Source organism: Hemitrygon akajei, chromosome 1 (assembly GCF_048418815.1).
Source record: "Hemitrygon akajei chromosome 1, sHemAka1.3, whole genome shotgun sequence".
In the NCBI taxonomy this organism is placed as follows: domain Eukaryota; kingdom Metazoa; phylum Chordata; class Chondrichthyes; order Myliobatiformes; family Dasyatidae; genus Hemitrygon; species Hemitrygon akajei.
This window is the reverse complement of record NC_133124.1, coordinates 186,866,578-187,010,756: the sequence shown is the minus strand read 5'-3', so window position 1 is coordinate 187,010,756 and position 144,179 is coordinate 186,866,578. Positions and strand designations below refer to the sequence as shown.

At 50.3% G+C, this 144,179-nt stretch overlaps 1 protein-coding gene, 1 long non-coding RNA gene and 1 pseudogene across 5 annotated transcripts; all 3 read right to left on the bottom strand.

The window, feature by feature from the left end:
• Window positions 1-12,954: 12,954 nt before the first annotated feature.
• Window positions 12,955-38,294, bottom strand: LOC140728202 (caspase drICE-like; annotated as a pseudogene).
• Window positions 38,295-48,527: 10,233 nt separating this feature from the next.
• LOC140733257 (cell division cycle and apoptosis regulator protein 1-like) lies at window positions 48,528-104,129 on the bottom strand. Of its 3 annotated transcripts, none has more exons than XM_073056372.1 (22): window positions 103,984-104,023; window positions 100,977-101,086; window positions 99,856-99,926; window positions 96,191-96,305; window positions 94,641-94,776; window positions 93,905-94,028; window positions 92,928-93,068; window positions 77,250-77,475; window positions 75,055-75,168; window positions 74,137-74,303; window positions 72,859-73,069; window positions 68,134-68,217; window positions 66,337-66,531; window positions 63,587-63,778; window positions 62,334-62,645; window positions 59,635-59,752; window positions 58,150-58,223; window positions 56,887-57,036; window positions 55,264-55,390; window positions 53,146-53,337; window positions 51,659-51,864; window positions 48,528-49,130 (listed from the first exon to the last, which is right to left on the bottom strand). In XM_073056372.1, exons 3-22 carry the CDS (start codon window positions 99,918-99,920, stop codon window positions 49,101-49,103), a joined length of 2,979 nt encoding a protein of 992 aa, XP_072912473.1. In that variant the 5' UTR covers window positions 99,921-99,926; window positions 100,977-101,086; window positions 103,984-104,023; the 3' UTR covers window positions 48,528-49,100. The 3 variants fall into 3 exon arrangements, with proteins under 3 accessions (XP_072912473.1, XP_072912483.1, XP_072912491.1); XM_073056382.1 differs by having other exon boundaries at window positions 56,887-57,033; XM_073056390.1 differs by lacking the exon at window positions 96,191-96,305 and having other exon boundaries at window positions 103,984-104,129.
• Window positions 104,130-104,837: 708 nt separating this feature from the next.
• Window positions 104,838-121,152, bottom strand: LOC140733271 (uncharacterized). 2 transcript variants are annotated; one of them, XR_012100252.1, is made up of 4 exons: window positions 121,066-121,152; window positions 120,372-120,637; window positions 110,202-112,448; window positions 104,838-108,336 (listed from the first exon to the last, which is right to left on the bottom strand). It is a non-coding gene; the product is annotated as an uncharacterized lncRNA (long non-coding RNA). The 2 variants fall into 2 exon arrangements; XR_012100253.1 differs by lacking the exons at window positions 120,372-120,637; window positions 121,066-121,152 and adding an exon at window positions 113,154-113,263.
• Between the last annotated feature and the right edge of the window lie 23,027 nt (window positions 121,153-144,179).

The following is a 144,179-nucleotide window of genomic DNA, read 5'->3' as shown; positions in this document are numbered from 1 at the left end:
GACCATACACTTTCCAACATTGTATTTCAAGTCACACTGCCTGATACTTTAGGAGACCATCGACAGGTTTGACCATGGGCAGTTCATATTTTTTGAGATGGGGCAATCTTGCCAAGGGAGGAGACTTTAAAGGCAAGTGGTTCTCGTGTCTGCAACATGAGGGAAAGGAGTTGTCTGAGGTGAAAGGGTTCTTCAACAGTTGGTTTAAGTTCTGAGCTGGTTTCAGCTATGACATCACTGGTTGATAAATGCCAGATTGTTCCTGCGGAGAACCAAAGTTATCATTGGCTGGGAGTGTTCTCTGGAGTCAAGCCCACGCCCAATGGGGAAGAAGAATATGAAGCTTGGACTGAGCAGACCCCTCGGGTACTGGATGAATGGCAGTGCTCAGATAATATGAAAAGACAGAGTCTGGTAGAGAGTTTGAAGGGTCCAGTGGCTGATATGAGCAGAGAAACCATTCGCCACATCAGCTAATTACCTGCAAGCTTTGGAAGATGCTTTTGGTACCAGTGAAAATTCAGTCGATCTTACGATAAAGTTCAGGCACACATTCCAGGAGGAAGGAGAGAAGCTGTCTGCCTGACTTCTCAGGCTGGGGAAACTGCTGCCCTGTTTTTGAGAGAAATGGCTTGAGGACGGGGCAAGTCGTGAAGTGCACACTGTCACGTGACGTGATTGCTCTATGTATTCGAATGACCCACAAGATGCCCCCTCCTCTATCTTATACCAAATTACTCAGAGGAATTAGAGAGGAGGAGAACATGAATGAGAAGTGGAGCATTTCTAAAAGCCCTGTAGAGTCTTCAGTTGCTGAAGTGGCCCCTGATGCCACAGAGATGGAGTTTTTGAGGAATGAGGTGAAAAGCCTTCGAGCTGAGCTGTTTCGATGGATGTCTGCTAACGTTTCAGCTAAACATGACACGTCCGGTGGGAAACCTGACCCACCTGTAGGACTCGTGAAGATGAGTGCTACTGAAAAGGGCCTCTTGACTGGAATGATGACTAATATTAGACCATAAGACATAAGAGCAGAATTAGGCCATTTGGCCCATCGAGTCTGCTCCACCATTCAATCATGGCTAATCCTTTTTTCCCTCCTCATCCCCATTCCCCATCCTTCTGCCCGTAACCTTTGATGCCATGTCCAATCAAGAACCTATCAATCTCTGCCTTAAATACACCCAACGACCCGGCCTCCACAACTGCCTGTGGTAACAAATTCACCACCCTTTGTCTAAAGAAATTTCTCCGCATCTCTGTTTTGAAAGGCTGTGCCCTCTTGTCCTAGACTCTCCCACCATGCCATGGGAAACATCCTTTCCACATCTACTCTGTCTAGGCCTTTCAACATTCGAAAGATCCCCCTTCATCCTTCTAAATTCCAGCAAGTACAGACCCTCAAAAGTTCCTCGTATGATAACCCTTTCATTCCCAAAATCACCAATGTGAACCTCTTCTGAAACGTCTCCAATGTCAGCACATCTTTTCCCAGATTAAGAGTTCGAAACTGTTCACAATACTCAAACTGAGGCCTCACCAATGTCTTATAGAGCCTCAGCATCACATCCCTGTTCTTGTATTCTAGACCTCTTGAAATGAATGCTAACATTGCATTTGCCTTCCTCACCACTCTACCCTGACTCTACCAGACTCTACCCTCCAAATTAACCTTTAGGGTGTTCTGCACACCCTGTAGGTTTTGGATTTTCTCCCCATTTGGAAAATAGTCTGCACATTTATTTCTAGTACCATGCATTTTCCAACATTGTATTTCATTTGCCACTCTCTTGCCCACTCTCCTAATCTGTCTAAATCCTTTTGCATCCTACCTGTTTCCTCAACACTATCTGTCCCTCCACCAATCTTTGTATCATCTTCAAACCTGGCAACAAAGCCATCTATTCCATCATCTAAATCATTGATATACAGCATAAAATGAAGCAGTCTGAACTCCGACCCCTGCTGATCACTACTCTTCACAGATTGCTTTATTCCCACTCACTGCCTCCTACCAATCAGCCAATGCTCTAAACTTTCCTATAATACCATGGGCTCTTAACTTGGTAAGCAGCTTCATGTGTGGCACCTTGTCAAGGGCCTTCTGAAAGTCCAAATATACAATATCCACTACATCCCCTTTATCTATCCTACTTGTAATCTCCTCAAAGAATTCCAACAGGTTCGTCAGGCAGGATTTTCCCTGAAGGAAACCATTTTGACTTTGTCCTCTCTTGTCCCCATCACCTCATCCTTAACAATTGACTCTAACATCTTCCCAACCACTGAGGTCAGGGTGACTGGTCTATAATTTCCTTTCTGCTGAACTTCCTCCTTTCTTAAAGAGTGGAGTGACATTTGCAATTTTCCAGTCCTCTGGCACCATGCCAGAGTCCAATGCTGTAGGTCTGACACAGTGGTCAGCAGCACAGGAGCGCCACAGGGAACCGTACTCTCTCCGGTCCTGTTCACCCTGTACACATCTGACTTCCAATATAACTCGGAGTCCTGCCATGTGCAGAAGTTCGCTGATGACACGGCCATAGTGGGGTGTGTCAGGAATGGACAGGAGGAGGAGTATAGGAAACTGATACAGGACTTTGTGATATGGTGCAACTCAAACTACCTGCGTCTCAATGTCACCAAGACCAAGGAGATGGTGGTGGACTTTAGGAGATCTAGGCCTCATATGGAGCCAGTGATCATTAATGGAGAATGTGTGGAGCAGGTTAAGACCTACAAGTATCTGGGAGTACAGTTGGACGAGAAGCTAGACTGGACTGCCAACACAGATGCCTTGTGCAGGAAGGCACAGAGTCGACTGTACTTCCTTAGAAGGTTGGCGTCATTCAATGTCTGCAGTGAGATGCTGAAGATGTTCTATAGGTCAGTTGTTGAGAGCGCCCTCTTCTTTGTGGTGGCGTGTTGGGGAGGAAGCATTAAGAAGAAGGACGCCTCACGTCTTAATAAGCTGATAAGGAAGGCGGGCTCTGTCGTGGGCAAAGTACTGGAGAGTTTAACATCGGTAGCTGAGCGAAGGGCGCTGAGTAGGCTACGGTCAATTATGGAAAACCCTGAACATCCTCTACATAGCACCATCCAGAGACAGAGAAGCAGTTTCAGCGACAGGTTACTGTCGATGCAATGCTCCTCAGACAGGATGAAGAGGTCAATACTCCCCAATGCCATTAGGCTTTACAATTCAACTGCCAGGACTTAAGAACTTTTTTTAAAGCTATTATTAATGCTTTTTGAGTTAGTGATTTAGATGCATATCATATTATTACTGAGTTAAGTATTGTATGTAATGAGTTTTTGCTACAACAAGTGTATGGGACATTGGAAAAAATGTTGAATTTCCCCATGGGGATGAATAAAGTATCTATCTATCTATCTATCTATCAATCTCTACTGCTACCTCTTTCAGAATCCGAGGGTGCAGTTCATCTGATCCGGGTGATTCATGTACCCTTGGGTCTTTCAACTTATTGAGCACCTTCTCCCATGTAATAGTAACTGCACTCGTGTCTCTTCCCTCACACCCTTCAACATCTGAAACACTGCTAGTGTCTTCCACGGTGAAGACTGATGAAAAATACTCATTTAGTTCATCTGTCCTCTCCTTGGCCCTTGTAATTATTTCTCCTGCCTCATTTCCTAGCGGTCCTATATCCACTCTCATCTCTTTCTTTATTTTTTAACTTACTTGAAAAAGCTTTTACTCTCTACTTTGATATTGGTTGCTAGCTTGCTTTCATATTTCATCTTTTCCCTCCTAATGATTCTTATAGTTGCTCTCTGTAGCATTTGAAAAGCTTCCCGATCCTCTGTCTTCCCACAAATTTTTGCTTTGTTGAATCCCTCTCTTTTGCTTTTACATTAGCTTTGACTTCCCCGGTCCGGCACATTTGTACGATTTTACCATTGAGTATTTCTTCATGTTTGGAATACGTATGTCCTGCATCTTCCTCATTTTCCCCAGGAACGCACATCATTGCTGCTCTGCTGTCTCCTTCCAACTAACTTTAGTCCACTCTTCTCATACCACTGTAATTTCCTTTACTCCACTAAAGTACTGCAACGTCAGACTTTACTTTCTCCCTGTCAGATGTCCAGTTGAACTCAGTCATATTGTGATCACTGCCTCCTAAGGGTTATTTTACCTTAAGTTCACCTCCGGTTCATTACGTAACACCCAATCCAGTATAGCCGATCCCCTATTAGGCTCAATGACAAACTGCTCTAAAAAGCCATCTCGTAGGCATTCAGCAAACTCACTCTCTTGAGATCCACTACCAACCTGATTTTCCCAAACAACCTGCATGTTGAAATCTCCCATGTCTATCATAACGATATGCCTTTTCGATACGCCTTTTCTGTTTCCTGTTGTAATCTGTGGTCCACATTCCAGCCCTGTTGGGAAGCCCGTATATAACGGCCATCACAGATATCCTTGCAGTTTCTGAACTCAACCAACGAGGATTCAACATCTTCCAATCCTGTGTCACATCGATTTGATGCCATTCTTCACCAGCAGAGCCACGCCACCCCCTCTGCCTACCTTCCTATCCCTCCGATACGACGTGTAACCTTGGGCATTCACCTCCCAACTACAACCGTCCCTCAGCCACGATTCCGTGATGGCCACAACATCGTACCCGACCATCTGTAAGATCATCCACCTTATTTCTTATACTCCGTGCATTGAGATATAACATTTTGAGTGCTGCATTTGTTACCCTTTTTGATTCTGCATCCCTAGTGCACTGATAGTCACCTTGCTGGCTGAAATTTTGTCCCATCTGACAGTCTGACTGCACGCTATCTTTGCTTTTATACCATCACTCCTATCCTGAGTCCCTTCACTCCGGTTCCCACACCCCCTACCAAATTAGTTTAAACCCTCCCCAACGGTTACAACAAACCTGCCCACGAGAATATTGGTTCCCCTCGGGTCCAGGAGCAACCAACCACATTTGAACAGGTCCTACCCCCCCCCCCAGAAGAGACCCCAGTGATCCAAGAACCTGAAGCCCTGCCCCCTGCACCAGCTTCTCAGCCACACATTAATCTGCCAAATCTTCCTGTTTCTACCCTCACTGGTGTGAGCCCAGTCCAAACCTGTCCTGTTACATCCTGGAGGGGTTGTTAGAGTGAAGGGGACCCCCAAATTTGCCGGAGTGCCAATGACCCGGCCCTCCAGCCGAGTTTGTATACGAGCCCGGTGAGAGCGTTACATTTGTTTATACATCCAGGGCTCCTGTCCATCTGTGAGAGCAGACACAGAGTGCAGGACCACTCCACCGAGCAACTACACTCCATATGCCATTTTAGACCCCCTCCCTGTTCCCACACTGGCCACGTCTGTCCACTGTCAGGGTGAGGCTAAACACACCCTGGAGGAGCCCCTCGTGTTCACACAGGGTGGTCTTCAGCCCACTAGCATGAACATTGAGTTCTCCAGTGTCAGGTCACTGGCTCCTTCTCGGTCCCTTTTCTCTCCTGATCCACTCATTCCACCTGCCCCCACCACCTTGTTCCTCCCCTCCCACTCCAACATCCCGTCACCCACACGCTCCTCCCAAAGGGTCTCGTCCCAGCTGCTCACACTTGGGTGCTCGTTCCACTTTCCTCTCCCGTCAGATTCCACCTCGCCCCTCCCAGCCACTGACACTATTCCCACTCTCCCCTCTGCCACTGTCCACCCACCGAATCTCTCCACCCCATTCCTCCCTCTAGCTGCCTGTCACCCCCACCTGTCCATCACCCCCCGATCTGAAACCACGTATCCCCCAGCTCTCCCCATCCCATTCCTCCCTCTACCTGTCCATCACCCCCCATCTGAAACCACGTATCCCCCAGCTCTCCCCAACCCATTCCTTCCTCTAGCTGTCCATCACCCCCCCACCTGAAACCACGTATCCCCCAGCTCTCCCCACCCGATTCCTTCCTCTACCTGTCCATCACCCCCCCACCTGAAACCAAATATCCCACAGCTCTCCCCACCCCATTCCTTCCTCTACCTATCCATCACCCTCCCCCCACCTGAAACCACGTATCCCCCAGCTCTCCCCAACCCATTCCTTCCTCTAGCTGTCCAGCACCCCCCCCACCTGAAACCAGGTAAACCCCAGCTCTCCCCACCCCATTCCTTCATCTAGCTGTCCATCACCCCCCCACCTGAAACCAAATATCCCACAGCTCTCCCCAACCCATTCCTTCCTCTACCTATCCATCACCCTCCCCCCACCTGAAACCACGTATCCCCCAGCTCTCCCCAACCCATTCCTTCCTCTAGCTGTCCATCACCCCCCCCACCTGAAACCAGGTAAACCCCAGCTCTCCCCACCCCATTCCTTCCTCTACCTGTCCATCACCCCCCCCACCTGAAACCACGTATACCCCAGCTCTCCCCACCCCATTCCTTCCTCTACCTGTCCATCACCCTCCCCCCACCTGAAACCACGTATCCCCCAGCTCTCCCCACCCCATTCCTTCCTCTACCTGTCCATCACCCCCCCACCTGAAACCACGTATCCCCCAGCTCTCCCCACCCCATTCCTCCCTCTACCTGTCCATCACCCCCCCACCTGAAACCAGGTATCCCCCAGCTCTCCCCACCCCATTCCTCCCTCTACCTGTCCATCACCCACCCACCTGAAACCAGGTATCCCCCAGCTCTCCCCACCCCATTCCTCCCTCTAGCTGTCCATCACCCCCCCACCTGAAACCACGTATCCCCCAGCTCTCCCCACCCCATTCCTTCCTCTACCTATCCATCACCCTCCCCCCACCTGAAACCACGTATCCCCAGCTCTCCCCACCCCATTCCTTCCTCTACCTGTCCATCACCCCCCCACCTGAAACCACGTATCCCCCAGCTCTCCCCACCCCATTCCTTCCTCTACCTGTCCATCACCCCCCCACCTGAAACCACGTATCCCCCAGCTCTCCCCACCCCATTCCTTCCTCTACCTGTCCATCACCCCCCCAACTGAAACCACGTATCCCCCAGCTCTCCCCACCCCATTCCTTCCTCTACCTGTCCATCACCCCCCCACCTGAAACCACGTATCACCCAGCTCTCCCCACCCCATTCCTTCCTCTACCTGTCCATCACCCCCCCACCTGAAACCACGTATCCCCCAGCTCTCCCCACCCCATTCCTTCATCTAGCTGTCCATCACCCTCCCCCACCTGAAACCACGTATCACCCAGCTCTCCCCACCCCATTCCTTACTCTACCTGTCCATCACCCCCCCACCTGAAACCACGTATCCCCCAGCTCTCCCCACACCATTCCTCCCTCTAGCTGTCCATCACCCCCCCCACCTGAAACCAGGTATCCCCCAGCTCTCCCCACCCCATTCCTTCCTCTACCTGTCCATCACCCCCCCACCTGAAACCACGTATCCCCCAGCTCTCCCCACCCCATTCCTTCCTCTACCTGTCCATCACCCTCCCCCCACCTGAAACCACGTATCCCCCAGCTCTCCCCACCCCATTCCTTCCTCTACCTGTCCATCACCCCCCCACCTGAAACCACGTATCCCCCAGCTCTCCCCACCCCATTCCTCCCTCTACCTGTCCATCACCCCCCCACCTGAAACCAGGTATCCCCCAGCTCTCCCCACCCCATTCCTCCCTCTACCTGTCCATCACCCCCCCACCTGAAACCAGGTATCCCCCAGCTCTCCCCACCCCATTCCTCCCTCTAGCTGTCCATCACCCCCCCACCTGAAACCACGTATCCCCCAGCTCTCCCCACCCCATTCCTTCCTCTACCTGTCCATCACCCTCCCCACCTGAAACCAAATATCCCCCAGCTCTCCCCACCCCATTCCTTCCTCTACCTGTCCATCACCCCCCCACCTGAAACCACGTATCCCCCAGCTCTCCCCACCCCACCCCATTCCTTCCTCTACCTGTCCATCACCCCCCCACCTGAAACCACGTATCCCCCAGCTCTCCCCACCCCACCCCATTCCTTCCTCTACCTGTCCATCACCCCCCCCACCTGAAAACAAATATCCCCCAGCTCTCCCCACCCCATTCCTTCCTCTACCTGTCCATCACCCCCCCACCTGAAACCAGGTATCCCCCAGCTCTCCCCACCCCCTTCCTTCCTCTACCTGTCCATCACCCCCCCACCTGAAACCACGTATCCCCCAGCTCTCCCCACCCCACCCCATTCCTTCCTCTACCTGTCCATCACCCCCCCACCTGAAACCACGTATCCCCCAGCTCTCCCCACCCCACCCCATTCCTTCCTCTACCTGTCCATCACCCCCCCCCACCTGAAACCAGGTATCCCCCAGCTCTCCCCACCCCATTCCTTCCTCTACCTGTCCATCACCCCCCCACCTGAAACCACGTATCCCCCAGCTCTCCCCACCCCATTCCTTCCTCTACCTGTCCATCACCCCCCCACCTGAAACCAGGTATCCCCCAGCTCTCCCCACCCCATTCCTTCCTCTACCTGTCCATCACCCCCCCACCTGAAACCACGTATCCCCCAGCTCTCCCCACCCCATTCCTTCCTCTACCTGTCCATCACCCCCCCACCTGAAACCAGGTATCCCCCAGCTCTCCCCACCCCATTCCTTCCTCTAGCTGTCCATCACCCCCCCACCTGAAACCACGTATCCCTCAGCTCTCCCCACCCCATTCCTTCCTCTAGCTGTCCATCACCCCCCCACCTGAAACCACGTATCCCCCAGCTCTCCCCACCCCATTCCTTCCTCTACCTGTCCATCACCCCCCCCACCTGAAACCACGTATCCCCCAGCTCTCCCCACCCCATTCCTCCCTCTACCTGTCCATCACCCCCCCCCCACCTGAAACCACGCATCCCCCAGCTCTCCCCACCCCATTCCTTCCTCTACCTGTCCATCACCCCCCACCTGAAACCACGTATCCCCCAGCTCTCCCCACCCCACCCCATTCCTTCCTCTACCTGTCCATCACCCCCCCACCTGAAACCACGTATCCCCCAGCTCTCCCCATCCCATTCCTCCCTCTACCTGTCCATCACCCCCCATCTGAAACCACGTATCCCCCAGCTCTCCCCACCCCATTCCTTCCTCTAGCTGTCCATCACCCCCCCACCTGAAACCACGTATCCCCCAGCTCTCCCCACCCGATTCCTTCCTCTAACTGTCCATCACCCCCCCACCTGAAACCAAATATCCCACAGCTCTCCCCAACCCATTCCTTCCTCTACCTATCCATCACCCTCCCCCCACCTGAAACCACGTATCCCCCAGCTCTCCCCAACCCATTCCTTCCTCTAGCTGTCCATCACCCCCCCCACCTGAAACCAGGTATCCCCCAGCTCTCCCCACCCCATTCCTTCCTCTACCTGTCCATCACCCCCCCACCTGAAACCACGTATCCCCCAGCTCTCCCCACCCCATTCCTTCCTCTACCTGTCCATCACCCTCCCCCCACCTGAAACCACGTATCCCCCAGCTCTCCCCACCCCATTCCTTCCTCTACCTGTCCATCACCCCCCCACCTGAAACCACGTATCCCCCAGCTCTCCCCACCCCATTCCTCCCTCTACCTGTCCATCACCCCCCCACCTGAAACCAGGTATCCCCCAGCTCTCCCCACCCCATTCCTCCCTCTACCTGTCCATCACCCACCCACCTGAAACCAGGTATCCCCCAGCTCTCCCCACCCCATTCCTCCCTCTAGCTGTCCATCACCCCCCCACCTGAAACCACGTATCCCCCAGCTCTCCCCACCCCATTCCTTCCTCTACCTGTCCATCACCCTCCCCACCTGAAACCACGTATCCCCCAGCTCTCCCCACCCCATTCCTCCCTCTACCTATCCATCACCCTCCCCCCACCTGAAACCACGTATCCCCCAGCTCTCCCCACCCCATTCCTTCCTCTAGCTGTCCATCACCCCCCCACCTGAAACCAAGCATCCCCCAGCTCTCCCCACCCCATTCCTTCCTCTAGCTGTCCATCACCCCCACCTGAAACCACGTATCCCCAGCTCTCCCCACCCCATTCCTTCCTCTACCTGTCCATCACCCCCCCACCTGAAACCACGTATCCCCCAGCTCTCCCCACCCCATTCCTTCCTCTACCTGTCCATCACCCCCCCACCTGAAACCACGTATCCCCCAGCTCTCCCCACCCCATTCCTTCCTCTACCTGTCCATCACCCCCCCAACTGAAACCACGTATCCCCCAGCTCTCCCCACCCCATTCCTTCCTCTACCTGTCCATCACCCCCCCACCTGAAACCAAATATCCCCCAGCTCTCCCCACCCCATTCCTTCATCTAGCTGTCCATCACCCCCCCACCTGAAACCACGTATCCCCCAGCTCTCCCCACACCATTCCTCCCTCTAGCTGTCCATCACCCCCCCCCCACCTGAAACCAGGTATCCCCCAGCTCTCCCCACCCCATTCCTTCCTCTACCTGTCCATCACCCCCCCACCTGAAACCACGTATCCCCCAGCTCTCCCCACCCCATTCCTTCCTCTAGCTGTCCATCACCCCCCCCCACCTGAAACCACGTATCCCCCAGCTCTCCCCACCCCATTCCTTCCTCTACCTGTCCATCACACCCCCACCTGAAACCACGTATCCCCCAGCTCTCCCCACCCCATTCCTTCCTCTACCTGTCCATCACCCCCCCACCTGAAACCACGTATCCCCCAGCTCTCCCCACCCCATTCCTTCCTCTACCTGTCCATCACCCCCCCCACCTGAAACCAGGTATCCCCCAGCTCTCCCCACCCCATTCCTCCCTCTACCTGTCCATCACCCCCCCACCTGAAACCACGTATACCCCAGCTCTCCCCACCCCATTCCTTCCTCTACCTGTCCATCACCCCCCCACCTGAAACCACGTATCCCCCAGCTCTCCCCACCTCATTCCTTCCTCTACCTGTCCATCACCCCCCCACCTGAAACCAGGTATCCCCCAGCTCTCCCCACCCCATTCCTTCCTCTACCTGTCCATCACCCCCCCACCTGAAACCACGTATCCCCCAGCTCTCCCCACCTCATTCCTTCCTCTACCTGTCCATCACCCTCCCACCTGAAACCATGTAACCCCCAGCTCTCCCCACCCCATTCCTTCCTCTACCTGTCCATCACACCCCCACCTGAAACCACGTATCCCCCAGCTCTCCCCACCCCATTCCTTCCTCTACCTGTCCATCACCCCCCCACCTGAAACCACGTATCCCCCAGCTCTCCCCACCCCATTCCTTCCTCTACCTGTCCATCACCCTCCCCACCTGAAACCAAATATCCCCCAGCTCTCCCCACCCCATTCCTTCCTCTACCTGTCCATCACCCCCCCACCTGAAACCACGTATCCCCCAGCTCTCCCCACCCCATTCCTTCCTCTAGCTGTCCATCACCCCCCCCCACCTGAAACCATGTATCCCCCAGCTCTCCCCACACCATTCCTTCCTCTACCTGTCCATCACCCCCCCACCTGAAACCACGTATCCCCCAGCTCTCCCCACACCATTCCTTCCTCTACCTGTCCATCACCCCCCCACCTGAAACCACGTATCCCCCAGCTCTCCCCACCCCATTCCTTCCTCTACCTGTCCATCACCCCCCCCACCTGAAACCACGTATCCCCCAGCTCTCCCCACCCCATTCCTTCCTCTACCTGTCCATCACCCCCCCACCTGAAACCACGTATCCCCCAGCTCTCCCCACCCCATTCCTTCCTCTACCTGTCCATCACCCCCCCACCTGAAACCAGGTATCCCCCAGCTCTCCCCACCCCATTCCTTCCTCTACCTGTCCATCACCCTCCCCACCTGAAACCAAATATCCCCCAGCTCTCCCCACCCCATTCCTTCCTCTACCTGTCCATCACCCCCCCACCTGAAACCACGTATCCCCCAGCTCTCCCCACCCCACCCCATTCCTTCCTCTACCTGTCCATCACCCTCCCACCTGAAACCACGTATCCCCAGCTCTCCCCACCCCACTCCATTCCTTCCTCTACCTGTCCATCACCCCCCCCCACCTGAAACCACGTATCCCCCAGCTCTCCCCACCCCATTCCTTCCTCTACCTGTCCATCACCCCCCCACCTGAAACCACGTATCCCCCAGCTCTCCCCACCCCATTCCTTCCTCTACCTGTCCATCACCCCCCCCCACCTGAAACCACGTATCCCCCAGCTCTCCCCACCCCATTCCTCCCTCTACCTGTCCATCACCCCCCCACCTGAAACCAGGTATCCCCCAGCTCTCCCCACCCCATTCCTTCCTCTACCTGTCCATCACCCCCCCACCTGAAACCACGTATCCCCCAGCTCTCCCCACCCCATTCCTTCCTCTACCTGTCCATCACCCCCCCACTTGAAACCACGTATCCCCCAGCTCTCCCCACCCCATTCCTCCCTCTACCTGTCCATCACCCCCCCACCTGAAACCAGGTATCCCCCAGCTCTCCCCACCCTATTCCTTCCACGTGACTGTAACTCCCTCCACACCTGAAACCACCTGTCACCTCCCACCTTTTACTCCACCTCTTTCTGCTATCTCCCCCCCCCCCCAATCTTTCAGTCCCGATGAAGGGTGTCAATCTAAAACATCGACTGTCTGTTTCCCTTCACAGCTGCTGACTGACCCACTGCCTACCCCCGACCTTTGGGTTGTTGCCCAGGTGTCGCCCTGCTACTTACAGTCCTCCGTGTTAGACCTTGTAACCGAGAGCATCATCGAGAGTAAAACACGGGAGCCTGGCGACGTGGGGATTCGGTTTTACTTTAGTGAGGCAAACGCTTGTGATGTGGGGGTGGGGGTAATGACGAATGAATGTAACCCGTAAAGAACGCTTAATCAAACAACATGTTAAAAATATTACTGACATATTAAATATATTGACACTCCTCCCTACTTAGCTATAAACTCCAACTCAATATAGAAAGTATGTCAAATTGATATTGAACGTATTGCTCTCTGGTGTGTGTGTGTGTGTGTGTGTGTGTGTGTGTGTGTGTGTGTGTGTGTGTGTGTGTGTGTGTGTGTGTGTGTGTGTGTGTGTGTGTGTGTGTGTGTGTGTGTGTGTGTGTGTGTGTGTGTAATAAATAAATAAAACCCCTGGGAGAGGTTTCACTGTTAACGTGATGGTCTTCCTGTATAAGCAGAGCTTGGGTTATGGTTAGAGATAATGGGTGCTTTGGAATGTCAGCTGTCCAGTGAAGGGTGTGTGTTTTCGTGCTGTGTGCCTGACACAGGTGTGAGCTGGGTCTATGGTTTGGCGGGAGATGAAGGGAGAAGACTCCACTTGACCCAGAGCGGGACCATGATGCGACGAAGCCCGGGGTGATCAAAGGAAGATCGGCGAAGGGGAAACCATGATCTCCAACTTGAGCACATAAGACTGGTTCAGTAAAGTCGGCCCTTTTCTTTCTCTGCTTTTTCTTGTGTAGTCAAATTAAGAACTATAAAGCTAAATTGTTTAATTGTATGCGGTGTGCTGTGCAATTTTGTGGTAACAGGGTAACGAATCACGCAGCATCCGCACAGAAGGGTAACGAATCACACAGCATCCGCACAGACAGGGTAACGAATCACACAGAATCCGCACAAACAGGGTAACGAATCACACAGCATCCGCACAGACAGGGTAATGAATCACGCAGCATCCGCACAAACAGGGTGCTTCGGGGTTTTGCACCTCAATCTCACACGTTTGGCGAGGCTGGAGACAGTCTTCCCTAGACATACGCAGCCGATGGAACCTGAGTGTTTCGTGTGTGTAGGTAGATATAGAGATATATACATCTCTATACACACACACACACACAAGATGACTAGAGAGCAATATGCTTTATATATAAACGCATTTTACGGTACAGATGTCCCCCACTTTACTAATGTTCGCTTTACGCCGCTTCGCTTTTACAAAAGACCGACATTAGTAACCTGTTCTCGAATTACAAAGAGGATTTTCACTTTTACAAAAATTTTTCCCATAGAAATGAATGGTTCTTCGCTTTACGCCATTTCAGTTTAAGAACGGTTTCATAGGAACGCTCGACCTTTGTAAAGGGGGGATACCTGTATTCTACAATTATGATTTTATAATACAATTAATATATAGACATTCACGAGGGACGACCCAGGAACAGGACAACTGGTGAGCTGTCGGTAGTGGAGTGCGCTGCATTTCAAAACGCAAGGAGGAGACTGGCGAGTTTCTGATCCAGTGTAATGTTTTGCTGACAGAGCATTCTTTAGACCCAGACAAACATTTTCGCCAAGCCACTGGGGGCTGGGTGGTATGGCGTGGGTGTAATTTCATTTTCAGGAATGATTGAAACTGCTTTGCAACAAGCTGTGGTCCATTGGCACTGACTAAATGTCCTTAGGAAGGGGTTTCTCAATGTGTCAGCAGTGTGCGAGACTGTCGTGGAGGCTGTTGGGAACATTTCAGGCCACTTTGCAGCCGCATTCATGATCAAGAAATTTGTGCCCATGAATGGTCTGGCAAAATCCACATGAATCCTCTGCCAGGGCAGTGCAGGCCGTGCCCAGGGATGGAGAGGTGCTGCTGTTGGCATCTTCTGGATGTGCTGGCATCCCGAACTGTGCATGGCAAGTTGCTCCATCTGCTGATCTGTCCCAGGCCACCAGCCAACTCTTTGCTTTTGACCACGCCTGGAAGGCCGGCACGTAGCTTCCCCAACACTTCAGCTCCCACCGTGGATGGCACAAATGCTCTCTATCCCCACAACAGGGCAAGTCCATCCAGGCACTTTTAAAAATGTGGAAATGGAATTTCTGCTGCACATTCTGGGTTGCAAGACAGACCTGACATAGTGTGGGGTCTCTTCCGGTTTCCCTTTGGATCACCTCTGGCGCGATAGGGAGATTTGTGACTCGCAGAAGGGAGAATGTGTCAAGAGGGGTGTCCTCTTTTGGAAATTCTTCGGGCATTTTGTTTTCCAAAGGGTGGATTGCGGTTCAATTGCAACACTTAACCGAAGTTTGGATAGGTGGGTGGGAGGGATGGGTATAGAGGGATATGGTTCAAGCGGGGCTAGGTTCAGCATGGACTAGATGGGCCGAAGCACCGGTTTCTCCACGGTCGTGCTCTATGACTCACTGTCGCTGAGGCTGTCATCCTCGGAGGGATCTGCTGAGGGTCTGTCGGAGAAGGGGTAGACCTCGTGTCGCAACTTGCTGACGAAACAAGGCATCTGCTTCTTTCCCCCGTATTTACTACCCCTGGACTCAAACCACAGGGCAACCATGCAGTTCACGCGAGTCATGATTTTCAGGAGCTCCCAGTGTCTCTGACTGCCTTGCAGCAGATCGCACAGTGTCTGCAGGAATGCAGACCCGGTCGCACGCAGGAAGGAGCCGTAATCTGTCACAGCGGCAGAGGATGGAGATGGAAATTGTAAAACGTTTAAAGCTTTGTCACATGTACATCGAAACATCGAAACTGAAATGCATCGTTCCTGTCAACAGTCCGAACAGGCCACATGATCTAAATCTCCACAGGGCAACTGATTCACCCCCCTTCCATCTATCTCACCATCTGCCTCCAAATCGGCCTTGTGCATTTTATCTTTCTCCCACCTGAACCCCTCCAGCCCCATCCAACCATCTGAACCCCCCAAATCCCCATCCATCCATCTGAACCCCCAAAACCCATCCATCCATCTGAACCCCCAAACCCCATACATCCATCTGAACCCCCATAACTCATCCATCCGAACCCCCAAACCCCATACGTCCATCTGAACCCCCAAACCCCATCCGCCCATCTGAACCCCCAAAACCCCCATCCATCTGAACCCCAAAACCCATCCGTCCATCTGAACCCGTCCACTCTTGCCTCGTCCATTTTATCTTTCTCCTGCATGCCTATCCATATTAACCTTCTTCCACCCTCTCCTCTGTCCCCCCAACATAACGCTGCCAACCCTTCCCCAACCAGTACACTACCCCAAACCTCCCCTATCTATCCGACCCTCCAACCCTCTCCTCTCCATCTTCCCCAACCCTTCCCTGTCCATCCGAACCCTCTCAAATGTCCCCCCCCCCATCTTACCCCCTCCAACCCTCCCCAATCCATCTTGGCCCTCTCCTTCCCTCACAGCTTCTCATCTTCCTCCCCCTCTGCACTTTCTCCCTCCCCGCCCGTCCCATCCCATCCCACGTTGGACGTGATCTGGGAGCGGGGGCCCCTTGCCCTGCTGCCTACCTGGGCTGCTGGAGAAGTGGACGGCCGTGTCATCCGGAATGGCGAGGTAATGAGAGAAGGAACTGGGCTCAGCACTGCAGCTGTCGGTTTCGTCCTCCCCCACGTAAACCCCGTCGTCCAGTTGCATCCCTCGACAGGCCTGTGGGGCAGGGTTATTGGCTTAACACTGTCACATGTCACACTTTCTGCCATCATACTTCACCTCATCAGTAACAGAATGCAGGGTCTAAACAGAACTGATTCTGCAGATGAAAGCCGGGGGAACACACACAAAATACGTTAAAACTCAGCAGGTCGGACAGCATCTATGGTGAGGATCAAATCATCGCCATTTTGAGCCGAGACCCTTCATCAGGATCAGAAAGGGGTGGGGAAGAAGGTGGTGGGTGGGGAGGCAAGAATACAAGCTGGCAGGTGATAGGGGAGATCAGGTGAGAAGAAAGGTGGGGGGGTAGAAAGGGTGGGGGGGGGATAGAAATGAGGGGAAGGGGAGTGATAGGCAGGCGAGGTAAAGGCCTGGGAAAGAAGGACTCTGATAGAGGAGAAGGGACCATGGGAGGAGGGTCACCGGGGGAGGTGAGGAGGAGGGGAGAGATAAGGAGGCAGAATGCAGTGCAGGCAGACAATAACGTGCAGGGTCATGAGTCAATCTTTATCTTTTGAGAGATCGGTTCAAGAGTCCCAGTGCCGAGGGACAAAAGCTGCCCTTGAACCTGGGCAAACTATTGTAATACTTTATGGCTTCCATAAATACCTGCAGGGAAATGAATCTCAGGGCAGTGTGTGGTAACATTTCTGTACTTTGATAATAAAATTTACTTTGAGCGTGTTCTCAAGCCCTCTGCCCGATGGGAGGGAGGAGAGAAGGGATTGCCTGGGGTGGGGAGGGGTATCTTTCATCATGCTGGCTGCTTTATCGAGGCCGAGTCCGTGGAGGGGAGGATAGTTTCAGTGATGTCCTGAACTGTGTCCATGACCCTCTGCAGTTCCTTGCAGTTGTTGTACCGGGCCGAGATGCAACCGAATTGGACTCTTTCTACCGGGCATCTGGTGACACCCCGACACCTTTTTGACGCTGGTCTGTCTTGTCCATTGTACCCACGTGGCTGGACCAGTAATAACTGTCAGGGTTCCAGGCAGATTTTCACCGAGAGCTTGTTGGACCATGCCTGCAGGGTTTCTGACCCGCTACTGGGGCACTGCGGACTGGCCTTCCTCTGATCATGCGTCTTCGCTCGACGCTTACTCACCTGAATGAAGAAGATCTTCGGCTTCCCCGCCAGTGCCGAGCAGGCCTTCTCTGTAAACATGGAGTAAATATCCCTGAGGGTGCACCGGTTTACCATCCGCTCCGTAAATCAGCCCATCAGCCCCCGTGGCTCGAGAGAATGGAGACGAAACAGGATCCGTGGGCCCGCTGAGATTCTGTCCAGATCAGAATCAGAATCAGAATCAGAATCAGACTTTAATCGCCAAGTACCTGTGCACATACAAGGAATTTACTTCCGGCAGATGTTGTCCCTCTGCTCATAACAATAATAATGATAAATATAAATGAAAATATAGATTATACATACAGGTAGTGCAATCCAAGAAATAGTTAGCCGACAGTTAACCAGCAGTTAACTGTTCAGCAAAGTGACCGCAGTAGGGAAAAAACTTCTCCAGTGCCTATTAGTCTTAGTCTGGAGGGATCTGAAGCGCCTACCAGACGGAAGCAGATCAAACAGTCCCGTGCGCAGGATGGGAGGAGTCCTTTATGATGTTCCCCGCCCTCTTCTTCAACCTGGAAGAGTACAGGTCCACAATAGAGGGCAGGGAGGCTCCAATAATGCGCTCGGCAGTCCTCACTGTGCGCTGTAGTCTGGTTCTATCCTGCTTGGTGGCGGCTCCAAACCACACAATGATGGAGGTGCACAGGACAGACTCAATGACTGCAGTGTAGAACTGCAGCAGCAATTCCTGAGGCAGACTGTAATTTCCTCAAGAGCCGCAGGAAATACATCCGCTGCTGGGCCTTCTTCAGGATGGAGCTGATGTTCTGCTCCCACTTCAGATCCTGAGAGATGGTGGTTCCCAGGAACCTGAAGTTCTCCACACAGGGCTGCTGAGGACTGTGAGGGGAGACATAGCGGGGGGATGTCTCCTGAAATCCACTATCATCTCCTTTGTCTTGAGCGTGTTCAGCTCCAGATTGTTCCGACTGCAACCAGAGCGCCAGTTGGTCCACCTGCTGTCGATATGCAGACTCATCACTATTCTGGATGAGTCCGATGATGGTAGTGTCGTCTGCAAACTTCAAAAGCTTCACACAGGGGTTGGAGGAGGTGCAGTCATTGGTGGAGGGAGAACAGCAGTGGAGAGAGGACACACCCCTGGGGGGCGCCGGTGTTGGTGATTCGAATATCCGAGGTGACCTGTCCCATCCTTACCTGCTGACTTCTGTTGGTCAGGAAGCTGTAAATCCAATCGCAGAGGTCAGGTGGCACAGTAAGGTGAGACAATTTGGAGCAGAGGGTATGAGGGACGATGGTGTTGTTAACCAAAAATCAGCAGAAGCCACAGTGAAGCCCCTCTCCATTCTCCCGCCAACCACTCCCCATCAGTCTCCCTACACTCTCCCCACACTCCCCCCTCACTCACAGCACTCTCCCCACACCCTCAACATTATCCCCACACCCCACAGCACTTTCCCCACACCCTCAACATTATCCCCACACCCACAGCACTATCCCCACACTCCCAACACTCTCCCCCCACACTCCCAACACTCTCCCCCACACTCCCCAGCACTCTCCCCACACTCCCAACACTCTCCCCCTCACTCCCACAACACCTCTCCCCCACACCCACAGCACTCTCCCCACACCCTCAACACTCTCCCCACACTCCCAACACTCTCCCCACACTCCCAACACTCTCCCCACACTCACAGCACTCTCCCCCACACCCACAGCACTCTCCCCAGACTCCCAACACTCTCCCCCACACCCCACAGCACTCTCCACACACTCACAGCACCTCTCCCCACACCCACAACACTCTCCTCCCCACACCCACAGCACTCTCCCCACACTCCCCAACACTCTCCCCACACTCACAGCACTCTCCCCACACCCCTCAACATTATCCCCACACCCTCAACACTCTCCCCACACCCACAGCACTCTCCACACACTCACCACAGCACTCTCCCCCACACTCCCAACACTCTCCCACACTCACATCACACTCCCCACACCCACCCAGCCACTCTCCCCACACTCCCAACACCCTCTCCCCACACTCCCCAACACTCTCCCCACACACACAGCACTCTCCCCACACCCCTCAACATTATCCCCACACCCACAGCACTATCCCCACACTCTCAACATTATCCCCCACACCCACCAGCACTCTCCCCACACTCACAGCACTCTCCCCCACACTCACAGCACTCTCCCCCACACCCACACACTCTCCCACACACTCACAGCACTCCACCCCCACACCCCAACACTCTCCCCTCACTCACAGCACCTCTCCCCACACCCCACAACACTCTCCCCCACACCCACAACACTCTCCCCACACCCACAACACTCTCCCCCACACCCACAGCACTCCCCCACACTCCCAACACTCTCCCCACACCCTCAACACTCTCCCCACACTCCCAACACTCTCCCCCACACCCACAGCACTCTCCCCCTCACTCCCAACACTCTCCCCCACACTCACAGCACCTCCCCACCCCACAGCACTCTCCCCACACCCTCAACACTCTCCCCACACCCACAGCACTCTCCCCACACTCCCAACACTCTCCCCCACACTCCCAACACTCTCCCCACACTCACAGCACTCTCCCCACACCCACACACTCTCCCCACACCCTCAACACTCTCCCCCACACCCACAGCACTCTCCCCACACTCCCAACACTCTCCCCACACACCCACACACTCTCCCCACACCCACAGCACCTCTCCCCCACACTCCCAACACTCTCCCCACACTCCCAACACTCTCCTCCCACACCCACAACACTCCTCCCACACTCCCAACACTCTCCCCCACACCCACAGCACTCTCCCCACACTCCCAACACTCTCCCCACACTCACAGCACTCTCCCCACACCCACAACACTCTCCCCACACCCACACTCCCCCACCCCCCACAACTCCCAACACTCTCCCCACACTCACAGCACTCTCCCCACACCTCCACACTCTCCCCCCACACCCCACACTCTCCCCACACTCCCAACACTCTCCCCCACACTCCCCCAACACTCCCCCCTCACTCACACCACTCTCCCCACACTCCCAACACTCTCCCCCACACTCACAGCACTCTCCCCACACTCACAACACTCTCCCCACACTCCATCACCTCTCCCCACACCCTCAACACTCTCCCCACACTCCCAACACTCTCCCCACACTCACAGCACTCTCCCCACACCCTCAACACTCTCCCCACACTCCCAACACTCTCCCCTCACTCCCACACACTCTCCCCACACTCCCAACACTCTCCCCACACTCCCACAGCACTCTCCCCACACTCCCCAACACTCTCCCCCACACTCCCAACACTCTCCCCACACCCTCAACACTCTCCCCACACTCCCAACACTCTCCCCCACACTCGCAACACTCTCACACTCCCAACACTCTCCCCCTCAACACTCCCAGCACTCTCCCCACACTCCAACACTCTCTCCCCCACACTCACAGCACTCTCCCCACACTCCCCAACACTCTCCCCACACCACAGCACTCCTCCCACACTCCCAACACTCTCCCCACAACTCACAGCACTCTCCCCACACTCCCAACACTCTCCCCACACTCACAACACTCTCCCCACACTCCCAACACTCTCCGCCACACTCACAGCACTCTCCCCACACTCACAACACTCTCCCCACACTCCCAACACTCTCCCCACACTCCAACTCTCTCCCCACACTCCCAACACTCTCCCCCACACTCCCAACTCTCTCCCCTCACTCCCAACACTCTCCCCACACTCCCAACACTCTCCCCCACACCCACAGCACTTTCCCCACACCCTCAACATTATCCCCACACCCTCAACATTATCCCCACAACCCTCAACACTCTCCCCACACTCCAACACTCACCCTCAACATTATCCCCACACCCTCAACACTCTCCCCACACTCCCAACACTCTCCCCACACCCACAGCACTCTCCCCACACCCTCAACACTCTCCCCACACCCACAGCACTCTCCACACACTCACAGCACTCTCCCCACATTCCCAACACTCTCCCCACACTCCCAACACTCTCCCCTCACCCACAGCACTCTCCCCACACTCCCAACACTCTCCCCACACTCCCAACACTCTCCCCACACCCACAGCACTCTCCCCACACTCCCAACACTCTCCCCACACTCCCAACACTCTCCACACACTCACAACACTCTCCCCACACTCCCAACACTCTCCCCACACCCTCAACACTCTTCCCACACCCACAGCACTCTCCCCACACCCACAGCACTCTCCCCACACTCACAGCACTCTCCCCTCACTCACAGCACTCTCCCCACACCCACAGCACTCTCCCCACACCCACAACACTCTCCCCACACTCACAGCACTCTCCCCACACCCACAGCACACTCCCCACACTCCCAACACTCTCCCCACACCCTCAACACTCTCCCCACACTCTCAACACTCTCCCCACACTCCCAACACTCTCCCCACACCCTCAACACTCTCCTCACACTCTCAGCACTCTCCCCACACCCACAGCACTCTCCCCTCACTCCCAACACTCTCCCCACACTCCCAACACTCTCCCCACACTCCCAACACTCTCCCCACACCCACAACACTCTCCCCACACTCACAGCACTCTCCCCACACCCACAGCACTCTCCCCACACTCCCAACACTCTCCCCACACTCCCAACACTCTCCCCACACCCACAGCACTCTCCCCTCACTCACAGCACTCTCCCCACACTCCCAACACTCTCCCCACACTCCCAACACTCTCCCCACACCCACAGCACTCTCCCCACACTCACAACACTCTCCTCACACTCACAGCACTCTCCCCACACTCCCAACACTCTCCCCACACTCCCAACACTCTCCCCACACCCACAGCACTCTCCCCACACTCCCAACACTCTCCCCACACTCCCAACACTCTCCCCACACCCACAGCACTCTCCCCACACTCCCAACACTCTCCCCACACTCACAACACTCTCCCCACACTCACAGCACTCTCCCCACACTCCCAACACTCTCCCCCACCTCCCAACACTCTCCCCACACCCTCAACACTCTTCCCACACTCACAGCACTCTCCCCACACTCCCAACACTCTCCTCACACTCACAACACTCTCCCCACACCCACAACACTCTCCCCACACTCACAACACTCTCCCCACACTCCCAACATTCTCCCCACACTCCCAACACTCTCCCCACACTCACAGCACTCTCCCCACACTCCCAACACTCTCCCCACACTCCCAACACTCTCCCACACTCACAGCACCTCTCCCCACACTCACAACACTCTCCCCTCACTCCCAACACTCTCCCCACACTCCCAACTCTCTCCCCACACTCACAGCACTATCCTCACACTCCCAACACTCTCCCCACACTCCCAACACTCTCCTCACACTCCCAACACTCTCCCCACACTCCCAACACTCTCCCCACACCCACAGCACTCTCCCCACACTCACAACACTCTCCCCACACCCACAGCACTCTCCCCTCACTCACAGCACTCTCCCCACACCCACAGCACTCTCCCCACACCCACAGCACTCTCCCCACACTCCCAACACTCTCCCCACACCCACAGCACTCTCCCCTCACTCACAGCACTCTCCCCACACCCACAGCACTCTCCCCTCACTCACAGCACTCTCCCCACACTCCCAACACTCTCCCCACACTCACAGCACTCTCCCCACACTCCCAACACTCTCCCCACACCCACAGCACTCTCCTCACACTCCCAACACTCTCCCCACACTCCCAACACTCTCCCCACACTCACAGCACTCTCCCCACACTCCCAGCACTCTCCCCACACCCACAGCACTCTCCCCACACTCCCAACACTCTCCCCACACTCCCAACACTCTCCCCACACTCACAGCACTCTCCCCACACTCCCAACACTCTCCCCACACTCCCAACACTCTCTCCACACCCACAACACTCTCCCCACACTCCCAACACTCTCCCCACACCCACAGCACTCTCCCCACACTCCCAACACTCTCCCCACACTCACAGCACTCTCCCCACACCCACAGCACTCTCCCCACACTCCCAACACTCTCCCCACACTCCCAACACTCTCCCCACACTCACAGCACTCTCCCCACACTCCCAACACTCTCCCCACACCCACAGCACTCTCCCCACACTCCCAACACTCTCCCCACACTCCCAACACTCTCCCCTCACTCACAGCACTCTCCCCACACTCCCAACACTCTCCCCACACTCACAGCACTCTCCCCACACTCACAACACTCTCCCCACACTCCCAACACTCTCCCCACACCCTCAACACTCTCCCCACACTCCCAACACTCTCCCCACACTCACAGCACTCTCCCCACACCCTCAACACTCTCCCCACACTCCCAACACTCTCCCCTCACTCACAGCACTCTCCCCACACTCCCAACACTCTCCCCACACTCACAGCACTCTCCCCACACTCACAACACTCTCCCCACACTCCCAACACTCTCCCCACACCCTCAACACTCTCCCCACACTCCCAACACTCTCCCCACACTCGCAACACTCTCCCACACTCCCAACACTCTCCCCACACTCCCAACACTCTCCCCACACTCACAGCACTCTCCCCACACTCCCAACACTCTCCCCACACCCACAGCACTCTCCCCACACTCCCAACACTCTCCCCACACTCACAGCACTCTCCCCACACTCCCAACACTCTCCCCACACCCACAGCACTCTCCCCACACTACCAACACTCTCCCCACACTCACAGCACTCTCCCCACACTCCCAACACTCTCCCCACACTCACAACACTCTCCCCACACTCCCAACACTCTCCCCACACTCACAGCACTCTCCCCACACTCACAACACTCTCCCCACACTCCCAACACTCTCCCCACACTCCCAACTCTCTCCCCACACTCCCAACACTCTCCCCACACTCCCAACTCTCTCCCCTCACTCCCAACACTCTCCCCACACTCCCAACACTCTCCCCACACCCACAGCACTTTCCCCACACCCTCAACATTATCCCCACACCCTCAACATTATCCCCACACCCTCAACACTCTCCCCACACTCCCAACACTCTCCCCACACCCACAGCACTCTCCCCACACCCTCAACACTCTCCCCACACCCACAGCACTCTCCACACACTCACAGCACTCTCCCCACATTCCCAACACTCTCCCCACACTCCCAACACTCTCCCCTCACCCACAGCACTCTCCCCACACTCCCAACACTCTCCCCACACTCCCAACACTCTCCCCACACCCACAGCACTCTCCCCACACTCCCAACACTCTCCACACACTCACAACACTCTCCCCACACTCCCAACACTCTCCCCACACCCTCAACACTCTTCCCACACCCACAGCACTCTCCCCACACCCACAGCACTCTCCCCACACTCACAGCACTCTCCCCTCACTCACAGCACTCTCCCCACACCCACAGCACTCTCCCCACACCCACAACACTCTCCCCACACTCACAGCACTCTCCCCACACCCACAGCACACTCCCCACACTCCCAACACTCTCCCCACACCCTCAACACTCTCCCCACACTCTCAACACTCTCCCCACACTCCCAACACTCTCCCCACACCCTCAACACTCTCCTCACAGTCTCAGCACTCTCCCCACACCCACAGCACTCTCCCCTCACTCCCAACACTCTCCCCACACTCCCAACACTCTCCCCACACTCCCAACACTCTCCCCACACCCACAACACTCTCCCCACACTCACAGCACTCTCCCCACACCCACAGCACTCTCCCCACACTCCCAACACTCTCCCCACACTCCCAACACTCTCCCCACACCCACAGCACTCTCCCCTCACTCACAGCACTCTCCCCACACTCCCAACACTCTCCCCACACTCCCAACACTCTCCCCACACCCACAGCACTCTCCCCACACTCACAACACTCTCCTCACACTCACAGCACTCTCCCCACACTCCCAACACTTTCCCCACACTCCCAACACTCTCCCCACACCCACAGCACTCTCCCCACACTCCCAACACTCTCCCCACACTCCCAACACTCTCCCCACACCCACAGCACTCTCCCCACACTCCCAACACTCTCCCCACACTCACAACACTCTCCCCACACTCACAGCACTCTCCCCACACTCCCAACACTCTCCCCACACTCCCAACACTCTCCCCACACCCTCAACACTCTTCCCACACTCACAGCACTCTCCCCACACTCCCAACACTCTCCTCACACTCACAACACTCTCCCCACACCCACAACACTCTCCCCACACTCACAACACTCTCCCCACACTCCCAACATTCTCCCCACACCCACAGCACTCTCCCCACACTCCCAACACTCTCCCCACACTCCCAACACTCTCCCCACACTCACAGCACTCTCCCCACACTCACAACACTCTCCCCTCACTCCCAACACTCTCCCCACACTCCCAACTCTCTCCCCACACTCACAGCACTATCCTCACACTCCCAACACTCTCCCCACACTCCCAACACTCTCCTCACACTCCCAACACTCTCCCCACACTCCCAACACTCTCCCCACACCCACAGCACTCTCCCCACACTCACAACACTCTCCCCACACCCACAGCACTCTCCCCTCACTCACAGCACTCTCCCCACACCCACAGCACTCTCCCCACACCCACAGCACTCTCCCCACACTCCCAACACTCTCCCCACACCCACAGCACTCTCCCCTCACTCACAGCACTCTCCCCACACCCACAGCACTCTCCCCTCACTCACAGCACTCTCCCCACACTCCCAACACTCTCCCCACACTCACAGCACTCTCCCCACACTCCCAACACTCTCCCCACACCCACAGCACTCTCCTCACACTCCCAACACTCTCCCCACACTCCCAACACTCTCCCCACACTCACAGCACTCTCCCCACACTCCCAGCACTCTCCCCACACCCACAGCACTCTCCCCACACTCCCAACACTCTCCCCACACTCACAGCACTCTCCCCTCACTCCCAACACTCTCCCCACACTCCCAACTCTCTCCCCACACTCACAGCACTCTCCCCTCACTCCCAACACTCTCCCCACACCCTCAACACTCTCCCCACACCCACAGCACTCTCCCCACACCCACAGCACTCTCCCCACACTCACAGCACTCTCCCCTCACTCACAGCACTCTCCCCACACCCACAGCACTCTCCCCACACCCACAGCACTCTCCCCACACTCCCAACACTCTCCCCACACTCACAACACTCTCCCCACACTCACAGCACTCTCCCCACACCCACAGCACTCTCCCCACACTCCCAACACTCTCCCCACACTCTCAACACTCTCCCCACACTCCCAACACTCTCCCCACACCCTCAACACTCTCCTCACACTCTCAGCACTCTCCCCACACCCACAGCACTCTCCCCTCACTCCCAACACTCTCCCCACACTCCCAACACTCTCCCCACACTCCCAACACTCTCCCCACACCCACAACACTCTCCCCACACTCACAGCACTCTCCCCACACCCACAGCACTCTCCCCACACTCCCAACACTCTCCCCACACCCACAGCACTCTCCCCTCACTCACAGCACTCTCCCCACACTCCCAACACTCTCCCCACACTCCCAACACTCTCCCCACACCCACAGCACTCTCCCCACACTCACAACACTCTCCTCACACTCACAGCACTCTCCCCACACTCCCAACACTCTCCCCACACCCACAGCACTCTCCCCACACTCCCAACACTCTCCCCACACTCCCAACACTCTCCCACACCCACAGCACTCTCCCCACACTCCCAACACTCTCCCCACACTCCCAACACTCTCCTCACACTCCCAACACTCTCCCCACACTCACAGCACTCTCCCCACACTCCCAACACTCTCCTCACACTCACAACACTCTCCCCACACTCCCAACACTCTCGCCACACTCCCAACATTCTCCCCACACCCACAGCACTCTCCCCACACTCCCAACACTCTCCCCACACTCCCAACACTCTCCCCACACTCACAACACTCTCGCCACACTCCCAACATTCTCCCCACACCCACAGCACTCTCCCCACACTCCCAACACTCTCCCCACACTCCCAACACTCTCCCCACACTCACAGCACTCTCCCCACACTCACAACACTCTCCCCACACTCCCAACACTCTCCCCACACCCACAGCACTCTCCCCACACTCACAACACTCTCCCCACACCCACAGCACTCTCCCCTCACTCACAGCACTCTCCCCACACCCACAGCACTCTCCCCACACCCACAGCACTCTCCCCACACTCCCAACACTCTCCCCACACCCACAGCACTCTCCCCTCACTCACAGCACTCTCCCCACACCCACAGCACTCTCCCCTCACTCACAGCACTCTCCCCACACTCCCAACACTCTCCCCACACTCACAGCACTCTCCCCACACTCCCAACACTCTCCCCACACTCCCAACACTCTCCCCACACCCACAGCACTCTCCCCACACCCACAGCACTCTCCCCACACTCCCAACACTCTCCCCACACTCACAGCACTCTCCCCACACTCACAGCACTCTCCCCACACTCCCAGCACTCTCCCCACACCCACAGCACTCTCCCCACACTCCCAACACTCTCCCCACACTCACAGCACTCTCCCCTCACTCCCAACACTCTCCCCACACTCCCAACACTCTCCCCACACTCACAGCACTCTCCCCTCACTCCAACACTCTCCCCACACCCTCAACACTCTCCCCTCACTCCCAACACTCTCCCCACACCCACAGCACTCTCCCCACACTCCCAACACTCTCCTCACACTCCCAACACTCTCCTCACACTCCCAACACTCTCCCCACACTCCCAACACTCTCCTCACACTCCCAACACTCTCCCCACACTCCCAACACTCTCCTCACACTCCCAACACTCTCCCCACACTCCCAACACTCTCCTCACACTCCCAACACTCTCCCCACACTCCCAACACTCTCCCCTCACTCCCAACACTCTCCCCACACTCCCAACACTCTCCCCACACTCTCAGCACTCTCCCCACACTCCCAACACTCTCCACTCACTCCCAACACTCTCCCCACACTCCCAACACTCTCCTCACACTCCCAACACTCTCCCCACACCCAAAGCACTCTCCCCACACTCCCAACACTCTCCCCACACCCACAGCACTCTCCCCACACTCCCAACACTCTCCCCACACTCCCAACACTCTCCCCACACTCACAACACTCTCCCCACACCCACAGCACTCTCCCCACACCCACAGCACTCTCCCCACACTCCCAACACTCTCCCCACACCCACAGCACTCTCCCCACACTCACAGCACTCTCCCCACACTCACAGCACTCTCCCCACACTCACAACACTCTCCCCTCACTCCCAACACTCTCCCCACACTCCCAACACTCTCCCCTCACTCCCAACACTCTCCCCACACTCCCAACACTCTCCCCACACCCTCAACATTATCCCCACACTCCCAACACTCTCCCCACACTCCCAACACTCTCCCCACACTCACAACACTCTCCCCACACTCCCAACACTCTCCCCACACCCACAGCACTCTCCCCACACTCCCAACACTCTCCCCACACTCCAACACTCTCCCACACCCACAGCACTCTCCCCCACTCTCAACACTCTCCCCACACTCACAGCACTCTCCCCACACTCCCAACACTCTCCCCACACTCCCAACACTCTCCCACACTCACAGCACTCTCCCCACACTCCCAACACTCTCCCCACACTCCCAACACTCTCCCCACACTCACAGCACTCTCCCCACACTCCCAACACTCTCCCCTCACTCCCAACACTCTCCCCACACCCACAGCACTCTCCTCACACCCACAGCACTCTCCTCACACTCCCAACACTCTCCCCACACTCCCAACACTCTCCCCACACCCACAGCACTCTCCCCACACTCTCAGCACTCTCCGCACACTCCAACACTCTCCCCACACTCCAACACTCTCCCCACACTCCCAACTCTCTCCCCACACTCCCAACACTCTCCCACACTCCAACACTCTCCCCACACCCACAGCACTCTCCCCTCACCCACAGCACTCCCCCCACACCCACAGCACTCTCCCCACACTCCCAACACTCTCCCCACACTCACAGCACTCTCCCCACACTCCCAACACTCTCCCCACACCCACAGCACTCTCCCACACCCACAGCACTCTCCCCACACTCCCAACACTCTCCCCACACCCACAGCACTCTCCCCACACTCCCAACACTCTCCCCACACTCCCAACTCTCTCCCCACACTCCCAACACTCTCCCCACACTCCCAACTCTCTCCCCACACTCCCAACACTCTCCCCACACTCCCAACTCTCTCCCCACACTCCCAACACTCTCCCCACACTCCCAACTCTCTCCCCACACTCCCAACTCTCTCCCCACACTCCCAACACTCTCCCCCACACTCCCAGCACTCTCCCCACACTCCCAACACTCTCCCCACACTCACCAGCACTCTCCCCACACCCACAGCACTCTCCCCACCACTCCCAACACTCTCCCCACACCCACAGCACTCTCCCCACACTCCCAACACTCTCCTCACACTCCCAACACTCTCCCCACACCCACAGCACTCTCCCCACACTCCCAACACTCTCCCCACACTCCCAACACTCTCCCCACACCCACAGCACTCTCCCCACACCCACAACACTCTCCCCACACTCACAGCACTCTCCCCACACCCACAGCACTCTCCCCACACTCCCAACACTCTCCCCACACCCACAGCACTCTCCCCACACTCCCAACACTCTCCCCACACTCCCAACACTCTCCTCACACTCCCAACACTCTCCCCCCAACTCTCCCCCCCTCCCCCCTCTCCCCCACCCACCGCACCTCCCCCCCCTCCCCCTCTCCCCCCCTCACTCCCACACCCACAGCACTCTCCCCACACTCCCAACACTCTCCCCACACTCCCAACACTCTCCCCACACCCACAGCACTCTCCCCACACTCCCAACACTCTCCCCACACCCTCAACACTCTCCCACACTCACAGCACTCTCCCCACACACCCAACACTCTCCCCACACTCCCAACACTCTCCCACACCCACAGCACTCTCCCCACACTCCCACACTCTCCCCACACTCCAACACTCTCCCCACACTCACAGCACCTCTCCCCACACTCCCAACACTCTCCCCACACCCACAGCACTCTCCCCACACTCCCAACACTCTCCCCACACTCCCAACCACTCTCCCACACTCACAGCCTCTCCCACACTCCCAACACTCTCCCCACACTCCCAACACTCTCCCCACACCCACAGCACTCTCCCCACACTCCCAACACTCTCCCCACACTCCCAACACTCTCCCCACACCCACAGCACTCTCCCCACACTCCCAACACTCTCCCCACACTCCCAACACTCTCCCCACACTCACAGCACTCTCCACACTCCCAACACTCTCCTCACACTCCCAACACTCTCCCCACACCCACAGCACTCTCCCCACACTCCCAACACTCTCCCCACACTCCCAACACTCTCCCCACACCCACAGCACTCTCCCCACACCCACAACACTCTCCCCACACTCACAGCACTCTCCCCACACCCACAGCACTCTCCCCACACTCCCAACACTCTCCCCACACCCACAGCACTCTCCCCACACTCCCAACACTCTCCCCACACTCCCAACACTCTCCTCACACTCCCAACACTCTCCCCACACCCACAGCACTCTCCCCACACTCCCAACACTCTCCCCACACTCCCAACACTCTCCCCACAACCCACAGCACTCTCCCCACACTCCCAACACTCTCCCCACACCCTCAACACTCTCCCCACACTCACAGCACTCTCCCACACACCCAACACTCTCCCCCACACTCCCAACACTCTCCCCACACCCACAGCACTCTCCCCACACTCCCAACACTCTCCCCACACTCACAGCACTCTCCCCACACTCCCAACACTCTCCCCACACCCACAGCACTCTCCCCACACTCCCAACACTCTCCCCACACTCCCAACACTCTCCCCACACTCACAGCACTCTCCCCACACTCCCAACACTCTCCCCACACTCCCAACACTCTCCCCACACCCACAGCACTCTCCCCACACTCCCAACACTCTCCCCACACTCCCAACACTCTCCCCACACCCACAGCACTCTCCCCACACTCCCAACACTCTCCCCACACTCCCAACACTCTCCCCACACTCACAGCACTCTCCCCACACTCCCAACACTCTCCCCACACTCTCAACATTATCCCCACACCCTCAACACTCTCCCCACACTCCCAACACTCTCCCCACACCCACAACACTCTCCCCACACTCCCAACACTCTCCCCTCACTCCCAACACTCTCCCCTCACTCCCAACACTCTCCCCACACTCCCAACACTCTCCCCACACTCACAGCACTCTCCCCACACTCCCAACACTCTCCCCACACTCCCAACACTCTCCCCACACTCACAGCACTCTCCCCACACTCCCAACACTCTCCCCACACTCTCAACATTATCCCCACACCCTCAACACTCTCCCCACACTCCCAACACTCTCCCCACACCCACAACACTCTCCCCACACTCCCAACACTCTCCCCTCACTCCCAACACTCTCCCCTCACTCCCAACACTCTCCCCACACTCCCAACACTCTCCCCACACTCACAGCACTCTCCCCACACTCCCAACACTCTCCCCACACTCCCAACACTCTCCCCACACTCACAGCACTCTCCCCACACTCCCAACACTCTCCCCACACTCTCAACATTATCCCCACACCCTCAACACTCTCCCCACACTCCCAACACTCTCCCCACACCCACAGCACTCTCCCCACACCCACAGCACTCTCCCCACACTCACAGCACTCTCCCCACACTCCCAACACTCTCCCCACACTCCCAACACTCTCCCCACACCCACAGCACTCTCCCCACACTCACAGCACTCTCCCCACACCCACAGCACTCTTCCCACACTCACAGCACTCTCCCCACACCCACAGCACTCTCCCCACACCCTCAACACTCTCCCCACACTCTCAGCACTCTCCCCACACTCCCAACACTCTCCCCACACTCACAGCACTCTCCCCACACTCCCAACACTCTCCCCACACTCACAGCACTCTCCCCACACTCTCAGCACTCTCCCCACACTCCCAACACTCTCCCCACACTCACAGCACTCTCCCCACACTCCCAACACTCTCCCCACACTCACAGCACTCTCCCCACACTCCCAACACTCTCCCCACACTCCCAACACTCTCCCCACACCCACAGCACTCTCCCCACACTCACAGCACTCTCCCCACACCCACAGCACTCTCCCCACACTCTCAGCACTCTCCCCACACCCACAGCACTCTCCCCACACTCCCAACACTCTCCCCACACCCACAGCACTCTCCCCACACTCCCAACACTCTCCCCACACTCCCAACACTCTCCCCACACCCACAGCACTCTCCCCACACTCCCAACACTCTCCCCACACCCACAGCACTCTCCCCACACTCACAGCACTCTCCCCACACTCCCAACACTCTCCCCACACTCCCAACTCTCTCCCCACACTCCCAACACTCTCCCCACACCCACGGCACTCTCCCCACACTCCCAACACTCTCCCCACACTCCCAACACTCTCCCCACACCCACAGCACTCTCCCCACACTCCCAACACTCTCCCCACACTCCCAGCACTCTCCCCACACTCCCAACACTCTCCCCACACCCACAGCACTCTCCCCTCACTCCCAACACTCTCCCCACACTCCCAACACTCTCCCCACACCCACAGCACTCTCCCCACACTCACAGCACTCTCCCCACACTCCCAACACTCTCCCCACACTCCCAACACTCTCCCCACACCCACAGCACTCTCCCCACACCCACAGCACTCTCCCCACACTCCCAACACTCTCCCCACACTCACAGCACTCTCCCCACACTCCCAACACTCTCCCCACACCCACAACACTCTCCCCACACTCCCAACACTCTCCCCACACTCACAGCACTCTCCCCACACTCCCAACACTCTCCCCACACCCTCAACACTCTCCCCACACTCCCAACACTCTCCCCACACCCACAGCACTCTCCCCACACTCCCAACACTCTCCCCACACTCCCAACATTATCCCCACACCCACAGCACTCTCCCCACACCCACAGCACTCTCCCCACACTCCCAACACTCTCCGCACACCCTCAACACTCTCCCCACACCCACAGCACTCTCCCCACACTCCCAACACTCTCCCCACACTCTCAGCACTCTCCCCACACCCTCAGCACTCTCCCCACACTCCCAACACTCTCCCCACACCCTCAACACTCTCCCCACACCCACAGCACTCTCCCCTCACTCACAGCACTCTCCCCACACTCACAACACTCTCCCCACACTCCCAACACTCTCCCCACACCCACAGCACTCTCCCCTCACTCACAGCACTCTCCCCACACTCACAACACTCTCCCCACACCCTCAACACTCTCCCCACACTCCCAACACTCTCCCCTCACTCACAGCACTCTCCCCACACTCCCAACACTCTCCCCACACCCACAGCACTCTCCCCTCACTCACAGCACTCTCCCCACACTCACAACACTCTCCCCACACCCACAGCACTCTCCCCACACTCCCAACACTCTCCCCACACCCACAGCACTCTCCCCACACTCCCAACACTCTCCCCACACTCCCAACACTCTCCCCACACTCACAGCACTCTCCCCACACTCCCAACACTCTCCCCACACTCCCAACACTCTCCCCACACCCACAGCACTCTCCCCACACTCCCAACACTCTCCCCACACTCCCAACACTCTCTCCACACTCCCAACACTCTCCCCACACTCCCAACACTCTCCCCACACCCACAGCACTCTCCCCACACCCACAGCACTCTCCCCACACTCCCAACACTCTCCCCTCACCCACAGCACTCTCCCCACACCCACAGCACTCTCCCCACACTCCCAACATTCTCCCCACACTCCCAACACTCTCCCCACACTCCCAACACTCTCCCCACACCCACAGCACTCTCCCCACACCCACAGCACTCTCCCCACACTCCCAACACTCTCCCCACACTCCCAACACTCTCCCCTCACCCACAGCACTCTCCCCACACCCACAGCACTCTCCCCACACTCCCAACACTCTCCCCACACCCACAGCACTCTCCCCACACTCACAGCACTCTCCCCACACTCCCAACACTCTCCCCACACCCGCAACATTATCCCCACACCCACAGCACTCTCCCCACACCCACAGCACTCTCCCCACACTCCCAACACTCTCCCCACACTCCCAACATTCTCCCCACACTCTCAACACTCTCCCCACACTCCCAACACTCTCCCCTCACTCCCAGCACTCTCCCCACACTCCCAACACTCTCCCCACACCCGCAACATTATCCCCACACCCACAGCACTCTCCCCACACCCACAGCACTCTCCCCTCACTCCCAGCACTCTCCCCACACTCCCAACACTCTCCCCACACCCGCAACATTATCCCCACACCCACAGCACTCTCCCCACACCCACAGCACTCTCCCCACACTCCCAACACTCTCCCCACACTCCCAACATTCTCCCCACACTCTCAACACTCTCCCCACACTCCCAACACTCTCCCCACACCCACAGCACTCTCCCCACACCCACAGCACTCTCCCCACACTCCCAACACTCTCCCCACACTCCCAACACTCTCCCCACACCCACAGCACTCTCCCCACACTCCCAACACTCTCCCCACACTCTCCTCACACTCACAGCACTCTCCCCACACCCACAGCACTCTCCCCACACTCCCAACACTCTCCCCACACTCCCAACACTCTCCTCACACTCCCAACACTCTCCCCACACTCCCAGCACTCTCCCCACACTCCCAACACTCTCCTCACACTCCCAACACTCTCCCCACACTCCCAACACTCTCCTCACACTCCCAACACTCTCCTCACACTCACAGCACTCTCCCCACACTCCCAACACTCTCCCCACACTCACAACACTCTCCTCACACTCCCAACACTCTCCCCACACTCCCAACACTCTCCTCACACTCACAACACTCTCCTCACACTCCCAACACTCTCCCCACACTCCCAACACTCTCCTCACACTCCCAACACTCTCCTCACACTCACAGCACTCTCCCCACACTCCCAACACTCTCCCCACACTCCCAGCACTCTCCCCACACTCCCAACACTCTCCCCACACTCTCAACACTCTCCCCACACCCACAACACTCTCCCCACACTATCCCCACATTCTTAACTCTCTCCCCACACTCCCAACTCTCTCCCCTCACTCCCTACACTATCCCCTCACTCCCAGCACTCTCCCCACACTCTCAACTCTCTCCCCTCACTCCCAACTCTCTCCCCTCACTCTCATCTCTCTCCCCACACCCACAGCATTCTCCCCTCACTCCCAACACTCTCCCCACACCCTCCACATTCCCAACACTCCCCCTCACTCCCCACATTCCCATCCCTCTCCCCATCAGTTTAACTTCATTCCCACGAGGTCTGTACATTTGCCACTCTCCCGGAGCCCCCAGCACTTGACGCGATCCAGGTGAAGTCACTCACGGGCATCGCCTGAATCGTCAGTGGGGCTCGGCTCTCGGTGCTGGCAAACGGAGTCAGCATGACTGCGTGTTGGAGGGTCGCCACGGACACGAAAGGTCGGCGGGGCCCGGACCGCCTTTCTGTATCTGCGGCTGAAGTTGGCGACGAGCAGCCTCTTGCCGGACTCGCTCCACACCGTGCCCGTGACCGAGCTTCCCAGCCTGGCCGTGGTTCCCGCACGCACTCCGATCCTGGGCTCCCGAACCAGAGGAGGGAGAGGGCTCCCCCCCGCCGCCGACCACGTTCGATGTTCTAAACCGGAGGTCGCAGGGAGAGCGAGCAAACTCCACAGAAACCGTGCCGGAGATCAGGATCCATCTTTGAACTTCACCCCATCCCCGACCCATCTCTGCAATCTCCATTGGCGCTCCGCATCTGCTTTCTCTGTCCGTCGATAACATTTTTCTCCCTCAATGAGGCCGTGGGTTGGATGAGCACTGCTGTTCCGTCAGGGTAGCTTCCAACGTTCATCTCTCCAACTACCGCTCATTTCTCCCCGATCCCTCTTTCTCTTCCTCGATTCCCCATTCTCGCTCCCCTCTCACACCTGCCCACCACGCCTCTGGTGCCCCTTTCCCCCCATGGTCCACTATCCTCTCCCAACTGATACCTTCTTCTCCAGCCCATTACCTTTTCCGCCTATCACCCCCTCCCCCCGGTTTCTCACTTCACCCACCTTCCCTCTCACCTGGCCTCACCTATCACCTCTCAGCTCCTCACTTCCCCCCACCCTCCCCCTCACCTGGTCTCACCTATCACCTCCTACTTTCTCACTTCACCCACCTTCCCTCTCACCTACCACCTCCCAGTTTCTCACTTCACCCCCTTCCCCCTCACCTGGTCTCACCTATCACCTCCCTCTTTCTCACTTCCCCCACCCTTCCCCCTCACCTGGCCTCGCCTGTCACCTCCCAGCTTCTCACTTCACCCCCCTTTCCCCTCACCTGGTCTCACCTATCACCTCCCTCTTTCTCACTTCCCCCACCCTTCCCCCTCACCTGGCCTCGCCTGTCACCTCCCAGCTTCTCACTTCACCCCCCTTTCCCCTCACCTGGTCTCACCTATCACCTCCCACTTTCTCACTTCACCCACCTTCCCTCTCACCTACCACCTCCCAGCTCCTCACTTCCCCCCACCCTCCCCCTCACCTGGCCTCACCTATCACCTCCCACTTTCTCACTTCCCTCACCCTTCCCCTCACCTGGCCTCGCCTGTCACCTGACGGCTGGTACTCCTCCCCTCCAGACCACCTTCTTACTCTGGTTTCTGCCCCCTTCCTCTCCAATCCTGATCACCCGTGACCCCAACGATGGGGAGGGGGACGCCCGTGATCCCGCCGCGGGAATCACCTCCGATTCCAACCCGGAACCGAGCGCCCACACCCACTCCAGGTAACGGCCTCCCCATCACCTGGCCTCTCATATCACCTGCCCAGTTTGTAAGTCTTCCCCTCTCTCCTCTCCTTCTGCCCCCTTCCTTTCCAGTCCCGATGAAGAGTCTCGGTCTGTTTATTCCCTCCAAAGCAGCCCCCCGAACCGCCGAGCTCCCCCCCAGCAGTCTGGGCGTGTCGCCCGAGGTTTCCAGCACCTACACACTCATTTGATGCCCACCATCCGCTCCCGCTCACCTTGCCGGTACTTGTGTAAGATCTCCTCTGCGCTGTCGTCCGTGGTGAACTCCACGTCAAAGCCTAGATTGTACAGCACTCGATGGAGTCTTTCCGTGTCTCTCGCTGCCCCCGCCCTGCTGGCGAGGAGAGGGGTCTGAAACTTCTGCACCGAGACGATGAGAGCCCTGCCCTTGCTCCCCTCCCTCAGCTCCGCCATTCTCCCGGTTCGGCCGCCACCTCTCGCCGTCGCTAAGTGACAGGACTGGGGATGAGTCAGTGAAGGATCGGAGGGCGGCGGTTCGGACGGTCACCTCTCGATTCTCAGTCAGAACGCGCCGTTTATCTCTGGAAGTGACTCGGTGGCTGAAGTGGAAATTGCTTTCGGAGCCGCTTATCTTCGGAAATTACTTCAACTTTGACGCATCGGAATCGCCACGGGCTGGGACCGAGGAGCCACCCGACTATTTATTGCTCTCAGCCCCTCCCTTCAGACAAACGGAGTCCGAAGTGCAAAACAGCTGATCATCACAGTCCTTGCGAATGTGTGCTTGACACGTCCCACACTGCCCTCCATCCCTCTGCCTATCTTTGATCCCGGCAGGATATCCCACCCAGCCACCGCTCTCTGAAAAGAAGCTCCCCTCTCACTCCCGCCTATCCTTTCCTCCGAACGCCTTAACCTTATGCGACCTGGTGTTAGCCATTTCGGCCCTGGGGAGAAGCGTCGAGCTCTTTACATCTTGTGCGCGTCTATCAAGTTGGGACGGAACGGACGGGCCAAAGGGCCCGATTCTACCCTGCAGTGCTCTAATGATTAATTTTTAATTGGAGTCTAATACACTTTGACACTAAACCTGGATTCTGCCTCCAAGTTCAACCTCCCTTCAGATTTTTCCGGGTTGGACTCCACTTCGGAGGCACCAGAGACATCCCGAGCAACTCACGCGGCAGAATCAGGCCGTTCTGCCCATCAACTCCGCTCCGCCGTTCTATCATTGCTGACTTCCTATCCCCCTCACTCCCACTCTCCCCGGAACCTGGCGGGGATGCAACGCAGTCTCCTCTCTGATGGGAGCAGGACGTGATCAGGGTGACTGGGAGCCTTCGTGATGTTACTGACCCCTTCCCGTATAGATGACGGTGGGCGATGCTTTGTACCCTTCCTGTCTGCTACAGAGCACCTTGGGCACCGTGCAGCGTGTTCATCAGCAGAAGGACAAATGTGTGTCGGTGTGCAAAGCCCAGCTCTCTTCAGCCTCAAAACGCAGAGGGGTGGGTGTGCTGTCTTGTTGGTGTGTGAATGTGTTCTGGGACCATGAGAGGTTGTGTGGGATGTTTACTCCCAGGGGTTTGAAACGGCTCGCAGTTCAGGCGGCCGGCGGTCATGGATGTTGTGTCCTAGTTGTCTAGCTACGCAAGCCAGGGCAGTACAACATGGAGAACAAGCTGTTTCCCATGTTGCAAGCTCCCCCTCTCCACGCATCGGATGAGGCCGATGGAGTTCGGTACCAACAGCGTCACTGGAGTTGCCAGTCAGCATTGAACTCAATGTAGGACTGCCTTAGCGACTCCAGCTCCGGATCTTCCCCACGGAGTTTACTCCCGAAGCCTTCCCCATGAATGGGTATGGCGCAAGTCAGTGCCTCCAGTCGAACTCTGTCTTTTTGTGTGTTTCCCCCCAGCTGTCAGTCTGTGGTTTCGTATTGCCATGTGCTCCTGTCCTCGTCCCTGCTCCACTCTGGCCCCTGTATCACTGAGTACTCCGTCTCTCGTCTGTTTCTCATTATTACCTGTATTGCTGCCACCGGAGTCTGATTGTGCTCCACCTATCATCTGCCCCTCTGTTTATTGCTCAGTGTATTTCAGTCCTGTGTTTTCACCTGTTTGTGGCCAGATTGTGCCAGTGAATTTTCCTGAGCCTGGCCAGCATTCGTATCTGTACTCTGTCCGTCTGAATATCGACTCTGCCCGTTTCCCGATTCTGGTTTTTGGATTTCTCTGGATGTTTTGATCGCTGCCTGAACGTTGATGCCGACTTTGTTTGCACCTCGGGATTTGTCACTCAATGTGTGCACAGTACTGGGTCTGCGACTGGATCCCTGCTCCAGTGTCCTGACAAGATCAGAGTTTTCCTGCTAGATGAGCAGCTAGCCACGGCCGACTAGCACCTTCTGCCCGGAGCAACAGGTTTTAAAGCGCCAGTGACCCGCCTTTGCCCCTTCTCCAGTCAGTAGAAACGGTTCCACCGAGGCTTAGTAGCTAAGCCGCACAGGAAGGATAGGAGCTGGACGGTTGTGAGAGGCTATTTGAGGCGTATGCCATTGGGGGCATTTAATAGGTAGTGAGATCTTGTCTCCATTACCATCCCCAGTTGCAATAACCTCAGGGAATCACCGATACGGGGGGCGGGGGGGGGGGTGAGGGGTGCGAGTTCTCCCGAAGTCAATAACCATCTCCTTTGTCTTATTGACACTGAGGAAGAGGTTATTTGTCTGGACCAAGCCTCGAGCTCTCCCCCCTCTCTGCTGGCCATCTTATTGTAGTTGGGGATGAGCGCCGCCACCGTCGTGGCAAAGACAAACTGACAATGTGATTACTCGGGGCGTGGCTGAGCAGTCCCGGGTGAGTAAAGCATACAACTGCGCCGGTTGTGTAGACCTGAGGTCTGTTGATTAGAAAATCCAACACCCAGATGCACAGAGGGGTATTTAGACCGAGGAGTTGATGCACCATCAATAACTCTGAGACGTGAGGCGAGATATCAGGCCCCAATCGCCTTTATACCGGGGTCTGTGGAAGGAGCCACAGGGGCAGTCAGCGGGGGGGCGTGTCCAGACAGGAATATGTAGTTCACCACACAAGCTTTGTAGGGCAATGCTGAACTGAAATCCAGAAACGGCGTTCAGTAAGTGTCCTGGTTTTCCAGGCGCGTCTGGGTGCGACAGAACAGGCCGGCAATGCTATCTCTCCCACTAACCTTGCCCGGTTAGTCACTCCTCCTCGCTCTGTCCCTGGTCAAGTTTCCCCAGTAGTTCTCAAACTCTGCCCTCCCGTTCACCATTTACACACCCCGACAATAAAACAATTGCTAGCTTGGCTAATCAAAACCATCCCTTCAGTTAGAGTGCTCTACTAGTTCATAACTCATAAGGATTCCAGACACGGGCATTCCAAAGGGTTTCACTTATTTTCCACTCACAGTTACAGCGGTTTGTAGACAGCAGAACGGCCCCGAAAGACCCAAGGGGCAGTTCAGAGTGTCCTAAAATAATGCCTGGGTTAGTGGGAGCAGGCGCACCGCACTCTACGCAGGCAGATTTGGCCCCTCAGTTTGGCTTTGCAGAGAGGTGTGGAGGTCGGATTTGACGGCTGGCGAATATCTATATTGGAAAGTTAACGACAAAGTGTGTCATAGAGAAAACATCTGTTTATTTGTAATTTTTTTGGTATATGTTTTCATTTGTCTTTGTAAATACTTTTTTCTTCACAACTTTTAGGCGGCTTTTTTTTATTCACCTGCAACTAAATAAAACCCCCTCTTGCACTATCTGCTGTTGCCGCTCACCATCTTTTCATCCCCGACTGGTGACCCTCGTCGGGTACGCTTACCCACGCCTGGCAGCCAAGCGCATGACAGATGCTTGGCCGCTGTTACAGATGGCGGTTCAGTGCCATCGGGCGGTCGTCGTTCAGATCCGAGGGGTGTGGAATTCTTCCCTACTCGGATGACGGTGGCAGACTTGAAGCGTGTGGGGACGGCAGTTGGGATGAGAGAAGGATCGAAAATGCCCCGTGAAGACGTCAGTGAGCTGGTGTGCCCACACCCCGAGTACTCGGCCCGGGGAAACTTTCCGCTCCGCCAGCCTTTTCGGGTCTGCTGCCGTTAGACAGGGGCTGCTCACCTGGGTGGCTGGCGTTGAGTTGCGATATTGTGTTTATCTATATTAATCCCATTTGCCTCCATCAATCCCACCTCGCTCTCTGCCCTGCTCGTCCAGATCCTCCTAAATGTTCCTGTCTCTGCCTCAGCCGCCTCCTCCGCAGCTCATTCCGTGTGAGAAAAAACTTTGAGACTCTCCTGGCTGGCGGCATCACGGCTTAGTATGGAAACACCGATGCCCAGGAACAGGAAAGCCTGCAGGGAGTCGTGGATACAACACAGGGCATCACGGGAAAAGCCACGAGCACGTCTGTAATAATAAGAATTATTACTGTTACTTTATCATCTTTTTGTATTGTGCAGTTTGGTGACTTTTGCCCGCTGGTTGTTCATCCCCTCGGGGCCGTCTTCCATTGATTCTATTGTGTTTCTTGTGAATGCCCGCAAAAATGAATCTCGGGGTTGTATATGTACAAAGTATGTGTCCTTTGGTCTTTGAACCCCCGCCACCCAGGCCATGCTCTCTTCGCGCTGCTGCCATCAGGAAGGAGGTTCAGCAGCCGTAGGTCCAACACCACCGAGTTCATGAGCAGTTACCCTTTAAGCATCAGGCTCTTTAAGCACTGTGGATAACTTCACTTGTTTCAACTCCGAAATGATTCCACAACCTGCAGCCTCACCTCAACACCCTTTACAAATCCCGTTCTTGGTATTATTTATTTTCAATCTTTATTTTGTCTTTTACACACAGTTTGCCAGTCTACCCGTTTATGTAGAGTTTGTCCATAAAATTCTAATTGTTTCTTTTCCCGTAAACGTCTGCAGGGAAATGAAAGTGAAGATAATATGTAAGTACTTCGATAATAAAGTTACATTGAACTTTGAGATTCTAGCTACACGCGATTATGCAAACACACAATACTGGAGTCACTCAGCATCTATGGGTGTTTCGGTCCGAGACCTTTCATCAGGACTGAGGCCAGATTAAGGGAGGGAGTGGCAAGTGATAGGTCCTACAGGCTGAGGCTTATTAGATTGTTGCCGGGAACGGGCGCGGCACCAGAAAGCCTTATGTCACCATTGAATGATAACATATCCGTGAGAGCTCTTGGCAGGCGCAGTGGACAGGTCACGTTGTCCTCTCGTGGAAAGATCTATAAATAAAGGTCACTTCATACACGAATAAAGCATTTTTTTTTCCATCAGAGGGTCTGTCGGGCTCTCGGTCTCACATCTGAATGTTTTAAAGGAAGACTGGTAGATACTTGATATCGGTGTTGGGTGAAAAGAACAGCGAGAGCTGGTAAGGTGCAAATTTGGAGATACAATCAGATCGGCCACGGTCTCATTAATTCTGCCCAACATGAGAACTAGGAGCATCTGCCCCCTAGAACCTGCTCTTCTATTCATAAGACCTGGGCTTATCTGACGTTGGCCTCAGCTCCACTTATCTGCCTTTTCCCCAGAACCTGTAATCCTCCTGCTATGCAAAAATCCATCGGACTGTAGATAAGATCTATTTAATAAGCTGGCCTCTACTGCTTTCAATAGACAATAGGTGCAGAAGTAGACCATTCGGCCCTTCGAGCCTGCACCGCCATTTTGAGATCATGGCTGATCAACTACTATCAATACCCGGTTCCTGCCTTGTCCCCATATCGCTTGATACCCCTATCCATAAGATACCTATCTAGCTCCTTCTTGAAAGCATCCAGAGAATTGGCCTCCACTACCTTCCGAGGCAGTGCATTCCACACCCCCACAACTCTCTGGGAGAAGAAGTTTTTCCTTAACTCTGTCCTAAATGACCTACCCCTTATTCTCAAACCATGCCCTCTGGTACTGGACTCTCCCAGCATCTGGAACATATTTCCTGCCTCTATCTTGTCCAATCCCTTAATGATCTTATATGTTTCAATCAGATCCCCTCTCAATTTCCTTAATTCCAGCATGTACAAGCCCAGTCTCTCTAACCTCTCTGCGTAAGACAGTCCAGACATCCCAGGAATTAACCTCGTGAATCTACGCTGCACTTCCTCAACAGCCAGGATGTCCTTCCTTAACCCTGGAGACCAAAACTGTACACAATACTCCAGGTGTGGTCTCACCAGGGCTCTGTACAAATGCAAGAGGATTTCCTTGCTCTTGTACTCAATTCCCTTTGTAATAAAGGCCAACATTCCATTAGCCTTCTTCTCTGCCTGCTGCACTTGCTCATTCACCTTCAGTGACTGATGAACAAGGACTCCTAGATCTCTTTGTATTTCTCCCTTACCTAACTCTACACCGTTCAGATAATAATCTGCCTTCCTGTTCTTACTCCCAAAGTGGATAACCTCACACTTATTCACATTAAACGTCATCTGCCAAGTATCTGCCCACTCACCCAGCCTATCCAAGTCACCCTGAATTCTCCTAACATCCTCATCACGTCACACTGCCACCCAGCTTAGTATCATCAGCAAATTTGCTGATGTTATTTTCAATGCCTTCATCCAAATCGTTGACGTAAATTGTAAACAGCTGTGGTCCCAATACTGAGCCCTGTGGCATCCCACTAGTCACCACCTGCCATTCCGAGAAACACCCATTCACCGCTACCCTTTGCTTTCTATCTGCCAACCAGTTTTCTATCCATGTCAATGTCTTCCCCCCGATGCCCTGAGCTTTGATTTTACCCACCAATCTCCTATGTGGGACCTTATCAAATGCCTTCTGAAAATCGAGGTACTCTACATCCACGGGATCTCCCCCGTCTAACTTCCTGGTTACATCCTCGAAAAACTCCAACAGATTAGTCAAGCATGATTTACCCTTGGTAAATCCATGCTGGCTCAGTCCAGTCCTATCACTGCTATCTAGATATGCCACTATTTCATCCTTAATAATGGACTCTAGCATCTTCCCCACCACTGATGTCAGGATGACAGGTCGATAGTTCTCTGTTTTCTCCCTCCCTCCTTTCTTAAAAAGTGGGATAACATTAGCCATTCTCCAATCCTCAGGAACTGATCCTGAATCTAAGGAACATTGGGAATGATTACCAATGCATCCGCAATTTCCAGGGCCACCTCCTTTAGTACCCTAGGATGCAGACCATCTGGACCTGGGGATTTGTCAGCCTTCAGTCCCATCAGTCTTCTTAACACCGTTTCCTTCCTAATGTCAATCTGTTTCATTTCCTGTTACCCTATGTCCTTGGCCCATCCATACATCTGGGAGATTGCTTGTGTCTTCCTTAGTGAAAACAGATCTAAAGTACTCATTAAATTCTTCTGCCATTTCTCTGTTTCCCATAACAATTTCACCTAATTCATTCTTCAAGGGCCCAACATTGTTCTTCACATACCTAAAAAAGCTTTTGCTATCTTCATTTATATTCCTAGTTAGCTTGCATTCGTACCTCTTGGGCAGAGGATTCCAGATTCATTAATCTCTGGGAAAAGCAGTTCCTGCTCACCCTTGTTCTAAATCTATTCCCCTGAATCTTGAGGCTATGTCTCCTTAATCTAGTCTTATCTACCACTTGCTCTTGCCCACATCACTAAAATATATGATCCTGGATCTGCCTCTACACTTACCAGAGGACGTACCAATAAACAACCCCTTCGGAGAACATACTGGACTCTGGTGATTGCATTACCTAATACCAGAGGGGAAAAATCTTTCCTATCTACATCTTATATATCCCTTCAATTCTAGTGAGCATACTGTATTCCCCAATCTCTCCTCATAGGCTAACCCTCTCATCTCCAGAATCATTTTTTGCACGTTACGGGAATGGAATGACACTGCAATGAAATCTTCCGCCACAAAGAACTCTTGGTAATTACCTCCTGTGTTCCAAACACCATTCATTGGGCAGAACAAGGATTTTAAAAATTCTTTGGCCAGTCTTTCAAGTCTCTGACCTCATTGTAAAGTGGAACAGCTTTTCCATATTAACTCTGTTAAAGTTTATATACCTTTCCCATCATCCACGTAATCTTTATTAGCACAGTCAAATTGGACTTCAGAGTCGGATGTGTTGTCACAGTAACCAGGAACTTTGCTTAGGTACAATGTACTTACCAGCTGCTAAGTGGTTAGCAGAAACACGAGGAAGTCTGCCGATGCTGCAAATCCATAAGGAACTCAGCAATATCAAGAGCCTACTTGGCCAGAAACGTTGACTGTTGACTCTTTTCCATAGACGACGCCTGACCTGTATTTTGTGTGTTGTAATTGTGATTGGAACTGATTTATTTTAACTGCACTTCATGTATTGTTAACCACATTGACTTTTGTCCTAAACTTGTCAGTCCAGCACATGGACATGCCCGTAGAGGAATGCTGCCGACTGGCACATCACCAGTTGCAGAGTACAGGCTGAGGGACAAACTTGAAGCTTGGTGCAGCCACCGCAAGAACTTGGTAGGGAAGAACCAGACTATAGTGTTTCTCCACGAAAGGATGGGAAGAGGTTGGGTTGGGTGAGGAAGTGTACCACCCTGGGGTAGGGGCACCAAAAACACCCATGAATTTTGCTGCACTATTCCATATGGCTGATTTATTATACCTCTCAACCCCATTCACTTTCCTTCTCCCCATAACCTTTTGACACTCTTACTTGCTCAAGAATCTTTCAACCAATCTTTAAATATACCCAATGACTTGGCCTCCACAGCCACCTGTAACAATAAATTCAACAGATTCACTCGCCTCTGGCTACAGAACATGAGTAGCAAGTCTTGTTGGTCTTAATTAAATATATATACCACTTAACACATTGATTATGAAAATAAGAATGAAAAGGTATTGCAAGGTATATTTTGATAAATAATGTTTTGAGTTTATTTTTAATTAAAAAAATGAATCTTTGACTTCCTCAGCAGATTAGTTAGTAGGGATCAGTAAAAACATCTTGCTGACCATCAACACCAGCATACCTCATGAATGTGTGCTTCGCTTAATGCTCTACTCTCTACACCCATGTTTATGTGGCAAAGCACAATGGAAATGCCACCTATATATTTACCGATGATGTCAGCAGAATCTCAGACCGAGACCTACAGGAATCGGATAACTGTTGAGTGGTGTCACAATAACCTTGCAGTGAACATCCAAGTAACTGATTATGGACTTCAGGAAGAAGTTGGGGGTATACACACCAGTCCTCATCAAGGGGTCAGCTGTGGAAAGTGAGCTGCTTCAAGTTCCTGTGTGTCAACTCCTGAGGATCAATCCTGGGCCCAATGCGTTGATATGATGAAGCCAGCATGCCAGTTCATTACAAGTTTCGAGATTTGGTTATCACCAAAGACTATCAACCTCTGCATGAAGAGCATCCTAACTGTTTGCATCACCACCTGGTATGAAACCTCCAGCACACAGGATCAAGAGGCTGCAGAGGGTTGTGGACCCATCCAGCTCTATCCCAGGCACATCTTCAAAAGGCAGTATACATCAGTATACACCCTCCAGGACATGTCCTCTTCTCATTACTACCTCTAGGTAGGAGATAAGGCTCATGAAGACACATACTCAATGTTTTCGGAATAGCTCTTTTCCCATCCAGCATCAGATTTCTAAAGTCTCACTAATCCTCCTTTGAACTACTGCATTTATTTATTCTTTTAGAGATGCAGCAAAGTAACAAGCAGAAGTACCCAGAGGAAACCCTACAGTCACAGGGGAAACATACAAACTCCTTACAGTGGAAGGAATTGAACACAGGGTGGCCAGCATTATGCTGCCATACTTCTGTTGAAAGATCACAAAACAAATTAACAAATTATATGAAAGACATATATATTTTTGCATTAACAGTGACAGAACTCTGTGCTCCCGTGCATGTAGTCATGGGCACCATATACACTAATTACGCTAGGACATTACTATCTGAATGTATGGCAGTCTCTGCTGTGTCCAGAAGCTGCCAGACGTGTGGAGACGGGACTCCTACAACAGTCCAGCATCAGGAAGCTCTGAAAACTGGTGCAGCCACAGTGAAGATGACTATGATGTCCATCGAAGGTGTGGCACAGAAGTGACTTTCTTTTTTATGGTTCATAGGGATGGTAGGGACAGTGTAGGGAATTAGAAGTCAGCAGCAGTAAATGAAATTAACCGGTTTTGGAGGTCACACTGAAGTCCTTTGTGGCCAAAGGCTGGGGCTCCCATGGTGCTGAGATCAGTAATCTCAAGGTCAGTGGTCTGCATGGGCAGGAGTCAAGAGGGACGGTGTCACCGGGGTTAGAGGTCTGTGAAAATCTGGAGACTGAGGACTGCAGGTCAAACCCATGATCAGCAACTCCTGGGATTGTTAGCTAGAGGTCAGTGAAGCTTTGAGCACAAAGCTGAAGGTTGAAGTCCAGCGGCTTGGCAAGCCCCTGACAGCTAGTCTGGAGGTCAGAGTCCCAATGTCTGCATCTGAGAATTGGAGGGCCCATGGCTGAGTCTGGGAATCAGAGGCAGCCTGTTCTAGTGCTGGAGGCATGTCTGTCTGCGGGTGGGAGAGGGTGTTTTGTTGTTTTACAGAACATTGTGGGCATGATATATTGGTGCAGAATATGTAAGAACACCTGAGCTGCCCCTTGGTCAGTATTGGCTATTAATACAAATGAGGCACCTCACTGTGTTTCAATATACATGTGATGACTATGAATGCTCTTTCAGAGAAAAGGCTGGCCAAATACCCTCCTCAGCTGTGCAAAAGGGGAGAGAGGGGTATAGGAATGTGCCCATAGTATTCTCAGTAAAGATTGACAAGACAAGGAATAAAAGGCACAAGACACTCCGTAAGTTTTAAAAATGAAGAACCTTTATACTGTAAACACTGACATCCTGACAGAAGGGTGGGGGTGGTCAAAGGTCCAGAAAGAAGGCATCTAAAGGAAGGGGGGGGGGGGGCAGTGGGATCCATTCCCACAGACCTCAATCTTAGGAAGAACTGGAACAGGGCGTGTCCCATGAATGATCCCACAGCGATCAGTAGTCTGTGCAAGGAATGGTGCGCTCCAGCAGGCCGGCACATTGCGATGGAGAGGGGAAAGGGCTGTACTTGCCCAGGTTTGCCAGAATACTAACAGGGGTGACGGGTAGGGGTTTGGGGAGAGAGCACGCCCTACTGAGGATATGGCTTAGACATGGATGGTTACACCAATACACACATCAATTGCTGCTCCTCAATTGTACATCCTGGATACAGTGCACAGGCCGACGCAGAAATCAAACAGCACACTTTGATAAAGTTGCAGGTTGAGACACTTTGTGTTTGTTAGGATAAGGAAAGCAAGGGTTCACACAGGTCACTACATCTGGTGGGAAGTGAATGGATTCTATCAGGGATTTCTTCTTTCAGTCACCAGCGCCTCATTTGTCCTTCTCTGTCAAAGCGTTATTCTGAAAAAGAAAAACAAGTCAAAGTGAAATTCAAGGTACATTTATTTTTAAAGTACGTACAGTATATGTCACCACATACAACCTTGCAGGCATACTCAGTAAATCCAAGCATCATAATAGAAACAATGATAGATTGCAACAGGGCAGACAAACTGATGTGCAAGACAACAAACTGTGCAAATACATACATACATAAATAGGCAAACAATGAGAACATGAGATGAAGTGAGTCCATAGGTTGTGGGAACAAGTGAAGTTGAATGAGGTTATCCCACTGGATCAAAGGTCTGAAGGTTAAGGGGCAGTAACTGTTCCTGAACCTGGCAGTGACAGATCTGAGGGTCCCGCACTTTCTTGCTGATGGGAGCAGTGAGAAGAGACCATGGCCTGGATCAGGAACATGAAGAGACCATGTTTCTCTACCAGGCTGTGATGCAACCAGTCAATATACTCTCCACCACACATCTACAGAAGTTTGTCAAAGCTGACCCTCTTCACCTTTGATTCCCCCAATGAGGACTGGTCCAGCAACCCCCAGTTTCCTCCTTCTAAAGTCGACAATCAGCTCCTTGGTCTTGCTGACATTGAGTAAGAGGTTGTTGTGGCACCACTCAGCCAAAGTTTCAATCTCCTTCTTATATGCTGATTTGTCACCAACTTTGAGCTGTCATAAGTGTAAAGCGAGTAGAGCAGGGCACTAAGCACACAGCCTTGTGGTGCACCTGTGCTGATGGAGAATGTGGAGGAGATGTTGTCATTGTGAATTGACTGGGGTCTACAAGTGAGGAAATCGAGGATCCAAATGCACAAGGAGATATTGAAGCCAAGGTCTTGAGTTTATTAATCAGTTTTGAGAAGACGAATCATGTAAATAAAAATAATACTGAGAACATGAGTTGTAGGGTCCTTAAAAGTGAGTCTGTAGGTTGTGGAATCAGGTCAGAGTTGTGATGAGTGAAGTTATTCACACTGGTTCAGAAGGTTGTAGGGCAATAACTGTTCCTGAACCTGGTGATGCGGGACCCAAGGCTTCTATACCTCCCGCCTGATGGTCGCAATGAGAAGAGAACATGGCTGAATGGTGGGGGCCATCCAGAGAAACAGGGAGTCTCACCTATTTAACCACAGGATGATCATTGTTTACTGCAACTGTAGACAGCTGAGCTTTACTTGGATAGCAAAGAACCCTCGAGAACCCCGAACACAAACCCTTCACCTCAAGGCATTCCCCTACACACCTACACAGAATCCGTGCCAGAGAGCAAATGCTGCAGAGGAACGCCACCTTTGATCAAAGAACACAGAATCCCAAAGGGGTCCTGGCATGGAGACACCAACATGGGATGGGCACAGGGAACACTGACTCTCTCCTACACAATCTGTCGATCTCATGGACAGACCCTGGATCTCCACCACACCTCAGCCCATCCATTCCTCAAACGAGGGAAAGCAAGTATTACTGGAAAACACTTCCCTCATTAGACAAAATTTTGTAAATTGAAGTTGAGTGAAATACATAATGGGATTCTGCCATGTCATGATTTTTTAAATTTAGAGACACGGCACAGTAACAGACCCTTCTGTGTCAACAACCCCAATTAAACCCACTTGCCCAATAAAGCTATTAAAGTGTACATCTTTGGAAGGTGGGAGGAAACTGAGAGCATCCAGAGGAAACCCATACAGTTACAGGGAGAAGGTACAAACTCCTTATAGAGAGTGGTGGGAATTAAATTCAGGTACCAGCATTAATCTGTAACAGAATTAACACTAAGCTACCGCACAAACCACCCCCCTCCCCCCCACCCTGGTTCGGTGTGTTATATCCGATTCTGGGTGCCACAGCTCAGGGCGTACTGGATTTTGGAGTCTAATTCTGGTGCGGTTCTGTGAGAAGTCTCTGTATGTCCTCCCCATGGAATGCAGATTCCTCCCACAGCAGGTAGGTTAATTGTTCACTGTAAATAGTCCAGTGATTAGGTTAGGGTTAATCGGGGCTGTGGTGTGGCCAGAAGGGCCTATTCCACACTGTATTGCTAAATTAATATCAGGTACTAGAGTAGCGCAGCAGTTAGCGTGATGTGATTACAGCTTCAATTCCGATGTCATCCATGAGAGTTTGGAAGTTTAACCCGTGCAATGTGTGGGTTTTCTCCGGATCATCCAGTTTCCTCCCAGAGTCCATACGTTCCCGTTAGTAGGTCGTTGTAAATTGTCCTGTCATTATTTTGGGGTTAAATTGGAGGTTGCTAGGCTGTGGAGCTTGAAGGGTCAGAAGGGCATTTTCCACGTTGTATGTCTAAGTTAAATAAATATGACACATCCCATGATGTATGATTCATTGTAGCAAAAAAAACATTAAATATTTGTTAATCAAATTATACCTAAGTCAACTGCATCTCAGGGTAAGGTCAGGCAAAGATCAGGGAAGTGTGGACATGCATTCAGTTGAAGTGCTTGAGGAGAGGTAGGGACAGTGGATGGGGAAGGTGATATGTGATATTTCCAGTAACTACTGAGGACTCTACCTTCTTGATGATGCGCTGAATCTCCTCCAGCATGGAGTTGAGATTCCTGGTGTTGTCCTGGAGACGCAGCTCGTAGAAGATCTTCAGTTTCTCGGCCGATTTGACCCGATCCTCCAGCTCAGACACCTGCTTCTGCATCTCCTCTATCTTGGAAGTCAAGGATTTGTTCACAGTGTCGTTCGAAGACACTTTCCCCATGGCTTCAGCTGCAAGAGAAGATAGACCAAACACCATCAGTCCTTGCCCAATACCACTAAGAATCCTCCCCACACCGGGCACTGTACCCCATCTCTTTACACTCTGAACAACACTCATACCCTGCCCTTCCAGTGCTGCTCTCTGCCCATATACCATATTCACCACACTGCCCGTGCTCCATTTTTTTTTTACCAGTGTTGGATTAGGGGGTAGAATGGTTATTTTTCTTGTAGGTTTTAACATCCCTGTGCTTGCTTGTTTTTTTTAAATATATAATCACCCATATACATATAATTGTTCAGCGAATTTTCCATCAATTCTAGCACAGCTGCTTCTGTATTTTAAGAAATTTCTTAGCTTTCTGTAGCAGATGTCATGCGACATGAATCTGGCTACTTTATAGGTTAATTGTTATCATTAGATTTTAAAAAAAATTCTAGTCTTAGTAAGAGGTGACCACATTTTATAGTCTAATTTTTCTTTGTTCTCTTGATACCTCTTCATCTTTGCTCTTGTAACATTTAATGATTGTAAGCAACAAGTTTTATGCCTCATTCTTCACTTCTGAAGAACCTTGCCATTTTAACAGTATTAGCATCCAACACCGACCAGGCCCTGGCTGCACTCTGATCCATCTTGTACAGTTTAGACAATACCCATGCAATGCTGGACACTGCCTGTAATCCACAACCCCCCCCCACCCCCTCCAATACCAGATCCACTCCCCTCACCAAGCCCTGCCCATCACCGTGCAGGACACTGATCATTACGTTAATCGCTATACTACGTGCTATCATTGCCTGCAAAACAGACACATAAAGTCACTGAACGGTGAGACAGGAGACCACTAACGGTTCAATTCAATTTTAAACCCCCTTCCTACAGCCCATGGTGTTCTGGAGTTCGGAGTCCTATGCTGGCACCGTTCTGTAGGAAGTCTCTGAGAGACCCATGGAATGTTAAGGGAGGTTTCCTTAAGTGCTCCAGTTTCCTCGCACAGTCCAAAGATGTACTGGGGAGGTTAACTAGTCATTGTCAATTGTCCTGTGATTAGGTTGGGGTTAATCGGGGTCTTGGGGTTGCTGGGCTGGGGCAGTATGGCGTGGAGAACTGGAAAGTCCTATTCTGTGCTGTATCACTAAATAAGTAAATATAGACCAACCCAACTCTCAACTCCTATCTGCCTGCATCAAACCCCCAGATCTTGATCACAATCACCCGTTTCCTATCCAACCATCATTCATAGATCCAGCCAAGAGGAATCACCCCACACCAGCCACGACTCTTACCCAGCTGGCTCTCCACGGTGCGCAGCTTTATTTCCATGTCGGCACGGTTTCTCTCATCCCGCTCCAGTTTCTGGATTAGGTTTCCAACATTGACCATGTTGCCACTGTGCTCCACAAGGCTGCCGTCTCCAGACCGTGTCCGGGGCTTGACTGCTGTGACGTTGGTGTTTGTTGGCAGAAGATGCTGGTTACCTGAGGGAGGACAGCAACAAAAACCCCATCTTGTCAGAAAGGTACTGGGAAGCAGGAGAGTAAAAGGGGGGGGGGGGGGGCAGAGGTGAGATGAAGCCAGTGGGGGAGTTGCACTGACATAAATCCAGCCAGAATTCCTAACCCAACTGACAAGAGTTGTAAAAGTGTGGAAAAAGTATGTCATAGTCATTTGACAGCCATGGATTTTCAATCGCACCCGCCATTCACACAATATTACTAGGATATTCCTCCAGATATTACCAAAGGATGCAAATTTTCAATGAACAAAGGCAATAGTACAGAAGATCACAGTAAATTTATTATAAAGTATTCAACCCCCTTGGAAATTTTCATGTTTTATTGTTTTACAACATTTGATCACAGTGGATTTAATTTGGGGTTTTTTTGGACACTGAACGAAAAAGACTCTTTCGTGTCAAAATGAAAACAGATCTCTACAAAGTGATCCAAATTAATTACAAACATAAAACACAAAATAAAGTTGAATAAGTATTCACGAGGAAATCTGCAGATGCTGGAAATTCAAGCAACACACACAAAATGCTGGTGGAATGCAGCAGGCCAGGTAGCGTCTATAGAGAGAAGCGCTGTCGACGTTTCGGGCCAAGACCCTTCGTCAGGACCAACTGAAAGGAAAGATACTAAGAGATTTGAAAGTAGGAGGGGGAGGGGGAAATGCAAAATGATAGGAGTAAACCTGAGAGCCGGAAAAGTTATTGGCAAAAGGGATACAGAGCTGGAGAAGGGAAAGGATCATGGGACGGGAGGCCCAGGGAGAAAGACAGGGGGAGGGGAGCACCAGAGGGAGATGGAGAACAGGCAGAGTGATGGTCAGAGGGGGGGAAAAAAGAGGGGTAGGGAGAAAAACTAAATATATCAGGGATGGGGTAAGAAGGGGAGGAGGGGCATTAACGGAAGTTAGAGAAGTCAATGCTCATGCCGTCAGGTTGGAGGCTACCCAGCCTGTATATAAGGTGTTGTTCCTCCAACCTGAGTGTGGCTTCACCTTGACAATGGAGGAGGCCATGGATAGACATATCAGAATGGGAATGGGACGTAGAATTAAAATGTGTGGCCACTGGGAGATCCTGCTTTCTCTGGCGGACAGAACGTAGGTGTTCAGCAAAACGGTCTCCCAGTCTGCGTCGGGTCTCACCAATATATAAAAGGCCACACCGGGAGCACCGGACGCAGTATACCAGATGAGAGAGCAGCTGCTGGGGACCTGTTGCTCTGGTAGGCAAGCTGAAGTCCAAGGCAGGAGCTGATATGTTTTATCACCAAGGTGGATTCTGCCATTTCTGAACCACAGGATCATATATCTCTGATGGACCCAGTAGGTGCGTCTGCCATGTTTGCTAATTTACAGGCAATGGTTTAACACTGTCATCTCATGATTGGAGATGATGCAATGGGTGCCAGTAGTAGTTTCCATTCTATGTCGACCCAAGGCAACACGGGAACAGCAATCAGATTTATTGACACTGATTCATGCCCTGAAATCTGTTATTTTGTGGCAGCAATACAGTGCAAAGCATGAAAAATTACTGAAAGTTACACAAATAAATAGTGCAAAAGATGAATAATGAAGTAACATTCATACACAAAATGGTGGAGGCACTCAGGTCAGGCGGCATCTATGGAAATCAATAAACAGTGAGCATTTCAGGCCAAGACCATGCTGAATGATATAGAGTCGTGGCCTGAAACACTGACTGTTTATTCCCCTCCATAGATGCTGACCGACCTGCTGAGATGCTCCAGTGTTTTGTGTGTGTGTTAATCAAGATTTCCAGTGTCTGCAACACCTCTTGCGCTGATGAGGTAACGTTTCATGGACCATTCAGTAATGAAGGAGTCAGTCAGCGCTACCCCCCCCCCCCCCACACACACATTCTGACTCACCCAACACCATGTCGTCTGTCACAAGACTTTTATCCTCCATTTTAACCAGATCCCCATCACAGCCATCTGTAAGGTTCCGATACAGGCACATGTTCTGGGAGCACACCTTCCCCAGCAACTGCTTTATCTGTAAAGCAAGGAAAGGCCACGTTGAGCCCGGGCTTCAGTGAACAAACTCCCTTTTACCGATTACTGTGGAGTCGCACAGCTTTAGTCATAATGACCATTAGACACAGAAGCAGAATTAAGCCATTTGGCCTGAGTCTGTTCTGTTATCCAATCATGGCAGGTCAACACCATCCTCCTGCCTCTTCCCAGCACCCTTTGAGGCCCTGACTAACCAAGAACCTATCAAACTCTGCTTAAATATACCCAATAAATTGGCCTCCACAAATTCACCACCGTCTGGATAAAAGATGACCCTTCTCATCTCTATTCTAAAGGGTTGTTCTTCTTTTCTGAGGCTGAGCCCTCTGGTCCTAGACTCACCCACTATAGGAAACATCCTCTCCACATCCACTCTATCCAGGTCTTTCAACATTCGATAGAATTCTATAAGATCCCCCAGAGCCATATGCTCCTCATACGTTAACTCTTTCATTCCTGAAACCATTCTTATGAACCTGCTCTGGACCCTCTTCAACACCATCACATCTTTTCTTAGATAAGGAGAACTACTCATAATTTTCCAAGTGTGGTCTGACCAATGCCCATGTTGGGGAAATATAACTGTTACATAATTCTCTCTCCTGCTCCATTGGGAATCTCTCAGACCTAATTGAAACCTATCAAATGGTGAAAGGCCTTGATAAGAGTTGATGTGGAGAGGTATTTCCCAAGGTGGGAGAGTCTAGGACCAGAGGACTTAGCCACAGAATAGTGGGGCACCCTTTTAGAACAGAGAAAGAAGAATTTCTTCAGGCAGAGAGCGGTGAATCTGTGCAATTCATTGGCACAGGCATCAGTGGAGGCCAAATCTTTAAGTAATACAAGACGAAGATGATAGATTCTTGATTAGTCAGGGCATGAACGGATACAGGGAAAAGGCAGGAGATTGAGGCTGAGTCATGATGAAATAGTGGAGCCACACTCGAAGGGCCAGATGGTCTAATTCTGCTTCTGTATCTTATGGTCTTGCGTATCAAATCAGAAACCTGTCACAGCTGTTTAAAAGGCTTTTGTGTCCTGGAGGCAAAGCTGCTGCAATCCAAGTGTAACAACATTACCCAAACCTAACCCAGGATCAAAACCCGTCTGGAATATCAAGAGCTCACAGCCTTGACCTGGCTAAATTTAAGCGTGTGTCGAATTCAGAGGCTCCATGCAGACATGGAACCACTCAGAGTTAAAGTTCAGTCTCAGGGGCTTGTTTTCCTGCTGTTGGTTTGCTGAATATTGTGGGCGTGTTGAAATGATGCTGGAATGTGTGGCAACACTTGTGGGCCGCCTCAGCATGCTTTTGGGTGTGTTGGCTGTGAACACATATGGCACATTGCTCGATGTACATCTGATAAACAAATGAACTGAATCAGGAGCGAGACGGTGAAGGGGCTGGGGCTACAGCCGGAGACAGGACTGAGTGTGAGAGATGGAGCCGAGTCCAGCTGGTTGAAGACGGGGTACCTGAGCTCTGGTTACGTGCAGCCCCAGGGTGCTGAGGATCAGCTCTAAATCCTTCTCCATCAGGTAGTTACACAGATTACGGTCGAAGTAAACAAAGGCGAGCAGCACATCCTTGCGCAACGACACCACCTGGGCGACTTCCTTTTCCTGCTACAGTTAACACAGAGAGAGAGAGAGAGAAAGAGGAAAAAACAGTTATTACTGTCCTAGTGAAAATGCCAGCACCTGTGCTACCGCCCCACCACCCGTGTGCTCTCACTGAAATTCAGTTCTGCTGCCCTGCATTCTCCGTCAGACTCAGAAATAGGCCATTCAGCCCACTGGACTTGGACATCCATTATTAATTTACACTGACCCTAACTGAGTAAAAGTTAGCGCAATCATTGATCACAGTTTGATTCCTGTCACTGTCTGTAAGAAGCTTTGAACGTTTTCCCCACGACCACACAAGTTTCCTCCCACAGCCCAAAGGCGCAAGGGTTAGGATTAGTGAGCTGTGGACATGCTATATTGGCACCAGAAGACTGATGACACCTGTAGGCTGCCCCCAGCACAATTCTCACTCATTTGATGCAAACAACGCATTTCACTGTATGTTTCCCTGTACGCATGACAAATAACATGAATCTTTACACTAACTTCAGTTCCGATTCTCCCCACATTCCCATCCCTTACTCACCCACACACTAAGGTTATGTCGTGTGTGTGAGAGACTGGTAGAATCTGGGAGTTGACAGGTTCTTGATTAGTTAGGGCGTCAAAGGATGCGGAGAATGGGGCTGAGAAGGAAAGTAAATCAGCCATGATTGAATAGCAGAGCAGATTTGCTGGGCTGTATGACCCAAATCTGCTCCTGTCTTATGGGAACATTGAGGGAGTACAATGACCTCTAACCTGCCATCATATGGGATGTGGGAGAATGTGCAAACTTCACAAACAGCACCAGGAGGATTAAACATCTTTGGCACTGTGAGGCAGCGTGTCTACAAGCGGTGCCACAAGACAGACCCTCACCCTCCAATGGTGCCACCTCCTGCGCAGAGTTGCCATACCGCTAACCAGCTGCTGCACAGGCTGTGTATGCCAGTACTAGTTCAAGATTACAGTTCAACTGTGCTGTCATTCAGATACCAGAACCTCCCAAGACACGTCCAGACCCTGGTCACTCCTTCACACCTCATCCAATACAGTCCCAAAACCAGTTCCCTAGCAGGCCCCTACTTCCTCAGTCATCTGTTTCTCAGCACACCACACTCTCCTTACCGTTTCTTTAGCAGATGCACTCTCAGCCTCTGTGGTTTTCTCATTTTGCTTCTTTTCACCAGCATTGGAGATACCTGCAGCAAGTAAAACTGGATATCGTCACAGAGTCCTGAGGTGCAGGGGAAGGGAGGAATGTGAACAGTTTAAAACAAGTAATTTATCCCATCAAACACTCCCAGGATAGGTACATCTTGGATTAGATAGTGAGAATTTCCTTTCCTTCTGTTCACTTGCCCAGAACAGAAAAAGCACAGGCTAGGTACACAGTACAGGACAACACAGGTTAGGGTACACAGTACAACACAGGCTAGAGTACACAGTACAGGTGAGCAGGAGAGGATGAGGAGGAGGTTGCGCTCGCAGTATTCTGCAAACTGCAGTTTTTTGGCTACCTCATACTTTTACATGTGCCTTTCTGGTATCGTTAAGGGGCAAGTTATAAACAGTATTGTCACTGCGAGCTAAAACGTTGCCCCAAGGTTTGGGGGTGTAAGTGGAAACAAACACCCACAGAACGAGCACACACATTATAAGCATGGCTCCATTGGGCTAGGAGGCTGTCCAGCAGAAACTAGCCTGTTGTATAGTGTTTAGAACATATAAAATAAGATCAGGAATTGGCCATCTGCACTGTCGAGCCTCTTCCGACATTCAATAAGATCATGGCTGATCTGGCCATGGACTCAGCTCCACCTACCTGCCTGCTTTCCCCCCTTAACCTTTAATTCTCCTGCTACACAAAACTCATTCTGTGTCTTAAATATATTTAGAACATAGAACAGTACAGGCCCTTTGGCCACAAAGTGCCAACCTTTTAAACTGCTCCAAGACCAATCTAGCTGATCCCTCCCACATCGACCTCGAGTTTTCTTTTTATCAATATTCCTATCTAAATATCTCTTAAATGTGCCTAGTGTACCTGCCTCTACCACCATCGACAACAGTGCAGCATGCAGTCACCACTCTCCACATAAACAAAAACCTACATCGGAAATCTCTCCCATACTTTCCTCCGATCACCTTAAAGTTATGCCCCCCTGTATTAGCCATTTCCAACCTGGGAAGAAGTCTATCCACTTTATCAATGCCTCAGCATCCGTATCAAGTCACCCCATTCCTCCTTAGCTTCAAAGGTAGCTTGCTTAATCTTTCCACACACTATAAGCTCTTTAATCCAGGCAGCATCCTGATCAATCTCCTCTGCACTCTTTCTAAAGCTTCCCCATCTTCAATGTGGTAGCATCCACTGCTTCCCTGGACAGAGAACTCAACAGATTCACGACTCTCTGGGAAAAGTAGTTTCTACTCATGAGCACTATCTATTCCCCTCTATCATTAAAATGTAGTTTTAATTTTACTTACCAGTGGAAACAACTTTCCTAGCTCTATCTTATCTCTGCCTTTCATAATTTTATACTATGGAATTATAAAGTTCTCATTCCCCTCATTCTTCTGAAGGACCAAGTTTGGGTCACGTTTCCTCACCGAAGTCCTCCTCGTTGTCTTCCAGGAAGAGAACATCATCCATCTGTAGGAGGTTGTCATCTTCAGCCTCAGTTTCCTTTCCTTTTGTCTCCTTGTCTTTAGTTTCTCCCTCTTCTGGCTGTGATCAGAAAGAGGAAGATATTTAACTACCACACAGTGAAATACAGCTGCAACAGTCAGATTCTAAACACATTACTGGTAAGACACTACTTGAAAATCTATTGAGATGGTATTAAAAATTTCCTTCTAACCAGAAGCAATCAAAGGGTCAATAAAATATGTTAATTTAAAGTAATGGGCAAAAAAAGATGAAAATTTAACACAGTGAGTTAAGATCCGTAATCAAAGTAAATTTATTATCAAAGTACAGATATGTCACCATATACGACCACAAAATTCATTTTGCAGGTACTTGCATGAAAATAAAGATATACAACTTATGAAAGCTCTATATAAACAAAGACTGACAAAGTGCAAAAAAAGACAAATTGTGCAAGTAAAAAAATAGTAAGAATGATTTGTAGAGCCCTTGAAAGTGCGTTCATAGGTTGTGGTGAAAGACGTATTCCACACTGGTTCAGGAGTCTAATGGTTGTAGTGTAATAACTGTTTCTGAACCAGGACCCAAGGCTGCTGCAACTCTTGCCCGATGAAAGCGAGAAGAATATGGCACGCATGGCGGGGATCTTGGATGATGGATGCTGCTTTCTTGTGGCAATGCACCAAGTAAATGTGCTCAGTGCTGGGGAGGGCTTTGCCGGTGATGGACTGGGCTGTGTCCGCCACTCTCTGTCAACTTTCCCATTCTTGAGCAATGGTGTTTCCACACCAGGGTATGATGCAACCAGTCAAGATACCCTCCACTATGTATCTATAGAAGTTTCTCAAGGGACTGGCTCATGGATATCTGTTTTCTTCTTCCTGTAGACCTCTTTGGTCTTGCTGACATGGAGTGAGATATTGTTGTTGTGGCACCACTCAGCCAGATTTTCAATCTCTCTCCGATATGCTGATTTAAAACCACCTTTGATTTTGGCCAACAGCAGTGCTGTTATCACCAAACTTGAACATGATATTGGAACTGTGCTTAGCCACACAGTCACAGGTATGAAAGAAACAAGGTTCAATAGCAACCAAATGAAAAAAAATTGGAATTCCAGTAAGATGGTGGCAAGCAAGTTCGCAGCAGCCACTCTGGGTCCAACCAAATTTGCAACTGCTGTCCCTTTTGTCTATTTTATGATAGCAAGACTCTGCTGGTTTTCAACATCAAATAAGCAGGTGTAACCCCAGCAACGACGAAGTTGCAGTTATGCAGACTATGTTGCCACCTACCACAGGAAGGCGCTGGGAGTTGGTGAGCAAAGATGGCGAGCAGTCTAATAAACGGAGTGAGTGACACTTTTCATGTGATCACAAGCCCCTGTCAGACATTGGTAATGTAGAATACAGCAAGTCTGGTTCATTAGTTCCTTGATGAGATCAATGGCAAGGAAGCTTGGTTGTAGCATGGACAAGGCCCTCAAGACACGGTGTTGCCTGTTGCAGCCGTCCAGGGGGGAGTTGCAGAAGTCGGTGTGGGTCTGAGCTGGTTGGGGGCTAGCCCCTCCCGTCGCTGGTGTGCTTGGTGGATTGCATTTACTTGCAGACCGCTGCGGGCTTGTTCTTGCTGACAATCGCCAGGTATGCCATGCAGGGATTTGCACTGCATTACGTTATGACTAGACGTACAGTCAGTGGCCTGATTGTTAGTTTAACTATCTAAACAGCCAATTACATGGCAGCAACTCAGGAGGTTCAGTTGTTTTTCAGACAGACATCAGAATGGGGAAGAAACGTGATCTAAGGGACTCTGACCGTGGAATGATTGTTGGTGCCAGACGGGGTTTGATATCTCAGTAACTGCTCGTCTCCTGGGTTTTTTCACATGCAACAGTCTCCCAGGTTTACAGAGAATGGTGCGAGAAACAACAAACATCCAGTGAGCAGCAGTTCTGTGGGTGAAAATGCCTTGTAAACGAGAAAGGCTGGAGAATGGCCAGACTGGTTCAAGCTGACAGGAAGGTCAAATAACCATGAGTTACAACGGTGTGCAGAAGAGCATCTCTGAATGCACACCTTGATCCTTGAAGCGGATGGGCAGAAGACCACGAACATACAGAAATACACTCAGTGGTCACTTCATTAGGTACCTACCTCCTGAGAGAAACAAAAAAATACATCCAGTGAGCAGCAGTTCTGCGGGCAAAAATACCTTGTTAATGAGAGAGGGTGGAGGTACCTCCTGTACCCAATAAAGGGGCTTCTGGGTGTATTTCCTATTGTAACATAATTTCCCCCCCCCAATGGACTGCACTGTAGTACTGCCACAAAGTGTATCAGTGACCATAAACCTGATGCATTGACCTCGCTCACTTTTCCACCGGATGTGTATTCCGTCTCCCATTGGATCCTTTTCCCAGCCACCTCACTTATTGATTATAACCAGACATCAACCAACTCCGAGTTCCACCCCTAAACACACAGCAAATCCACAGAATAGCAACTTTCACAGGATCAATGAAAAATCAGCCAGAGTGCAGGACAACAAACTGTGTAAATGCAAATATAAATAAATAGCAATAAATCATGAGAAGGAGTCCTTAAATAGAGATTCCCAAGACACATGGCTCATCCCCACCCTTCTTCAACAGACATACCTTAGTCAGTTCCCATTCCCAATTTTCATCCTCCTCCATTGCAGTGGGTTTGGCCAATGTATCGCTAGTCTCCTTCACCTCCTCCACATCCTTCATCTCCACCAAGTCATCCGTCTCTTCCCCTTCGGTCTTCGGTTCTTTCGCCTTGTCCTCCTGATCCTTGGATTCCTGCTCCTGACTGGCAGGAGCTGCCTTTGGTTTCTCAGGCACCTCCTCAGGTTTCTTCTCCGGGTACGCCAGCAGGGTCTTGTAGATGGTGTAACCGAAGTCCCTCTGTAGCATCTCGCTGAAGAGCTCTGCAAGCCACAACACCTGACAGCAAAACAGAATCTGCTCACAAAAAGCATCATGGCGGTGGGTAATGTTTATTCACTGAGGCACAGTGCTGAATAGGCCCTTCCAGCTCTTTGGAACATGCCACTCAGCAACCGATTTAACCCCAACCTAGTCACAGGACAATTTACAATGACCAATTAACCTATCGACCAGCAACACTGGACTGTGGGAGGAAACCAGGGCACCCAGATGAAACCCACACGGTCACAGGGAGAATGTACAGGAATTGAACCTGGGTTGCTGGTACTGCAACGTGTTGTGCTAACCACTATGCCTAAGGTTTAGAGAATTAGAGTGGTACAGTAGTGTATCAGCATGCAGCTCAGGGCATTCCGGAGTTCAGAATGCCGTACAGCGCTGGCGAGTGGGGTTCAATTCCCACCATTGTCTGTAAAGAGTGCGTATGTTCTCCTAATGACCGCATTCCAAAGACACACAGGTTAGGGCTAGTAATTTGTGGGCATGGTATGTGGTGCTGGAAGGATGGCATCACTTGTGGGCTGGCCCCAGCACAGCCCCAGACCACATTGGTCATTGGTGTAAATGATGTATTTCACTGCAAGTTTCAATACATGTGTGACAAACAATGCGGCACATTTGTAAGCGAGTGGAGGAAAGTGTAGGTGTCAGATGTAGTTTTCTTTTTGTTTTTAAAGAGTGTGGTGAGTGTATGGAATGCACCGCTGGGGGGTAGCGGTAGAGGCAGATACATTAGGGAATAGATAGGCACATGGATGACGGAAAACGGAGGCCTATGTAGGTGGGAAGGGTTAGATTGATCTTAGAACAAGTTAAAAGTACTTCTGCGCCATGAACTTGTTCCAGGGCAGCTGACGCTCAGCCTAAATTCCAGTATGACTTAGCTAAACAAAAATGCTGTTATATTCCAGACTGGACAGCAATCTACCAACAAGTACCTCAAATGAATGGCCCTTGGAGTCAATGCGATAGCTCCTCAGATTACTCAAGGACAGCACAGCACAGCCGAAGTTGCCCCCCATGGCGGCGGTATTGGGGCGGACAATCACAGAAGGCTCGGCTGGGAGGGGGCAGCGAGGTTCTTCCTTCGGCGCAGCTGCGGAATCTTCGGGCTGCTTTGCCTCCCCTTCCTGCATGGAATACAACAGCCACGAGTTAACATAAGGCAGAGTTAAGATGAATTCACGATATGAGTAAGTTAAAGGCAACCAAGGATAGACAGACATGCCAAGTTGAGCTTCCCATCAGATTAACCACAATCTTACTGGTGGAACAAGGCCATCACATAGGGGAATAGTATACTCTCGGTCTAGTTTTATTTGAATATATTTCAGTCATACTTAATTAACAATTTACAGAAACCCTGGCACGCAAAGAGCATTTTCCTGCAGGCAATCATAGAACAAATACAATAGAACTAATGAAAGCCTAGACACAAAGACTGGCACCACTTGTGGGCTGCCCCCAGCACACCCCCAGACCACATTGGTCGTTGGTGTGACAATGTGACAAATACAAAAAAAAGTTTTTTAAAAACTGATAAATAAATAAACAAACAAAACTGAGAACCTGAGCAGTAGAGTCCTTGAAAGTGAGTCCATAGTTTGTGGAATCAGTTCAGCGTCGAGTGAAACTATCCGTGCCAGTTCAGGAACCTGATGGTTAAAGGGTAGTAACTGTTCCTGAACTAGTCATGTGGGACCCAAGGCTCCTGTACCTCCTGGCTAATGGCAGCAACAAAAAAGGAGCATGGCCTGGGTGGAAGGGGCTCTTGATCAGAATTGCTTTCTTCTGGCTCGTTAAAAGAACTCTGGGAAAAGTTTTAAAACAGTCCTCCCAGAAGATGATAAACCATTGCCTTCCAACAGCAAAAAATGAGTATTGCAACTGGAGAGATCTCAGCATGGTTGGTAGCTACAAAGGGAGGGAGGGAAGGAGGGATGATAACGAGGTGAGAAATTACAGACAAGTAGGGGAAGTTACATTGAGAAGAGACGTCAGTACAAGCTAGGGGCATCCAACCAAGATCAGCTATTGGCAGTGAAGGGAGAGAACGAGGGTGTGAGAGTGAAGAGGTAGGGAAATGGGGAGGAATGACAGGTTAAAAATGAGTAGGGATGTTACATGGGAATAGACGTCAGTATAAGCCAGAGGAACCCAGCCAAGAATAGACTGTTTTAGTGGTGGCACTGGTGATGGGGGGGTCCTTGATGAATCATTGTGTTTCACGATACAGTAAGCGCTGACAGTGGAGTCCATGAGTCAGTCCTCTCCACAGAATAATTAACCCCATCACTGACCGCCACATTAACCAAACTATCAAGCAGGACCCTGCAACAGACCAACGTCTGCCTCCACACCACCCAGTGCCCAGAGTACCCAACACTACCAGTGGTCTGTGCCCACCGCGGCTTTGCCTCAGGTTGCAATCTGGAAAAAAATCCAGCCGTTTTCAGTTCTTAGAAAAACATGTACAAATGCAGCTTTACTTTTCTGGAGAGATTGCTAGTTACCACCACTCACCATCCTATGTTACCCCGTCAACTCACTGATGTACTCTAATATGAATCTACCAACATACAGGGCAGAAGTCTGTGTACAACATCCCCATTTTGAAAACTGCATCCAGAGTAAAATGTCAAACATTGGAACACAACTAGGAATGGTTTTTAAAGTAACGGAAGAGAACTTTCAAAGTAGGCCATCGGGACACTTAATCAATTATGATCAGTTCATGGCCCAAAAACAGTGCAGCACAGAACATTGGACCCATTGGACTGCCACCAGATCTTCAGAAGGGCTATATGGCTAATGCCTCTCCCCGATCATCAATACCACCAGAACTTTCTCAAGTAGAATCTTTCACGACTCAGTATCTCATTCCTTCAAGAATGAGGGGGGAAATCTCACTGAAACCTACTGAATATTGAAAGGCCTAGATAGTGTGGACAGGGAGAGGATGCTTCCTATAGTGGGAAAGTCTCGGACCAGAGGGCACAGACTCAGAATATAAACGCACTATAAGGATGCCCTCTTGGAAAGTAGATGAGGAGGAATTTCTTTATCGAGAGGGTGGTGAATCTGGAATTCATTGCCACAGATAGTTGAGGCCAAATAATTGGGCTTACTTAAAGTGGAGGTTGATAGGTTCTTGATTTGTAAGGACATCAAATATTACGGGGAGAAGGCAGGAGAAATGGTTTAGAAGGATTTTTTTAAAAATCACCCATGATTGAAAATATCAATGGGAGAGCAGAATGGCCTAATTCTACACTGCTATTTGATCAACTTCCAACATGTTCAGGCCTCACCCTCTCAAAACTGAGCCATTTGTCAGATATTACCTCGGCTCAGTCATCCTGCAAAAATTAACACAAACATCTGTATTGAACTCCCCGGGTACCATATCATTCCATGAACCTCACAGTATCAAATTCCTCACTAAATGCTGAAGGAACACAGCCGGTCAGGCAGCACCTATGGAGGGATAATAAGCAGTCGACACATCAGGCCAAGACCGTTCATCGTGTCTGATGAAAACAAAGAGTCCTGGTCTGAAACATAAAAGTATTTATTTCCCTCTATAAATGCTCCCTGACCTGCCAAGTTCCTCCAGTATTTTGCTCAGGAATTTCAGCATCCACAGAATTTCAGTGTTCAAATTCATCAGTGTGCTGTGTTGTCTCACCTGCTTCTGCTCCTCATCAGGGCTCTTCTCTGGAGTACTGACCGTTTCCACCTCCTTCACCGTAGACTCATCCTTCTCTATCTCCTCTTTCGCAGCCTCTTCTTCCAGCTGTTTCTCCAGCCGACTCACAAGCTGAGCCTTTGTGCCTTTCCAGTTCAGATTCCTTGCTTTCAGCTCCCTGCGGAAGTCTTCCACCTAAAAAGATAGTAGAACCTGTCACACCACGGACTAATAACAGCCATTGGTCAGGCTGCACTTGAGAGTACTGTGAGCAGTTTCAGCCCTTTATCTAAGAAAGAATGTGCTGGCTTTGAACAGTATCCCAGAGGTTCACAAGAGGGTATTTGATGGACCTGGGCTTGGAGTTTTCTAAGAATGAAACTAATGGAATATTGAAAGGAGAGGATGTTTCCTAAAGTGGGTGAGTGTAAAACGAGAGGGTAAAAACTCAGAAGAGATCCCCTTAGAACAGAGATGAGGAGGGATATCTTTAGCCAGAAGATAGTGAATCATGGAATTCACTGCCACAGATGGCTGTGGAGGCCAAGTCACTGGGTATATTTAACACAAATTGGTTGGTTCTTGATTAGTAAGAGCGTCAAAGGTTACGGTAAGAAGGCAGGAGAATGGGGTTGAGAAGGGTAATAAATCAGCCACAGTAGAATGCTAGAGCAGGTCGACAGTCTGATCCCACGTTTTATAGTCTAACAGTGATTAGATAGATAGATAAGGTAAAGTCTCTTGTCTTTTTGTATAAAAAGACCTCGTCCCACAATAGACAGCTTTGACATGTTCAATCATACAGTCTCAAACTTTCTACAGCAGTGCATCTCTATACATTGAGCTTCCCAAAAATGAAGGCAAAACAGATATACTTTTTACCAAGAGCACGCCAATTTCTTGTTCATTTATTTTTCACACGTACATTGAAACATATAGTGAAATATGTAATTTGTGTTAACGATGTGATTGGAGCAGCCCAAAAGTGCTGCCACAGGCCGTGTGCCCACATTGCTCACATAAAAAAAACACAGAACAAGTGACAAAATAGTAAGAGTTTTGTTCCTCTCTCCCACCCACCCACGCACATGGTACTCCAACTCCAGAACAGCCCGGCCTCTGCCTCCAGCAGTCTTGAAGATTCAGACTTCCCCAGTAGACCCAGACTCACCAGCAGCATGAAGCTGGTCTGAAACACAATCTATTGTTTCACTAACTTCAGATATTCATCCATTTTGCAGCAAATGCTGTGTTTCCAAAGATCACCAGAATGTCACAGAACCTTGCAGCTGCCATTCAGCTGACTATGCTTGAGCTGTTCAACTAACCCTGAGAGTTTCTATAATAATGGATCAGGTCAGGCCTGAGTGATTCAAAGTGGAGTTGGGTTTCAAAGGAGGAAGTGTGCACTGAACCAGGGATTCTGAATTACAAATGAACACCAGCTAGAATGGAGCAGATTAATGTTGAAAAGGTGATGCCCCAAGAAGGCTGCATCCACCATTGAAGACCCTTATCAAGTGGGACATGCCTTTTCATTGCTACCATAAGGGAGAAGGTACAGGAGCTTGAAGACACACACTGAATGTTTTAGGAACAGCTTCTTCCCCTTTCTGAAAGCTCAATTTTGGCCTTGTTTTTACATATTATATATTCATTGTAATTTATAGCATACTTCATCAATTAGATGAAACAACGCATCTGTGATAATAAACTAAACGGATTCTAATGGGGCAACGACTATGTTCCACATCCACAGTACGCTGGCTTCTCCACAGGTACAAAAGTGGCTCTTACCTTCATTGTCTTCAGATCCAGGTTGCTCCACTGAGTTGGGGTGGGGAGAGCTTCTTCCCCTTGCTCTTCCATCTTCTCTTCAGTCTGTGAGGACAAATAAGATCACATTAGACCAAGCAGCCTGGCAGTACTGGCTGAGCCCTGCTTGCTATCCAGGTTCCACGGGCAGCCTGCATCATGCCACTGACAGCACTCGGAAGGAAACTGTCTGGAACACTCAGTCAGCGAAGCATCCTGAGCATACATCGCCTCCCAGATGAGGGGAGGCGCATGTAGGCGAGAGGCATGAAAGGGGAAGGTTAGGAAACGTGGACTTCGTACGGCAACCCATGAGCAGCAGTATTGAAGCTGCACACCATATCCAACAATCAGACTGTCTTCTGGACCTCTCGTCCCCCATTTGTAATCAGTTTCAATTAAATTTACAGCACAGACCATAAGATTCACTGTGTCCATGCCAGGTAAAAAAGCTACCCAGGTTAACTCCATTCCCAGCTAGTAGGTTCTAGCCCTTCAAATGCTGACCCAGAACCTTTTTAAACATGAGGAGGGTTTCTGCCTCCACCACCTTTTCAGGCAGTGAGTTCCAGACCCCCACTATCCATCGAGTAAAATTATTTTCAACTCCTCTCCTAACCACCCAACTTTTACTTTAATCTTCTTCAGCATGGTTCCTTAGATCTGCACCCCACTCACTACTAAATGAATTCTCGTTAGAAAATGGGTCCTGCCCTATTGTTCTTTTATTTTAGACACACAGTAAATCTGTCAGCCTCCAAGTAAAACCCTGGTACAAGTAGAATTCTCCAGCCCTGATAAATGCCCTTTAATGCTTTGCTCACAAAGCTTTCTATAAAATGGTGACCAGAACTCTACCCAATATCCCAGCTGTTGCTTGAGTTTTATGTAATTTTGACATAATCTTGTTTCTCATATTCTATGCCTCGGCAGATAAATTGTGTGGTTTTAACAATGCTGCTTACTTGGCCTGCCTTCAGGGTCCATCTGTTCTTCTACACGTCTCAGTATTCTGCCACTGATTGTGCATTTTCATGCTATAACCGTTTACTGTAAATTTCCAGGTACAGCTTCATATCCCATACCACCCCAAATTCATTTCGTTTCATGGGCAGTCTCAATGAAGACTCTCAAAAAATATTCTCATCACAGCGGAGATAACCCACCAGGAATGCTATACTGCTCTTCAGATACCTAACGGCAGCACTAATTACTCCCAATTCAGCTAAAGCTGGGCAAGAGACAGAGTAAAGGACCCTCGCAATGTTCTATCAAACATGCCCAGGGTAGGTACTGCATAAAAGCTGCAAAACAAAGCTCTCCTGCATGGTCAGAGTCCCTGCTTAGAAACACACAGGCAGAGTAAGGCTCCACAGTCACAGCAAATAGAAACAGGAATAAGTCTCTTAAACCAACTGCACCATCAAGATCCTGGCCGATCCATTTCCTTTTCCACTCTAGGCCCATAAATCTCAATTCCCTTACCAATTAAAAATCTACTTCAATTCCAAATTTGAGTCCAGAGGTATTGTCTTGACCCAAAACATTGACTGTCTAGATGCTGCCTGACCTGCTGAGTTCAAGTATTTTATGTGTTGTGCTCAATTTGAATATACTTGGGACTGAGCCACCAGTTTTTCCAGGACAAGGAAAGAGAAAAGCATCCCTATCTTTTGGCCCTTCTGCCATCTTTCTTCTTTTAATACTCCACTTAACGCTGTTATATGGCTATTGAATGTTTCCCTAGTACCATAAGACTGATAGTACTGTAAGATGGACTCTTGACCTCACCATCTACCTCAGTGTGACCTTGCATCACACTTCCTCTGCACATTATTTTGCACTATGTTACTGTTTTACCTTGTACTACCTCAAGGTAGTGAAATGAATTGATTTTACAGACTGTATGCAAGGCAAGTTTTGTTTTTCATCTCACTGTACCTTGGTACATGTGACAATAGTAAACAAATTTAACAATTTACCCCCTCTCTATTGTTCTGAATACTCCCAGATCAGTTACAAGATGGCCAGGCACAGAGAAAAGGTCCCTCAGACCTGTAACATCAACCAGCCTCAGGACACAGGTTAGATATTCCTACCTCACTGTCCCATCAAACACTTAAGGCAACAGGTGAACACTGTTTACACTATTCTTCCTGTTGAGCACTCCCAGAGCGAGAAGAACACAGATCGATAGACCAGCTGCATTACAGTGAGATACAGCAGCCACTGGTCTAATCGCTGCACTGGCTTGCTGATGCTTCCAACACAGGGAGGTTGCCAACTTTCCTTCCCCCCCCCCCCCCCCCCCAGACCAATCAGGTGCTGATTTCTCCATTGATCCCCTCAAGCCCCGACTGATCTGGAATGGAACAAACTGCCTGGTGTGGAAGCAGGAACACAGACCAAAACAAAGGAGGACATTTCAGTAAAACTGTTCATTAACCCATTGGACTCATAAGAGTCACGACAAGGCCGTGCTTTCAGCCAGCAGCAGCGAGACTGTAGGTGATAACTCCGTATGTTTCAAGGAGGAGGCCACAAGCATCAAACGTCAACAGTTTCTGAGGTAAGAAGACAGATGTCAATAGGACTTTTCAGGGCTGTGCTGAGCATTTCTATGAAATGTTGCACCAAAACTACACTACCCTAGTAAGTCTCTTTCAGTATTGGATTTAATGCGGAGCAGCAGCTAGTTCTAACTGAGCCTGAACCTGGTAGACAGCCTGAGGTAAATGCAATGGCCGACTCAACACTGTATATTCTTGGGGTGGAGCTTCGATAGGTAGAAACCTACCACTGCTTTGGATAATTCTAGGTACAATGCCTGTGCTGTGTTACTTACAACAATGGTGCGGAGTGTTGGCAGAAGCAAGCTACTACTGCGTGGCACTGGATAAGGCACCGATTAACAGCCTGTTAATTCAGGGCAACAATGCTCTGCATACAATTATACCTAGGGTACAGGTCTAGTGTTCAGTAGCTGTGGGCGTGGTCTGTCAATATAAAACTTTGGGGGTGACAGCAGTCTACATGAGCTCCAAGTTCTAAAACGGCCAAAGGGTTTACTGTTTTCATTCCTAGTGACCAGTGAAATCCAGCTGCTAGGACCCAGAACTCCAGGTAACAATTCATCTACCCCCACAACTGCTCAAGGGCCCTCACTCAAGAAGGTAACAAATCAACTGCTGATATCTGTTCTTGCTGTGACTTCTCAGGCCTAGTTGGGATCCTGATGAAGGGTCTTAACCTGAAACATCAACTGTTTAATGCCCTGCATAAAATACTGCCTGTCCTGGTGAGTTCCACCTTTTTGTGTATGTTGCTCTGGATTTCCAACACTTGCTGATTCTCTTTAGGTCTTTGGCTGCTCCAGCATTAAAGCCTCTGGCCTGAAAGGACATTGCCGTAAGGAACAGGAATCCCCTATAGGGAGCTGTCATCGTGGTAATGGTTCGTCAGATATGGGAAAGGGGAAATCACACAAGTTTTGGACAGAACCCCGCAGCAGCTTCACAAAAGGGCATGTGCATCCTAAAGCAGCAGAATACGGAACACGTGGGTAGTTCAGGTGAGCCCGTCAGGGGAAGGAACGGCAAGTTGTCTGGAAAAATGCATCATAAACAGTGTTTCATTGGGTGTGAAAGGATGTCAGAGGATGTACGTGTTAATGTGTCACCAGTGTAGTCTTGGTCTGTGTGTGGCCCTTCACATTGCTTTAAACAGAGTATTTATTTAAAGAGGTGAATTTGTTCTCAGTTGTAGCTCCCCAGTAATTAATCACTGTAATCCCAGGTGACAAGAGATCAAGTGTCAAGCAGAGATAGCATGAGCTGCTCTTTCATCATACTACACAGGACTGGAAGTGCATATGGATTGCCAGCACAGTCCATCTCCCCATGATGATCAAAACCTACCCACACCCTGTCTGGCTAACCTGCCTAAGCACATCCCACTTAGTCAGAGTACTACAGCACCAAAACAGCCCTTCGGCCCATCCATGCTGAACCTCATCCCACTGACCTACACCTGAACCAGTCCCCTCCATACCCCACCCATCTATGTACCTGCCCAACCCAAAATTCACTTCAATGCTGAAATCAAATCCACATCCACCACTTAGACTGGCAGCTCATTCCATGCTCTCACCATACTCAAGAGTGGAGAAGTTTCTGCCTGTCCTCATAAGGATCCCACGCTGACTTGTCACAGTGCCCACATGGATTTACAGACCCATGATCCCCGTCAGACCATTCCCTGCTTCAGCTTGCTGTGGGGAATCCTTGTGGAAATGAGACTGACCCATACTTCAGCCTGCAACACTACTGGAACTGGTCTAGGAAGCTGGACGTCACCCTGAACAAACAGTGTGCCAATTCCACCTGAACTATGGGATTCGTTGTGCCACCTTGACTCTGTTTAAAGCAACTGGGATGTGGGCACAGTGTATTAGTGAAGCCCCTCCACTTTTATTAAGAGTGGCAGCAACTTAAGGCTTTTCTGCTGCTGCATCATTTTAAAACTCCAAGTTACATTAAATTGATAAAAGCTCCCATCAACTGAGAGCTATTGGTCACTCTCACTATGGCAGTGGAGGGGTTGTGTGTGTGTGCGTGTATATATACATAAGAGAAAGAGAGAGAGAGTGTGTGTACGTGTATGTCTGTGTGGTGTAAGAGAATGGAGTAATAAAAAAAGATTCAATGCCTCATCTCGGTCCGTGTCCTTGTGCTCTGCCTGCTCCCTGTCAGTCAGTTGTTGCGTGTATCCCAGGGACAGTGCGTCCCACTCCAAGCGAGTAGGGAGGCAATGCCAAACATCCGGCAGAAATACAACCACAGTCTCCACGCGGGCTGGGAGCAGCCGCCCCTCACGGAGCTCTCCAGGCTGAAGGTAGCGAATCTCAGCAAAGCGAAACCTGTCACAAGGGAAGAGGGTTACTGGATATAATAGCACACAGGACCAGAAAACCAACGCCAATGATACGCGCCGCCCATACTTGTTAATTACCACGCCGCCCCACTCGTCTTCTGCTGCCAAACTACTTCTCCCCCCCCCAATCACATTCTCATCACCAGACTTCTAGATTCCCCCCCCACTCCCTGGAAAATGTTACTTTAAGACTGGCTCTGCAGAGGATTGGTAACCAGCAGGAACAGCCTATTCCAAATACTAACCTTCGGCTGAATGTCAGCCTCACAAAGAGGTCCTGAGGTGACACAGCAGAGGATGCTTTCTCTGCCCAGGTTCCTCGCAATGGGAAGGCTTCATTTAGTACCCCAAGGCAGAGACAGGTATCAATCCCAGACGGACGTGACTGAAAGATCACTCACAGTCGATGACCTTCCTACCGTGTGCCAGCCCACCCCACACAGCAACATCTATCAGGCTAACTCCACAAGGCAGTCAACTACCGTAACTTTACTGCTCATAACTCATGTATTTTCTCCCACAAAGACTCAAGCACACAGCTGAACTGATGCATCTAAAGAACCAACAGAAACAGGTTAGCCACATTACGATAGGAAACTTTATCTGCGTGGAATGACAGATTGGTAAGAACAAAGAACAAATCTGCAAGTAGCCATACTAGAGGGGCTAGTCTCTGCAGTTTTGCATAGAGAAGCCGACCATGAGGGAACTGCACCTCCTCATATCCACAGTGTCACTACTAGCCAGAGGGTGTAACAGAAACCCATGCACACTGTGCTTTCACAAACGCTGCTTCACTCTCTGGTGCATCCCCTCAGCTCAGCTCATTCTATTCCTTTCCTCCTGAAAGCCCCCTTACCTTGACACAAGTACTTAGTCGGAGTTTGTATTTGTTACTGAAGGGAGATTGATTACCGAAGTCCTGCAGGTACCAGGAAATAGGAGGTGGCTGACACGGCACATTCCTCCCCTTGCTAACCATCAAGCTCTCTGCACCCAGTGATTCAACATGCATCCACACACAGCTGCTCCTCTGCACAGAGGCGGACTCACCATTGAGTGCAGGCGCTCAGATCGATGCCGGTCAAGAACTTAGTGGTGCGGATGGCCGTCTTGATGAGTACCCTGGGATCCTTATCGGGGCCTGGTCCATCAAGGGAAGGAGACCAATTTCCACCAATCGCCACTGCTTCCTCCTTGCCCTTCATTCCTACTAGGAACTGTACACAGGGACATGAGACAGAGGGTGGGGAGAGGAGGTTTGGGGAGGGGGTGGAGAAGAGTGGGAGGGAGAAGAGCACAAAGAGTGGCAAGGAAGTCGAATATCCGCAGGTATGATGGAGAAGCATGGTGATGGGGATTGAAGGGAAAGGGTGTAGAGTGAGGAATGGAGTGTGGGTATGGGGGAAAAGTAGGGTTAAGTGAGGTTCAAAAGAGAATAGACAGATAGGGAAAAGGGAGAAATATGAAACATAAATCAGAGCAGCACAGATCTGAAGCTCGTGCCTAGATCGAGATGATAGCAGGCAATGTGCTATCCAGCCAGCACCCCAAGAACAAGGACAATACCCCTGCTCTACTTGAACTAACAAGATATTTTAAACAGTAAAGGTATTGGATAAGTACTTCATCCAAAAGATGTCACCTCTTCACTTTCTCTGAGGTTCCTCACCCCTTCGGTGTGGGATCACTGGTAAAAGACGTCAAGAGGGACTGCATTGGCTTGATCTAGACAGTAGCTAATAGCTAAAACTGATCTTGGTTTCAAAGCTGTCAGGGCTGCTGCTTACCACTCCCATTTTGTGGGCTATCGCACCGCGATAAAGTCAGCTGACGGGTTGAAAGCCGTGCCTAACATTACAGCTTCACCACTTGGGCTCAGTGAAGATATCAACCAATCAGCAGCGAGACCCACACCACCACAAGAGATAATGGAAAGCTCCTTTACAAAGAGCCAATCCTGGAACCTACCTTAATCAGTTTACTGGGATGCTGATGTGTCTCGTTTGTATCTTTAGGTGCTTCGGCCAATGTGCATGCCTGGCGGTACAAGTCGATGAGGTCTGGGCAGGACAACAGAATCACCTGAGGCACAAATTGGGCATGTCAGTGAAAGGGCTACAGTCCAGCAGTGAACAGAGACACCGTCACTCAAATATAGGCTGGTGTCTCCGAAAGGAAATGATCTGTTAAAAGCACAGTTTGGCTAACTGTGCAACTCCAACGAGCGGAAGGGCCTGTTCTGCACTGTATCTCTAAACAAATAAAAAATAAACAGTGCAATACAAACTCAAACCTTTTTCCTGTTACAGCACTGTATCATAGCAGTTGGTGCTTCGTTTTAGTGCCAGTGATCACTCATCAGGGCTGAATTTCCGCCACTGCCTGCAAGGGGTTTGTGTGTTCCCCCGTGGTCGCATGGGTTTTCTCTGGAAGCTCTGGTCTCCTCCCACATTCCAGAAGACATACGTGGGCATGCTACACTGGCGCCTGACGCGGAGCGACATTTGTTGGCTGCCCAGCACAATCCTTGCAGACTTGATTTGAACCTATTTTGATGTACACATGTACACATTGGCAAATAAAGCTGATCTTTATCTTTAAACCTTTTTCCTGTTACTGCACTGTATCATAGCAGTTGGTGCTCCGGTATCCAAAAAGTTTCCAATCTCAAGTGCTCATCAATTTTTGAAGCTTTTTTGCCAGTCACGAGTGTATCTGGACAGGAATCCTTCAATGTGTGGGGACTGAGAGATGAGCATTGTGAGCTCATGTCCACATAACTAAATAGTCAGTTCACCCCAAATGCGCTGAATAGAATCTTCCCAAGTTCTCTTTGACTTGGGAACCACTCGCATAAACTCTCACGATTCTGCTACTGAAAGGTGAGAGGTAAGCACAGTGTTTATTTAGGTTGGGAATCCCTAGAGGTTATTGAAAACACAGTGACTGAACTCTGCAACTTTCAACTGGTGCTGATCAAACAGCTAACGTGGCATAACATGGCTACTAGCAGATGGATAGGCGCCTTTCATTCCTCAGTGATAACAGGGTGGCTCTGTAACATAACGGTATTACAATACAGTGACTGCCGCTCTCTTTAAAGAGTTCATATGTTTTCTCTGTGACCATGTGGATTTCTCCAAGTGCTCCAGTTTCTTCCCACATTCAAAAATTGACTATGGGTCAGCAGGTTAATTGATCACATTAGTGTAATTGGGTGACACAGCCTCTTACCGTACTGTTTCCCTACACAAAAAAATTGTCACACTTAATCACTGAAGCCAAAGGTGCCATGACACACCTCAAGTCTCACTGTGATTGCTCTTTGCTCCCTCCCATTGTTCTTTAACCAAATCTGTACTCAGGGAATGCAGATCTGTAATTATGTTGAAGTTGCACAAGACATTGGTGAGGTCTAATCTGGAGTATTGTCTGCAGTTCTGGAAAAATATCATTAAGTTTGAAAGAGTACAGAGAAAATTTACAAGGATGTTGTCAGGACTTGAGGTTGAATAGATTAGGACTTTGTTCCCTGGAGCGTAGGAGAACCAGGGGAGATTTGACAGAGGTATGCAAAATTATGAAGGATATTCATAGGATAAATACAAGCAGGCTTTTTCCACTGATGTTGAGTGAGACTAGAACTAGAGGTCAAGAGTTAAGGGTTAAAGGTGAAATATTAAAGGAGAACTTTTTTTACTCAGAGGATGGTGAGGGTATAGATTGAGCTGCCAGTAGAAGCAGGTTAAGTAGTATGGATAGGTACATGGATGGCAAGGGTATGAAGGGCTATGGTAAGGGGGCAGGTTCATGGGACAAGGCAGAGTAACAGTTCAGCATGGGCCAGATTGGCTGAAGAACCGGTTTCTCTGCTGTAGTGCCCTAATACTCTACCGTTAGTTTACCTTCAGTTCAACTAACACATTTTTCCGGAACATTATGGTCACATAGAAGTTAATCTAATGGACAGAGATATTTCTCTGACCAGTACTTTCTTTCCAAATCCACATTGGCTCTATGATGTGAAATGTTCAGTATTCAACGTGTCGAAAGGGTTAGTAGCTCCTCAATGAAGTTCAATCACTTGATTCAGGAGTTAGTATTCACCCTTAAGGCAGCACAGCTCCCTGTCAATCACCCATTCCTTGAAAGCATCTGCTCACCTTGGCACTGTATGTGGAATCAGCATCTGGAGGATCCATTTCCATCTCTTGTTCCTCATTAGGTTCAAACCCTTTCTCCATTATGTGGTAAACACACTTCTGGCCGATTTGCAAAGGGTCGTTCAGTGGGAATGTATTCACCCAGCACAGTCTACTGTCGAAGAACGTGTCAGGGATGTTGAGGCAGGGGTAACGACGCTGCACTTCAATTGTGTCACAAGCAGTGCTGAAGGGCAAAGTAGAGAATGCTCCATCAACAGACACATACAGAGGGAGGCAATCCTTCCAATTCATTATGTAGTTTGTCAATGACTGCACTGACCATGCTCCATAGTGGCTCCAAATGAGACCTGGTAGGGGTACAGCTAATGAACCTTCCATGGTACAGATTAACATAGGTCACTACTGAATACTGCCATAGGCTTGCCTTCCTTTCAGATCTTCAGGATAAGAGTAGCGGTATACTGCAGATGGGTTTTACTAACTGACCCCAAAACTCTCTCACTGTGGGGAATCACAATCTGACCCCAGATCCCCTCACTCCGTGGGACCTCACAGACTGACCCCAGATCCCCTCACTCCGTGGGACCTCACAGACTGACCCCAGATCCCCTCACTCCGTGGGGCCTCACAGACTGACCCCAGATCCCTTCACTCCGTGGGGCCTCACAGACTGACCCCAGATCCCCTCACTCCGTGGGGCCTCACAGACTGACCCCAGATCCCCTCACTCCGTGGGGCCTCACAGACTGACCCCAGATCCCCTCACTCTGTGGGGCCTCACAGACTGACCCCAGATCCCTTCACTCCGTGGGGCCTCACAGACTGACCCCAGATCCCCTCACTCCGTGGGGCCTCACAGACTGACCCCAGATCCCCTCACTCCGTGGGACCTCACAGACTGACCCCAGATCCCCTCACTCCGTGGGACCTCACAGACTGACCCCAGATCCCCTCACTCCGTGGGACCTCACAGACTGACCCCAGATCCCCTCACTCCATGGACCTCACAGACTGACCCCAGATCACCTCACTCCATGGGGCCTCACAGACTGACCGCAGATCCCCTCACTCCATGGACCTCACAGACTGACCCCAGATCCCCTCACTCCATGGGGCCTCACAGACTGACCCCAGATCCCCTCACTCCGTGGGACCTCACAGACTGACCCCAGATCCCCTCACTCCGTGGGACCTCACAGACTGACCCCAGATCCCCTCACTCCGTGGGACCTCACAGACTGACCCCAGATCCCCTCACTCCGTGGGACCTCACAGACTGACCCCAGATCCCCTCACTCCGTGGGACCTCACAGACTGACCCCAGATCCCCTCACTCCGTGGGACCTCATAGACTGACCCCAGATCCCCTCACTCTATGGACCTCACAGACTGACCCCAGATCCCCTCACTCCGTGGGACCTCACAGACTGACCCCAGATCCCCTCACTCTATGGACCTCACAGACTGACCGCAGATCCCCTCACTCCGTGGAGACTCACAGACTGACCCCAGATCCCCTCACTCCATGGGGCCTCACAGACTGACCCCAGATCCCCTCACTCCATGGGGCCTCACAGACTGACCCCAGATCCCCTCACTCCATGGACCTCACAGACTGATCCCAGATCCCCTCACTCCATGGACCTCACAGACTGACCCCAGATCCGCTCACTCCGTGGGGCCTCACAGACTGACCCCAGATCCCCTCACTCCATGGACCTCACAGACTGACCCCAGATCCCCTCACTCCATGGAGACTCACAGACTGACCCCAGATCCCCTCACTCTGTGGACCTCACAGACTGATCCCAGATCCCCTCACTCCATGGACCTCACAGACTGACCCCAGATCCGCTCACTCCGTGGGGCCTCACAGACTGACCCCAGATCCCCTCACCCCATGGACCTCACAGACTGATCCCAGATCCCCTCACTCCATGGACCTCACAGACTGACCCCAGATCCGCTCACTCCGTGGGGCCTCACAGACTGACCCCAGATCCCCTCACTCCATGGACCTCACAGACTGACCCCAGATCCGCTCACTCCGTGGGGCCTCACAGACTGACCCCAGATCCCCACTCCATGGACCTCACAGACTGACCCCAGATCCCCTCACTCCATGGACCTCACAGACTGACCCCAGATCCCCTCACTCCATGGAGACTCACAGACTGACCCCAGATCCCCTCACTCCGTGGAGACTCACAGACTGACCCCAGATCCCCTCACTCCATGGGGCCTCACAGACTGACCCCAGATCCCCTCACTCCATGGGGCCTCACAGACTGACCCCAGATCCCCTCACTCCATGGACCTCACAGACTGATCCCAGATCCCCTCACTCCATGGACCTCACAGACTGACCCCAGATCCGCTCACTCCGTGGGGCCTCACAGACTGACCCCAGATCCCCTCACTCCATGGACCTCACAGACTGACCCCAGATCCCCTCACTCCATGGAGACTCACAGACTGACCCCAGATCCCCTCACTCTGTGGACCTCACAGACTGATCCCAGATCCCCTCACTCCATGGACCTCACAGACTGACCCCAGATCCGCTCACTCCGTGGGGCCTCACAGACTGACCCCAGATCCCCTCACCCCATGGACCTCACAGACTGATCCCAGATCCCCTCACTCCATGGACCTCACAGACTGACCCCAGATCCGCTCACTCCGTGGGGCCTCACAGACTGACCCCAGATCCCCTCACTCCATGGACCTCACAGACTGACCCCAGATCCGCTCACTCCATGGGGCCTCACAGACTGACCCCAGATCCCCTCACTCCATGGACCTCACAGACTGATCCCAGATCCCCTCACTCCATGGACCTCACAGACTGACCCCAGATCCGCTCACTCCGTGGGGCCTCACAGACTGACCCCAGATCCCCTCACTCCATGGACCTCACAGACTGACCCCAGATCCCCTCATTCCATGGAGACTCACAGACTGACCCCAGATCCCCTCACTCCATGGGGCCTCACAGACTGACCCCAGATCCCCTCACTCCATGGACCTCACAGACTGATCCCAGATCCCCTCACTCCATGGACCTCACAGACTGACCCCAGATCCGCTCACTCCGTGGGGCCTCACAGACTGACCCCAGATCCCCTCACTCCATGGACCTCACAGACTGACCCCAGATCCCCTCACTCCATGGGGCCTCACAGACTGACCCCAGATCCCCTCACTCCATGGGGCCTCACAGACTGACCCCAGATCCCCTCACTCCATGGACCTCACAGACTGATCCCAGATCCCCTCACTCCATGGACCTCACAGACTGACCCCAGATCCGCTCACTCCGTGGGGCCTCACAGACTGACCCCAGATCCCCTCACTCCATGGGGCCTCACAGACTGACCCCAGATCCCCTCACTCCATGGGGCCTCACAGACTGACCCCAGATCCCCTCACTCCATGGACCTCACAGACTGATCCCAGATCCCCTCACTCCATGGACCTCACAGACTGACCCCAGATCCGCTCACTCCGTGGGGCCTCACAGACTGACCCCAGATCCCCTCACTCCATGGACCTCACAGACTGACCCCAGATCCCCTCACTCCATGGACCTCACAGACTGACCCCAGATCACCTCACTCCATGGGGCCTCACAGACTGACCGCAGATCCCCTCACTCCATGGACCTCACAGACTTTCCCCAGATCCCCTCACTCCATGGGGCCTCACAGACTGACCCCAGATCCCCTCACTCCGTGGGACCTCACAGACTGACCCCAGATCCCCTCACTCCGTGGGACCTCACAGACTGACCCCAGATCCCCTCACTCCGTGGGACCTCACAGACTGACCCCAGATCCCCTCACTCCGTGGGACCTCACAGACTGACCCCAGATCCCCTCACTCCGTGGGACCTCACAGACTGACCCCAGATCCCCTCACTCCGTGGGACCTCACAGACTGACCCCAGATCCCCTCACTCTATGGACCTCACAGACTGACCCCAGATCCCCTCACTCCGTGGGACCTCACAGACTGACCCCAGATCCCCTCACTCTATGGACCTCACAGACTGACCGCAGATCCCCTCACTCCGTGGAGACTCACAGACTGACCCCAGATCCCCTCACTCCATGGGGCCTCACAGACTGACCCCAGATCCCCTCACTCCATGGGGCCTCACAGACTGACCCCAGATCCCCTCACTCCATGGACCTCACAGACTGATCCCAGATCCCCTCACTCCATGGACCTCACAGACTGACCCCAGATCCGCTCACTCCGTGGGGCCTCACAGACTGACCCCAGATCCCCTCACTCCATGGACCTCACAGACTGACCCCAGATCCCCTCACTCCATGGAGACTCACAGACTGACCCCAGATCCCCTCACTCTGTGGACCTCACAGACTGATCCCAGATCCCCTCACTCCATGGACCTCACAGACTGACCCCAGATCCGCTCACTCCGTGGGGCCTCACAGACTGACCCCAGATCCCCTCACCCCATGGACCTCACAGACTGATCCCAGATCCCCTCACTCCATGGACCTCACAGACTGACCCCAGATCCGCTCACTCCGTGGGGCCTCACAGACTGACCCCAGATCCCCTCACTCCATGGACCTCACAGACTGACCCCAGATCCGCTCACTCCGTGGGGCCTCACAGACTGACCCCAGATCCCCACTCCATGGACCTCACAGACTGACCCCAGATCCCCTCACTCCATGGACCTCACAGACTGACCCCAGATCCCCTCACTCCATGGAGACTCACAGACTGACCCCAGATCCCCTCACTCCGTGGAGACTCACAGACTGACCCCAGATCCCCTCACTCCATGGGGCCTCACAGACTGACCCCAGATCCCCTCACTCCATGGGGCCTCACAGACTGACCCCAGATCCCCTCACTCCATGGACCTCACAGACTGATCCCAGATCCCCTCACTCCATGGACCTCACAGACTGACCCCAGATCCGCTCACTCCGTGGGGCCTCACAGACTGACCCCAGATCCCCTCACTCCATGGACCTCACAGACTGACCCCAGATCCCCTCACTCCATGGAGACTCACAGACTGACCCCAGATCCCCTCACTCTGTGGACCTCACAGACTGATCCCAGATCCCCTCACTCCATGGACCTCACAGACTGACCCCAGATCCGCTCACTCCGTGGGGCCTCACAGACTGACCCCAGATCCCCTCACCCCATGGACCTCACAGACTGATCCCAGATCCCCTCACTCCATGGACCTCACAGACTGACCCCAGATCCGCTCACTCCGTGGGGCCTCACAGACTGACCCCAGATCCCCTCACTCCATGGACCTCACAGACTGACCCCAGATCCGCTCACTCCATGGGGCCTCACAGACTGACCCCAGATCCCCTCACTCCATGGACCTCACAGACTGATCCCAGATCCCCTCACTCCATGGACCTCACAGACTGACCCCAGATCCGCTCACTCCGTGGGGCCTCACAGACTGACCCCAGATCCCCTCACTCCATGGACCTCACAGACTGACCCCAGATCCCCTCACTCCATGGAGACTCACAGACTGACCCCAGATCCCCTCACTCCATGGGGCCTCACAGACTGACCCCAGATCCCCTCACTCCATGGACCTCACAGACTGATCCCAGATCCCCTCACTCCATGGACCTCACAGACTGACCCCAGATCCGCTCACTCCGTGGGGCCTCACAGACTGACCCCAGATCCCCTCACTCCGTGGGACCTCACAGACTGACCCCAGATCCCCTCACTCTATGGACCTCACAGACTGACCGCAGATCCCCTCACTCCGTGGAGACTCACAGACTGACCCCAGATCCCCTCACTCCATGGGGCCTCACAGACTGACCCCAGATCCCCTCACTCCATGGGGCCTCACAGACTGACCCCAGATCCCCTCACTCCATGGACCTCACAGACTGATCCCAGATCCCCTCACTCCATGGACCTCACAGACTGACCCCAGATCCGCTCACTCCGTGGGGCCTCACAGACTGACCCCAGATCCCCTCACTCCATGGACCTCACAGACTGACCCCAGATCCCCTCACTCCATGGAGACTCACAGACTGACCCCAGATCCCCTCACTCTGTGGACCTCACAGACTGATCCCAGATCCCCTCACTCCATGGACCTCACAGACTGACCCCAGATCCGCTCACTCCGTGGGGCCTCACAGACTGACCCCAGATCCCCTCACCCCATGGACCTCACAGACTGATCCCAGATCCCCTCACTCCATGGACCTCACAGACTGACCCCAGATCCGCTCACTCCGTGGGGCCTCACAGACTGACCCCAGATCCCCTCACTCCATGGACCTCACAGACTGACCCCAGATCCGCTCACTCCGTGGGGCCTCACAGACTGACCCCAGATCCCCACTCCATGGACCTCACAGACTGACCCCAGATCCCCTCACTCCATGGACCTCACAGACTGACCCCAGATCCCCTCACTCCATGGAGACTCACAGACTGACCCCAGATCCCCTCACTCCGTGGAGACTCACAGACTGACCCCAGATCCCCTCACTCCATGGGGCCTCACAGACTGACCCCAGATCCCCTCACTCCATGGGGCCTCACAGACTGACCCCAGATCCCCTCACTCCATGGACCTCACAGACTGATCCCAGATCCCCTCACTCCATGGACCTCACAGACTGACCCCAGATCCGCTCACTCCGTGGGGCCTCACAGACTGACCCCAGATCCCCTCACTCCATGGACCTCACAGACTGACCCCAGATCCCCTCACTCCATGGAGACTCACAGACTGACCCCAGATCCCCTCACTCTGTGGACCTCACAGACTGATCCCAGATCCCCTCACTCCATGGACCTCACAGACTGACCCCAGATCCGCTCACTCCGTGGGGCCTCACAGACTGACCCCAGATCCCCTCACCCCATGGACCTCACAGACTGATCCCAGATCCCCTCACTCCATGGACCTCACAGACTGACCCCAGATCCACTCACTCCGTGGGGCCTCACAGACTGACCCCAGATCCCCTCACTCCATGGACCTCACAGACTGACCCCAGATCCGCTCACTCCATGGGGCCTCACAGACTGACCCCAGATCCCCTCACTCCATGGACCTCACAGACTGATCCCAGATCCCCTCACTCCATGGACCTCACAGACTGACCCCAGATCCGCTCACTCCGTGGGGCCTCACAGACTGACCCCAGATCCCCTCACTCCATGGACCTCACAGACTGACCCCAGATCCCCTCACTCCATGGAGACTCACAGACTGACCCCAGATCCCCTCACTCCATGGGGCCTCACAGACTGACCCCAGATCCCCTCACTCCATGGACCTCACAGACTGATCCCAGATCCCCTCACTCCATGGACCTCACAGACTGACCCCAGATCCGCTCACTCCGTGGGGCCTCACAGACTGACCCCAGATCCCCTCACTCCATGGACCTCACAGACTGACCCCAGATCCCCTCACTCCATGGGGCCTCACAGACTGACCCCAGATCCCCTCACTCCATGGGGCCTCACAGACTGACCCCAGATCCCCTCACTCCATGGACCTCACAGACTGATCCCAGATCCCCTCACTCCATGGACCTCACAGACTGACCCCAGATCCGCTCACTCCGTGGGGCCTCACAGACTGACCCCAGATCCCCTCACTCCATGGGGCCTCACAGACTGACCCCAGATCCCCTCACTCCATGGGGCCTCACAGACTGACCCCAGATCCCCTCACTCCATGGACCTCACAGACTGATCCCAGATCCCCTCACTCCATGGACCTCACAGACTGACCCCAGATCCGCTCACTCCGTGGGGCCTCACAGACTGACCCCAGATCCCCTCACTCCATGGACCTCACAGACTGACCCCAGATCCCCTCACTCCATGGACCTCACAGACTGACCCCAGATCACCTCACTCCATGGGGCCTCACAGACTGACCGCAGATCCCCTCACTCCATGGACCTCACAGACTGACCCCAGATCCCCTCACTCCATGGGGCCTCACAGACTGACCCCAGATCCCCTCACTCCGTGGGACCTCACAGACTGACCCCAGATCCCCTCACTCCGTGGGACCTCACAGACTGACCCCAGATCCCCTCACTCCGTGGGACCTCACAGACTGACCCCAGATCCCCTCACTCCGTGGGACCTCACAGACTGACCCCAGATCCCCTCACTCCGTGGGACCTCACAGACTGACCCCAGATCCCCTCACTCCGTGGGACCTCACAGACTGACCCCAGATCCCCTCACTCTATGGACCTCACAGACTGACCCCAGATCCCCTCACTCCGTGGGACCTCACAGACTGACCCCAGATCCCCTCACTCTATGGACCTCACAGACTGACCGCAGATCCCCTCACTCCGTGGAGACTCACAGACTGACCCCAGATCCCCTCACTCCATGGGGCCTCACAGACTGACCCCAGATCCCCTCACTCCATGGGGCCTCACAGACTGACCCCAGATCCCCTCACTCCATGGACCTCACAGACTGATCCCAGATCCCCTCACTCCATGGACCTCACAGACTGACCCCAGATCCGCTCACTCCGTGGGGCCTCACAGACTGACCCCAGATCCCCTCACTCCATGGACCTCACAGACTGACCCCAGATCCCCTCACTCCATGGAGACTCACAGACTGACCCCAGATCCCCTCACTCTGTGGACCTCACAGACTGATCCCAGATCCCCTCACTCCATGGACCTCACAGACTGACCCCAGATCCGCTCACTCCGTGGGGCCTCACAGACTGACCCCAGATCCCCTCACCCCATGGACCTCACAGACTGATCCCAGATCCCCTCACTCCATGGACCTCACAGACTGACCCCAGATCCGCTCACTCCGTGGGGCCTCACAGACTGACCCCAGATCCCCTCACTCCATGGACCTCACAGACTGACCCCAGATCCGCTCACTCCGTGGGGCCTCACAGACTGACCCCAGATCCCCACTCCATGGACCTCACAGACTGACCCCAGATCCCCTCACTCCATGGACCTCACAGACTGACCCCAGATCCCCTCACTCCATGGAGACTCACAGACTGACCCCAGATCCCCTCACTCCGTGGAGACTCACAGACTGACCCCAGATCCCCTCACTCCATGGGGCCTCACAGACTGACCCCAGATCCCCTCACTCCATGGGGCCTCACAGACTGACCCCAGATCCCCTCACTCCATGGACCTCACAGACTGATCCCAGATCCCCTCACTCCATGGACCTCACAGACTGACCCCAGATCCGCTCACTCCGTGGGGCCTCACAGACTGACCCCAGATCCCCTCACTCCATGGACCTCACAGACTGACCCCAGATCCCCTCACTCCATGGAGACTCACAGACTGACCCCAGATCCCCTCACTCTGTGGACCTCACAGACTGATCCCAGATCCCCTCACTCCATGGACCTCACAGACTGACCCCAGATCCGCTCACTCCGTGGGGCCTCACAGACTGACCCCAGATCCCCTCACCCCATGGACCTCACAGACTGATCCCAGATCCCCTCACTCCATGGACCTCACAGACTGACCCCAGATCCGCTCACTCCGTGGGGCCTCACAGACTGACCCCAGATCCCCTCACTCCATGGACCTCACAGACTGACCCCAGATCCGCTCACTCCATGGGGCCTCACAGACTGACCCCAGATCCCCTCACTCCATGGACCTCACAGACTGATCCCAGATCCCCTCACTCCATGGACCTCACAGACTGACCCCAGATCCGCTCACTCCGTGGGGCCTCACAGACTGACCCCAGATCCCCTCACTCCATGGACCTCACAGACTGACCCCAGATCCCCTCACTCCATGGAGACTCACAGACTGACCCCAGATCCCCTCACTCCATGGGGCCTCACAGACTGACCCCAGATCCCCTCACTCCATGGACCTCACAGACTGATCCCAGATCCCCTCACTCCATGGACCTCACAGACTGACCCCAGATCCGCTCACTCCGTGGGGCCTCACAGACTGACCCCAGATCCCCTCACTCCATGGACCTCACAGACTGACCCCAGATCCCCTCACTCCATGGGGCCTCACAGACTGACCCCAGATCCCCTCACTCCATGGGGCCTCACAGACTGACCCCAGATCCCCTCACTCCATGGACCTCACAGACTGATCCCAGATCCCCTCACTCCATGGACCTCACAGACTGACCCCAGATCCGCTCACTCCGTGGGGCCTCACAGACTGACCCCAGATCCCCTCACTCCATGGGGCCTCACAGACTGACCCCAGATCCCCTCACTCCATGGGGCCTCACAGACTGACCCCAGATCCCCTCACTCCATGGACCTCACAGACTGATCCCAGATCCCCTCACTCCATGGACCTCACAGACTGACCCCAGATCCGCTCACTCCGTGGGGCCTCACAGACTGACCCCAGATCCCCTCACTCCATGGACCTCACAGACTGACCCCAGATCCCCTCACTCCATGGACCTCACAGACTGACCCCAGATCACCTCACTCCATGGGGCCTCACAGACTGACCGCAGATCCCCTCACTCCATGGACCTCACAGACTGATCCCAGATCCCCTCACTCCATGGACCTCACAGACTGACCCCAGATCCGCTCACTCCGTGGGGCCTCACAGACTGACCCCAGATCCCCTCACTCCATGGACCTCACAGACTGACCCCAGATCCCCTCACTCCATGGGGCCTCACAGACTGACCCCAGATCCCCTCACTCCATGGGGCCTCACAGACTGACCCCAGATCCCCTCACTCCATGGACCTCACAGACTGATCCCAGATCCCCTCACTCCATGGACCTCACAGACTGACCCCAGATCCGCTCACCTCCGTGGGGCCTCACAGACTGACCCCAGATCCCCTCACTCCATGGGGCCTCACAGACTGACCCCAGATCCCCTCACTCCATGGGGCCTCACAGACTGACCCCAGATCCCCTCACTCCATGGACCTCACAGACTGATCCCAGATCCCCTCACTCCATGGACCTCACAGACTGACCCCAGATCCGCTCACTCCGTGGGGCCTCACAGACTGACCCCAGATCCCCTCACTCCATGGACCTCACAGACTGACCCCAGATCCCCTCACTCCATGGACCTCACAGACTGACCCCAGATCACCTCACTCCATGGGGCCTCACAGACTGACCGCAGATCCCCTCACTCCATGGACCTCACAGACTGACCCCAGATCCCCTCACTCCATGGGGCCTCACAGACTGACCCCAGATCCCCTCACTCCGTGGGACCTCACAGACTGACCCCAGATCCCCTCACTCCGTGGGACCTCACAGACTGACCCCAGATCCCCTCACTCCGTGGGACCTCACAGACTGACCCCAGATCCCCTCACTCCGTGGGACCTCACAGACTGACCCCAGATCCCCTCACTCCGTGGGACCTCACAGACTGACCCCAGATCCCCTCACTCCGTGGGACCTCACAGACTGACCCCAGATCCCCTCACTCTATGGACCTCACAGACTGACCCCAGATCCCCTCACTCCGTGGGACCTCACAGACTGACCCCAGATCCCCTCACTCTATGGACCTCACAGACTGACCGCAGATCCCCTCACTCCGTGGAGACTCACAGACTGACCCCAGATCCCCTCACTCCATGGGGCCTCACAGACTGACCCCAGATCCCCTCACTCCATGGGGCCTCACAGACTGACCCCAGATCCCCTCACTCCATGGACCTCACAGACTGATCCCAGATCCCCTCACTCCATGGACCTCACAGACTGACCCCAGATCCGCTCACTCCGTGGGGCCTCACAGACTGACCCCAGATCCCCTCACTCCATGGACCTCACAGACTGACCCCAGATCCCCTCACTCCATGGAGACTCACAGACTGACCCCAGATCCCCTCACTCTGTGGACCTCACAGACTGATCCCAGATCCCCTCACTCCATGGACCTCACAGACTGACCCCAGATCCGCTCACTCCGTGGGGCCTCACAGACTGACCCCAGATCCCCTCACCCCATGGACCTCACAGACTGATCCCAGATCCCCTCACTCCATGGACCTCACAGACTGACCCCAGATCCGCTCACTCCGTGGGGCCTCACAGACTGACCCCAGATCCCCTCACTCCATGGACCTCACAGACTGACCCCAGATCCGCTCACTCCGTGGGGCCTCACAGACTGACCCCAGATCCCCACTCCATGGACCTCACAGACTGACCCCAGATCCCCTCACTCCATGGACCTCACAGACTGACCCCAGATCCCCTCACTCCATGGAGACTCACAGACTGACCCCAGATCCCCTCACTCCGTGGAGACTCACAGACTGACCCCAGATCCCCTCACTCCATGGGGCCTCACAGACTGACCCCAGATCCCCTCACTCCATGGGGCCTCACAGACTGACCCCAGATCCCCTCACTCCATGGACCTCACAGACTGATCCCAGATCCCCTCACTCCATGGACCTCACAGACTGACCCCAGATCCGCTCACTCCGTGGGGCCTCACAGACTGACCCCAGATCCCCTCACTCCATGGACCTCACAGACTGACCCCAGATCCCCTCACTCCATGGAGACTCACAGACTGACCCCAGATCCCCTCACTCTGTGGACCTCACAGACTGATCCCAGATCCCCTCACTCCATGGACCTCACAGACTGACCCCAGATCCGCTCACTCCGTGGGGCCTCACAGACTGACCCCAGATCCCCTCACCCCATGGACCTCACAGACTGATCCCAGATCCCCTCACTCCATGGACCTCACAGACTGACCCCAGATCCGCTCACTCCGTGGGGCCTCACAGACTGACCCCAGATCCCCTCACTCCATGGACCTCACAGACTGACCCCAGATCCGCTCACTCCATGGGGCCTCACAGACTGACCCCAGATCCCCTCACTCCATGGACCTCACAGACTGATCCCAGATCCCCTCACTCCATGGACCTCACAGACTGACCCCAGATCCGCTCACTCCGTGGGGCCTCACAGACTGACCCCAGATCCCCTCACTCCATGGACCTCACAGACTGACCCCAGATCCCCTCACTCCATGGAGACTCACAGACTGACCCCAGATCCCCTCACTCCATGGGGCCTCACAGACTGACCCCAGATCCCCTCACTCCATGGACCTCACAGACTGATCCCAGATCCCCTCACTCCATGGACCTCACAGACTGACCCCAGATCCGCTCACTCCGTGGGGCCTCACAGACTGACCCCAGATCCCCTCACTCCATGGACCTCACAGACTGACCCCAGATCCCCTCACTCCATGGGGCCTCACAGACTGACCCCAGATCCCCTCACTCCATGGGGCCTCACAGACTGACCCCAGATCCCCTCACTCCATGGACCTCACAGACTGATCCCAGATCCCCTCACTCCATGGACCTCACAGACTGACCCCAGATCCGCTCACTCCGTGGGGCCTCACAGACTGACCCCAGATCCCCTCACTCCATGGGGCCTCACAGACTGACCCCAGATCCCCTCACTCCATGGGGCCTCACAGACTGACCCCAGATCCCCTCACTCCATGGACCTCACAGACTGATCCCAGATCCCCTCACTCCATGGACCTCACAGACTGACCCCAGATCCGCTCACTCCGTGGGGCCTCACAGACTGACCCCAGATCCCCTCACTCCATGGACCTCACAGACTGACCCCAGATCCCCTCACTCCATGGACCTCACAGACTGACCCCAGATCACCTCACTCCATGGGGCCTCACAGACTGACCGCAGATCCCCTCACTCCATGGACCTCACAGACTGACCCCAGATCCCCTCACTCCATGGGGCCTCACAGACTGACCCCAGATCCCCTCACTCCGTGGGACCTCACAGACTGACCCCAGATCCCCTCACTCCGTGGGACCTCACAGACTGACCCCAGATCCCCTCACTCCGTGGGACCTCACAGACTGACCCCAGATCCCCTCACTCCGTGGGACCTCACAGACTGACCCCAGATCCCCTCACTCCGTGGGACCTCACAGACTGACCCCAGATTCCCTCACTCCGTGGGACCTCACAGACTGACCCCAGATCCCCTCACTCTATGGACCTCACAGACTGACCCCAGATCCCCTCACTCCGTGGGACCTCACAGACTGACCCCAGATCCCCTCACTCTATGGACCTCACAGACTGACCGCAGATCCCCTCACTCCGTGGAGACTCACAGACTGACCCCAGATCCCCTCACTCCATGGGGCCTCACAGACTGACCCCAGATCCCCTCACTCCATGGGGCCTCACAGACTGACCCCAGATCCCCTCACTCCATGGACCTCACAGACTGACCCCAGATCCCCTCACTCCATGGAGACTCACAGACTGACCCCAGATCCCCTCACTCTGTGGACCTCACAGACTGATCCCAGATCCCCTCACTCCATGGACCTCACAGACTGACCCCAGATCCGCTCACTCCGTGGGGCCTCACAGACTGACCCCAGATCCCCTCACCCCATGGACCTCACAGACTGATCCCAGATCCCCTCACTCCATGGACCTCACAGACTGACCCCAGATCCGCTCACTCCGTGGGGCCTCACAGACTGACCCCAGATCCCCTCACTCCATGGACCTCACAGACTGACCCCAGATCCGCTCACTCCGTGGGGCCTCACAGACTGACCCCAGATCCCCACTCCATGGACCTCACAGACTGACCCCAGATCCCCTCACTCCATGGACCTCACAGACTGACCCCAGATCCCCTCACTCCATGGAGACTCACAGACTGACCCCAGATCCCCTCACTCCGTGGAGACTCACAGACTGACCCCAGATCCGCTCACTCCGTGGGGCCTCACAGACTGACCCTGGGTCCCCTCACTTGTGATTCTCAGACCAATACGTTCCATCACCTTGCAGATGTTTACAGGACAGCCCACCCATTGCCAACTGGGAAATAAATGTCACGATGAAAAAGGAAATGGCATGGTCAAAGAAGTAGAAATGGTAGCACTTGAGTGACCATCTTAGGTGAGCAGCAGCCAGTCCAGTGCCCTGGCATCAAAGAATGCTTGTGGGTATGATGGTGACAAATTCAGCCAGTAACCTTGATCTGTACCAGTGCCAGAACCAACAGGCCACTGGATATCGAAGGTTCACACAGACGCCCTCCTCACTATAGGAATGGTAAAGACTACAATTGTTGTGTTCATTTTTGATTGCCTCATTATAGGAAGGAAATGGTAGCTTTAGGGAGAGTGCAGAGATTTACCAGGATGCTGCCTGCATTGGACACCATGATATGTTGAGCGAACTGGAGTGGAGGAGGGTGAGAGGCAACATGATGGAGGTGTACAAGTTAAGAAACATGGATCAAACAGACAGCCAGTGACTTTCACCCAGGACAGAAATGGTTAATACAAGAGGACATAATTTAAAGGTGATTAAAGGGAAGTAAAGGGGAGTGGGAGATATCAGAGGTAATCTTTAAAAACAAAACAGTAATGAGAGTGGGTGCATGGACCCAATGCAACGGGTGGCGGAAGAGGCACACGGGACATGGCGAAATGAAAAATGGAAGGCTATGTGGGAGGGAGGGATTAATCTGACTTTGACTGAGTTAAAAGGTGAGGGCCGAAGCGGCTACGCTGTACTGTTCTATGAACGCATGAGCATTCTAAGGGCCAGTACCTGTCCAGGCAGAAGCGGGAGTACTGCACATTGTACGAGGGAATGTAATGGCGTGCCTTCTTTGCTGGCCCTTCCCCAGATGCCATATCCTGGTATCGTTTATGGGAGCCACCCTGGCCTCCCATGCGCTTGTAATTGTCCCTGGGTGGAAGAAAACAGAGAATAGACATTGGCAGAAAATTGCTAATTTAGACCACGAGATAAAATTCCACAACATTCCAGAAAAAATAGGGTAAATAGAGCATTTTGGGCACACTGTTGGTACTTGCAGGCTGCCCCAGCATATCCACAGATGTGTTGGTTGTTAACGCAAACGACACATATCACTACGTTTCAATGTAGATGAGATAAACAAATCTGAATCTGATCCCATACGGACTCAGAGCAGGCTGGCAGTCCTGGACTTCCAAGTGTAAGCTCACAATGAAAGTCGAATACTGACACACACCCAGTGTGAGAACACATTCAGTCCCAGATTAATCTCAGCATTAGGAGATACCCAGACCCTGACACATGGCTAGCATGTAGCTCCCTCACAAGGCCTGATACCTCATGAGGTGTCCACGGGCAGGGACTTCAGCTATGCAATGCTTAGTATTTAGAGATACTGAGCGGATTAAGCCCTTCCGACTCTTTGCGACAACCCCGATTTAACCCCGATCTAATCGCGGGACAATTTACAATGACCAATTAACCTATCTTTGGACTGTGGGAGGAAGTCAGAGTACCCGAGGAAAACCATGCATTTCCATGGGGAGGAAATAGACCTCTTACAATGGACACTGGGATTGAACTCTGCTACCGTAGCACCCCAGATCCAAAGCAACTGGATGGAATTTGACTGATAGCCTTTAAGGATGCCCAAAGCTGGGCTACCTTGCCTCAGCTTGAGGCAGCATGCCCAAATAAAACCTCAATAAGACAACCATCATCCCCACTAACTCTTTTCAAACTTGCAAGAATTAAAGCGCATTTACCTCCTGTCGCCTCTCCGACCCATGTCCATTCGACCATTCCTGCCCATTTGCCGCAATCCCAAATCCAGCCTGCGGCCAAGCTGGGCATGTGGTCCCAGGTGAACCAAGGGCTGCAGCAGACCAGCTGGAGGGGGAGGTGGGGAGACAAGAGGAACAAAGGGGCAGCAACAGAGAGTTAGTGCAATGTGGGAAGGGGATAGAGCAGGGAGGGAGTCAGGAAGAGAGAGAATAAATAGGAAGGGGAGTAGAGGGAGGGTGCAGAGGAGAGTGGGAGAGGTGGGAACACGGAGGAAGCAAGAAAAGGTGGTAAAGGGATGAGGTTGAGCAGTGAGAGAATACAGAGAGGGAGGGGGGAAAGAGAGAAGCTGTTAAAAAAGCACGACAACCTTTCATGATGCAAACTACACGAGGGGCAGAAACATATCACGACTGCAGAAATGAACTATTATTTGCTTCTATAACACTGGTTTATATTAAAACCTTCATCAGAGTTCTGTGGCGAGATAAAATAGAGAATAGGTGGCCTGGACTAGCACACCAATCGAGACCACTGAGCCTTAGCTATAACAGAGATGTAAATACGATAGAGAGCAGATTGTGATGGCACGAATGAGAAAGAGACATCAGTCGAGTCGGCGGTGAAATTAGAATAGGTGTCAGCTGGTAGGTGCTTGAGCCACCTGATGGCCACTGATAAACCTCTGTGATCTATTGCCCTTGAGCGACCAATACTCACGTTTGTGAGGGAGCTGAGAAAGAAGCGGCTGCGAGGACAACAAGGAAGGAATGCGTGGAGCTTGGAGCAGAGGCTGCGGCTGGGGTTTAGCTCCAAGGATGCCTTGCTTCTGTCCAGACATCATGTGCGATGGATTCTGCAAAGAAAAGCAGCAATAAAAGCAGTCGACACAAGGTTTCACCAGACCCAGTCATTTACTTGGGTCAGCTGCCTTCTGGAATCTCAGTCACTTATACTGGGCTAGTGACACAGGGCCAACAGTGACATATCACTCAAACCTTGTTCACAGGTGGCTAGGGTGGGGGAGGAAGTTGGTGGTGGTGATGAGAGCAGGAAGGAAGGGTGGGGTTATGTGGGGTGATGGCTTCTAGTGATATGTGAGAGGGGAAGAGTGTCCTTCAGCTTTAATCAAACCTGCAAAGCAAAGACAAAATTAACATGTGCCCCCCCCCCCCCCCCAAGGCCATGCCAGATTTTGTAGGGGCCACAAGTAACAGAGGGCCACTGGAGTTTCTGAACCAGCCAGAAGTTTACTGTTTTGATGAAATATTACTAAAATATATAAATAAATGAATATACGTAATTTAATTAGAATCCTTAATGAAATCAATGGGAAAAGATGCTAGATAATGCAAATGAAACAGCAAAAGGGGGTGTGTGTTTGCACATGCGTGTTGTGAGAGTGTGACACGCAATCGTTATCTCTGCTCTTTTTTGACCATGCATCACTGTACACAACTGTAAATGAAAGTCACAAGTGGGCCAGGAGCAGAGGAAGGTTGAGGAACACTGGACTGGCACGTCAGCGATCAGGGCTTAATTCCTGCTGCTGTCCACAAGGAATTCGCACGTTCTTCACATAACTGCGTGGGTTTCCGCCAGTTGCTCTGGTTTCCTCCCACATTCTGAAGATGCAAGGGTTAGTATGTTCTGGGCATTCTATGTTGGTGCTGGAAGCTTGTGGGCTGCCCCCAGCACATCCTCGGGGGTGTTGATCGTTCATGATTTCACCGTATGTTTCGCTGTACATGTGTCAGGTGAAGCTAGTTTCCAATCACCCCTATCCCTAGATCCACCCACCCATGGACAGTCACTACAACCATGACACTAGAACCTACTAATACCTCAAGTGTACAACTGATGGGATAGGCCAAGGAGCAATCGATGGGTGGGTGTGTACTGACCACTGAACTCTCCTATCTACTTTCAGTCCCAGTCTCAGTATCTACGCTGATTTATCATAAAGTGCAAGAACTGAGCCAGGTGTTGCTACAGGAGGAACGAGGAGTCTGAAACAGGAAGGCCCACGTGGCATCTGGAAGATGCCCAAGAAACTGGAAGGACTGTGGCAGATGGGAACCTAGAGAGAAGGGAAGAAACAGGATTCGAGTACAGATGATAGATGAGGGTCTAAAGATTGATATGTAGGGGGGAAAGGGTTAGTAGCAGTGGACTGGCTAAATCTTACTGAATTCCTCAACATAACTAACACCATAAACTGGCAACCGGGGCCTGTCAGTATTTCTTTTTCACTCAGCTAAAGCCTGTACCTGAGTGGGCTGCACCTGGACTGTGAGTGCGCTCCATTTCACTGAGTGATTGGGATTGAACACCGCCTTCACCAGCACTCGCTCCCCAACTTGGGGTATCCGACCCTTCACCACACTGCAATACAAACACACGCACAAATCATACATTGTCCACTGCTGCCCGTGCAACGTAGAGCCTCCCAAAGAGAGGGACGCCCTAAAGTGGGCCGGGCTCACAGACCACTCAGGGCAAAGTCCCATGGTTACGAGGCACTATCCCACTGGACACGCTGCCCACTGGCATTGACGACCTCAATCCTAATTGCACTGTAGGTGAAGTCACACACATTCAAGAGGAACTGCCTAACTATTTTTGACAGTTCCTGTGAGTGACTATCCTTACTTCAGCTTAAGACAGCACACTTTGACAGACTGTTCAATGTCTGTGACAACTGAGCTGAAAGTTCTCTGAACAGTGTTCTTCTACAGATCAGCGAAGGGATCTCGCAGAAAACTCTCTCTTTAATCAAAAGACACTGAAGTCCCCCATTACACAATCTTGTAATCGAGCTTAGAGCAACTGGGATCTGAATGGCCCAGTGGCCATTTTGGGAGTAAAATGGAAGCTTCCAATACTACACTCACTACTGGTTCGAGCACCATTTAATTCAGGTGGAACAACACTTCCTCGTCAATGAACCCAAAGTATTCGTGGAGACTTGTTACCTCTCCTGTAAACACTTGCTGCCTCTGCGAATGGCCTGCCTGCTGGTGGTCCTGCCAATAGCAACAGAACCAATGTCATTATTCAAACGGGGCAACAATCTTTTGGCAGCACTCCATAAAGGGTAGACAACCCTTCCAGACACACCCTTCAGCTGAATTTTGCGGGCCAACCATCTGATCACTGAAAGGAAGGGGGACTCCTCAAACAAGTCTGATCACTCTCAACTGACATCCCTGTTTACCATTCACCTTTGTATATAATTAATGCGGAACACCATGGGTGACAGGTACACCCAACAATGCTGTTAATTGTTAGCATCAAATGGCACGTCTGAAATTACGAAAGGTAACTGACAGCTGATGAAAGGCAACCGTCTATCAAGTCCAAGTGGCAAAATGGAATCAAGACCTACATCATTTATGAAACTGAAAGCTTGTCTGCTGAAAGTCCAGGTAAATGAACTCCACACCATTCCACAGGCACAGAACTCTCTGAAGGCCTATCTGCTGTCTGTCCAGGTACTCCGCAACACCATTCCACAAGCAACAAGCTCTACCTGCTCAATGAGATGTTAAACTGAGACTCTGTATGTTTTCTCTCTCTCTCTGGGCGAGAGTACAGACCAAAATACACCCATCAACCAACAGCACAATTAATAACTTTGCCAAGGATGGTCGCAAGCCTGGCTGTAAAAGGACAGTTGAGCAACCCCATCCATTACAAAGCCAGAGCTATAGAAATGCCGACAGAAGCTGCGAGAGGAAGGATCTTCAAATATGGCCCAACCCGGGGACAACTTGAAAGACTGGAACAGGTTAAAGGACACTGGCAAGCAGCTGTTGGCTGCCTATGCCCCAGAAGTGGTGATGGGCTAAAGAAGACCACAATAATCAGGACTGACTCCTTAATCAGCTAATTGTCATTTGCAGCATCCTGCTGTGCACAAATGGTTTGCCAATTTCCAGTCTGAAAACCCAAGGCTGCTCATGACATCTAGAAATACTTACAGAATGCCTTCAGTAGCAAAGGTTTCTTAAGAGACATTAGGGATGTGATTCCAGAGCTCTACCTAACTGAAAGTGGAGGCGATAGAGCAGGGATCAGACAAGGGCCCAATATTTAAGTAACACGCAGATCAAGGAGAGTTGTACGAATGCAAGCAGTCACGGAGAAAGCAAAGGCTTTTTGAACACAATCCTTGCTGGTGTGCGAGGCAAGAGTTGAGAGTCTGGGGCAGTGAGAGGGTTGAGGCAGTTCTGAGAAGGAGAGCAAGAACATGGCAGGCTTTCTATGGAAAGTAGTTTTTAAAGAGCTTCTAACAGACCACTGGAATGGTTTCACCTGAAGATGGCGCGGGTTAGGACTTCAGCAGAGGTGTAACAGAACGACACAAGGGCAGGGAAGGTGTGATAGCTAAACACAAGCCTGCACATTGTTCCTGCTTTACTTTGCACATTAAAAGCTACCTGACAGCAGGGTGTCAGTTCTGCTCTGGCCTGACTGCAGCCTATGGGGAATTCATGACACATAGAACTATGGAAAGTTTCAAGGCAAGTCAATGAGAAAACAGGCAACTGGGTACCCCGTCAGCAGGCTGAAAGAGAAAGACAAGCCGTTAGATCTAACAGGAACAGATACAGCAATCAGTGTGGTGAGCCATATGGCTCATGAATTATTGAAGCGAAAACAAAGTACCAGAAAAAATCATGGCCAGACTGAACCAAACCAAACTGGACCAAGACAGTATCAAAGAGAATCCTGTTCCAGACTCTTGGGATGGTGGGTTGGAAGGGGATGGGCTTAGGAGAGTTGTAAAGGGTCTGGTGTTGAAACTGAGCACTTGACATGGGAGTAATTCTACTCCCCAAAACCAGCATCTCTCACCTCGAATACAAAGTTCAAAAGAGAAAGGGCACACGGCCAGCTTGCAAACCATGAATGAAGTGTACAATTGTGGAATGCCTCCAGTTATAAAGCAAACATCTCTTCTCCAGGGCATCAGGCTCAAATGTAAACAGTCATTTTTTATTATGCAGCAGGACACCAATTCCACTGGCTGATGAGCTTCACAGACTCTTAAGCTGGCTCACAAATACTTAATATAAATTCAATCAGAAACATATAACCTCCTTTAATATCACCCACACACGATAGCCCACAATTTTGTCAGTCTCTCCATTCACTGACACCCTCTTACCAACCCTGACCCTCCCACCTGCCCTCATTATAGGAAGGGTGTGGGAGCTTTACAGAGGGTGCAGAGATTTACCAGGATGCTGCTTGGATTAGAGTGCATGCCTTATCAGGATAGGCTGAGTGAGCTGGGGCTTTTCTCTCTGGAGTAGGAAGATGAGAGGTAACTTGATAGAGTACAAGATGATAAACAGGCATAGATCAAGCAGCCAGGCAGCACTTTTTCCCAGAATAGAACTGGCTAATACATACGGGGCATCATTTTAAGATAATCGGAGGGAAAAAACAGACAGAGAGTGGTGGGTGTATGGGACTTGCTACCAGGGTGATGGTGGAGGCAGATACATTACGGACATTTAAAAAATTCTTAGCTAGGCACATGGATGACAGAAAAATGGAGGGTTTAGATGTTGGAGCAGGTTAGAAGGTTGGCACATCATAGGCAGAAGAGCCTGTATTATTCTATGATAACTATAACTATGATAACAAGTGAATCTGCACTGATAACCCATCAGAAGCAATCCTTCAACAAAATCTGCCCATGGCCAAATTAATATAACCATTATGCTCTCCACACACCCCATAACATTAACTCTACTGATCAAAACCAACTGTGCCCACCCATACATTTGCCATCGCCAATATTAACCCAAGTGATGATGATAAACCAGCAGCAAATAATGCGCATGAGTACTCCCCCCCCCCCCCCCCCCCCGGCACATCAGCACGAACTTCATAACGTCACATCCTCGACCAGCGCAGTTACCTGTAGCAGTGCCTGCTGTATGGATTGTGGTCCAGGTCCAAGCAGCGACTGCTGCTGGCCTCCATGGGAGCCTACAACAAGAAAACAGGCTTCACTTGTAGTTCAGCGACTTCACAGGACTTTATGATGCATCTCGAGCAGTGGGAGTGGTGGGCAGAAGCACAGGGTACTATACTGCAGCACCATGCCTCACACATCTGGTACTGGGCAATGCCACTTTAGAAGCTGCATCTTCAAGCTCTTATTGAATAGCTTGCATCCACAATGCACCCAGGGTACCTAGTCACTGCAGGTTGACCGACTTCACAATGTTTGCAAGCTGTCCTGTCTAACTGCTGGAATAATGCCCTGGCAGTCAACCATGTTATAAGAATGGGGAAACAGGGTGATACCTACACCGATACAACTACCAGAGACACGTAGTTTGCAGTGAAAAGCTTTACAGCACCTGCTGTAAGATTGGGGCTCGATTTCCACTGTAGGGAGTTTGTACGTTTAACACGCCCCCCCCCCCCACCCCCGTGACTGCGAGGGTTTCCTGCAGATGCTCCAGTTCCTCCCACATTTCAAAGATGCACGCATCAACGTTCATGAGTTGTGGGCATGCTATGTTGGCACAAAACAACATAATTCACAGTGTGCTTCGATGTTTTGATGTACACGTGACAAATAATCTTTTAACTCTTTGGTTGAAGCAGGTTAAATGGCAGTTGGACAAATTATGAGAAATGCTTGGATCAGATGAGGGGCAAATGACCTGTTTCTGTGCTGTATTACTCTACAACTCTAATTACATATGACACACCCCTCAGGGGAGTGGGGGGGGGGGTATAGTGCTTGGACGGAGGCAAGAAGTGATGCTGAGGATGATGCTTGGGCTTGGGGCCTAGGAATGAAGGGGGAAAGGTGCGGGGTGGGTGGAGAGGGGCAAAGGGGGAACTGAAGGGCTTGTAGGAAAACAAAGGGAGGAGCCAGGAATGGTGATGGGAGCGCTGTGAACACTTATTGTGTGGTGAATGTTGCGATGGCAATTAAGTTTTTGATAGTCATTTTTATCAATGATTTTTGCAAACAATCACCCTAAATAAACGCAGCCATACAATGCAGGATGAAATACACACCTCCCTTCGAGGACTGAAACTGATTGCCCCACATTGATCTTGTCTGCACTCCTCACCAAGACGAACGTGTTATCCCTCGGAAGGCAGAGTCTGACTCAACTGAAACGCACCTGAGAAAAAGATGGAATTACAGACAGTTGATGGTTTAGAATCCGAATTGCAGATTGCTTCACGATCACCGTCAATCAGGAAGTGACTGCCAAAACTGATGCCTGCATCCAGTGAGATGCTTTAAAGTCAATTTATTATCAAAGTATGTACAGTGTATGTCACCATATACCAGGAGATTCATTTTCTTGCGGGCATTTCCAGTAGAACAAAGAAATACAGAGGAATCAATTAAAAGTGACAACCAATGCGCAGAAGAGGAAACCTGTGTAAATACAAATAATAAAAATAAATAAATAATGCCAGGGCCAGGAGTTGTTGAGCCATCTGTAGTTAGTGGGATCAGTTCAGAGTGTGTGAGTGATCCTGACGGTTGTATGGTAATAAGTCTTGCTGACCCTGTGGTGTTGCACCGAAGGATCCTATCCCTCCCACCCAGTGGCAGCAGCATCAACAGAGCCTGGCCTGGATGGTGGGGGCCCTCGATGATGGATGCTCCATGTAAATGTGCTCAGTGCTGAGGAGGGCTTTGCCTGTGATGGACTGCCCTTTATTCACTACTTTTCATAAGCTTTTCCATTCTTGACCATTGGTGTTCCCACACTGGGCTGTGATGCACTAGTCACTGCGCATCTACAGAAATTTGTCAAAGTTTTTGGCGACAATCAGAAGCCTCCTACATAATAAAAGACTCAACACCACACTCCAACTTTGTGCCTTGGCCTCTGATGCTATTCGCCTGGATTTGTTCTGGTTAGGAAGATCAAAATAATAACCATCGCATGGTTTACTGACCCCACCACTATCAGTTTTTGTCCAGGGACATGTGCTGGAACCACAACAGACATTTCAGACCTTCAGTTTGAGGGATATCCCAGACACCTTGCAATTCCAACAGGGGAAATAGAAAATACTAGAGAAACCTCCTCGGCTTGGAAAAGTGGAACCTGTCTTGAACCTAATATACGAGATAGAAGGAAATCAGATCGTAGTCTTAAAAGTGTCCAGATCCGCTTTACGGGCAAAACACTCGTATAGTTAGTGAAAACCCAAGTTCAAAGTGCACTTATTATCAAAGTGTATACAACCTTGAGATTTGTCTTCCAGGCAGCCACAGGAATCTCCTTTATGGAAATAGATTTTTCTCTGGAGAGGAGAATGAGAAGCGACTTGAATAAGGTGTTCAACACAAAGAGAGGTGTATATTAAAGTCACAGACTTTTTTCCAGGGCAGAAAGGGCTAACATGAGGGGGCATAACTTAAGGTGACTGGAGGAAAAGTACAGGGAGGATGTCAGATGCAAATTCTGTATAGAGTGTGGTGGGTGTGTGGAACACCATGCCAAAGGTGGTGGTAGAGACAGATACATTCGGGACATTTCAGAAACTCTTAAAGGCACGTGAGAGGGAAGGATTCAATTGATCTTGAAGTAGGCTAGAGTCAGCACAAAATTATGGGCCGAAGGGCCTACACTGTATTGTTCCACATGAAGCATTCAATCTTCTCTGCCAAGGGAAAAGGCTTGGAGTATCTTTGCTGGTCTTGGATGGATGTTAAAACAGTTGTCAAGCCTACCCCTGTTATTGCTGAGAGAGAAATGAACCTGTGCAGCTGAATGAGTCACAATAACCCAGCTAAGAGATGAAATGAGGAGTTTGGCAAATCAGGAAGTCAGAAACTTTAGGTCAGAAATGGATGTTCAGTTAGCATGTGGTAGCTAACTGCATGGATAAAGTCAAAATCAAATTAACTACTCGAAATTTCATCTAGCTTCAAGCACCCACAGGAAAATAAAGAAAAGAATTTATGGGGGGAAAACTATATATAAACAAAGACTGACAAGCAAAAGACAAATTGTGTAAAAATTAAAAAAGCATGAAGGGAAAATAATAAAAATAATGTGAGGGGAAATGGGAAACCACTTTAGACAAGGCATTCAGGAAATAAAATTCAGGAAAAACAACTGAGTAACAGCACCGCGACTTTAGTCCCCAACACAATGAGATGGAGAAGGATATATTTTCCAGCACTAAAAGATGAACACAAATTACTCCACATATCAAGACCCAAGACATATTGCTTAAATGCGAGAGAAAAAAAAGATTCATTCAAAGAACTAAGATTATTGTATTAGGTATAACACAAAATGAAAATGGGAGATCGTGTTAAAGGGAGGGAAAAATCGGAGGAATGGTATTAGAAAGGAAAAGAGCGACTATATTCAATAAATGTGCCGAAGAAGATGGTAGCAGTGCAGCACGGACGTGGAGGGGAAAAACACCAAAGATTGGTCCGGTCTTTGAAGCAAAATTTGAGAGGAGACACTGTAGCAGAGAGAGAGAGAGAGAAAAAAGGGAGAAACGTGGAAGACAGAGCTGCAGCAAAGATAGAAAAAAGGAGAGCGCGAAAAAAAAAGATGAAGCTGTAGGAGAGAGAGAATGAAACAAGAAAACCCGTGCGGAAGTAAAAAGAGATCTACACAGGAGAAACACCGGGAAAACCGAACCGCAGCGGATCCTCACAACGGCTCTGAACAACGGGGACCGGCGTGTGGGAAGCGAAACCGCCGTGTGGGGGAACCGCCATGTCAGGGGGGGTCGCCAGTGCGGAGGGGGAGGCCGCCGCGTGGGGCAGAGAGGAGATATCCGCATGGCCGGGTAGACGCCACACGCCGGGGGTGGGAGAAGCCGAGTCGGTGTGAAGGCCCGAAGCCTTAATCTTAGGCCCAGGCCTATTCCCGCGCTGCCTCCCAGGGTGAGGGCGAGCGGCAGGCCCGATGGAGGCAGCCGGCTCGCCTTCCGCCCTCGCACCACACACCCGTCGTGTCCCCAGCTCCCTTCACCGAATTTCTCCCCGATGTCGGGCCAGAACGCGGATCCACCGCCGCGGCCTACCTACCGTGACCAAGTCGTCGCCGCGTCCACCCGCCTGGAGGACTACGCCAAGGCCGAGGAGCGTGTGCTGCGCCAAGCGAAACCCGGCACTACCGCGCCACCCGCCAGCTGAGAGATACAAAGGCAATGAGAACCTCCACCAACACCGCCACCGTGCGGCCCCTGGCTGACTTGCGGCCGTTCTAACCTCTCCAACAAAAGGCTGGGTCTGAGAGTACAAGTTATCCTGACTGTGTAGTAAGTGGGCGGAGCAGTAGATTTATTGTCATGGACACATAGCGCGAAAATTTGTTGTTTTGCGGCAGTGGTACATCGCAAGGCATAAAAATTGCAATAAAAATGTTTAAAAATAAATACAGAAACTGAGGTAGTGTCCATGGTTTCATAATCCGTTCAGAAATCTAATGTTGTGGGGGAAGAAACTGTTCCTAAAGCCTTGTATCAGGCCCCTGTATCTCCTCCATTTGCCCATCACTGTGTGAAAAATGTGCCCCTCAGGTCCTGTTTAAGCCTTTACCCTTTCACATTAAGCCCTTTAGTTTTAGAAAGCTGAGCTGTTTATAAAATTATGAGGTAAATGGTATAGATAAAATGGGTGTTGAGTGGACACAGGTGATCCTGAGGTATATAAAGTTCAAAGTAAAATTTATTATTAATGTACATATATGTCTCCATATATGGATTCATTTTCTTGTGAGCATTCACAATAGATCTATAGAATAATAACCATAATATGATCAATGAAAATCCCCCCCCCCCAACTAGGACATTCAACCACAGTGCATGTAGTGTTCTCGTGCAGTGTGTTGAAACTCTGAACACCAAGTTAAACCGGAGCCAATGAAGACAGAGTCGCAGTAAGATTAACCGTTTACTGTTCACTCTTCCACGATAACGTATGGTGAAAACTGTTGATAAAATAATACAAAATATATACAGTATCTGTTTCCTTCTTGGCACCACATTTGCATCATAAATATTTGTAAAAATAAAACTACAACAAACTGTATTACATTAAAGTCTCATTAAAGTACAACATACAGGCATAATCTGCTTAAGCCATCAACAGCTTTAGGTAGACTCCAACACAATTTTTCCAGCAATGCTTTCAAAGGCACAAGAAAATAAACCTCATCAACCATAATTTCTTTTAACAGAATCAGCGTTAATATTTTTACTTCAACATATCAACTGTCATGAACTTACGTCGTTGCTTCTATGATGTTTCTTTGTGGGGAGAAATGGAGCTTTTCGCGTTGGTCCTGCACGTGCAAGCCCCCACTTTCCTGTTCCTCCAAACTGGAACTGACCCACAAAATGCGACAAAGTCGGGGGGGGGGGGGGGGGGTGATATCATCGGATGCCACGATACATTACAGACAATGAACCTTGCCTTCATTAAACTGTAACGTAGCCCGATATGGCCTTTGCGGAAAGCAATCGGCAGCCCACCCTCCCTCCTGTGAGGAGTGACCACTCACCTGGCCTCCTCCATGTTCGCCTTGATGGTCCAATCTTCCTTGATGCTTCGATCGGTGAGAAATGGAGCCGATCGCGGCCCCTGGCCCTTGTGCTCACGATCCCCCCCCCCCCGTCGTGGAATTTTCTTGGGGACAGCAGAGCGTTAGATTCCTCGATTGAACTCCAGGCTGTAAGTCACAGACTCCAACAGTTTCCGAAGGGCAATTGAGGCAAAAGGAGCAGGTAGACAAAGCGAAACAATTGACTATCTGGAAGATATCGCCCGACAAATCATTGTTTGCTGGCACCATCTCAGCAACTCTAAATGTACCAGTTGGGCACATTCACACCTTAACACTGAATTCCACAGTTTCAGATAACCAGCCATACCAGTTTTGCAATCTCATATTTCCGGCATTTATTGTTTTCCTGTCTCTTTTTCTGATCTTTATTTCTCTCTCCTGAACTGCACCTCTTCCAGGCGTGCTTTACAATTCACTACAACACACACGCAGGTCAGGCAGCAGATCGCGGGCACTCTACATTGGCACCAGAAGCCTGGCGGCCACATCTGGGCTGCTGTACGTGATCCTTGCCGATCTGATTTGAAGCAAATAATGCATTTCACAAACAAGAGAAAATCTGCAGATGCAGGAAATCAAAGTAACACCAACAAAATGCCAGAGGAACTCAGCAGGCCAGGCAGCATCTATGGAAAAGAGTAAACAGTCGACGTTTTGGCCCAAGACCCTTCATCAGAACTCATGGTAACATGTCTGAACAACTGATGTCCTGTCACACTCACCTCAATAGTAAGCAAATGCTTTGAGAGGCTGGTCAAGGGCTACATCTGCAGCTTGCTACCACCCACACTGGACCCCCTAGTTCACCTACCAACACAACCAATCGACAGATGACGCAATAGCCACAGCTCAACACACCGTCCTTACACATCTGGAGAAGAAGGATGCTTATGTGAGAATGCTGTTCTTCATCTACAGTTCAGCATTCAACACCATAGTTCCCTCCAGGCTCGACAAGAAGCTCACAGACCTCAGCCTTCACCCTGCCTTGTGCAGCTGGATCCTGGACTTCCTGTCAGATGGCCAGCAGGTGGTAAGAGTGGGCTCCCTCACCTCTGCCCCTCTGACTCTCAACACAGGTGCCCCTCAGGGCTGAGTACTAAGTCCACTCCTTTACTCTCTGTTTACCCATGACTGTGTCGCCACCCACAGCTCCAATCTGCTAATTAAATTTGCCGATGACACTACACTGAACAATAACGAGGTGGCCTACAGGGAAGAAATCATCACCCTGACACAGTGGTGTCAAGAAAACAACCTCTCCCTCAATGTGGCAAAAACAAAGGAGCTGGTTGTGGAGTACAGGAGAAATGGAGACAGGCTAACCCCTATTGACATTCAATGGATCTGGGGCTGAGAGGGTAAAAGCTTTAAATTCTTTGGCATCCACATCACCGAGGACCTCACGTGGTCTGTACACACCAGCTGTGTGGTGAAAAAGGCACACCAGGTTCACCTCAGGCTGTTGAGGAAGTTTGGTATGGGCTCCCCAAGTCCTAAAAACTTGCTACAGGAGCACAATTGAGAGCATCCTGACTGGCTGCATCACTGCCTGGTACGGGAACTGTACTTCCCTCAATCGCAGGACTCTGCAGAGAGTGGTACGGACAGCCCAGCACATCTATAGTTATAAACTTCCCATGATTCAGGACATTTACAAAGACAGGTGTGTAAAAAGGGCCCATAGGATTATTGGGGAACTGAGTCACCCCAACCACAATCTATTCCAGCTGCCACCACTCAGGAAATGATACCACAGCATAAAATCCAGGGCCAACAGGCTCCAGGACAGCTTCTTCCACCAGGCCATCAGACTGGTTAATTCACACTAATACAATTGTATTTCTATGTTATATTGACTGTCCTGTTGTACATACCATTTTTTACAAATTACTATAAATTCAGACAGAGATGTAAATAAAGATTTTTACTCCTCATGTATGTGAAGGATGTGAGTAATAAAGTCAATTCAATTCAATGTGCTCACCCAGACGCATTACCAGTCGTGATGAAGGGTCTCAGTCTGAAACATCGACTGTTTACTCTTTTCCATAGGTGCTGCCTAGGCCGGCTGGTGGTGTAGTGGCACCAGCACCAGACTTCGAGGAAAATGGTCCCTAGTTCAAATCCAGCCGGCTCCTTGCTGGGTCGAGCGTCGAGCTAGCAACTTGACCTCATATAAACAGTCAAATGTTACGAAATGGCAAAAGTGCTGCCCAAGACGTGAAGAGGAACGGCAGTAGATGCTGACTGGCCAACATTTTGTGTGGACACGTTTCACTATGTTTCAGAGTTGCTGTTTACGTTGTTTGTTGTGTTCTGTTTTATTGCACTCCGTGTTGTCCTGCAGAACGTTGTGGACATGCTATGTGTTAGGGGAGTATTGCGGAGTTATGTGACTGTAGCGGATATTAATTCAAACAAGAACCAGGCTTCAGTTGTATTGTAGATGCAATTAAGTTCAGAAGCTCGTAATTAGCCTTCAAACTGCGGGCAGGAAACTGATTCACAGACTGACGATGCTGAGGTACGCCTCAAAATGCGCTGGTACACGTCATCAGTGACGTAACCTGGGGTCTTTGGGTGTCTCCCGTCTTTCAACATCAGGCACTGTCGCCCAGGCGACCCAGCTAAGACATTGCACGCTGTACGCACAGAACGATCGTCAAGACAACGGGGTTGTTTGAATTGGCCTGCATCAAACCGGGCAACATGGCCAAGTTATTCGCACCATTGTGACTTGAGTTCAAGCTGGCAGACCGGACGGATCACAAACAAGAGAAAGTCTGCTTTTTCTTCCATCGGTGCATAACCTGCTTCCAGAGATAGAGACAGTGAGAGCGAGAAAGGGAAGGGAAGGACAGGTGGTCACAGCTACCTGGACTATATCTCGTCCCACCCTGTTACTTGTAAAAATGCCATCCTCTTCTCTCAATTCCTCCATCTCTGCTGCATCTGCTCTCAGGATGAGGCTTTTCATTCTGGAACGAACATTTCCTCCTTTTTCAAAGAAAGGGGCTTCCCTTCCTCCACCATCAACACTGCCCTCAACCGCATCTCTTCCCTTTCATGGACGTCTGCTCTCACCCCATCCTCCCGCCATGCTACCAGGGATCGGTTCCTCATGTCCTCACCTACCACCCCACCAGCCTCCGCGTCCAGCACATAATTCTTCCCCCATCTCCAATCGGATCCCACCCCCACTTTCTGCTTTCCTCAGGGATCACTCCTTATGCGACTCTCTTGCCCGATTGTCACCCCCCCCCCCCCACTGATCTTCCTCCCGGCACTTATCCTTGCAAGCAGAATAAGTGCTTCACCTGCCCCTACACCTCCTCCCTCACTACCATTCAGGGCCCCAAACAGTCCTTCCACATGAGGTGACACTTCACCTGAGAGACTTTTGGGGGGGGGGGGGGGTCATATACTGTGTTCGGTGCTCCCAGTGCGGCCTCTTGTATATCGGTGAGACCCGACGTAGATTGGGAGACTGCTTCACCGAGCACCTACGCTCCGTCCACCAGAACAAGCGGGATCTCCCAGTGGCCACCCATTTTAATTCCACTTCCCGTTCCCATTCCAATACGTCCATCCACGGCCTCCTTCACTGTTGCAATGGGGGCACACTTAGGTTGGAGGAACAACACCTTATACCCCTGCTGGTATGAACGTCGATTTCTTGATCTTCCAGTAACGCCTCCACCCTCCCCCCTTCACCACTTCCCACCCCCTTGTCCCTCTCTCATGTTATGTCCTTGCCCGCCTATTGCCTCCCTCTGGTGCTCCTGCCCCTGCCTTTCAAATCTACTCCTCAGCTTTTTATTCAGTCCTGCCAAAGGGTGTCGGCCCGAAACGTCGACTGTACGTTTTTCCATTGATGCTGCCTGGCCTTCTGAGTCCCTCCAGCATTTTGTGTGTGTGTATACCAGATGGATGTTGTCTTGTAGCCTATCAAACAGGGTCACAGGTGTTGGCAATCAATAGTTTTTGTGTGCCAACCGTATTGGTGTAGTCAGAGACAGCCCTGACAACATTAACTTTAGGTGCCTGGGATTTCTGCCCCCAGAAGCTTTTAGACTACAGTCGACCCTCCTTAGCCGCGAGGGATTGGTTCCAGGACCCCTCGCAGACACCAAAATTTGTGGATGCTCAAGTCCCTTATTTAACCTGTCTCAATGTGGTGGATCCTAGGACCCAGCGGAACCTGAGACCCTATTTAACCTGTCTCAGTGCGGAGGACATTAGGACCCAGCATCAGAGCTCCGAATCCACAGTGTTTCTGTTCACGAAAATAATCACGATCGCGATTGAAAATAAAGTGGAAATAATAAAGCGATCGGAAAGAGGGGAAACGCCATCGATCATTGGAAAAGCATTAGGCTACGCCAGTCAACGATCGGAACAATTTTAAAGGATAAAGTGAGAAAGGCTCTGCCCCGATGAAAGCTACAATTATTACTAAGCAACGCAGTGGTTTAATTATTGAGTTTTGGGTTTTTGATCCTCCACATCAACCCGGCACAGTGGAGAGCGCAATCGGGAACGATCTGTCACTAGATCGAACCATAGGTTCTTAAGTGTTTTATATGCATAGAAAGGTAAAATATATTCTATATACGAATGCAAACGTTTGACTAACTGACACTAAATAATACCGGATGTACCTGTTCCGACTTACTTAGTAAGAGAAGCTCCGATTTTTTTCGATCCCGATCCACGGTACTTTAAATCATCTCCAGATTACTTATAATACCTAACACAATATAAAATAGTTGTTATACTGCATTGTTTAGGGAATAATGACAAGGAAAATAGTCTGTACATGCTCAAACAACGAGTGCTGGAAGAGCACTTCCGGGTTTTCCCGAGTCACGGTTGGTGGAATTTGCGCAGGTGGAATTCACGGATAAGGAGGGCCGACTGTACTTGTGTGAATTACAAAGATGTTTGAACATTCAGAGGTGTCTGTAACTGTAGATATGGAATTCAAAGGAAGCATTGTATTGAAGGAAACTCTGCCATTGTAACTACTGTATTGTATCAGCTACTCTACCCTTTGACCTTAAGGATATAGACCCATGATGTACAGTACCTGTGGGTTTGTGAGTGTCTCCAGAGAGAATCTCCGGAACGGTGCCTCCTCGTTGTGCTGAATAAAGACTCCATATCGCCAGCTTCTGTGTCCCTGCAGTTGCTTCACTCACAGTCTCAACACCACGTTGCTGCCGGAGTGTGTGGCGAGGCTTGCGGGCTGCCCCCAGCAGGCTGCAAACGACACACTTCTCTGTATATCTCGATCGCCCGGCGTACGTGTGACAACTAAAGCTAATCTTTTAAAAATCTATTTCAATGGCCACGTTCCTCCGCCGTTTCCGATCACAAGACCTGTTAGTTGATGCGAATCCAGCCTCCCCCACAGACTCCTTTCCCCAGAGGTATTTCATGTGGTGCCAGACATTTTCCCCCAAGTTCAGCCCCCGGTCCTAACCCCCTGCCCTCCTCACCACCATCGATAGGCTCACAGGTCCCAAACCTGGCTCGTACTCAGCGTCCAGCCTCATGATTCACTGGCCACAGCCAATCGCCCGAAGACTATGAGAACCCGGGGAATATGGGGAGAAGAGGTTACAGGGAAACTCAGTGGGCGGGGGGGGGGGGGGAGATTGAGATTTACTGTGAGCTGGCATGGATTTGAAGGGCTGAAAGTCTATGTCTATGTCAGAAGGAGATATTGAGAGCACTCACCTCTGGCATCAATGTTCCTGCCCTGGACATTTGCTCCTTCACCTCAGACGATGACCTGCACTCACCTGCGCCTGCTGGCTCTAGGCTTTGGTCGGCTGACCCCGTCCCTCTCTCTGCCCCAGTGAGGACAGTTGTCCTGAAACAGGGAAAGCAATCTCTCCCCCACCCCCCTCCCTCCCTCCGTCTCGGATTTCCACCACTTTCTGTTCAGAGAGAGGTCAATAGACAATAGGCCATTGAAGTAGGCCATTCGGCCCCTCGAGCCAGCACCGCCATTCGATGTGATCATGGCTAATCATCCTCAATCAGTACCCCGTTCCTGCCTTCTCCCCATATCCCTTGACCCCGCTATCTTTAAGAGCTCTATCTAACTCTTTCTTGAAAGCATCCAGAGAATTGGCCTCCACTGCCTTCTGAGGCACAGCATTCCGGAGATCCACCACTCTCCGGGTGAAAAAGCTTTTCCTCAACTCTGTTCTAAATTGGCCTACCCCTTATTCTTAAACTGTGGCCTCTGGTTCTGGACTCCCCCACCATCGGGAACATGTTTCTTGCCTCTCGCGTGTCCAATCCCTTAATAATCTTATATGTTTCAATCAGATCCCCTCTCATCCTTCTAAATTCCAGTGTATACAAGCCCAGTCGCTCCGAGAGAGATGAAGAGAGGGTGAAGAGGGGAGAGACAGAGAGATAGCGAGGGGGAAAGAGGGAGAGAAAGAGAGAGAGACAGACAGAGAGACATAGATAGAGAGTGAGAGAGAAGAGGGAGGGTAAGATATGGAGAGAGAGACAGGGGGGAGACAGAGAGAGGGAGAAAGAGAGAGGGACAGAGACAGAGAGAGATAAAAAATAGGTCAATAGAGAGCAGGAGAGAGTGAGAGAGAGAGCGAGAAATGGAGAAAGAGGGAGAGTGAAAGGGACAGAGAAAGAGAGAGAGTGAGAGTAAGGGGGAAGAGAGAGTACCAGAGAGAACAGGAAGACAAGGGCAGTTCACAAGAGAGACTGTGAAAGAGGCCAGGGAGTGGGTGAAGGGTTACTGCGTGTGGGGGGGGGGGTGGATAACTGCTGTGCGTTGGGAGACATTACCTTCCTCACGATTCTCGGTGTCACGTCGGTCTGCCTGCAGACGCTCAGTGCCAGTGGGGTCTGGAGTCCCACTCGCCGACGGATGGTGAATTGTCTGGGGCAAAATACAGAACCGGCCATTAACTGGAGACCGGAGTACAATTAGCCTCACCTACCCCCTCCTCCCGTGTGTAAACTGGATGAAGCTCCAAGTTCAGAGTTCACTATCTGTCACCATTTCTATCCCGAGGTTCATTTTCTTGCAGGCATTTACAGGAAGTATAAAAATACAACAGAATCTATGAAAACTTATACATAAACAAAGACTGATGAATAGCCAGTACGCAGAAGAAGACAAACTGTGCCAATAAAAAAAAATACAAAGAACATGAGTTGTAAAGAATCCTGGAAAGTGAGTCTGTAGGTTGTGGAATCAGTGTTGAGGTGAGTGAAATTATCCACGCCGGTTCAGGAGTCTGATGGCTGAAGGGTAATAACTGTTCCTGAACCTGGAGATGTGGAACCCAAGGCTCCTGTACCCCCTGCCCGATGGTAGTAGTGACAATTGGATGGTGGGGGGTTGTGGGTGATGGGACGCTGTTTCCTTGTGGTAGTGCTCACTAGTGGGGAGGGCTTTGCTCGTGATGGACTGGGCTGTATCCACTGCTCCCAGTAAATTTTTCCATTCCTGGGCACTGGTGTTTTCATACCAGGCCGTGATGTGACCAGATAGGATATTCTCCCCTGGGCATCTATTTGTCAAAGTTTTTGGCGGCACAGAACCCCACACTGCTTCCATGTTCCCACCCGTCCTCCCTACCTTCCTCACGGTTCCGTGCTCCATCTTCCTCTCCAGTCAGATTCCACCATCTTTGTCACCTTGACCTCTCATCTCCAGAGAGAACATCGAGAGGATCTTTCCAATAGGGGAGAGTCTAGGACCAGAGAGCACAGCCTCAGAAATCAATTGTTTCCCTTAGAACAGAGATGAAGAGGAATTTCTTTAGCCAGAGGGTGGTGAATCTGTGGAATTCATTACCACAGATGTTGTGGAGGCCAAGTAAGTGGGCAGAGGTTGATAGGTTCTTGATTATTAAGGGCATCAAAGGCTACAGAGAGAAGGCAGGAGAAGGGGAGCTAACCATACTGTGCTTAGAGTGAAACATTTTAAAAATAGCGTCAGTTGTGTGAATTTGTGTTCAAAAAGCAGTGATATTTGTCACTGATAGTTGGCAAGAAATAAGCAGCAATACAATTCAGAACAGTTTTGCTCACTGCAGTTTCAAGCATTCAAATGTGAAACAAACAATTTCACTACGTGAACAAGACAGGAACTATAACGAATTTGAAGGCATCGACAAACATCTTGAATGTTACGATGAAAGTGAAGATTTTGGAGGATGCAATTGCTGAAAGCGTTATATGAAGGCAGTCCATTATTCACACTAGGTGTCTGCACTGATTTTGTTCATTTCAGCCAATCAAAAGAACATGGCAACATAGTCCTGGATGAATTCCTACGACAATAGCTAAAATACAAAGTTTTATGATATTCTCGTAGTATTGGTAGTCTCCCAGTTTTATTCTGTATTTACTTTAAATACATAAATTGCTACTCAGTTAAATGGTAGTTTGCCTTTTTTTTAATACCTTTTTAACTACTTCCATGAAACTTCGGCTGTTTGGGGCAGCCAGTTAATTGGACCAAAATATACTGGTCCCAATGTGTCCCGATTAACCGGATGCACTCGATGTGTAAATGTATGCAGGTGGTGAATAAAGTTGGTCCTTCAAGCTAACTTATGAAAGTTCTCAGTTCTGACATAAAGTCATTGACTGGAAACGTGAACCGTTTCTCTCACCATACCTGCCGACTGACCTGCTGAGTGTTTTCCGCATTTGCTGTCGTTATCGATGGGTCCAGCCCTGATGAAGGGTCTCACGTGGTTGTGATTTACTACTCCGCTGAGAGGCCTCTTCGAGGGCTGCCTACCCTGAGGAAGTTTAAGTCTTTGAGGGGAGTTCAGCGAGACTCAGAGGGCATATAATAGGGCAAAAATTGGTGGGAAGTTAGATTGAGTATTTTAAAACTAACAGAAGGGAACTACAAAGTAATTAAGAAGGAAAAGATGAAATATGAAGGTAAGCTGGCCAATAATATTTAAGAGGATACAAAAAGTTTCATCAGATACATGTAGAGTAAAAGAGAGGCGAGAGCGGATATTGGACCACGATGCTGGAGAGGTAGTAATGGAGGACAAGGAAATGGCGGACAAACTGAATAAGTATTTTGCATCAGTCTTCACTGTGGAAGGCACTAGCAGTAAGCCTGAAGTTTGAGAGTGTCAGGGGGCAGAAGTGAGTGAAGTTGTCATTGCTAGGGAGAAGGTTCTTGGGAAACTGAATGGTCTGAAGGTGGATAAGTCCCCTGGACCAGATGGTGTACACCCCAGAGCTCTGAAAGTGGTGGCTGAAGAGATTTGTAATGATCTTCCAATAATCATTTGATTCCAGCATGGTTCTGGAGGACTGAAAAATTGCAAATGTCACTCCATCTTTCAAGAAGGCAGGGAGGCAGAAACCGATAGGCCAGTTCGTCTGACCTCAGTGGTTGGGAAGATGTTGGAGTTGATTGTTAAATATGTAGTCTCAGGGTACTTGGAGGCACATGGTAATATAGGCCATAGTCAATTTGGTTTCCTCAAGGGAAAATCTTGCCTGACAAATCTGTTGAAATTCTTTGAAGAAGTAACAAGCAGGATAGTCAAAGGAGAATCAGTTGATGTTGTGTACTTGGATTTTCAGACGGCCTTTGAAAAGGTGCCACACATGAGGCTGCTTACCAAGCTGCAAGCCCATGGTATTTACAGGAAAGGATTAGCATGGATAAAGCAGTGGCTGATTGGCAGGAGGCAGAGAGTGGGAATGAAGGGAGCCTTTTCTGACTGGCTGTCGGTGGCTAGTGGTGTTCCACAGGGGTCTGTGTTGGGACTGCTTCTTTTTACGTTATATGCCAATGATTTGGATGATGGAATTGATGGCTTTGTGGTCAAGTTTGCAGACAATATGTAGATAGGTGGAGGGGCAGGTACTTTTGAAGAAGTAGTGGGGACTTAGACAGATGAGGAGAATGGCAAAGAAGTGGCAGATGGAATACAGTGTCAGGAAGTGTGTGGTCATGTATTTTGGTAGAAGAAAGAAAAGGGGTGACTATTTTCTAAATGGAGAGAAACACAAAAATTTGAGGCGCAAAGGGACTTGGGAGTCCTTGTGCAGGTTAATTTGCAAGTTAAGTTTGTGGTGGGGAAGGCAAATGTGATGTGATTCATTTCAAGAGGACTAGAATGTATAAGCAAGGATATAATGTTGAGGTTTTGTAAAGCACTGGTGAGGCCTCATTTGGAGTATTGTGTGCAGCTTTAGCCCACTTATCTTAGAAAGGATACGCTGAAATTGGAGAGGGTTCAAAGGAGGTTTATGACAATGATTCCAGGATTGAAAGACTTGTCATATGAAGAGTGTTTGATGGCTCTGGGCCTGTATTCACTAGAATTCAGAAGAATGAGGGGTGATCTCATTGAAACCTTTCAAATGTTGAAAAGCCTCAGTGGACTTGACGTGGAGAGATGTTTCCTACGGTGGGGGAATCTAAGACCAGAGGACACAGCCTCAGAATAGAGGAGTGTCCATTTGGATTGGAGATGAGGAGGAATTCCTTTAGCCAGAGGGTGGTGAATCTGTGGAATTCATTGTCACAGGTAGCTGTGGAGACCAAATCATTGGGTATATTTAAGGCAGAGGTTAATAGATTCTTGATTAGCCAGGGCATGAAGGAATGTGGGGAGAAGGCAGGAGATTGGGGCTGAGAGGGAAAATGGATCAGCCATAATGAAATGGCAGAACAGACTCGATGGGCCAAATGGCCTAATTCTGCTCCTATATGTTATGGTCTGATGGTCACACACACACACACACACACACACACACACACACACACACACACACACACACACACACACACACACACACACACACACACACACCCTGACATGAGAACTAGACAGCAGACACTAGAACACTACAGCACAGTACAGGCCCTTTGGCCCTCGATGTTGTGCTGACCCATATATTCCTTATAAAAGTACACACTACCCTGTAACCCTCTATTTTTCTTTCATCCATGTGCCTGTCCAAGAGGCTCTTAAATACCCCTAATGTTTTAGCCTCCACCACCATCCCTGGCAAGTCATTTTACCCTCTGTGTAAAAAACTTACTCCTGATGTCTCCCCTAAACTTCCCTCCCTTAATTTTGTACATATGCCCTCTGGAGTTTGCTATTCGTGCCCTGGGAAACAGGTACTGGCTATCCACCCTATCTATGCCTCTCATAATCTTGTAGACCTCTATCAAGTCCCCTCTCATCCTTCTACGCTCCAAAGAGAAAAGTCCCAGCTCTGCTAACCTTGCCTCATAAGATCTGTTTTCCAATCCAGGCAACATCCTGGTAAATCTCCTCTGCACCCTCTCTATATCTTCCACATCCTTCCTATAATGAGGTGACCAGAACTGAACACAATACACTAAGTGTGGTCTCACCAGAGATTTGTAGAGTTGCAACATGACCTCTCTACTCTTGAACTCAATTCCCCTGTTAATGAAGCCTAGCATCCCATAGGCCTTCTTAACTACCCTATCAACCTGTGCAGCGACCTTGAGGGATGTATAGATTTGAACCCCAAGGTCCCTTTGTTCATCCACACTCTTCATCCACTGACCATTAACCCTGTACTCAGCCTTCTAGTTTGTCCTTCCAAAATGCATCATCTCACACTTATCCAGATTGAACTCCATCTGCCACTTTTCTGCCCAACTCTGCATTCTGTCTAGATCCTCTTGTAACCTTCAACAACCTACAGCTCCATCCACAACTGCTCCAATCTTCGTGTCATCCGCAAACTTTCTCACCCATCCTTCTGCCTCTTTATCCAGGTCATTTATAAAAATCACGAGGAGCAGGGGTCCCAGGACAGATCCCTGCGGCACTCCACTAGTCACCGACCTCCAGGCAGAATACTTTCCTTCCACTACTACCCTCTGCTTTCTTCCTGTAAGCCAATTTTTTATTGAAACAGCCAAGGTTCCACTGATCCTATGCCTCGTGGGGGACTAGGAGCAGGAGTAAGCCGTGTCAAGCCTCCTCCACCATTCATTCGACCATGGCTGATCAGCACCACCTTTTCCCCAGATCCTTTAACTCCCCTGCTATGCAAAAATCTGTCTAACTGTGTCTTCATATATTCAACGAGATAGCCTCGACAGCTCCCCTGGGAAGAGAATCCTACAGATTCACCACTGTCTGGGAAAAGCAATTTCTCCTCATCTCTGTCCTAAATCTATTCCTCCGAATCTATGTCCCTAGTTCTCGTCTCACTCACCTGTGGAAAACGACTTTCCTGTTGAAGGAGAGCTCTGTGGGTTGTTTAGGCTCGTTGGCACTGAACATAGGTCTGTGGTGCAGAAGGAAGCGGGGGGAGGAGAGGGGAGCGGTAGTGATAGGGGACTCGATAGTCAGGGGTACAGTCAGGCGATTCTGCAGATGTGAACAGGACACCCGCATGGCATGTTGCTGGGGTCAGGGATGTCTTGGATTGTGTCCACATCATCTTGCAGAGGGAGAGAGAGCAGCCAGATGTCTTGGTTGATGAAGGAAAAGCAAAGAGGTCCTGAAAAGAGGGCTAGGCAGGAAGCTGAAAAGCAGGACCTCCCGGGTAGTAATTTCTGGATTGCTGCCTGTGCCACGTGCCAGTGAGGGTAGAAACAGGAAGATCTGGCAGATAAATGCGTGGCTGAGAAGCTGGTGCAGGGGGCAGGGCTTCAGGTTCTTGGATCACTGGGGTCTCTTCTGGGGGGGGGGGGGGTAGGACCTGTTCAAATGTGGTTGGTTGTTCCTGGACCCGAGGGGAACCAATATTCTCGTGGGCAGGTTTATTGTAACCGTTGGGGAGGGTTTAAACTAATTTGGTAGGGGGTGTGGGAACCGGAGTGAAGGGACTCAGGATAGGACAGATGATATAAAAGCAAAGAATCAAAAAGGGTAGCAAATACAGTACTCAAAGTGTTATATCTCAATGCACGGAGTATAAGAAATAAGGTGGACTATTATAGATCGTCGGGTATGATGTTGTGGCCATCACGGAACCGTGGCTGAGGGACGGTTGTAGTTGGGAACTGAATGTCCAAGGTTACACATCGTATCGGAGGGATAGGAAGGTCGGCAGAGGGGAGCATAAGGTAAAAGAACCCTTGGGAACCAATGTTCACACTATGATTGAGTTCAACTTGAAATTTGATAGGGAGCAAGTAAAGTCTGACGTAGCGGTATTTCAGTAGAGTGAGGGAAATTGCAGTGGTATAAAGAGGAGTTGGCCAAAGTTAATTGGAAGGAGTTGTTGGCAGGGACGACAGCAGAGCAGCAATGGTGTGAATTTCTGGGTAAAATGAGGAAGGTGCAGGATAGATGTCTTCCAAAAACAAAGAAATACTCAAATAGCAAAATCGTACAAATGTGCCGGACCAGGGAAGTCAAAGCTAATGTAAAAGCAAAAAAGAGGGATTCAACAAAGCAAAAATTAGTGGGAAGACAGACGATTGGGAAGCCTTTAAACCCCTACAGAGAGCAACTAAAATAACCATTAGGTGGGAAAAGATGAAATATGAAAGCAAGCTAGCAAACAATATCAAAATGGAGAGTAAAAGCTTTTGCAAAGGTAACTGGTCAGCTTGCAGCCCTTCCTGTGACTTCCATTGCGCTGCTACTTGCCCAGAGCAACGTTTTCTCTAAGGTGTTCACCCACACACATCTTCTGCTACTAGAGCACAAGGGAATTTAAACTGCACACAAAATGCTACCACCCTCTACCTCATTGGCATGTTACATATATTTCACGATTGTACACAATCGCATTTCCTTTACCGGTTTCTGATGCGGGCGGTGTTGGCAACGTGGAGTTGGTGAGGATTTGTCTGCAGATCTTAGAACTGGCTTATTTATACTGTTTTTTATCGAAGAAACTATTGATTCACTATGTCAAATTTTGGGCGTGAAGCACAAAAAGAACTGCCAGTTCATTTAAAGCAGATTGGCTTAATGAAACAGTAGCAACCTCCACACCGAAAGCTCATGAGATCAGGAACGTGCAGCTATGAGAAGTGTCTATGTACGGCACTGAAACTGGTGTTACCTACATGCACTGTCGCGATGCAAAAGTTGCTGGAGAATTTGCAAGTGGGAAGAAGTTGAGTGGTATTTGGAAACTTGACATTTTAAAGCGTCATTTAGCAAGCCAATCACATATGGTTGGTGTTCAAAAGCTCCAGCGAGAAGATCCTTCATTACCCACTGTTACGTATGTTTTGTGAGAGGGCAGAGAGAGAAAATGATCAAACCGAGAGGAGATCAAAGTTCTTATTGACAGTGTTTTGCTGGCTGTCATAATGAATACAGGTGTTCCCCCCCCCCCCCCTTTACAAAGGTAGAACGTTCCTATGAAACCTTTCTTAAGCGGAAATGGTGTAAAGCGAAGAACCATAAATTTATATGGGAAAAATTTTCATAAAAGAGGGAATCCTCTTTGAAATGCGAGAACAGGTTGCTAATGTAGGTCTTTTGTAAAAGCGAAGCGGCGCAAAGCGAACGCTCGTAAAGCGGGGAGCACCTGTACCTCTATATGTAGAGCTCAGTGAGCGCATGTTGTTGTCACTGGGTAAAAAACTGCACAGGAAAGGATACACACAAAATGCTGGTGGAACACAGCAGCACAGGAAAGGATTTTTGTGCACACTGGAATTAGAGGGAACATTGACCCAGAGTCCACAGAAATTTGGTAAATTATCACAAACGTGCCTCCTATAACTTTCGCCATTTCTTTCACTATCCTAGGATGCATCCCATCGGGACCAGAAGACGGGTCTACCTCTGGGCCCAATAGTTAGTTAATCATACCTCCTTCGTGCCAGTGGTTGTATCGAGCTACTCACCAGCTCACCACCCATGGCATCCGTAACCTCTCTCTTTGGCATGATGGACATGTCTTCAGTTGTTCAAGGCCTCAGCCATTTCCAGAGGCTGGTCTGAGGTGATATCGTCCACCCTTCCTACCGGTCCGCTCTGGGTTCTCCGAGCTGCTCCTCCATCTCTGCACGGCGATGCATTCCTGAAGGTCTGTGATCTGGTTCAGTCGCCGACAGACCTGCTCCAGGTACCCGAGGCCTGATTTGCTGGCTTTCGGCTCCCGCCCACTCCCCTGCAACAAAGGAATGCAAGGAGAGTTGGGCAGAGGGGTCAGAATGTGCCCCTTGGGCGGGGAGTTAACTCCTTCACCACCAGTGCCCTGAGAACATGGCTTCAGGGCCTCAAGGCCTGTGAATGCATACAATGACTCGCCCCACACACACACACACACACACACACACACACACATGCATATCAACACACAGATACATATTTACACACACACACACACAAACCTCTCATCACATCTCACACACCTTTTTCTCACACAAACCTCATACACACACACACACACACACACACACACACTCTCTCTCTCTCTCTCTCTCACACACACACACACACACACACACACACACACACACACACACACACACACACACACACACACACACACACACACACACACACACACACAGACCCTGTCGCTGATGGACTGACCCTGGGGGCTTGGAATGCAGAAGCTGCCCTGGACAGATTCCTGCGATGTCTCCCAGCTGAGGCGACATGCCTGCTAACAGACCTCGGTCAGGAAACTCCTCCCAGGTGAGATTAGATAGCATTCCTGCCACATTCCGTTCCAGAGGGTAGGGCACAGGCTGAGGGAATGTGCAGCTATTCCGAGGGGTCCTACGGATCAAGAGGGAATGTGAGTGAGGGGGTCACTCCGAACTCTGGGTCCCCTTGTGGGGTGGGGGTGGGTCACCAGTCAGTGAGGGAGGGGAGCTGTCAGCGAGTGACCTCGTGGACAGTGGCAATGGGAGGGTGTGTACACAGTCATACAACAGGCCCTTCAGCCCATCAAGTCTGTACTGACCGCTGATCTCAGATTAACACCCATGCCATCTGCTGGATGAATGCAGCGGGCTGAGAAGCATCTGTGTGTGTGGGGGTGGGGGGAGGAACTTTTGGCGTCTCTCTCCTCCCCCCAGACAGGCTGCCTGATTATGTGTTGCTCCATCTTTTGTCTTCATTAACCTCCCCCCACCTCCTCTATCAACTCCCCCCAGATATCACCCCTCACTCACACGCTAGAGGACAATTCTCAGCAGCCATCGACCCCACACGCCTTTGGGACATGGGAGCATCGGGGGGGGCACGGGGAGTGGGGGGAAACCTTCGCGGTCAAAGGGAGAACGTGCAAACTCCACACAGACTGCAGTGATGGTGTCCCACATGTGTCTCTGCTTCTGTGTCCTAAAGCATTGTGTTTCTCTCACTGGTTCGACTCCCCAGCAGTCCCAGTATGGTCTCCCCCACTCCCTGAGGCCTACCTCTGTGTGTGAGCTGCTGTTGGTGGTCGAAGGTCCCTGGATTTCCTCCAGCTTAGGCTGGGAGTGTGACAGGGGCCTGGCTGAGAGGAAGAAACACTGCAGATGGGATATGGGGGCCCACCATGCTGGGCTCAGGTATCCCAGCCCCGTTTCCATGCCAACATCCTCTGGAGGGCCCTCTGCAGCTTCTGCCGGATCGGTTCCAGTTGAGGAGGGGGCCACCATCCAGGCCTCGGCCCAGCTGCAGCTCAGACCAATGTTGGGCTGGTGGCATTGCCAGGGAGACCTGCTGGAGCTGCTGGAGGCTGCTGGTGTGGGAGATCCCAGCCTGGGCTCCCTCCAGGCCAAGGTTCAGAGAGTCCTCACTGGCTGCATCCGCTCCGGAATCTTCCGGCATGGACTTGCTGCTGATCCTCAGTGCCTCACTCTGCACCCCCACCTCTCCGATCTCATCTCCAACCAGGGTTGTGGAGCTCCTTCTGCGCGAGGTTAGAGGGCCGGCAGCGAGAGAACAAGTGAGGGAAAAGTTTCTGTCGTACGCTGAAAGCCCGGAGGCAGCAAGAGGCTCAGAGCCTGGGAACCTATCAGACCGGCCCCACACTCACACAACTCCCTTCCCAGCCAAAACCCCAGACGTCCAGGCCTCCACCCAGGCAGACAGCTGCGTGACTATGTCTTAGAGCTGATAGGGTGAGAGAGAGGGGGGAGGGGGAAAGGGAGAGAGGAGATTGAGACAGAGAGAGAGGGTGGGGCAGAGGGAGAGAGAGAAAGAGAGAGGGGAGGGAGAGTGAGAGGGAGAGGGTGTGGGTAAAGGAGTGGGTGAGGGAGAGAAAGAAACATAGACAGAGAGGGGAAGAGATGGGAAGGGAGAGAGAAGGAGTGGGAGAGAGGAGAAAGGTGAGGGAGGGGGGAGAGAAAGAAAGAGACAGACAGAGAAAGAGAGAGAGGGCAAGATGGATATGGGAGATAAAGTTGATGAAATGGGTGCATGGAGCAGTACCAGTGCAGTTGTCAGGGTGGGTGTGGTGAACTAGATATACCTGTCTGACTGCTCCTGTGGCTCCTCCCACAGACCCTGCTGACTGCTCCTGTGGCTCCTCCCACAGACCCCTGTATAAAGGCGACTGTGGGCTGCTGCTCTCCCTCATTTTCCCCAGGATGTAGTGCTGTTTATTCTTCCAGTCAATAAAAGCCGATATCTCACTTCCTAAGTCTCAGCGTGAGTTATTGATGGTGCATCAGTGGGGGAGCAATGCGCTGGGTTGCCGATTGTGTCCGGTGCTCGCGGTACGTTGGCGAGACCCGTCATGAATTGGGGGACCACTGCGTCAAGCACTTCTACTCCATCCGCCAGAAGCGGAACTTCCCGGGGTGGCCAAATGGTTTAATTCCAATTCCCATTCCCGTTCCAACATGTACGTGGACCTCAGTCTCTGATCCATGCTGCCATCAAGATGAAAATACAGGGATCGAAGTTCAAAGTTCAAAGTATACCCGTTGTCAAAGAATGTATACAATATGCAACTTTGAGATTCACCCCCTTACAGGCAGCTACAAAACAAAGAAACCCAGTCGACCATTAAAACAGAGAAGACTGACAAACACCCAATGTGCAGGAAAAAAGTCCCAAATCAAGCAAATAACAGTCAGAACTGATGTTCGTGAGTCCTCAGCCACGGAGCCAATCCAGGAGCCCGTTAGCAGGGGGCCACCATGTCCCTAGTTCAAGCTGACAGAGCAGCGAGCTGAACACTGGCCCGTCCCCTCTCCCCCAGCCCCAGCACCCTGAGCTACTCAACAGCAGCTTCTTCCCCACTGCCTCTGGGTTCCGGAGCCAACCTGAGTAGTCCTCACCCTACCTTCGGGTCACACGCCAACGCAGAACAGAAGCACATCCTCCAGCCCAGCGTGCCAAATTGATATTCTGCCACATCTGGCCCCATAGTCCTCTATACCCCTCCCACTCATGTATTCATTTAACTTCTCGTAACGTAAGAATGTAAGAAATAGCAGGAGTCGGCCATCTGACCCGTCGAACCTGCTCTGCCAGTCAATCAGATCATGGCTGATCTGCATTTCCCCCACAACTCTTAATTCCCCTGCTCTGCAAAAATCTATCCACCCTGTCTGAAATACATTTACTAATGTGGCCTCCACTGCTTCATCGGGCAGAGAATTCCACAGATTCACCGCTCTCTGGGAAAAGCAGTTCCTCCTCACCTCCGTCCTAAACCTACTTCCCCGAATCCCCTAGTTCTAGTCTCACCCACCAGTGGAAACGATCGGTTGCCAATGTTGTAAATGCACTTGCATCCACCACTTGAGCTGGCAGCTCAGTCCGCACTCTCAGAAAACGATGCTCCCCTTAAATATTTCAGCTTTCACCCTTAATCAAGTCTCAACCAACCTCAGTGGCAAAAGTCTGCTTGCATTTACCCTGTCTATACCCCTCATAATTTAGTGTACCTCTGTTAAATCTCCCCTCAATCTTCTGCACTCCAGGGAATGAAGCCCTAACCTATTTAGCCTTTCCTTATAACTCGATTCCCCAAATCCTGGCAACTTTTTTTTTCTGTACCCTTTTTGTTTTTTATTGATATTTTTCCTGTAGGTAGATGACCGGGACTGCGGACAATGCTCCAAATTAACCCTCAGCAATGACCTGTACAATTTCAACATAACATCCCAACTCCTGTACTCAGTACTTTGAATTATGAAGGCCAATGTGCCAAAAACTCTTTTTACCACCCTGTCTACCTGTGATGCCACTTTCAATGATTTATGGACCTGTATTCCTAGATCCCTCTGTTCTACTGCAGTCCTCAGTGTCCTACCCTCCCAAAGTTCAAACCCTCACACTTGTCTACCTTAAATTCCATCCGTCATTTTTCAGCCCGTCGTTCCGTTTGGTCTGGATCCCACAGCAAGCTTTGACAGCCTTCCTCGCCGTCCACGGCGTCCTCGGTTTTGCAGTCATCCACAGATTTACCGATCCAGTTAGCTGCATCATCATCCAAATCATTAAAATGTATGACGAACAACGAAGGACCCAGCACTAGTCACTGCAGCACGTCACTAGCCACAGGTCTCCACTCGGAGAGGCAACCATCTGCTGCTATTTTCTGGCTTCTCCCACGAAGCCAACGTTAAGACCAATTTACTGTTTGCCAGGTGACGGAACCTTCCGGGCCAGTCTCCCATGGGTGCTTTGTCATAGGCCTTGCCAGAAGTCAAATGGACGCTGCCTTTCTTTGATCACCGTTCCTGGTATCCTCCTTGAAAAACTCCATAAAATCGGTTGGACACAACCTACCACACACAAAGCCATGTTGACTATCTGTAATCAGGCCCCGTCTATCCAAATACCTCAGCAAAGCAAGCAGATTTAGGTGGGCAGGACTGGCAGCCGCGGATTGGGGAGATCGAAAGGCAGAAGGAATAACAGGGTGAGATTCTGGATTTTTAAATGAGAAAAGTAAAACAAATCAGAATTGTGATTAACTGATAGAAGAAGCAGAGTCAGAGATGTGCAAAGAGCCCAAGGGAGTGCTTACTAAAGACTGAGTGGTCGCCGAGGGGAAATGTGTGGTTGCCGAGGGGAAATAAGATCAAGCAACCCACTGTCGAGATGCCAGGGAGCAGTAAGTGCCCGGAAAGGATAGTGGAAAGTGCAAACCTTTAAACACAAGATCTCACCCAAGATGAAGTGAAAGTATGTTTTGTGGCAATGGAATTAAAATGAGCGGGGCCATGGCTGGTCTTGCTCCGGAACCACTACAGCGGTCAGAAGTGTCAACAGTGATGTTTTTACTTGGAGAACGCTCGGTAATCAAAAACAAGTTTTCCTAGTGGATTTGGGCACTGCGAGGCTAACAAAGGAGGAAATGAGGCTTGAATTTGTACCACGCCGGGGTGGATGGTCTGACGTGCATGGACAATATCCTAGGCATCTCCGAGGGTTAAGTTCTTATATAAAATTCTAAAGTTGACATTATCAAGCTTCTCACAGGCGATAATAATTACAAAATAAATCTGCAGATGCTGGAAATCCGAGCAACACGCACAAAATGCCGGAGGAACTCAGCAGGCCAGGCGGCATCTACGGAAAACAGTAAACAGTTCGACGTTTCAGGCCGAGACCCTTCAGCAGGACTGGAAAGAAAGATGAGAAGTCAGAGCAAGAAGATGGGGGGGGAGGGGAGGAAGGAGTACAAGCTGGGAGGTGATTGGTGAAACGGGGAGGGGAGGGGTGAAGTAAAGAGCTGGGAGGTGATTGGTGAAACGGGGAGGGGAGGGGTGAAGTAAAGAGCTGGGGAAGTTGATTGGTGAAAGAGATGAAGGGCTGGAGGAGGAGGAATCTGATCGCAGAGGACTGAAGACCATGGAAGAAAGGGAAGGGGGAGGAGCACCAGAGGGATGTGATGGGCAGGTAAGGAGATGAGGTGGGAATGGGGAATGGGGAATGAATAAAGGGGGAGGGGTAATCACCAGAAGCTTGAGGAAGCGATGTTCATGCCATCGGGTTGGAGGCTACCCACATGGAATACAAGGTGTCGCTCATTCAACCTGAGTGAGGCCTCATCACAGCGGTGGAGGAGGTCAGGGACTGGGATGTTGGAAGGGGAATGGGAAGAAGATTTGAACTGGGTGGCCACCGGGAGGTGCCGCTTTTTCTGGTGAGCAGAGCGCGGGGGCTCAGCGAACCTGTTGGAGATGGCAGAAGTTACGGAGAATTATATGCTGGGTATGGAGGCTCCAGGGGTGGTAGGTGAGGGCAAGAGGAACCCTATCACTGGTGGGGAGGCAGGAGGATGGGGTGAGGGCAAACATGCACGAAATAGGAGAGAAACATGGGTGACGGCAGCATTGATGGTGGAAGAAGTAAATCCCCTTTCTTTGAAGAAGGAGGACATCTCATTAATTCTGGAATGAAAAGCCCCATCCTGAGAGCAGATGCTGCGAAGATGGAATAATATTTAGTCAGCTTTTAAGTCCAATTCTTGAGCAACCTTCAGGTAATAATGTCTCTGATAAGATTACAGTTCTGTGGCATCACACTCATGTGAATATGAGTGGGCAGTGATTCACACGAGATGCATCTATTTCAAGCCGTTACAGCCAAGTATCTTCCAAAGGATTCTTCGACCACTATTAGCTGTACAAAGGAGGACGTTATGCGGGGGAAGTCGTGAAAAAGGTTCACGATGTGCGTAAATATCACGAGAAGGCTTGTGTGTCCTTCAGTAGCCCACCAACACGTCATGAATGGTACTGGGAAAGGGAGAGATTTATCAAGATGCCATCAAGGGGGAGGCCACTGGTCTTGCCTGGAAGAAATGACAAGATGGAAACTCACAAATTGTGGTTTCACTACTCATGAAAATTGTCCGTTGTCTATTTTTTCCTGTGAATAATCAGTCTTACTTGCAAAATGCATTGGTGTGACGCACATATTAAATAGCAATAGGGGCCTCCAAGGGATGGAAATAGTACCCTTTGGAAAGTCACAATGTCGCAGTTGGGAGCCTGACTATAGATCTGGCATTGGAGGATGAAGTTTGTCTCAGCCAGAAATCGACACAGTACCGAAGGAGAACCACATAATCCAAGGCTCTGATACAGAAGAGTATCTGTGGGACCATGTTGTTACTGAGTTGCCACCGATTCCTCACTTGGCCGTAAGCTGGTTATCAAGAGACTCAGACTTTTGGAGTGAGTTTCGGAACTGGGGTCAAATGTTCAAATCCATCAATGGGTGGGAATAGTTTTGCTTACTGCTGGAATACTGTGCACACGCAGAAAATGCTGGAGGGGCTCAGCAGGCCCGGCAGCAACTCTGGAAATGAATGAACAGTCAATGTTTCAGACCGAAACCTTTCTTCAGGACTGGAAAAGAAGGGGGAAGACGGCAGAATTAAAAGGTGGGAGGAGGGAAAGGAGGATAACTCAGTGATAGGTGAAGCTAAGATGGTGGGAAAGGTGAAGGGCTGGAGAAGAAGGAATCTGACAGGAGAGGAGAGTAAACCACAGGAGAAAGGGAAGGAGGAGGCAACCCAGGGGGTGGTGATGGGCAGCTGAGAGGAGATAAGGGGCCAGAATTGGGGAATAGAAGAAGAGGGGAGAATTTTTTTTACCAGAAGGAGAATTTGATCTTCATGCCATCAGGCTGGGGGCTACCCAGACAGAATATAAGTTATTACTCCTTCACCCTGAGGGTGGCCTCATCGTGGCTCAAGAGGGCAATTCGAAAGGCGCAAGATAGGTACATCCCAATGATGAGGGGCATTGATCATGTGGATAGTCAGAGGCTTTTTCCCCAGGCTGAAATGGCTGACACGAGAGGGGACAGTTTTAAGGTGCTTGGAGGTAGGTACAGAGGAGATGTCAGGGGTAAGTTTTTTTACACAGAGAGTGGCGAGTACATGGAATGGGCTGCCGGCAATGCTGGTGGGGGTAGATACGATAGGGTCTTTTAAGAGACTCCTGGACAGGTACATGGAGCTTAGAAAAATAGAGGGCTATGGGTAGCCCTAGGTAATTTCTAAAGTAAGTACATGTTCGGCAGAGCATTGTGGGCCGAAGGACCTGTATTGTGCTGTAGATTTTCTACGTTTCTATGAAGAAGTATTCTAAAGGGAGGATGAGACAACCGTGTTGACAGGGAAAGTCAAAGACAGAGTAAAAAAAACGAGAGGGCATTGTGGTGAACTACATATACCTGTCTGGACTGCTCCTGTGGCTCCTCCCACAGACCCCGGTATAAAGGCGATTGAGGCCTGAGCCCGGCCTCATTCTCCAGGATGTAGTGTTGTTCATTCTTCCAGTCAATAAAAGCCGATATCTCGCTTCTTACGTCTCAGAGTGAGTTATTGATGGTGCATCAGACATATAATACAACAAAATTAGTGGGAAGGTAGAGGATTGAGAAGCTTTTAAAAACTAATTGAAGGCCATAAAGAAAGAAAAGATGAAATGTGAAGGTAAGCTAGCCAATAATATACAAAATACAAAAAGTTTTCCAGATATATAAGGAGTAAAAGAGAAATGAGTGTGGATAATGGTCCACTGAAAAATGATGCTGGAGAGGTAGTAATGGGGGAGAAGGAAATGGCAAACAAACTGAATGAGTATTTTGTGTCAGTCTTCACTGTGGAAGACACCAGCAGGATGCCAGAGATGTGAGAGTGACAGGGAGCAGAAGTGAGTGGCGCTGCTATTATTAAGGAAAAGGTGCTTGGGAAGCTGAAAGTCTGAAGGTAGGTAAATCACCTGGATCAGTTGGACTACACCCCAGGGTTCTGCAACAGGTAGCTGAAGAGATTGTGGTGGCATTAATAATCTTTCAAGAATCATGAGATTTCTGGGATGGCTCCTGCGGTCTGGAAAATTGCAGATGTCTCTCAACTCTTTAAGAAGTGAAGGAAGCAGGAGAAAGGAAACTATAGACAAAGCAGCGTACACAAGGTGCTGCAGGACTGTCAAAGGGTCTCACACGAAATGTCAGCTGTACTCTTTCCCATAGACGCTGCCTGGCCTGCTGAGTTCCTCCAGCATCTTCTGTGTGTTGCTTGGATTTCCAGCATCTGCAGATTTTCTCTTGTTTTTGATTACATTATAGGCCGATTAGCCTGACCTTAGTGGTTGGGAAAATGTTGGAGTTCATTATTAAGGGTGAGGGTTCAGGGTACTTGGAGGCACATGATAAAATGGGGCAAAGTCGGCATGATTTTCCGAAGGGGAAATCTTGCCTGACAAATCTGTTGGAATTCTTTGAAGAAATAACAGGCAGGATAGACAAAGCAGAGTCAGTGGATGGTGTTTATTTGGATTTTCAGAAGGCCTTTGACAAGGTGCCACACCGGAGGCTGCTTGACAAGATAAGTGCCCATGGTATTACAGGAAAGGTACTAGAATGGATAGGAGTTTGGCTGACTGGCAGGAGGCAAAAAGGGGTCTTTTCTGGTGGTGCCAGTGACTAGTGGTGTTGGGACCGCTTCTTTACACATTGTATATCAATGATTTGGATGGTGAGTGTGGTGAACTACATATACCTGTCTGGACACGCCCTCTGCTGACTGCTCCTGTGGCTCCTCCCACAGACCCCTGTATAAAGGTGATGGAGGTCTGAGCCCGGCCTCTCAGTCTCCAGGATGTAGTATGGCAGTCACTCACTGCTTGTTCCTTCTTCCAGTCAATAAAAGCCGATATCTCGCCTTTACGTCTCAGAGAGAGTTATTGATGGTGCATCAGTGAGATTGATGGCTTTGTGGCCAAGTTTGCAAACGATATGAAGATAGGTGGAGGGGCAGGGAGTGCTGAGGAAGCCGGGTTTTTGCAGGACTTAGACAGATTGGGAAAATGGGCAAAGAGCTGGCAGATGGAATACAGTTTCAGGAAGTGATGCACCATCAATAACTCACTCTGAGACGTAAGAAGCGAGGTATCGGCTTTTATTGACTGGAAGAATGAACAACCCCTGGAGAATGAGGCCGGGCATCAGGCCTCAATCGCCTTTATACAGGAGTCTGTGGGAGGAGCCACAGGAGCAGTCAGCTGGGGTTGTGTCCAGACAGGTATATGTAGTTCACCACAGGAAGTGTACAGTCATGCATTTTGGTAGAAGAAATAGAGGTATGGACTATTTTTTTAAATGGAGAGAAAATCCAAAAATCAGAGGTGCAAAGGGACTTGGAGTACGAGTGCAGGACTTCCTGAAGGTTAACTTGGAGGTGAGTCATTAGTAAGGAAGGCAAATGCTCTTAGCATTCACTTTGAGAGGATTAGAATATAAAAACAAGGATGTAATGCTGAGGCTTTGGTTAGAGTACGCGGAATACTGTCAGCAGTTTTGGGCCCCTTATCTAAGAAAGGACGTGCTGGCACAGGAGAGGGTCCAGAGGAGGTTCACGAGAATGATCCCAGGAATGAAACGGTTAACATATCAGGAGTGTTTGATGGCTTTGGGCTGGTACTTGCTAGTGTTTTAAAGAATTAGTGGGTGGTGGGGGGGGAATCTCATTGAAACCTTTTGGATGTTGAAAGGTTCTGATAGGCTGGGTGCAGAGGTATGTTTCCTACAGCGGGACAGTCCTCAACCAACAATCCTGATTGAGAAGCTGCAGAACCTGGGCCTCTGTGACCGGACGGCACAGGCTCACAACTGAGAGACGCTCCATTTAGATCAGAGATGAGGAAAACAGTCTTTAGCCAAAGGATGGTAGATGGTGGAATTTTTTTCCACAGACAGGTGTGCAGGCACAGTCATTGGGAATATTTAAGGCGGAGATTGACAGGCTCTTGATTAACCAGGGTGTCAAATATCATGGGGAGAAGGCAGGAGATTGGGGTTGAGAGGGATAATAAATCAGCCATGATGGAATGGCTGATTTCTGCTTGTGGGCTTATGGAACCATTGTTTAAATGAATCCGGGAGAACACAGAGCACTGAGAAATAAAACTAACGCTTTGCACGTGAATTAATTTTATTTTTGTCGATGACTTTTGAACATCTCGATGCTGTGTTTAAGTGCTTACTCAATCCATACAGTTCCCATTCTCACTGTTCACAGTTCAGTGCACATCGAAGTTATTCCCTGAACTCACCATTCTCTGAAAAGATGCTGCAGTCTGCAGACCCAAAGCTGAGATGCATAGTTAAGCTCATCTGTGTGGTTGATGAGATTAAGGCTTCTATATAACAGTTTCCCATTAATTAGGGCTGTATCTCGCAGTTGCAGCTGCAGTGGGAATCCCTTGTTCCAGGCTTCAATTCCAAATCTGCATTACAGGTATCCCCTCAGACCCTCTCCCACTCCTTCTGACTCCATATACAATGTGTCAGAAATTGATTTATCCCCTGGCTGTAAGTGCAAGGCATAACAATTACGGAAAGTTACAAAAATGAATAAGTAGTGCATCATGAGGCAGCATTGATGAGTTCACAGACCGTTCAGGAATCCGATGGTAAAGGGTGAGAAACAGTTCCTTAAACATCGAGTGTGGGTCTTCATGCTCTAATACACAACTGCCGCCTACAGGAATCGGTGGACTGGACTGTATTCAGGGATTTATCTTCGAACCTGGATGAGTATGGTGCAGTTGTTACCGACTTCATTAAAACCTGTGTGGATGAGTGAGTGCCCACTGTACGTTCCCAAACCAAAAGCCGTGGATGAACCAGGAGGAACGTCTCCGTGGTTCCGGCCCTTCCACAGCACTGCGCCTCATTGGCTGAGCAGCAGGAATATACTGCTGTCTCATTGACTGAGTGGCATCTCTGATTGGCTGAGACCCCCCGCCCCCCCACCAACCACTCTCAGCGGCACACTTATTTTCATGGCTGAACTTGTTCTCCAGTTGAATAGCTTCTCTGTCAACTCCATTCTCTCTCCGCAGTTCAAGGTGCAGGTAAGGCCACCTCATGGCTCGAAGCTATGCCTCTCTTTTGGTGGAATACAGTCTTATTTCTGGTCATTTTTGTGCCCACTCTCTCAACTCCTTGTGAACTCGTGACTTGCTGCTACCATTTTCCACTCAGCTCTCACTTCTCTAACCCTTCTCATTCTTTCTGCACCTCAGGAGAGAGAGAGACCAGCTACTAACATCAATTGCAAGCCTACCAACTCCCACAACAATCTCAGCTTCTCTCCGTCTCACCATGCCTCCTGTGAGGACTCTGTTCCATTGTCTCACGTCCTTAGTCTCCACCGAGTTCGCGCTCCAATCTGGGTGTCTCCTTCAACCGGAAACATGGTTTCCCCTCTACCATCGTTACCTTGACATCATCTCACCCACTTCCTGCCCCTCTGATCTCAACCCCAACCACCCGACAAGCGTAGAGTTCCTCCGGGCCTCACCTTCACCGCAATCAACGGATGACCCTCTGAAATATCTGCCATCGCCCTCTCTGCAGTCTGCATCCTTCACTCCCTCTTCCACTCCCTCCGAGGGCACCCTGCATCCCGCGGAGCCTCAGACGATGCATCACTGGCCCCTCAGTGCCTCCCTTCTTTCCCTCCGCCCGGAAACCCAGAGAGACTCTCCAGGTGAGGCAGCAATTAGCTTCCACGGGGAACACAGAGCGCATAACAGCTGAGTAGCTTAGGCCCACCACGTGCTGACCTCTTAACCTCCAAAATCAATCTGATGATTCAACACCATCCACCCTGCTCTGCTGGGTGAGAAGCTGACAGTGATGCAGGTGGATGCTTCCCTGGTGTCATGGATTATTGATTACCTGACTGGCAGACCACAGTACGTGCGCTTGCAACACTGTGTGTCAGACAGAGTGGTCAGCAGCACTGGGGCTCCACAGGGGACTGTCCTGTCTCCCTTTCTCTTCACCATCTATACCTTGGACTTCAGCTACAACACAGAGTCTTGCCATCTTCAGAAGTTTTCTGATGACTCTGCCATAGTTGGATGCATCAGCAGGGGAGATGAGGCTGAGTACAGGGTTACGGTGGGAAACTTTGTCACATGGTGCGAGCAGAATCATCTGCAGCTTAATGTGAAAAAGGCTAAGGAGCTGGTGGTGGACCTGAGGAGGGCTAAGGCACTGGTGACCCCTGTTTCCATCCAAGGGGTCAGTGTGGACATGGTGGAGGATTACAAATACCTGGGGATACGAATGGACAATAAACTGGACTGGTCAAAGAACACTGAGGCTGTCTACAAGAAGGGTCAGAGCTGTCTCTATTTCCTGAGGAGACTGAGGCCCTTTAACATCTGCTGGACAATGCCGAGGATGTTCTACGAGTTTGTGGTAGCCAGTGCTATCATGTTTGCTGTTGTGTGCTGGGGCAGCAGGCTGAGGGTAGCAGACACCAACAAAATCAACAAACTTATTCGTAAAGCCAGTGATGTTGTGGGGGTGGAACTGGACTCTCTGACGGTGGGTCTGAAAAGAGGATGCTGTCCAAGTTGCATGCCATCTTGGACAATGACTCCCATCCACTCCATAATGTACTGGTTAGGCACAGGAGTATATTCAGCCAGAGACTCATTCCACCGAGATGTTATACTGAGCGTCATAGTAAGTCATTCCTACCTATAGCCATCAAACTTTACAACTCCTCCCTCAAGTGTCAGACACCCTGAGCCAATAGGCTGGTCCTGGACTTATTTCCACTTGGCATGATTAACTTATTATTTAATTATTTATGGTTTTATATTGCTATATTTCTTCATTATTCTTGGTTGGTGCGGCTGTAACGAAACCCAATTTCCCTCGGGATCAATAAACTCTGTCTGTCTGTCTAACCCTCCTCTCCCACATAGCCCTCCATTTCGCTTTCATCCTCGTGCCTTAAATGTCTCCGGTGGATCGGCCTCTACCACTACTGCTGGCAGCTTGTTCCTTGTACTTATCACTGTCTGTGTGAAAAAACTTACCTCTGACGTCCCCCAACTCTTTCCTCCAATCACCTTAAAGTCATGCCTCTTGAATAAGCCATTTCTGCTCTGGGAAAAAGTTGCTGGTTGTCCATTCTATTGAAGCCTCTTATCATTCAACATACCTCTATCAAGTCACCTCTCACCCTCCTTCACTCCAAATGAGAACAGAAGAACATGAGAAATAGGAGCAGGAATCGGCCATTTGGCCCGTCAAGCCTGCTCCACCATTTAATAAGATCATGGCTGATCTCACCTTGGACTTATTTCCATCTACCTGCCTTTTCCCCGTAAAGCTTAATTCTCCTACTGTGCAAAAATCTATCCAACCTTGTCTTAAATATATTTACTGGGGTAGCCTCCACTGCCACTCTCTGAGAAAAGCAGTTCCTCCTCAACTCTGTCCTAAATCTACTCCCACAAATTTGGAGGCTATGTCCCTTTGTTCTAGTCTCACCTACCAGTGGAAACAACTCTCCTGCCTCTATCTTATCCATCCGTTTCATAATTTTATGTTTCTATAAGATCTCCTCTCATCCTTCTGAATTCCAGCGAGTACAGTCCCAGATGACTGAACCTCTCCTCATAGTCTAACCCCCTCATCTCTGGAATCAACCTGGTGAACCTCCTCTGCACTGCCTCCAAAGCCAGTATATCTTTCCTCAAGTAAGGAGACCAGAACTGCACGTAGTACTCCAGGTGCGGTCTCACCAGTACCCTGTGCAGTTGCAACATGACCTCCCTGCTCTTAAACTCAATCCCTCTAGCAATGGCCAACATCCCATTTGCCTTCTTGACAGCCTGCTGCACCTGCAAACCATCCTTTTGTGATTCATGTACAAGCACTCCCAAGTCCCTCTGCACAGCAGCATGCTGCAATCTTTTACCATTTGAATAATAATCTGATCTTCCATTTTCCTTCCTTTTTTTCAATCTTTTTATTTTTTCAAAAGTAAATACATAATAATCATAGTAGTATAAAGGAAGTGGGATTACATTGTTGATAATTAACATGGGGAAAAAAAAGCTATAAATAGCACCAATATAATTGACCTCCCAAACGCTTGATACCCAAAATAAAAAAATAAAAAGATGGAAAAAAAACCCCAAATTGAAATTTTAAAAAAACTAAACTAAACCAAACTAAGACAGAACTAAACAAAGCTGGGCTATTTAATCATATCAAATAAAATCTTTAATGTCGTTAACTCCGCTCCTCTACTCAAGCCAATGAATAAAATAAAGGAATCGGAAAAGGTCAGATTACATTCTATGGAAGTATTGAATAAAAGGCCTCCAAGTTTCTTCAAATTTAACCGAGGGTTCAAAGGTACCACTTCTAATTTTTTCTAATTTAAACAGGATATGGTTTGGGAAAACCATTGAGATGTGGTTGGAGGATTTATCTCTTTCCAATTCAATAAAATAGATCTTCTAGCCATTAAAGTAGCAAATGCAATCATTCACCGAGCTGGAGAGGGCAAATCAATCATTGGTAAGTCAAAAATTGCAGTAATAGGGTGAGGTTGGAAATCCATATGTAAAATTGTAGAGAATATATCAAAAATATCTTTCTAAAACTTTTCTGAAAGAGGGCAAGACCAAAACATATGAGTCAAAGAGGCTACCTCAGAATGACATCTATCACAGATCGGATTTATATGAGAATAAAATCGAGCTAACTTATCTTTGGACATATGTGCCGTATGTACCACTTTAAATTGAATCAATGTATGTTTAGCACAAATAGAAGAAAAATTAACTAATTGTAAAATTTTCTCCCATTTCTCTATAGGTACAGAAAGTTGAAGTTCCTTCTCCCATTCGTTTTTAATTTTATCAGATATGTTACGTATTCGGGCAACAATAATTATAGATGAGTTAGACGAAGGGTTTTATAACAAATAACACGTTTATTAAACACTGATAACAAACCCCCTTCAAATGTAAACAAACCCAAACAATGATCCGAGCTCAGCTGCTCAAACAGTCCTTAATAGCGTTGCAGTCCCAAACAGTCTTCAAAGCGGTATTGAAAAGAACTCAGTTTTTTTAAAGTGATATGCCGAAAGAAAACAGTATTTTAAAACGATATGCCAACAGTTCAAAAGCTCACGGTACTTTTAAAAGGAGAGACTTTTTAAAAGCGATGTAAATTCTCTTCCACGTCGATGTCCTTCGATTCCCAGCGTCGAACTCCCACGTCGAATTTTATTAAATATAACAACTTAAAGTGACTGACCTTCCTTCCACAATATTCTCAATCTCCCGCTTTTTCCAGCGGAGACTATCATGAGAATAGTAAACGAAATCCTTCCGAATGAGGATCACACAAGGTCGAAGTCAATCCATCGAAAATCGATTTTTCTCGATCTCCATTTTCCAAACTTTTCTTCACTCTCCACTAGCAAAGAAACCGTTGGCTCTGACCTTTTAAACTTTAGGCATTATATAAAACTTCATTTTTAACTAAACTGCATCATCACATTAAATCACACAGTGATATGAAGTCATCTTGGCAAATCCAGCCACGAACTGCCCCACCTGACAGGGTGGGTCTTCCTTTTATACCATGTAGAAAAAAACCTGTCACATGACCTCTACTGGCGGGAAAATGACATCACTCCACCATCACAAGACCATTACCTCATGTCCAGTATAACTTCAACCCCAGTCACGTGACAAGGGTACCACTGTCACGTGTCACGGGTACGTAACACCTCCCTCCAAAAAAAAACATTTTTGGTCTGTCAAGAACAAAAATTTTTAACAATTACTTACAAAAAAAAACAAATGTATAAATCATATAACATACACAATATACAATACAGTAGGAGTGTTACAATAAAAAAAACCACTCCAAAAAAAAACATTGTACATTCAATATCGAGATAGACAATCAGCAACCACATTATCTTTACCTTTAATATGAGTTATCACAATATTGTACTCTTGTAACATCAAACTCCAATTTAACAATCTTCTGTTTTTGTTTTTCATCTTACTCAGAAAAACTAACGGATTATGATCAGTGTAAACAATAAGTGGTTTTTGAGTTGTACCAACATATACCTCAAAATATTCCAAAGCCAAAACAAGAGATAACAATTCTTTCTCTATTGTTGAATAGTTTCTTTGATGCTTATTAAATTTCTTAGAAAAGTAAGCTACTGGATGATCAACCTCATCACCCTCATTCCTTTGCATCAATACTGCTCCCGCAGCTTCATCACTAGCATCCACAGCTAATGAAAAAGGTTTTTCAAAGTCAGGTGCCTTAAGCACAGGTTGTTCACATATCATTGTTTTCAATTTTTCAAATGCTTCCTGACAAAACACTGTCCACACAAACTTTACATTCTTCTGCAGAAGATTAGTTAATGGAAGGGCAACATTAGCAAAATTCTTACAAAATTTTCGATAATATCCTACCATTCCCAAAAACCTTCTGAGAGTTTTTTTCCCCGTCGGAGTGGGAATTTCCAAAATTGCCTGAACTTTTGCCTGAACAGGAGCTACCTTACCTTGACCCACAACATAACCAAGGTAAGTCACAGTGGCATGTCCAAATTCACTCTTGGCTAAATTAATAGTCAAGTTAGCTTTTGAAAGCTTTTCAAACAATTTCTCCACCGCAATTATGTGTGCTTCCCAAGTATCATTTCCTGTCACTAAATCATCAATATAAGCATCAGTATCTTTCAATCCCTGAATCACAGAATTAATCATCCTCTGAAAAGTACCTGGGGCATTCTTCATCCCAAATGGAAGAACATTATACTCATATAACCCAGATGGAGTTACAAATGCAGAAATCTCTCTACCTCTGTCCGTTAATGGAACACACCAATACCCTTTCAATAAATCAATCTTTGTAAGGAACTTTGCTTTTCCAACTTTATCTACACAATCATCTACTCTAGGAATTGGATATGCATCTGTTTTCGTTACAGCATTCACCTTCCTATAGTCCGTACAAAACCTAATACTACCATCAGGTTTTGGCACCATAACACATGGCGAACTCCAATTCGAGTTAGAATGTCTAATAATATCATTCTCTAACATGTATTCAATTTCTTTCTCAGCAAGTTCACATTTTTCCATGTTCATCCTATATGGATGTTGTTTAATAGGTTTGGCATCTCCAACATCTACATCATGCGAAGCTATAGTAGTCCTTCTCGGAACATCTGGAAACAAATCCTTATACTTAAAAATCAATTCCTTCATCTGTTGTTTCTGCTCTAGCTGTAAATGTGCTAATTTCTCATCCATATTTTCCAAAATGGTCGAATTAGGTAACCTAACAGAAACAATGTTAGATTTAGAATGAAAGTCAGATGAATCATCTATCATGTTCCCAGTTAAATCCAACTCATTCTCACTAACCACAACAGTCACAGTATCAGATTGTTTCTCAAAATATGGTTTAATCATATTTATGTGGCAAAGTTGTGTTGACCTTCTACGATCTGGAGTTTTTATTACATAATCCACATCATTAACTCTAGACACAATTTCATAAGGTCCATGAAATCTAGCTTGTAAAGGATTTGTCTGCACTGGGAAAAGAACCAACACCTTATCTCCAGGCTTAAACATCCTCATCCTAGCTTCCTTATCATACCAAGTTTTCATTTTCTCCTGAGCCAACTTTAAATTTTCCTTGGCTAAGCTACAAGCTCTATGTAACCTGTCCTTAAATTTCAAAACATAGTCCAACAAATTAGTATGCACTTCCTTACTAATCCACTGTTCCTTCAATAAAGCTAAAGGTCCTCTAACTCTATGTCCAAACACAAGTTCAAATGGACTAAAACCTAAAGATTCCTGTACCAATTCCCTTACTGCAAATAAAAGTAAGTTTATACTCTCATCCCAGTCACTTTCATTCTCCACACAATATGTCCTAATCATATTCTTGAGAGTAGAATGAAACCTCTCCAAGGCACCTTGCGATTCTGGATGGTATGCAGACGAAGTAATTTGCTTAGCTCCCAATTTATAAACTATCTGTTGAAACAATCCAGACATAAAATTACTACCTTGATCAGTTTGTATTTCCTTAGGCAATCCAAAATAAGTAAAGAATTTTATAAGAGCCTTCGTCACAGTTTTAGCTTTTATATTCCTAAGTGGTACTGCCTCTGGAAACCTAGACGAAGTACACATGATAGTCAACAAATACTGATAACCAGTTTTTGTCTTTGGTAAGGGACCAACACAATCTACAATAACTTTAGAAAACGGTTCACCGAATGCTGGAATAGGTTGTAATGGAGCTACTGGTGTAACCTGATTTGGTTTACCCACAATTTGACAAGTATGGCACGTCTTACAAAACATCGCCACATCTTTTCTTAAACCAGGCCAGTAAAAATGTTTTAAAATCTTGTCCACAGTTTTCCTTACCCCTTGATGTCCACCTAAAGGCACACTATGAGCTAAAGTCAAAATCTCATTCCGATAAACTTTAGGAACAACCACCTGGTAAACAACATTCCATTCCTCACTTGCAGGAATTGTAGGCGACCTCCACTTCCTCATCAACACTCCTTTTTCCAAGTAATATCCTACTGACACCTTCTCAATTTCACTACCTAGTAAAGCTTGTTCCCTTAATTTTATAATCTCAGGATCTCTATTCTGCTCTGCTATCATCTCCTTCCGAGACAGAGATAAATCTTCATAGTCAGACTTACTCCCAGAATCTTGTTCAAACAACGAAGGTAAGAAAGTCTCTGACACATCCTCAAAACTCAAATCCTGAGTTGAACAGTCATGAGTAACAACCTCATTCTGCACATCAATTTTTTTAGCCATCGCTCTAGTCACAACACAGGAAGAATCTGTGTTAGAATTCACCTCTGGTTCCTCTGATTCCATTGTCAAATGCACTTCAGGAAAAACTTGTCCACCTGCCAAGTCATTACCTAACAATAAAGAAATATCCTTCACAGGTAAGCTATGCTGTAGTCCTACCTTAACAAATCCTGTAACTAACCCTGACTTTAAATTTACTTCATGTAAATGTACAGGCATAAAATCACTTCCAACACCTCTTATGTAATTTACCTCACCAGTATCACTCTCTTCATTAAACTTCAACACACTATCTAACATCAGTGATTGAGAAGCTCCAGTATCCCTAAGAATTTTTATTGGCACCAGAGTAGATCCTTCTTTCAAGGATACAAACCCTTCAGTTATAAAATGATCATATCCCTTTCTAACTTGGTCAGACTCTAACAAATCCTCATTTGTGTTTACCAAACCCTGTAACTTTACAGGTGCTTTAGTATGTTGCACACAAGCATCCGGAACTGCTTCCTTCTCTTTCTTTTTCAATTTGAAACAGTTAGCTATTACATGGCCAGGCTTCTTACAATAGTTACAAATAAGACCAAACTGTCTTTCCTTCACAGGTTTTCCTTCCTCCTTACCTCTCTCATTAACCTCTAATTTAATTTCTAATTTACCTTGAGTCTCCATATTATTTTTCCTCTTAAAAATTCTACCCTGAGGAAATTTATTCTTATGGATTAAAACATACTCATCAGCTAATCTAGCACAGTCCTGCAATTTATCAGTATCCCTTTCATTTAAGTAGGTCCTTACTTCAACAGGAATGCTTCTTTTAAATTCCTCCATCAAAATCAGCTCTCTCAAAGTCTGATAGTCCTCATTTACATTTTTAGAAGAAACCCATCTCTCAAAACACATAGCTTTATCATAGGCAAATTCCACATAAGTCTTTTCCACGGACTTTTTCAAACTCCTGAATCTTTCCCTATACGCTTCTGGGACCAATTCATACGATTTGAGAATATTTTCTTTCACAATATCATAATCTAATGCTTGCGCAGCAGTTAAAGCTGTGTAAACGTGTCGTGCCTTGCCTTTGATTACACTCTGTAACAACACTGACCATTTATCTTTCGGCCATTCTGACATCCGAGCAATAGTTTCAAAATGTTGAAAATACCTTTCCACTTCTGTTTCACTAAATGGAGGGACCAATTTAATTTCCTGGCTAGCAACAAACGGTTTTTTAGAATCAGCAGACTGTTCTATAGACCTTAATTTCGCCATTGCATATTCAAAATCTCTTTGCTTTTGCTCAGCTTCCAATTTACACCTTTCTAACATCATTTGTTCAATTTGCAACTGCATCTCCAGATTACTTATTGGAAACGATTCTAAAATCGATTCTTCAAAATGACCCGAAGCCACAAAATGTGATGCGATTTTTCCCTGTATTACAGCTTTTGATGTAAACGACAAAATCCCTTTAAGATGCAACCGATTAGCAATTTCAGAGACTTCAGTTTTTTTCGCCTTCGCTAACAAATCCGCGACTGGCGAATCCAGAAACTCATCAATATTCATCGTTGCCGAATACCACTCACAAGCCAATCAAACAAAAAAAAATCGAGCAATCCCCGTTACCAAAACACCGATTCAAAATTCAAAAAACTTATTAAACTCAAACAATTCAATTCCGGACGTAGCCCCCATATTTAATGTTACGTATTCAGGCAACAATAATTATAGATGAGTTAGACGAAGGGTTTTATAACAAATAACACGTTTATTAAACACTGATAACAAACCCCCTTCAAATGTAAACAAACCCAAACAATGATCCGAGCTCAGCTGCTCAAACAGTCCTTAATAGCGTTGCAGTCCCAAACAGTCTTCAAAGCGGTATTGAAAAGAACTCAGTTTTTTTAAAGTGATATGCCGAAAGAAAACAGTATTTTAAAACGATATGCCGACAGTTCAAAAGCTCACGGTACTTTTAAAAGGAGAGACTTTTTTAAAACGATGTAAATTCTCTTCCACGTCGATGTCCTTCGATTCCCAGCGTCGAACTCCCACGTCAAATTTTATTAAATATAACAACTTAAAGTGACTGACCTTCCTTCCACAATATTCTCAATCTCCCGCTTTTTCCAGCGGAGACTATCATGAGAATAGTAAACGAAATCCTTCCGAATGAGGATCACACAAGGTCGAAGTCAATCCATCGAAAATCGATTTTTCTCGATCTCCATTTTCCAAACTTTTCTTCACTCTCCACTAGCAAAGAAACCGTTGGCTCTGACCTTTTAAACTTTAGGCATTATATAAAACTTCATTTTTAACTAAACTGCGTCATCACATTAAATCACACAGTGATATGAGGTCATCTTGGCAAATCCAGCCACGAACTGCCCCACCTGACAGGGTGGGTCTTCCTTTTATACCATGTAGAAAAAAACCTGTCACATGACCTCTACTGGCGGGAAAATGACATCACTCCACCATCACAAGACCATTACCTCATGTCCAGTATAACTTCAACCCCAGTCACGTGACAAGGGTACCACTGTCACGTGTCACGGGTACGTAACAGATATATCTGGCTGTATATTCATAATCATACCATAAATGATTGCTATTAAACCCTTTAGATAAGGACTTATGGATTCATCTCCATCTACCTGCCTTTTCCCCATAAACCTTAATTCTCCTACTATGCAAAAATCTATCCAACCTTGTCTTAAATATATTTACTGGGGGTAGCCTCCACTGCCACTCTCTGAGAAAAGCAGTTCCTCCTCAACTCTGTCCTAAATCTACTCCCACAAACTTGGAGGCTATGTCCCCTTGTTCTAGTCTCACCTACCAGTGGAAACAACTTTCCTGCCTCTATCTTATCCATCCGTTTCATAATTTTATGTTTCTATAAGATCTCCTCTCATCCTTCTGAATTCCAGCGAATACAGTCCCAGATGACTGAACCTCTCCTCATAGTCTAACCCCCTCATCTCTGGAATCAACCTGGTGAACCTCCTCTGCACTGCCTCCAAAGCCAGTATATCCTTCATCAAGTAAGGAGACCAGAACTGCACACAGTACTCCAGGTGCGGTCTTACCAGTACCCTGTACAGTTGCAACATGACCTCCCTGCTCTTAAACTCAATCCCTCTAGCAATGAAGGCCAACATTCCAATTGCCTCCTTGATAGCCTGCTGTACCTGCAAACCAACTATTAATAGAACACAGAACATAGAATAGTACAGCACATTACAGGCCCTTCGGCCCACAATGTTGTGCTGACCCTCAAACCCTGCCTCCCATATAACCCCCCACCTTAAATTCCTCCATATACCTGTCTGGTAGACTCTTAAACTTCACCAGTGTATCTGCCTCCACCACTGACTCAGGCAGTGCATTCCACGCACCAACCACTCTCTGAGTGAAAAACCTTCCTCTAATATCCCCCTTGAACTTCCCTCCCCTTACCTTAAAGCCATGTCCTCTTGTACTGAGCAGTGGTGCCCTGGGGAAGAGGCGCTGGCTCTCCACTCTGTCTATTCCTCTTAATATCTTGTATTAATCTATCATGTCTCCTCTCACCCTCCTTCTCTCCAAAGAGTAAAGCCCTAGCTCCCTTAATCTCTGATCATAATGCATACTCTCTAAACCAGGCAGCATCCTGGTAAATCTCCTCTGTACCCTTTCCAATGCTTCCACATCCACTTTTGTGATTCATGTACAAGCACTCCCAAGTCCCTCCTCACAGCAGCATGCTGCACTCTTCTTCCATCTGAATAATAATCTGATCTTCCATTTACCTTCCAAAGTGGATGATCTCACATTTATCAACATTGTATTCCATCTGCCAGACCCTTGCCCATTGACAAGGGTCTCTCTGCAGACTCACCATATCCTCTGCACAATTTGCTTTTCCACTCAAGTAAGTGTCATCAGCAGACTTAGATACACTACACTCGGTCCCCTCTTCCAGATCGTTACTCTCCAAATAGATACCTACTTGCTCAACCTATCTTCATAGGACATGCTCTCGAATCCAGGCAGCATCCTGGTAAATGCACC

What these genes read in the sequence shown, in the direction of transcription:
- LOC140733257 (XM_073056372.1), bottom strand. Translation starts at nt 99,920, where the DNA reads ATGGAGGCCAGCAGCAGTCGCTGCTTGGACCTGGACCACAATCCATAC. An exon ending in ATTCCACATACAGTGCCAAG is followed by an intron (nt 75,169 to 77,249) that starts GTGAGCAGATGC and finishes TTTGTGCCTCAG; the next exon opens with GTGATTCTGTTGTCCTGCCC. An exon ending in TTCAGCGCATCATCAAGAAG is followed by an intron (nt 49,131 to 51,658) that starts GTAGAGTCCTCA and finishes TTTCTTTTTCAG; the next exon opens with AATAACGCTTTGACAGAGAA.